This window comes from Salvelinus namaycush, chromosome 10, assembly GCF_016432855.1.
Source record: "Salvelinus namaycush isolate Seneca chromosome 10, SaNama_1.0, whole genome shotgun sequence".
NCBI classification, from domain to species: domain Eukaryota; kingdom Metazoa; phylum Chordata; class Actinopteri; order Salmoniformes; family Salmonidae; genus Salvelinus; species Salvelinus namaycush.
The window spans coordinates 33,052,520-33,173,028 of record NC_052316.1 but is presented as its reverse complement, the minus strand read 5'-3'; the positions used below and the strand labels follow the sequence as shown (position 1 = coordinate 33,173,028).

The 120,509-nt window shown below is 42.5% G+C and overlaps 4 protein-coding genes and 1 non-coding gene across 8 annotated transcripts; 3 read left to right on the top strand and 2 right to left on the bottom strand.

The window, feature by feature from the left end:
* Positions 1-25,506: 25,506 nt before the first annotated feature.
* LOC120054539 (divergent protein kinase domain 1A-like) lies at positions 25,507-27,721 on the top strand. Of its 2 annotated transcripts, XM_039001980.1 has the most exons (5): positions 25,507-25,641; positions 25,849-25,956; positions 26,234-26,410; positions 26,705-26,920; positions 27,125-27,721. In XM_039001980.1, exons 1-5 carry the CDS (start codon positions 25,528-25,530, stop codon positions 27,719-27,721), a joined length of 1,212 nt encoding a protein of 403 aa, XP_038857908.1. In that variant the 5' UTR covers positions 25,507-25,527. The 2 variants fall into 2 exon arrangements, with proteins under 2 accessions (XP_038857908.1, XP_038857909.1); XM_039001981.1 differs by lacking the exon at positions 26,234-26,410 and having other exon boundaries at positions 25,510-25,641.
* Positions 27,722-29,000: 1,279 nt separating this feature from the next.
* Positions 29,001-34,606, bottom strand: LOC120054313 (60S ribosomal protein L5-like). The gene is made up of 9 exons (XM_039001727.1): positions 34,600-34,606; positions 33,629-33,756; positions 32,913-32,982; positions 32,630-32,745; positions 32,126-32,260; positions 31,239-31,441; positions 30,505-30,682; positions 29,447-29,535; positions 29,001-29,162 (listed from the first exon to the last, which is right to left on the bottom strand). Exons 1-9 carry the CDS (start codon positions 34,604-34,606, stop codon positions 29,060-29,062), a joined length of 1,029 nt encoding a protein of 342 aa, XP_038857655.1. The 3' UTR covers positions 29,001-29,059.
* On the bottom strand, positions 29,778-29,875 carry LOC120055217. The gene has a single exon (XR_005477671.1). It is a non-coding gene; the product is annotated as a small nucleolar RNA SNORD21 (small nucleolar RNA).
* A 6,520-nt stretch (positions 34,607-41,126) lies between the features above and the next one.
* Positions 41,127-108,171, top strand: LOC120054962 (ecotropic viral integration site 5 protein homolog). Of its 3 annotated transcripts, XM_039002757.1 has the most exons (20): positions 41,127-41,311; positions 63,084-63,337; positions 71,067-71,256; positions 78,089-78,310; positions 82,654-82,728; positions 83,222-83,347; positions 83,606-83,749; positions 84,155-84,244; positions 84,530-84,627; positions 84,749-84,809; positions 85,019-85,072; positions 86,360-86,392; positions 86,827-86,973; positions 90,006-90,137; positions 90,457-90,597; positions 91,143-91,301; positions 92,553-92,699; positions 95,627-95,722; positions 100,036-100,131; positions 104,320-108,171. In XM_039002757.1, exons 2-20 carry the CDS (start codon positions 63,165-63,167, stop codon positions 104,611-104,613), a joined length of 2,478 nt encoding a protein of 825 aa, XP_038858685.1. In that variant the 5' UTR covers positions 41,127-41,311; positions 63,084-63,164; the 3' UTR covers positions 104,614-108,171. The 3 variants fall into 3 exon arrangements, with proteins under 3 accessions (XP_038858685.1, XP_038858687.1, XP_038858686.1); XM_039002758.1 differs by lacking the exons at positions 41,127-41,311; positions 63,084-63,337 and adding an exon at positions 66,040-66,136; XM_039002759.1 differs by lacking the exons at positions 86,360-86,392; positions 86,827-86,973.
* A 4,636-nt stretch (positions 108,172-112,807) lies between these two features.
* Positions 112,808-115,291, top strand: LOC120054312 (zinc finger protein Gfi-1-like). Its single transcript, XM_039001726.1, has 6 exons — positions 112,808-112,919; positions 113,469-113,663; positions 113,879-114,285; positions 114,440-114,577; positions 114,717-114,882; positions 115,104-115,291. The coding sequence occupies exons 1-6, from the start codon at positions 112,808-112,810 to the stop codon at positions 115,289-115,291; spliced, it is 1,206 nt and encodes a 401-aa protein (XP_038857654.1).
* The last annotated feature ends 5,218 nt before the right edge of the window (positions 115,292-120,509 follow it).

Below are 120,509 nucleotides of genomic sequence, written 5' to 3'. Positions count from 1 at the left end.
CTGTATACAACAAGTGTTATCTTTCGTTTCAGGCACTGGTTTAAGGCCTTATTGCTCTGATTCTGTGAGGGAGACCCTCACTTCTCCTGGTATGTGACATTATGTTCCTCAGATTCCTTTGAGATACAGCCTTCTTCCTTGATTTGAGACCACTCATAATAAAAATGGTGTTACAGTACACTATTCATGTGTCCATCCTTACCTCTCTCTCCAGCTGGTTAATTTGTACTGTCCTCTCCTGCAGCTCTGTATGTAGTTTCTGTAGCTGGAGGTCTCTCTGGTTCATGTTGTTCTGTAGGGCAGTCATCTCCTCCTGGGCCTGCCTTAGTCTCTCCTGCAGGTCCAGGGCTAGAGCTGCCTGCCTGACTCTCTCCTGCTCCACAGCACGCAACACAGGCAGCAGCTGCTGGTACTGCTCCCCTGACACACCGTAGACACAAAAAACAAACAGACCATTTTTTGGGAGGATACAAACATACTTTGCATTTTTCATGTGTATCCACAATGTTACAGCATGCACGGAAGAGAGATATTGTTAGAGTTTACCTACTCTACTGTATACATGGCCTAGAGATGGGAGATTAGATATGTGCTATACATTGAGTGTACAAAACATTAGGAAGACCTTCCTAATATTGAGTTGCACCCCCTTTTTCCCTCAGAACAGCCTCAATTCGTCAGGGCATGGACTCCACACAATGTCGAAAGCTGACCCATGTTGACTCCAATGCATCCCACAGTTGTGACAAGTTGGCTGGATGTCCTTTGGGTGGTGGACCATTCTTGATACACACAGGAAACTTGAGTATAAAAAACCCAGCAGCATTGCAGTTCTTGACACAAACCGGTGCGCCTGGCACCTACTACCATACCCTGTTCAAAAGGCACTTGCCCATTCACACTAAATGGAAAACATACGTAATTCATGTCTCAAGGCATAAAAATCCTTCTTTAACCTGTCTCCTCCCCTTCATCTACACTGATTGAAGTGGCTTTAACAAGTGACATCAATAAGGGATCATAGCTTTCACCTGGATTTACCCGTGTCATGGAAAGAGCATGATAGTGTTTTGTACACTCAGTGTATACAGACTACAATACGATGTATAGTATTGAAACGTGAGCTAAGGAAATCACCTGGCTTGAGTTTGGGGACATCACAGAATGGAGCTGGCAGACAAGGCTTAGCACAGAGTGATCCCCCTCCACTCTATAACAAATATTTAGGTGACTTTTACATAACAGTATAGTACATTTTGTCCACCATCATTGTCTGGAACAGAGTTGAGGGTATGCTGAGTTAGCAATAAGCAGGGTGCACTATGGTTTTATGGGGCACATACAGCATATAGCATGTATAGACAATACACAGAGGGTATAGTTTGAGAGTGTAGTAGGGAGTATGGCGCTAGGCTCACCTCTCTAAGATGCAGCAGGCTGAGGATGGCCTCTAGGCTGGCCTGTTCAGCCTGGCTCTGCTGTGCTTCTCTTTGACAGTGCTCCAGTCTCTGCTCCTGGCTGGTAGTGAGGTGGCGTAGGTCCCCACACTCCTTCCTCAACACCTCTATGTCCTTCTCAACTATCTCCCTGTCACTCAGTCTTCTCTTCAGCTCCACAGCCTGGACAGAGGCCTCTTCCAAACGAGAACGCAACGTGGCGCTCTCTACACTCACCGCCTTGGCTCTGACCGACTCTTCCTTCAACTGGCTGGTCAGAGAGATTCCCAACTACTATTACGATAGGTATGTCCATCACAGTGGTATTAGTATTTTACTCACTACAACCAATCTCAACCATATCCACATATCATGGTTTTAAGCAAAACTGTCCTTTTTACACTGTCCTCCTCATCACAGATGATTCAAGTGAAGTGTAACCACAGAGATGAATCCATTTGAGTTGAAAACACATTTTCAGAGGTTGATTCAGAAACTAATAAGTAAGATATGACGAGCAGACACTTGAGTACCAACCCGATCAGCTGGTTCATGTTGGTCTTGTCCTGCTCCAGCTGAAGACACCTCCTCTCCCACACCACTCTCTCTTTATCACACTGGATAAGAGCCTCCTTCAGTCTGGCCTCGTTGTCCAACACCTATGGACCACAACACAGCATCCCGTTGCTATACAATCAAAGACTTCAATGTCTAAACATAAGCAGCGCATTTCACCATGTCCTGACAAGCACTTATTCTGAACAAACAGGCTTAAAATACATTTACATAGCTTGACTCGTCATTCATCTTATTCCATACCTTCTTCAGTTTCTCAGACATATTTCCCTTGTAACTCCGGAGAGCCAATGTCTGCCTCTCTGCAGTTACAAGAGCTTCCTTTCTCTGTTGATCAACTCTTTGGGATGAATGGAAAATACAGTTGAAGTCGGAAGTTTACATAAACGTGTTTTAATGACTCCAATCTAAGTGTATCAACCACTCCACAAATGTATTGTTAACAAACTACAGTTTTGGCAAGTCAGTTAGGACATCTACTTTGTGCATGACAAGTAATTTTTCCAACAATTGTTTACAGACAGATTATTTCACTTAACTCACTGTATCACAATTCCAGTGGGTCAGAAGTTTACATACACTAAGTTGACTGTGCCTTTAAACAGCTTCGAAAAATCCAGAAAATGACATCATGGCTTTAGAAGTTTCTGATAGGCTAATTGACATAATTTGAGTCAATTGGAGGTGTACCTGTGGATGCATTTCAAGGCCTACCTTCAAACTCAGTGCCTTTTTGCTTGACATCATGAGAAAATCAAAAGAAATCAGCCAAGACCTCAGAAAAAGAATTGCAGACCACCAGAAGTCTGGTTCATCCTTAGGAGCAATTTCCAAACGCCTGAAGTTGCCACGTTCATCTGTACAAACAATAGTACGCAAGTATAAACACCATGGGACCACGCAGCCGTCATACCGCTCAGGAAGGAGACGCGTTCGGTCTGCTAGAGATGAACGTACTTTGGTGAGAAAAGTGCAAATCAATCCCAGAACAACAGCAAAGGACCCTGTGAAGATGCTGGAGGAAACGGGTACAAAAGTATCTATATCCACAGTAAAAACGAGTCCTACATCGACATAACCTTAAAGGCCGCTCAGCAAGGAAGAAGCCACTGCTCCAAAACCGCCATAAAAAAGCCAGACTACGGTTTGCAACTGCACATGGGGACAAAGATCGTACTTTTTGGAGAAATGTCCTCTGGTCTGATGAAACAAAAATAGAACTGTTTGGCCATAATGACCATTGTTATGTTTGGAGGAAAAAGGGGGAGGCTTGCAAGCCGAAGAACACCATCCCAACCGTGAAGCACGGGGGTGCCAGCATCATGTTGTGGGGGTGCTTTGCTGCAAGAGGGACTGGTGCACTTCACAAAATAGATGGCATCATGAGGGAGGAAAATGATGTGGATATATTGAAGCAACATCTCAAGACATCAGTCAGGAAGTTGAAGCTTGGTCCCAAATGGGTCTTCCAAATGGACAATGACCCCTAGCATACTTCCAAAGTTATAGCAAAAAGGCCTTAGGACAACAAAGTAAATGTATTGGAGTGGCCATTACAAAGCCATGACCTCAATCCTGTAGAAAATTTGTGGGCAGAACTGAAAAAGTGTGTGCGAGCAAGAAGGCCTACAAACCTGACTCAGTTACACCAGCTCTGTCAGAAGGAATGGGCCAAAATTCACCCAACTTCTTGTGGGAAGCTTGTGGAAGGTGAAACGTTTGACCAAAGTTAAACAATTTAAAGGCAATACTACCAAATACTAATTGAGTGTATGTAAACTTCTGACCCACTGGAAATGTGATGAAAGAAATCACTCTACTATTAGTCTGACATTTCACATTCTTAAAATAAAGTGATGATCCTAACTGACCTAAAACAGGGAATTTTTACTAGGATTAAATGTCAGGAATTGTGAAAAACTGACTTTAAATGTATTTGGCTAAGGTGCATGTAAACTTCCGACTTCAACTGTATATCTTAGTTAACAAACAAGCACTAGTACAAGGAGGTGACATCAGGTGATGTGTATTACATACAGTGTACAAAACATTAAGAACACCTGTCCTTTCCATGGCAGACTGGCCAGGTGAAAGCTATGATCGCTTACTTGTGTCACCTGTTAAATTCACTTCAATCAGTGTAGATGAAGGGGAGACAAGTTAAAGAAGGATTTTTAAGCCTTGAGACATGGATTGTGTATGTGTGCCATTTAGAGGGTGAATGGACAAGACATAAGATTTAAGTGCCTTTGAACTGGGTATGGTAGTAGGTGCCAGGCGCACCAGTGTGTGTCAAGAACTGCAACGCTGCTGGGTTTTTCACGCTCAACAGTTTCCTGTGTGTATCAAGAATGGTACACCACCCGAAGGACATCCAGCCAACTTGACAACTGTGGGAAGCATTGGAGTCAACATGGGCCAGCATCCCTGTGGAACGCTTTCGACACCTTGTAGAGTCCATGCCCTGACTAACTGAGGCTGTTCTGAAGGCAAAAGGGGGGGTGCAACTCAATATTAGGAAGGTGTTCTTAATGTTTTGAGAATTCCATGTTTATAGTAAGTGGGGATTGTTAAAGAAAATAGAATCACTGCTTACCTTATCCCCTGATTAGTCCTGTTTTCTAACTCAGCCCTAGCAGCTATCAGCTCCTCTTGTAGCTGGTCCACTAGTCTGCTCTTAATAACCAATGTCTCTTCAGTCTCCTCCAGCCTCTTTTCTGTATCTCTACAATGAACATGGCAACACATCTAGCACAACTGCATTCACAAAGGTGTATCTGTGTGTGTATGTGTATTCTCCTACCAACCTGAGTGCATTCCCTTGGGCCTCAACCTCAGCCTCCATACCCTCAATCTCCTCCTTCATATGACACACACTAGAAGTCTTAGACCCTACGGTGGAACCCAGAACCCGGACCTGTCAACATTGTAGGTGAACAAATTTGTCTTAGTTCAAGCTAAGCATCTGCAGAACCAAACTCAACATTAGTAACAATTATTTGGGCCCTCTGTAAAGGCCTGCATGAATAGCGTTATAATCATTAATAATGGCAGAGGTTGTACGAAATTGCATAAGCTGGAATACTTTGGTTTTGGAGCTGGCAAGTTCGAGATTCACTGCTTCCAATTCAATGATCAGTTGTCTGTTTTCTTGCATCACAGACGCACTTTCTTCCTCCACTGAGCTTAACTTCCTTCTGAGATGCAAGTTTTTAGATTCCAGTTCCCTCATTGAAGAGGATGAAGAGGGAGGCTGAAAATAAACATGACTTTTAATGCATTCCTCCATTGAATAGCAGTTTATTTGATAAATGAATCACATACATAAAAAAATATATAATCTCTTGTAAACCTCTATTTACGGTTAGCTTGTCTCACCTTTGACTCAACTTGTGGGGCACTGCTACAGACCCTGCGTTCTTCAGCCATCCTGGTGAGAGTGTGTACAGTGGCAATCTGGATGCAATAAAATCAATGGTGAAGTATGTGCACCAAACTTCAGAGGTAAGGCAACAATAACACCAAAGTCAGCGACATATTACAGTTGGTTAACATTTTAGCTAACGTTAGTTAGCAAGTTTGTTAGCTAGCTAGCTAATGTTAGTTAGCCACCAGTAAGTAGATGGCTTGTTCGGAGGCAGTTGCTCAGTTACTTCGTTATGTGCTGCTCTTACCCGTTTGGTCAATCAGTGGACATGGTGCGGTTCGAAATAAAGTCTGAATAACATCGGTGCGAAGAGTGAATACAATCAAGCTCGCCTGCCACTCACTCCACACTTCTCTCTACATGCTGGAGGAAGTGGTGTTGTTTTACAACATGATAGGAATCCTGCGCTCTGCTTCATGATTAACTGACGTAAAATCATAGAACGTGCGTTTTTCTTTGTAACCGTTTTAGTAAGACCAAAGACAGTATAGAAACTATTTGACAACTTTATCTGTGTGCTGTTTAGACAGATACAGTAGTACATAGTAGCAAGTCTACCGAACAGCTTTTCTTTAAAGGTACAAAGCAGACGTTTTTATCTCAATAGCAAATCATTTCTGGTTAACAATTAAGTACATTACTGTGATTGTTTTCAATTAAAATGGTCAAAAACAAACAACAATCGTTTCTTAGCAAAGAGCAATTTCTCAAGCAAGAATTTTGCAAGGAGGGGAAAACTGAAAAACAGTTGTTTTTGGCAGAGAGTTTTGGAACTCTCTTTCTTATTGGTCTATTAACTAATTTACCGCTTGTCTCCAGGCAGGCCAAAACTCCATCCCACCAAAGCAGGCTGAAATTTCATGCAGTTTTTTCAAACAGCTCTTACATTAAAGGGGCATTATCATCATTTTCAAAATTGTAAGTATTATTCCAACCTCATTATGTGGAAATATTATAAAACGCAAAAAAATCACGTTTTTGAATGCACTGGGCCTTTAACATTTGTGACAGTATTGTAATCTATACGCCTTTATCAAGGACCCCTTTTCCTATACAATCCCCTCCTACTCTGTCTAGTGGGCAGAGTACTGCAGCGTTCAAGTGGCTGCTATTTTGCAGCACCGAAAGCGCACTTCCAAGGAAGAGCTTATTTGACGGAGGATGAGAAAGGATTTGGTGAAATGGACTGTTATTATTTGTACACACTGTGGTTAATTATTGCTACACAAGAAGGCAGAATAATTGTGCAGAAGACGAGATTAGATTTCTATGTTTCGCTTCTTATTGTGATTTCTTCCTCTGGCAGGTTAGTGTTGTGAGATGTGCTCTATTTGCCATGGCAAGAGGTCTGTTTTCATGGGTCTGGCTGAGGAAGCCTATCTACATACAGGTAAACCCAGTGGGAAATCTTTCCTATACTTTCTCGTGATCGGACGATCACCTATTCACTATTGGACAGTTGGGATTATTCATGTTCCTGTATGGTAGGCTACTTTGAACATTATAAGGCTCTTTTGGACACGATTTCATATACATTCATTTGCACTATTTTAATCTTCGGTAAACTAATTTTGGCCTTTATATGGTTGTCATTGCCATTATTGAGGCTGTTGTTTCTGATACAACTGTTTATTTTTGAGTATTGGATTGATCCTATTTCATTTCCAATAGGGTACTTGCTCTGTCGATGCCCAAGAGCTGTAGTCATTGGCCCAATTCAGTAGGTACTCACCGTTTCTGTAGCAACAGGGATCATCCAGCATTCACACAAGACAGGAGGACACACAAGGTTTTTTTCCATGGATGAGAGCACTGCATTCAATCCCAAGGTCTGCTAGATAATGTTTTTCTTTGCATTCTTATGTTCTATTTAAATCAGCCATCTTATTTGCATTGTCTGTGTATGAGCTTCTTATGCTATCTATCCTATTGACTTCCCATTCAAAACCTTTTCATTAAATCATACTCTGTTTTACCATATGGGCTCTGGTCAAAAGTAGTGCACTATAGGGAATATGGTGCCATTTGAAACACACACAATGTAACCTGTTGTATAAAAGGCATATAATAACTGGTCATTAAGGTGGAAATGTTTACAATCCTGGAAAAAGGATTGTATACGGTTTTAAAACTGTACAAGCAAGTTAAGAATCATGAACAATTATTATGATATTTGGGATTTCTTCCCCCCCCCCCCTTTGCCCTCAGAATAGACTCAATTTGTTGGGGCATGGACTTCACAAGGTGTCGAAAGCGTTCCACAGGGATGCTGGCCCATGTTGTATCAAATGCTTGCCACACTTGTGTCAAGTTGGCTGAATGTCCTTTGGGTGGTGGACCATTCTTGATACACACGGGAAACAGTTGAACGTGAAAAACCCAGAAGCATTGCAGTTCTTGACATAAACCAGTTCGCCTGGCACCTACTACCATACCCCGTTTAAAGGCACTTAAATCTTTTGTCTTGCCCATTCACCCTCTGAATTTCATACACAATCCATGTTTCAATTGCATCAAGGCTTAAAAATCCTTCTTTAACCCATCTCCTCCCCTTCATTAAGTGACATCAGTAAGGGATCATAGCTTTCACCTGGTCAGTCAATGTCATGGAAAGAGCAGGTGTTCATAATGTTTTGTACACTTAGTATACAGTGTATTTGGAAAGTATCTAGACCCCTTCCCTTTTTCCACATTTTGTTACGTTACAGCCTTATTCTAAAATGGATAAAACATTTCAAAAATCCTCAATCTACACACAATACCCAATTATGCAAAGTGAAAACAGGTTTAGAATTTTAGCAAATTCAGAAAAAATTAAAAACAGAAATACCTTATTTGTATAAGCATTCAGACCCTTTGCTATGATACTTGAAATTGAGCTCGGGTGCATCCTGTTTCCATTGATCATCCTTGAGATGTTTCTACAACTTGATCAAATCAAATCAAACTTTGTCACATGCGCCAAATACAACAGGTGTAGGTAGACCTTACCATGAAATGCTTACTTAAAACCCCTTAACCAACAGTGCCATTCAAGAAAGTGTTAAGAAAATATTGACCAAATAAAATAAAGTAAAAAAGTAACACAGTACAATAACGAGGCTATATACAGGGGGTACCGGTACCGTGTCAATGTGGAGGCTATATACAGGGGGTACCGGTACCGTGTCAATGTGGAGGCTATATACAGGGGGTACCGTGTCAATGTGGAGGCTATATACAGGGGGTACCTGTACCATGTCAATGTGGAGGCTATATACAGGGGACACCGGTACCGTGTCAATGTGGAGGCTATATACAGGGGATACCGGTACCATGTCAATGTGGAGGCTATATACAGGGGGTACCGCTACCGTGTCAATGTGGAGACTATATACAGGGGGTACCGCTACCGTGTCAATGTGGAGACTATATACAGGGGGTACCGGTACCGTGTCAATGTGGAGGCTATATACAGGGGGTACCGGTACCGTGTCAATGTGGAGGCTATATACAGGGGGTACCGGTACCGTGTCAATGTGGAGGCTATATACAGGGGATACCGGTACCGTGTCAATGTGGAGGCTATATACAGGGGATACCGGTACCGTGTCAATGTGGAGGCTATATACAGGGGATACCGGTACCGTGTCAATGTGGAGGCTATATACAGGGGGTACCGTGTCAATGTGGAGGCTATATACAGGGGGTACCGGTACCGTGTCAATGTGGAGGCTATATACAGGGGGTACCGGTACCGTGTCAATGTGGAGGCTATATACAGGGGATACCGGTACCGTGTCAATGTGGAGGCTATGTACAGGGGGTACCGGTACCGTGTCAATGTGGAGGCTATGTACAGGGGGTACCGGTACCGTGTCAATGTGGAGGCTATATACAGGGGATACCGGTACCGTGTCAATGTGGAGGCTATATACAGGGGATACCGGTACAGTGTCAATGTGGAGGCTATATACAGGGGATACCGGTACCGTGTCAATGTGGAGGCTATATACAGGGGGTACCGGTACCGTGTCAATGTGGAGGCTATATACAGGGGGTACCGGTACCGTGTCAATGTGGAGGCTATAGACAGGGGATACCGGTACCGTGTCAATGTGGAGACTATATACAGGGGATACCGGTACCGTGTCAATTTGGAGGCTATAGACAGGGGATACAGGTACCGTGTCAATTTGGAGGCTATATACAGGGGATACCGGTACCGTGTCAATGTGGAGGCTATATACAGGGGATACCGGTACCGTGTCAATGTGGAGGCTATATACAGGGGATACCGGTACCGTGTCAATGTGGAGACTATATACAGGGGGTACCGGTACCGTGTCAATGTGGAGGCTATATACAGGGGATACCGGTACCGTGTCAATGTGGAGGCTATATACAGGGGATACCGGTACCGTGTCAATGGGAGGGGGGGACAATGGAAATAGTCTGTGTGGCCATTTGATTAATTGTTCAGCAATCTTATGGCTTGGGGTAGAAGCTGTTAAGGAGCCTTTTGGTCCTAGACTTGGTGCTCTGGTACCGCTTGCTGTGAGGTAGCAGAGAGAACGGTCTATGACTTGGGTGACTGGAGTCTTTGACAATTTTTGGGGCTTTCCTCTGACATCATCTAGTATATAGGTCCTGTATTTTTATTTTATTTAACCTTTATTTAACCAGGAAAAGCCCATTGAGACCCAGAGTCTCTTTTTCAAGGGATACCTGGCCAAGAAGGCAGCAACAATCAATACATTACATAAATAAAACATACAACAACATGATCCAGCCTAAAAAAAAGCATTTACACTCCTCTGTAACAGTCTCCCATCAATATTTTAAATTCATTCAGTGGCACTTACATATCTAGATGAAGCATGGATTGTAGATTATTCCATGCGTCTGGTGTACAAGAAGAGAAGGCAGTCTTGCCTCATACTGTGAATGTCCTGGGGACTTTAAGTAGCAACCACCTAGCAGACCGGGCATGTTAACTGCTGGTGGTGAAGGAGACCAGACTACAGAGGTAAAGAGGGAGTTTACCCAAAAGGGCTTTGTAGATGAATACATACATTTGTATCTTTCTACGCATATAAAGTGAGGTCCAACCTACCATTTGGTGCAATGGTGGGTGAGTGACTTGGCATTTGTAATAAAGCGCAAGGATGCATGATAAACAGAGTCAAATCTCTGTAAGACGGAGGAGGTTGCATGCATATACACAAGTCACCATAATCAATTACAGAGAGAAAAGTGGCATGAACAATCTTCTTTCTAGCCATAAGCGGGAAGCAAGCCTTATTACGAAAAAAAACAAAACAATATCAGTTTAAGCTTTGTCACAAGATTATCCACATGAACTTTAAAGGACAACTTGTCATCTTTTTTTTTTATTTTTATACATTAGCAAAAATGTCTAAACCTGTTTTTGCTTTGTCAGAATTATGTATTTTGTGTAGATTGAGGGGGGAAAAACTAAACGTAACAAAATGTGGAAAAAGTCAAGGGGTCTAAATACTTTCCGAATCAACTTGGAAAGCTGAGATATACAGTGTTCTCGAGACCATGTAGGAGATCCAACCTTTACAATGCGAGTGGTGTTTTACTGCAACTTATAGAGCCCAACCTTTTTTTAATTTAGTTAGGTATGGTTCATGTTTGTAGCTATGTTTTCCCCCAGTGATCAACATATCTGTTAAATATTTAATTTATTTTACAGCCTGAATCAAAAACCCTGGTCTCATCATCTCATCTGTCTGTTTTGTTCAGCCAAGAGACACACTCTGAGCTGCGTTTTGTTTTGCTCCCGTTTTCTTCACACCCCTATATGTGTGTGTGTGTTTTTCCTTCACACTGCTGTGTGAGTAGCCATGTAAGTGAAAAGTGACAGCAGTCACAAGGGGGAGTGTGTGTGTGTCTGCCATCTTAATCCCACGGAGGGTTTTCTAGGCCACTCTGCGTCTTCCTAATGAGGTCATAACATGATGGAACACTGTCACTCGCCGGTTGGTCGCTCCAATAAGACAAGCCGATTTCATACTAACATACAGTTGAAGTCGGAAGTTTACATACACTTAGGTTGGAGTCATTAAAACTCGTTTTTCAACCACTCCACAAATTTGTTGTTAACAAACTATAGTTTTGGCAAGGCGGTTAGGACATCTACTTTGTGCATGACACAAGTAATTTTTGCTTTGCTACAGGAGGGACTGGCGCACTTCACAAAATAGATGGCATCATGAGGGAGGAAAATTATGTGGATATATTGAAGCAACATCAAGACATCAGTCAGAAAGTTGAAACTTGGTCGCAAATGGGTCTTCCAAATGGACAATGACACCAAGCATACTTCCAAAGTTGTGGCAAAATGGCTTAAGGATAACAAAGTAAATCTATTGGAGTGGCCATCACAAAGCCTTGACTTCAATCCTATAGAAAATTTGTGGGCAGAAAAAGTGTGTGTGAGCAAGGAGGCCTACAAACATGACTCAGTTACACCAGCTCTGTCAGGAGGAATGGGCCAAAATTCACCCAACTTCTTGTGGGAAGCTTGTGGAAGGCTACCTGAAACGTTTGACCCAACCAATTTAAAGGCAATGCTACCAAATACTAATTGAGTGTACGTAAACTTCTGACCCACTGGGAATGTGATGAAATAAATAAAAGCTGAAATAAATAATTTTCTCCATTATTCTGACATTTCACATTCTTAAAATAAAGTGGTGATCCTAACTGACCTAATACAGGGAATTTTTACTAGGATTAAATGTCAGATGTTGTGAAACTGAGTTTAAATGTATTTGGCTAAGGTGTATGTAAACTTCCGACTTCAACTGTATATAAAACCCCACCATGTAGTGTTACTGTCGCAGTGTTGAGTCAGTGTGGGGATTGGGGTGTGGCCTCGACCAGGAGGGTGTGTCCGCAACCAGGAGGGAGGGGTGGTGTCGTTCTTATTGCCTGCTGTATGCTGTCCGACTTGGGACTGGGATGAGTCCGATCAACCAGGCAGTGCGTAGCTCCTGCACATAGCACAGACAGACAGAGACAGTGTTACATCTCCCAGAGCCTGCACCGTGCACACAAATAGAGAGTGTGTGATTCCCAAAAGGCACCATATTCCCTAGATAGTGTTTTTGTAGAGAATATGGTGCCATTTGGGATACACCGAGTGTGATATCTCTCTGAGCCTGCACAATGCACACAGCAAATAGTAATGACACCTCCTTCCTTTAGAGAGTTGGAGTCCTGGGAGTAAGAGAGATGGATGCTGGGACAGATGAGTTACTGGTGCGTAACTCCTATGAGAGAGAGGGAGATGCAAGCAGAAAGTTTACACAGGTGGTACAAAATTAGCTCTCACCAGGAAACATCTTCCACGCTTGACGATTCCCATGTGTGTGCACTGTGCATAAGCCTATTAGTGTTCCCCATCTAGAATATTAGGGAGGAAAATGGTTTGCTTTTGTCTGTGTGACACAATCTTTTAATTCTCCCTCTCCATCCATCCCTGCTTCATCTCCTCTCTCTCTCTCTCCTTCATCTCCTCTCTCATCTCTATCCCTCGCAAGGCAGTTATCCCACTGTTCCCCAGGCGCCGATACCGTGGATATCAATTAATGCAGCCCCCCGCACCTCTCTGATTCAGAGGGGTTGGCTTAAATGCGGAAGAAACATTTCAGTTGAATGCATTGTTGTACAAATGACTAGGTATCCCCCTTTCCTCTCCCTGTTCATGTCCCTCCCTCATCTCTCTATCCGTCTTTCTCTTTCTCGCTCCTCCATCTCTCCATATATCTCTCTTTCCATTTCTCTCTCTCTTCACAGCTGGAGAGAGTGCCCATTAGAGAGGACTAGCTTTATGATCATGAATAATGGATGAGTGGTGAGCAGGGCTGCAAAACAAGTGTCAGCATAGAAATGGATCAAGAGCAGAGAACATTTCTATCTTCTCTCCCTGCGTATTTGGATGCCAAAGAGCAGTTTCAGGTCACAAATAACAAGTGCTTTGTCCATGTATTTGTTGTGCATCCTTAAGTTGCATGGACTCAATATCTGGACCTCTGCTCAGTGTCAATTAAAAAGACTGGACTGTGGTTAGGGTTAGTTAGACTATAGTCCCAGCACACCAGTGGTCTCTGTGTGTTGATTGACCTGTTGTTATCTCCAGCATGTTTCAGACATATATAATATGTAGGATATAATCAATTACACTTTCTGCAGTTCTATCTAAGGAAATAAAACCCAAGGCCTGGTGGGATGCATGATTATTTAGTGGCTAAGCAATGGCTGAGGCTGTGTCCCTTTATAGTGCACCACTTTTGACCCGAGATCTTAGGGCAAAGGTAGTGCACTATAATGACTCTTGCCACCCTTCCCATCCACACACCCCATTACATCACCACAGCTCTGATTACAGCTGGTAAATAATAACAAGCAGTCACAACAGCCAGGATCAATGCTGCCTCATTAGCTGTGTTTTAGGGCTCCATCCCCTTTATAGTGCACTTCTTTCTACCAGGGCCCATAGGGCACTATTTGCATTATATAGGGAGCCATTTGGGACGTAGCCTTGCTCTTTCCCCACCAGTAGCCTATGGGATCCTGTATAGGAGTGAGAAATGCATAATCACAGAGTTCAAATGAAAGCCCTCAAAACATTGATTTTTAAAGAACAGCCACATATTTATTTTCCTTCAGAGTGTTATCTATAATGACTTTGCAGTTGGATGCAATTTACAGCACCTACCTACGCAAGAATCAATATGGAACACAGTGCATTGTTTGTGTGGTCATGCTGCTTTGTAGCAGTTCTTTTAGTCTCTCATGGACAGACTACGTAAACATAAATGTTACCTTAGATTTGTACAATGGCATGCGTGAGATAACGTGCAGCATTAGTTCCGGTGCTTTGGACAAATCTTGGTTTCACAGGTGTTAGCATCTTTTTCGAATTTCGAAAGTGGAGGGAACATTTGGCCATAGACTTGCCCGCAACTTGCAAAGAGAGAGGGTGGAGCTCTTTGTTCCAGTTCTTATACTCTTTCTGTCTTCCCACATATGGACCCTGAACTTAATCGAGCCTCTGACCAATTACGCAAGACTTTAGTTCTGGGTTAACCGAGATTAGTTCTTTCAGTTTAGGTTTGTAAAAAAACACTGGGAAAGTACTAGGACACACAGATTATGCTCACGCTAAACATACAGTATATACAGTACACTGAGTATACCAAACATTAAGAACACCTTCCTAATATTGAGTTGCACCCCCCCTTTTTGCCCTCGGAACATCCTCAATTCGTTGGGGCATGGATACTGGCCCATGTTGATTCCGATGATTCCCACAGTTGTGTCAAGTTGGCTGGATGTCCTTTGGATTGTAGACCATTCTTGATACACACAGGAAACTGTTGAGCGTGAAAAACCCAGCAGCGTTGGAGTTCTTGACTCAAACCAATGCGCTACCGTACCCCACTACCGTACCCCACTACCGTACCCTGTTCAAAGGCACTTACATTCTTTATCTTGCCCATTCACCCTCTGAATGGCACACATTCACAATCCATGTCTCAATTGTTTCAAGGCTTAAAAATCCTTATTTAACCTGTCTCCTCCCCTTCATCTACACTGATTGAAGTGGATTTAACAAGTTACATCAATAAGGGACCATAGCTTTCACCTGGTCAGTCTATGTCATGGAAAGAGCAGCTGTTCATAATGTTTTGTTCATTTGTTGTATGAGGTCGTCAGATTACTTGACCAGGGAATGCCACAGAGAAATTACAAGGAAAGCTACAGATGATATTATTAGCCTGGCACTAATCGTATTTTGTGGCACACCTCCCAAGTCAAGTGTATCTCGTTCTCTGAGAGACCCGAGGCAGAGATCAGCCTGCATGTAAAGAGGGACTACACTAGACACCATGCTGTTGTAAATGACATTCTGAGCAGTTGTCGGTCCTGTGGAATGCTGAATATTTTAGGTTTAATATCAAGGCACTACGGCTGGGAGAACACTTATCTGGAAAGCACCAACTCTTCCCACAAGTATGGAAAAATCTAAGCACAGAGGAAAAGGGTTAACCGAGATTACAGCTCTTTGACCTCTAGCTGCTCCAACCACCGTCCAGGTCTAGGACCACAGAATGAGGTTGGGCTGTGGGGAGAGAGGAAACTCAAGCCAGTATATGCTAAAAAGCAGTTGCTCTGGACCTGCAGTCACAATAGAGAAGTGGCTTGTGACTAGTCAGGAGCGGCAGCGTAGCCTAGTGGTTAGAGCGTTGGACTAGTAACCGAAAGGTTGCAAGATCGAATCCCCGAGCTGACAAGGAACAAATCTGTCGTTCTGCCCCTGAACAAGGCAGTTAACCCACTGTTCCTAGGCCGTCATTGAAAATAAGAATTTGTTCTTAACTGACTTGCCTAGTTAAATAAAGGTAAAATAAAAAATATAGATTCCACAGCTCTCAACACAGATGACAAATACAAAAGAGGAGAGTAATGGACTGACATTACAGTAAGAGGTCCATTGAATAGAGAGAGAGGAGGATTAGATTAGAGAGCGAGATGGATGCAGACTGAAGGGCTAACTTGATTTAAGAGTCATCTTTAGTGAAAGAGGGTGGGTGGAAGATGAAGGGAGAGTGAATGCACATCTGTCAAGTCCCAGTCATCACTAATAACAGAGTTCTTATAGAGAGAAACTCAAATCCAATTCAGAAAACAGGGACTCTCTTTTCCGCATAGTAAAGGGTTCAAAGTGGTATTGTCCAATGGACATCACATTATAAGTGCTGGGCAAAGACGATGCAAGAGTTCACCTTTACTCACAATCATTACTCACAATCACTCTGTCCATAGTCATTGGACGGTAATGAAATGTGGGAATTGAGTAAGAAGTGGTTACAGATCCACACACAGCATCACAACATGGAATAGAGGGAGAAATTGAGATTGGCACTCAAAATACTGTATTAAGTTAAGAATTGCACAGAAGAGATACAGAGAGAGACAGAGTCATGTCAATAAAGCAAATTGAAACTGAACGAGGGAGAGGGAGAGAGGCTGGGGGAGTCCATCACTGTCAAACATTGGACATATTCATTATTAATAGATGGAATAGAAAGGGTTTCTGAATGTCTGTTATTCCTCCACTCAGCCAGCTCTCTGTGTTGAAGTAATGCCAATATTGATCTACTGAGAAAATTAAGATAGTCCATTTAGAATTATGAATCAGGAAGAAAATGTTATCAAAAGGCAATAACAATTTGGAGTGTGTCAAAAAGGAAAAAGATTGTACAGTAGCTGTCTGCCTGTAACTAACCATGTGTTACCACAGAGAACCATTGGGTTGTTGATTACAGAGCTCATAATCAATAGTCATTGTAATGATGAAGTATTACTGTACTCCACAAGGCCCTCTATAGGCAACTACCCATGTATATCCCAATTTAAGGCCTGTTTCTTCATCAATTGCTCTCTAATTAGAATAAACTAGTTCATTACTAACAGTTTCATCTATAGTGTACATGTGCTGTTATAGCAGTGAGCAGAATTATGTTTTAATTAATGAAGGACTGTAATATGTTGTAGATATAGTTATGCAGGGTAGAACACACTGTGGATGCGCAAAAAATGTAGGTGATTGTTCCACTTAGATGAGATACAGTGCCTTGCAAAAGTATTCATCCCCCTTGGCGTTTTTCCTATTTTGTTGCATTACAACCTGTAATTTCAATTGATTTTTATTTGGATTTCATGTAATCGACATACACAAAATAGTCCAAATTGGTGAAAGTGGTGCGTGTATATACAGTTGAAGTCGGAAGTTTGCATACACCTTAGCCAAATACATTTAAACTCAGTTTTTCACAACATCTGACATTTAATCCTAGTAAAAATTCCCTGTATTAGGTCAGTTAGGATCACCACTTTATTTTAAGAATGTGAAATGTCAGAATAATAGTAGAGTTATTTATTTCAGCTTTTATTTCTTTCATCACATTCCCAGTGGGTCAGAAGTTTACGTACACTCAATTAGTATTTGGTAGCATTGCCTTTAAATTGTTTAACTTAGGTCAAACGTTTCGGGTAGTCTTCCACAAGCTTCCCACAATAAGTTGGGTGAATTTTGGCCCATTCCTCCTGACAGAGCTGGTGTAACTGTGTCAGGTTTGTAGGCCTCCTTGCCCGCACACACTTTTTCAGTTCTGCCCACAAATGTTCTATGGGATTGAGGTCAGGGCTTTGTGATGGCCACTCCAATACCTTGACTTTGCTGTCCTAAAGCCATTTTGCCACAACTTTGGAAGTATGCTTGTGGTCATTGTCCATTTGGAAGACCATTCGCGACCAAGCTTCAACTTCCTGACTGATGTCTTGAGATGTTGCTTCAATATATCCACATAATTTTGTGGATATACATCCCTCATGATGCCATCTATTTTGAAGTGCACCAGTCCCTCCTGCAGCAAAGCACCCGCACAACATGACGCTGCCACCCCCGTGCTTCACGGTTGGGATGGTGTTCTTCGGGCTTACAAACCTCCCCCTTTTTCCTCCAAACATAACAATGGTCATTATGGCCAAACAGTTATATTTTTGTTTCATCAGACCAGAGGACATTTCTCCAAAAAGTACGATCTTCGTCCCCATGTGCAGTTGCAAACTGTAGTCTGACTTTTTTTATGCCGGTTTTGGAGCAGTGGCTTCTTCCTCACTGAGAGGCCTTTCAGGTTATGTCGATATAGGACTCGTTTTACTGTGGATATCGATACTTTTGTACCTGTTTCCTCCAGCATCTTCACAAGGTCCTTTGCTGTTGTTCTGGGATTGATTTGCACTTTTCGCACCAAAGTACGTTCATCTCTAGGAGACAGAACGCGTCTCCTTCCTGAGTGGTATGACGGCTGCGTGGTCCCATGGTGTTTATACTTGTGTACTATTATTTGTACAGATGAACATGGTACCTTCAGGCGTTTGGAAATTGCTCCCAAGGATGAACCAGACTTGTGGAGGTCTACAATTCTTTTTCTGAGGTCTTGGCTGATGTCTTTAGATTTTCCCATGATGTCAAGCAAAGAGCCACTGAGTTTGAAGGAAGGCCTTGAAGTACACCTCCAATTGACTCAAATTATGTCAATTAGCCTATCAGAAGCCATGACATAATTTTCTGGAATTTTCCAAGCTGTTTAAAGGCACATTGAACTTAGTGTATGTAAACGTCTGACCCACTGGAATTGTGATAGTGAATTATAAGTGAAATAATCTGTCTGTGAAATAATCTGTCTGTAAACAATTGTTGGAAAAATTACTTGTCATCCACAAAGTAGATGTCCTAACCGATGTGCCAAAACTATAGTTTGTTAACAAGAAATTTGTGGAGTGATTTGAAAAATGAGTTTTAATGACTCCAACATAAGTGTATGTAAACTTTCGACTTCAACGGTATATGAAGCCCCTAAATAAGAACTAGTGCAACCAGTTACCTTCAGAAGTCACATTTATTAGTTAAATAAAGTCCACCTGTGTGCAATCTAAGATTCCCATGATCTCAGTATATATACACTTGTTCTGAAAGGCCCCAGAGTTTGCAACACCACCAAGCAAGTGGCACTATGAAGAGTTGTGGAGAAGTACAGATCAGGGTTGGGTTATAATAAAATCAGAAACTTTGAACATCCCACAGAGCACCATTAAGTCCATTATTAAAAAACTGAAAGAATATGGCACCACAACAAACCTACGGACCAGGCAAGAAGGGCATTAATCAGAGAGGCAACAAAGAGACCAAAGTTAACCCTGAAGGAGCTGCAAAGCTCCACAGTGGAGATTGGAGTATCTGTACATAGGACCACTTTAAACTGTACACTCCACAGAGCTGGGCTTTACAGAAGAGTGGCCAGAAAAAAAGCCATTGCTTAAAGAAAAAAATAAGCAAACACGTTTGGTGTTCGCCAAAAGGCATGTGGGAGACTCCCCAAACATATGGAAGAAGGTTCTCTGGTCAGATGAGACTGAAATTTATCTTTTTGGCCATCAAGGAAAACGCTATGTCTGGCTCAAACCCAACACCTCTCATCACCCCGAGAACATCATCCCCACAGTGAAGCATGGTGGTGGCAGCATCATGCTGTGGGGATGTTTTTCATCAGCAGGGACTGGGAAACTGGTCAGAATTTGAAGGAATGATGGATGGCACTGAATACAAGGAAGTTCTTGAGGGAAACCTGTTTCAGTCTTCCAGAGATTTGAGACTGGGACAGATGTTCACCTTCCAGCAGGACAATGACCCTAAGCATACTGCTAAAGCAACACTCGAATGGTTTAATGGGAAACATTTAAATGTCTTGGAATGGCCTAGTCAAAGCCCAGACCTCATTCCAATTGAGAATCTGTGGTATGACGTAAAGATTGCTGTACACCAGCGGAACCCATCCAACTTACATTTACATTTACATTTAAGTCATTTAGCAGACGCTCTTATCCAGAGCGACTTACAAATTGATGCATTCACCTTATGATATCCAGTGGAACAACCACTTTACAATAGTGCATCTAACTCTTTTAAGGGGGAGGGGGGGGTTAGAAGGATTACTTTATCCTATCCTAGGTATTCCTTAAAGAGGTGGGGTTTCAGGTGTCTCCGGAAGGTGGTGATTGACTCCGCTGACCTGGCGTCGTGAGGGAGTTTGTTCCACCATTGGGGTGCCAGAGCAGCGAACAGTTTTGACTGGGCTGAGCGGGAACTGTACTTCCTCAGAGGTAGGGAGGCGAGCAGGCCAGAGGTGGATGAACGCAGTGCCCTTGTTTGGGTGTAGGGCCTGATCAGAGCCTGAAGGTACGGAGGTGCCGTTCCCCTCACAGCTCCGTAGGCAAGCACCATGGTCTTGTAGCGGATGCGAGCTTCAACTGGAAGCCAGTGGAGAGAGCAGAGGAGCGGGGTGACGTGAGAGAACTTGGGAAGGTTGAACACCAGACGGGCTGCGGCGTTCTGGATGAGTTGTAGGGGTTTAATAGCACAGGCAGGGAGCCCAGCCAACAGCGAGTTGCAGTAATCCAGACGGGAGATGACAAGTGCCTGGATTAGGACCTGCGCCGCTTCCTGTGTGAGGCAGGGTCGTACTCTGCGAATGTTGTAGAGCATGAACCTACAGGAACGGGTCACCGCCTTGATGTGAGTTGAGAACGACAGGGTGTTGTCCAGGATCACGCCAAGGTTCTTAGCACTCTGGGAGGAGGACACAATGGAGTTGTCAACCGTGATGGCGAGATCATGGAACGGGCAGTCCTTCCCCGGGAGGAAGAGCAGCTCCGTCTTGCCGAGGTTCAGCTTGAGGTGGTGATCCGTCATCCACACTGATATGTCTGCCAGACATGCAGAGATGCGATTCGCCACCTGGTTATCAGAGGGGGGAAAGGAGAAGATTAATTGTGTGTCGTCTGCATAGCAATGATAGGAGAGACCATGTGAGGATATGACAGAGCCAAGTGACTTGGTGTATAGCGAGAATAGGAGAGGGCCTAGAACAGAGCCCTGGGGGACACCAGTGGTGAGAGCACGTGGTGCGGAGACAGATTCTCGCCACGCCACCTGGTAGGAGCGACCTGTCAGGTAGGACGCAATCCAAGCGTGGGCCGCGCCGGAGATGCCCAGCTCGGAGAGGGTGGAGAGGAGGATCTGATGGTTCACAGTATCAGAGGCAGCCGATAGGTCTAGAAGGATGAGAGCAGAGGAGAGAGAGTTAGCTTTAGCAGTGCGGAGCGCCTCCGTGACACAGAGAAGAGCAGTCTCAGTTGAATGACTAGTCTTGAAACCTGACTGATTTGGATCAAGAAGGTCATTCTGAGAGAGATAGCAGGAGAGCTGGCCAAGGACGGCACGTTCAAGAGTTTTGGAGAGAAAAGAAAGAAGGGATACTGGTCTGTAGTTGTTGACATCGGAGGGATCGAGTGTAGGTTTTTTCAGAAGGGGTGCAACTCTCGCTCTCTTGAAGACGGAAGGGACGTAGCCAGCGGTCAAGGATGAGTTGATGAGCGAGGTGAGGTAAGGGAGAAGGTCTCCGGAAATGGTCTGGAGAAGAGAGGAGGGGATAGGGTCAAGCGGGCAGGTTGTTGGGCGGCCGGCCGTCACAAGACGCGAGATTTCATCTGGAGAGAGAGGGGAGAAAGAGGTCAAAGCACAGGGTAGGGCAGTGTGAGCAGAACCAGCGGTGTCGTTTGACTTAGCAAACGAGGATCGGATGTCGTCGACCTTTTTTTCAAAATGGTTGACGAAGTCATCTGCAGAGAGGGAGGAGGGGGGAGGAGGGGGAGGAGGATTCAGGAGGGAGGAGAAGGTGGCAAAGAGCTTCCTAGGGTTAGAGGCAGATGCTTGGAATTTAGAGTGGTAGAAAGTGGCTTTAGCAGCAGAGACAGAAGAGGAGAATGTAGAGAGGAGGGAGTGAAAGGATGCCAGGTCCGCAGGGAGGCGAGTTTTCCTCCATTTCCGCTCGGCTGCCCGGAGCCCTGTTCTGTGAGCTCGCAGTGAGTCGTCGAGCCACGGAGCAGGAGGGGAGGACCGAGCCGGCCTGGAGGATAGGGGACATAGAGAGTCAAAGGATGCAGAAAGGGAGGAGAGGAGGGTTGAGGAGGCAGAATCAGGAGATAGGTTGGAGAAGGTTTGAGCAGAGGGAAGAGATGATAGGATGGAAGAGGAGAGAGTAGCGGGGGAGAGAGAGCGAAGGTTGGGACGGCGCGATACCATCCGAGTAGGGGCAGTGTGGGAAGTGTTGGATGAGAGCGAGAGGGAAAAGGATACAAGGTAGTGGTCGGAGACTTGGAGGGGAGTTGCAGTGAGATTAGTGGAAGAACAGCATCTAGTAAAGATGAGGTCAAGCGTATTGCCTGCCTTGTGAGTAGGGGGGGAAGGTGAGAGGGTGAGGTCAAAAGAGGAGAGGAAAGAAGGAGGCAGAGAGGAATGAGTCAAAGGTAGACGTGGGGAGGTTAAAGTCACCCAGAACTGTGAGAGGTGAGCCATCCTCAGGAAAGGAACTTATCAGGGCGTCAAGCTCATCGATGAACTCTCCAAGGGAACCTGGAGGGCGATAAATGATAAGGATGTTAAGCTTGAAAGGGCTGGTAACTGTGACAGCATGGAATTCAAAGGAGGCGATAGACAGATGGGTCAGGGGAGAAAGAGAGAATGTCCACTTGGGAGAGATGAGGATCCCAGTGCCACCACCCCGCTGACCAGAAGCTCTCGGGGTGTGCGAGAACACGTGGGCAGACGAGGAGAGAGCAGTAGGAGTAGCAGTGTTATCAGTGGTAATCCATGTTTCCGTCAGTGCCAAGAAGTCGAGGGACTGGAGGGACGCATAGGCTGAGATGAACTCTGCCTTGTTGGCCGCAGATCGGCAGTTCCAGAGGCTGCCGGAGACCTGGAACTCCACGTGGGTCGTGCGCGCTGGGACCACCAGGTTAGAGTAGCGGCGGCCACGCGGTGTGAAGCGTTTGTATGGTCTGTGCAGAGAGGAGAGAAGAGGGATAGACAGACACATAGTTGACAGGCTACAGAAGAGGCTACACTAATGCAAAGGAGATTAGAATGACAAGTGGACTACACGTCTCGAATGTTCAGAAAGTTAAGCTTACGTTGCAAAAAAAATAAAAAAAATAATAATAATCTTATTGACTAAAATGATATAGTACTGCTGGCTGGTGAAGTAGGCTGGCTAGCAGTGGCTGCGTTGTTGACTTTGTTTGAAAGTGTAGCTGGCTAGGTAACCTCTAACTGGCTAGGTAACCTCGACAACTTCTCTAAATTTCTCTAAACTACACAATTATCTTGGATACAAGGACAGCAAAGACAACTATGTAGCTAGCTAACACTACGCTAATCAAGTCGTTCCGTTGTAATGTAAGTTTCTACAGTGCTGCTATTCGGTAGAAGTTGGCTAGCTAGCAGTGTTAGCTAGCAGTGTTGACTAGGTAGGAGAACGGCAGCGCGGCGGACGAAAATAGCTGGCTAGCTAACCGATAATTACTCAAAACTACACAATTATCTTAGATACAAAGATAGCAAAGACAACTATGTAGCTAGCTAACACTACACTAATCAAGTCGTTCCGTTGTAATGCAATCGTTTCTACAGTGCTGCTATTCGGTGGCTAGCTGGCTAGCTAGCAGTGTTGACTACGTTACGTTACGTTAGGACGAAAATAGCTGGCTAGCGAACCTCAATAACTACACAATTATCTTTGATACAAAGACGGCTATGTAGCTAGCTAAGATCAAACAAATCAAACCGTTGTACTGTAATGAAAATGAAATGGTAATACTACCTGTGGAGCGAAGCGGAATGCGACTACTCGCTCCAACCCGGAAGTGCTGGGAGAGCATGAGAGGAGCTGGAGGAGCTGGAGCAGTTTTGCCTTTAAGAATGGGCAAAATCCTAGTGGCTAGATGAGTCAAGCTTATAGAGACATACCCCAAGAGACTTGCAGCTGAAATTGCTGAAAAATGTGGCTCTACAAAGTATTGACTTTGGGAGGTGAATAGTTATGCACGCTCAAGTTTTCAGTTTTTTTCAAAGTGGTCTTCAAAGTGGTAGGCATGTTGTGTAAATCAAATGATACACACCCCACCAAAATCTATTTTAATTCCAGGTTTTAAGGCAACAAAATAGGAAAAATGCCAAGGGGGGTGAATACTTTCGCAAGCCACTATATGGGATCACATGAAATGACATGATTGACTCAATGCTGGCTCGTACAGAATATATAGATGATATGTCTCTTGCTCTCCCCCCTCATTATATGACCCTCCTCACCTCAGTTCAGTGATTTATTGTTCTCTGTTGCAGTGGCCAAGTCAGTCTAGGAAGAACGAGTCACATGGTCTGTTCTCACAGATGGTTGCTAGACTACAACAAGCATAGATGCAGGCGCAACAGACACTGGGAACAAGACAGAAGGCCTCACCCCTCCTCCCTCCTTGGTCTGTCACTGGCTATGTCCCAAATGACACTCTATTCCTTATATAGTGCACTTCATTTTACCAGAGCCCTATGGCTGTATCGACTCCCTGTCCCCAAGCACACTCTGTTTCTCTCTCTCATCTCTCTCTCTCATGCTCTCCCTCTCAATAACAATAGTTATTACTCCTTTCACATGTTATACATTTTACAAGATCACCCAGCCCTTCTGGAGAAGATTAACACAGTAAGCAGGTTTAAGATGTCTGATTAGATAATGTCAAGCCATGAGGGGTCTGGGATTTACGGCAATCCGGCCAAATTTCATTGAGTGGCATTTAGATTTAAAATGGCTCTGTTTGCTGTTAGTTCCTGAGGAACATGGAGAAAGGTAGGATTTTCTGGCACAGCAAAATGCAATATTTTTTCCCCCAAATGCATTCTGTTGAAACTCACTCAAATCTAAATTGACATTAGTTTTTGAGGAAATGTCGTTTTGAATCTTGTTCTTTCTTTGAATCTTCACATCTCACAACCTGACCCTGTTTTAGAGCAAATTATGTCAGTGTGTTATCTGTTCATCTCTCACCTCATCTATTCTGCATGATTGTTATAATACTGAATCTCAGTTAAACTTTCATATTTCATTATGCACCCCAGTGAGGGAGCTATTCATTCATCCATTCATTCATTGGATAACTACACTACTGGTACTAGACCAGCCTGCTTATGGAAATGACTGGAAATCCCTGTAGTGCTCAGTGCGTCTCAACTTCACATTCGTGCTTCCTTGGTAATATGATTTATCATTATTGCAACATAAATGTGGGGCTATATTTAGCATACCTATCATACATTTTCTACATTCCATGATATTTACTCCTGTGGATAATCAAACTCACATTTAACTAAATGCTGTTTACACATCTTCAGTCTCACTATATCTGGGTCAAGTTCTGTTCAAGTATCATAAAGGAGGCTGTTCCACCTGAACTCTTCAAATAGGAATGCCCATTTATGTATTCTGATCATGATCATATTATTATGTAATGAAAGTCATCACAGCTCTCTCTCCCCCTCTATCTCATTATCTACGCTCTCTCTCCCTCACTCCCTTGCTCTCTCTATTTCAGGCCCGATTCTCCTACCTGCACATGAAGTATCTGTTCTTCTCGTGGCTGGCAGTATTTGTGGGTAGCTGGGTGGTGTATGTGGAGTACTCATCCTACTCAGAGCTGTGTCGTGGACATGAGTGCAAGAATTCCATAGTGAGTTCTCTATTTCCTTATATGAAATTAGTAAATTGATGGAGCCTCCTACTGGTTAAAAAAATACTATTCCTTCAAATACAGCATTCCAGTGTCAGCTTCCATATTGTATTGAAACCATCCTGTGAGTTACTATACAAACCAACACCATGTCTGTCTATTAGTTAGTTACAGTATACAAACCAACACCATGTCTATTTATCCAAGTGTGACAAGTACAGGAAAGGAGTGATCGACGGCTCGGCATGCAGAAGCCTGTGTGAAAAAGACACGCTGTACCTGGGGAAGTGTCTCTCTGCCAAGCCGAACAACCAGGTCAGAGCTGACTCTGATCCTAGTTCTACGGTAAATCTCAAAAGTCTTTCCTTTCCAAAATGTAAGAGGGAAGGAGAGCATTGGAGGAGAAGATCAAAGGATCTTCTCCTCCAATCCACCTGCATCTCACTTCCTTCTGACATTGGGCAGGTGGTGTGGAGAGAGGACATGAGGAATCAAGGAAGGACTTTTGAGATTCACCCATAGTGTTTAGAGCTACAGTGTTTCTGTGTCTGAGAATTAACACGAGCATGTTGTGGGTCTATGTGTGTCTCAGGTGTACTCAGGTGGCTGGGGGGACCTAGAGGGGGTGATTAAGTGCCAAATGGAAGAAATTCCTCATTATAACCTGGGAGCAGAGATGGAGCACAGGAAGGAGGCATCTCCCTTCAACAAGCCCACCAAGGGAACTTCCGTGGAGAAGTTCAAAGAGATGGTCCTCAGCCACCTCAAGGTCAGAATACTGTCATCTCATCCCAGTGTGATTCATTAGACTACCAGCTTTTATTAATAGGTTCATGTCTGCAACACTTATTTGAAGGTCTTCATAACACATTCATAATCCATACATTATGCATTTATAATCAGTGCACCAATATTTCATAAATGCTAATTGATATTTTGTCACAGTATTCACATTCACGTAACTTATTGCCATCTTTATTAGTGTGTTATGACTTTAGTGGCTAGCGTGTTCATTAATGCAGTTCTGTTACGAAGGTATCTCTTACCCCTTATTTCTCTTCAGACCAAGGTGGGTGAACAGGCCAACCTTCCAGACCTGGTGAGCCTGGTTTTCTCCGTGGCCGACTACAACAAAGATGGCCTCATCTCCTTGCCGGAGGCCCGCTCCACGTGGGCTCTTCTCCAGCTCAATGAGTTTCTGCTAGCAATAGTCCTGCAGGACAGAGAGCACACCCCTAGGCTCCTGGGCTTCTGTGGGGACCTGTATGTGATGGAGAAGGTAAACTAATAGGAATGCTCATTTATGAAGAAAAAAACCAGGGATTATTTTCTTCAGACAACACAAATTATCCAGTAATCATGATACATTGATTCAAATCATGAGTGTGATGAAAGTCATCACAGCTCTCTCTCCTCTGCCTCTTTCAATACCCCCCCATCTCTCTTATTCCCTTTTTCTCTGAACTTGTACATGATGGAGAAGGTGCCCTATGCTCCCCTGTACGGCATCAGCCTGCCCTGGGTGGTGGAGCTGTGGATCCCCGCGGGGGTACGACGCAGCATGGACCAGTGGTTCACGCCCTCCTGGCCCCGCAAGGCCAAGATCTCCATCGGCCTCCTGGAGCTCGTTGAGGATGTCTTCCACGGGACCTTCGGCTCCTTCCTCATGTGTGACATGAGCGCGGACGGCTTCGGTTACAACGACCGCCACGACCTGAAGGTGATGGACACTCACCACATTGTCCCTGAGGCCACCTTCCAGAAAGCCATGAGGGAGCGGCGGTGCGACACGGAAGAGGACTGTCTGTACGGTGCTGACTGTCGCACTTCCTGTGACCTCACCAAGCACCGGTGTACGCCAGAGGTGACACAGCCCAACCTGGCCAAGGCGTGCGGCGCACTGAAGGATTACCTCCTGAACGGGGCGCCGTCTGACATTCAGGAGGAGCTGGAGAAACAACTGTATGCATGTATCGCATTGAAGGGCTCGGCAGAACAGATGGAGATGGAACACTCGCTTATACTGAACAACCTGAAGAGTTTGTTGTGGAAAAAGATATCGCACACCAAGGACTCCTAATGAGGTGGAAACATGGGTACATCCAGACCCTGGATTTTAAAGTATTGATTGGAACTGCATTTCTTCCATTGTAAATCCACACTTTGGGAAAGGGTGGAGAATCAGGACACAGATGAACACTACTGCTGCCCCCTAACACCCTCTCCTCTAAGCTTTTTAGGGAACTATAATGAACAAAAATATAAAGTGTTAGTTCCGTTTTTCATGAGCTGAAATAAAAGATCCCAGAAATGTTCCATACTCAAATCTTCTCAAATTTTGTGTACAAATGTTTACATCCGTTTGAGCGTTAATCCAGCCACCTGACAAAACAGCATGATCATTACACAGGTGCACCTTGTGCTGGGAACAAAAGGCCACTGATCACACAACGCCACAGATGTCTCAAGTTGAGGAAGCGTGCAATTGGCATGCTGACTGCAGGAATGTTCAACAGAGCTGTTGCCAGAGGATTGACTGTTAATCTCTACCATAAACTGCCTCGGTCTTAGAGAATTTGGTAGTACATGCCTCAGGACCTCCACATCCGGCTTATTCACCTGTGGGATCATCGGAGACCAGCCACCCAGATAGAATTGCTGTCTGTAATAAAGCCCTTTTGTGGGGAAAAACTGATTGGCTGGGCCTGGCTCCCTAGTCGGTGGACCTTTTGTTTTTAACCTATGACTGCACCCCTGCGCAGTCATGTGAAAGCCAAATTAGTGACTAATGAATTCATTTCAATTGACAGATTATGTATAATTCAGTGAAATTGTTGAACGTCGTGTTTATATTTTTCAGTATATAGAGGGACAATCAAACCGTCAGGTAAAAATGCTCTACAAATTGAGGGGAAGGGGTAATTTCCCCCTTCATTTGTGTAATGTTTAGACTCATTGTACATTTCTAGCAAACAAAGCCAATTTTATTCCATTGTCAACATTTAAAATCGGCATTGAACACTTTGTCTATAGCGGGTGTATTCAAATCGAGCTAGGTCGGCATACTGCTGTTTTTTGTTCTACCAGATTAAATTGCCCCCACCTGGTGTCCCAGGTCTAAATAAATTCCCGATTAGAGAGAATGAATGAAAATCAGCAGTGGAACTGGATTGGAGGTCCATATTTGAATATCCCTGGTGGATGGTTTGAATCAAGAGACTAGCTAACACTTCAGAGGATAGTAAGTAAATCAGTTCCATGTCCAACTCTACACAATCTCAACCACTTACACAGTATGGGTAACACTTCAAACAGTAGCTTCTATAAGAGGGGTAAACCAATAACAGACAGAGGCTATATTCTTTTTCTGTAGATTTATTAGAACAAAGAATTGTCCCTACATCATTAGGACCAGAGTTTAGCTGTCGGCAGCCTCCTGTTCCTGAGCCCTGAGGAAGCTGGCCTTCTTCTGAGCAACGCGGTCTTTCCTCTGGGCCAGAGAGAGCTTGGCACGGTTCCACCTGGGAGAGACAAGCATGTCAGAATTATTACATTACGATGAATTTTAACAATGTCAGGGAACATGACTACAATGCCAAGGGCAGGGTTGGGAACAATTCATTAAGTAAACTGAAATGTGTTAAAATACAAAGAGGTAGACGGAAATGGAATTGACCCCAACTCGGACCATGATAATCTAGTCAAGTTTACCATCAGGTTTTAGTCATAACAGCATGAAAACCAACAATGCAGTAGTAAGTACTGCATTCCAATAGAAAATAGCCAAAATTGCTCATCAACTTGCCTCTTCTTCTTGACTTCTTTCTTGGGCTTCTTTTCGTGGACTGGGTTGTTACGAATGCCAGCATGGGCCTTTTTGTACATCTCCTCAACCTGCGAGTCAAGTGTGGCAAACATTAGTACCATGTAGTGGGTAAATAAAAGTCAATTCCACAGACCAAATGCATGTTAACACAACGGTACAGAGGCTCCTGCTGGATGCAGACTTGATTCAGTACGTATATAGTTTATACTCTACACACTTTTTACACATCCAGTTGATAGGAATGAGTTGGATGTCACATTTGTCAGTTGTATTTTAAGACTAGTACATATGACACAAATGTATTAACTGTGCTGCTCTCAGCCCCGTCTTGAAACGTTGATTACATCAATTTAGGAAAATGAAGGACCAACTACAATTTGCTCAGCCTCATGTCTATCATCATCAAGCAGCAGTTACTACATAGACTTATCGGAAAATTCCAAATCAACCCCTATCCCCTCCTGTAGATCAGAGCGCATTGAATAGATTGAAGCAATGGACAGTAAGTTAAAGCAGAATCCCAAACCAGGCCCTCACCCCTACCAAAACGTTTTGAGGACACTCTGGTGTCACGTGTTGCTGACACCTCCAAGGGCGACTTCCTAAGTGACGAGGGAATTAAATGAAACCATTAACTTCAGGACACACGGGTGACTTGAATTACGCAATTCATGTTCCACATTTAAATAGGGCTCCGTGAACACAAATGCAGGGCCAAGGGGAAGGGACTGGTTTGGGATTCAACACAACTTTCCCTTCAGAATTTATTTGCATCATAAGCTGATATGATCCCCAGTATGCTTACAGGCATAAGGCCTAAGAATTTAACAGAGAAGTAGTAGCTACCCATGCTAGCTCAGGTTTAGTTTGGTTCAGTGAAAACTGGGTAGAACTGGGTGTGTGATACAATCCCAAGTGGCTAATAGTGCAGATAAACAGGTAACCATCCAGCTGTGGTCTAATTTAACTAATAAGACATGTATTGGCAGGCACCTCCCGATACATCACAATGGGTTCAGGGTGAACTTTGAACTTTCCGTGTCAGGGGCAACGCCATTCTTGATGAAGCGAGAGAACTGCTTCTTGTATGCGTCCTCATCCTCCTCCATCAGATAGCTCATGTACTCGGACACATTGAGGCCCATGATGTGCTTGCGGTGGACCTCTGCATTGAACTCTTTGCTCTCCGCATCATATCCAGGGAAGCGCTTAGTGCTGGGGGGGAAAGGAAGGGGAAGAGGGGACAAGACAATGTCAACCCGAAAGGCACTACTGACCCAGTCATATTGACTTAGGATTATAGGCAGTGCACTAAGACCAATAATTTCACTAAGGCCATTTGAAATGATTGATTGCAGAACACCAAGAACAGAACATTTGGCTGCTTAACTACTGATTCACATTGCTCTCAGCCCCGTCTTGAAACAGGACATGTTACATCAACCTGGGCAAATGAAGGACCAACTACAATTTGCTCAGCCTCAAGTGTATCATCATCAAGCAACACATAGATCCTGGCAACATCAGAAGTACTAGCTTAGTCCCAGATCTGTGGGACATATACAAACAAATCTTGACCTGGGGATGTATGCATCATGTGCCTCAAGAGTAGGAATGCTGATCTAGGATTAGTTTTTCCTTTTCGATGACAATGAATCAGATTGTGGACAGGGGGAGCTGATCCTAAATCAGCACTATTACGCCAAGACACTTGATACATACAGCCCCTGGCTACAAAAACTTGTTCTTAAGCCATGGAAAGTGTAATTACCTGTGGGGGATGGACAGGCCTCCATCCACAGCCCCCTTCAGAGCTCCGAAAACCTTGTTGCCAGTGCTGGTCCTGGCGAGCCCTGCATCCAGGTAGCAGGTGAACGCACCTGGCTGACTGTCGATGCTCTCCACGTTGAACTCATCTCCAGTGACCTCCACCTGTCCCTCGTACACCTTGTCCAGGCCGAACTTGTTCAGCAGCTGCAGGGGAAGACAAAAACAGGATTAGAGAAATCTGTTGTAGTATTAAGCAAAGCTGACAACATTGGTAGGGTGTTCTCGCTCAGCAAGAAAGAAACACCATAGGTGGCTAAAGCAGAGGTCCTGTATGACTCAGTTGGTAGAGCATCGTGCTTGCAATGCCAAGATTGTGGGTTCCATTCCCAGGGTCACCCAAATGTAGAAAATGTATGCACGCATGACTAAGTTGCTTTGGATAAAAGTGTCTGCTAAATGGCATATTATATTACAGTCAGTTGCTAAACAAGTGGATCAAGTCAAACTGACAGGTTGGTAGAGCCTTTTGCATGTAACTGCCAATTCCTCACAATGAGCAAAAAGAAAAGCATGGTTCAATAGGATTGTTTGGCCATTCAGATACAGAACAGACATACTTCTCATGTATTACAGGGAATCATGGCATCTCTATAACAAACAATCCAGAACGCGATCCAGAGTTGTCAATATCTTAGAAATTAGTTCAAGGTGTAAAAGATTAAACAAGGTTTGAGGAAAGGAAATGGCACGAGCAATGTTGATAAAAGACAGCTTTCATTAACAGGGTAGAAACATAGAATACGCATTAACTAATAGTGCTGCAAACTGAACAAAACTATGGAGGGAGCCATCAGGTCAGAGCAGGTTGTGTATGAGAGCTGATCTTACCCTGCGGGCCAGCAGCAGACCAGTGCAGTAGGCTGCTGCGTAGTTAGTCAGACCCACGGCGATCCCGTACTTGGGCAGCTCGTGGGAGTAGGCAGCGCACACGATCATGTCCCCCTCTATCTTGGCATAGGCAATCTGGTGCAAATCACATAACACAAGAAATAATAACAATATAGTCTACAACATTTAAAGCATAAGCGCGAGTGTCGTGGGACATCTCAGATTATCTCAAAGCGTCATGTGACATGTGAGAATGATGGGGTCAATCTAGTTGAATTGAGCTGAGAATGCAGTTCCACATTTCTCTCAGTAGATTAAACTGGACTAGACCATGGTGCTCAGGTGGCAACAGAGTTGTGGGTTTGACTATAACATGGGCCACATGTGTAACTGTCAATTGTGTGTTACTGATGAATGTGTTACTGTCAACCGTAAGCTGCTTTAGATAAGTTTCTGCTAAATAAATGGTCCATTCTGGTAATTCCAGCATTTTCCCCATCTTACCTGGCAGACAATATCCCGGTTGGAGAAGCGGACAATCATCCTGTATTTGGGTGTGTTGTACTTGTTCTTATCTTGGATGACTAGGCGCTTACGGGCAAAGTAGTCAGTCTTTCCCTCTATGCAGAACAAGGATACCAAAGTCAGTGAGATGGAGGTTGATCAATGGAATGAATAGGGTCTTTAGTGTGAAAGGAAATATCAGGACAGTCATGTCATTTGCATACTTGCAACTCCAATCACATGTGCTAAAACAAATAATTTTGACAATTTAGAAATCCCTTACCTCGCCTCCTCCTGAATTTGACCTGGTACCTCTTGAAGTAGGACTTATTTTTCACCACTTTCACAAAACCCTATAAGACAGTAACGTAATTAGCATGTCGGTAAACCTACCTAGCTAATTGTCAACACACAAAGTAGACCTAACGTTACACATGCTGCACTGAAAGTGCATTTTATGTGGCCAAACTGTCAGACATTGTTTCACCAAGTCCTGTGCCCATCTTCGCTGATGGGCTAGCTAGCAGTTAGTTAGCACTACTTTGCGGTGTACAGCACAGGGATGGATTTTGGGCACTGACCACATTTTCCTATCCCGGTCCAAAATCTGTGCCATGCGATATGTGAAAAGACAATTTCGAACTAGTTGACCACATTTTCTACTAGCCAGCCGGTGTGAAAAGTACTAGCCTCGGGCTAGTTTTAATTTCGATCCTACTGACTTTGGCAACACTATAAACATGTTTATTAGCGATTCACATCACCGGACTTGATTACAGACAAAGTAACAAATCGCTAGGAAGATCCCTAGAGCTACAGGAAGCATGAATTGATTCAGGCGGCCATTAGGCCACGTTTGATAGACCCCCGTGAGAGGTAGCTGGACGGAATCCATCTTCATCTTTGGCTTTTAAAAACATCTAAAACATGTGATTGCACACAACACATATCTGATGTCTTATATATGTATGTATGAACATATTTTGGCGTTTTACTAACCATTTTCAGTCTTTTCTGTCTCCTTAACCAGGAGCCTGGAGTCAAAGACAGGGGATTTGACTCCGCTGCATTAGAAAAAGGAAGTTTGCATTGCGCATGTTGCGTAAATAGCGTGTAGCAGGATGTAGCTTTAGAGTAAGACAAATGCTACACTGCCCTCTACTGTATAGGGTGGACAATGACAATACCGGGTGATAAGATGTCTCCAACAACAGTACATGATAAAAAATGTGCATCACTGAGGGATTTTCCTTTGTGGGTTTGTAATAAACCCTCAAAGTACTTTTATTGAAGGCATTTGCAAAGTGTCCTACAACACAAATTACATCACACTGTGACTGTGGCATGCTGAACATCTACTGAATAAAAATAAACATTGCTATAGGAACATGTTAATAATTAAAACAACAGACCCAAATGATGTTGTACAGAAGACACATGGGACATCAAAGGGAGGGTTTCTCTGTAATTATGTCTGATTTTCATTCCATAGTAGACAGTATGGTGTAAGCAAGAGTCTTACTGATATGATAGAAATTCATATGATTTATATGTTTAAGGTAATGTTAAGATAATTTACATTTACATTTAAGTCATTTAGCAGACGCACTTATCCAGAGCGACTTACAAATTGGAAAGTTCATACATATTCATCCTGGTCCCCCCGTGGGAATTGAACCCTGGTCCCCCCGTGGGAATTGAACCCACAACCCTGGCGTTGCAAGCGCCATGCTCTACCAACTGAGCCACACGGGACCACGTGTGGCCGTTATAATGACTATAAATATTCCACCCTGAGACCATATGAAATTTATTAGAATCATAAAACTCTTATCTGATGATGTGTGTAGTTTTAGTCCGAATTAGAACAAGGACCTTTTGTTCCTTTTTAGTATGTAAGCAGGGTGCAAGTGGGAAACAAATGATCAGAGGATCTATCAACAGACGAGTTGTACTACTGTGTTCCCTACAGGACATTCTGTTTCCACCCATGGAGGGGAGAAACTGTTAGGCTTGCAGAAAATTATGAAACATGTTGCAGATTAAACAATGTATCTGTGTAGTGGAAAAACACAGACTGTCTGAGCAAGGCGTAGCTTAAGATTTGAACTTGTATGTGTGTGCCTAAGAAAATACCGAAAAACAATTAAACTGTGTTTGACTCGACCTGGCTAGAACTCTGAGAAACTTATGATAGGACAGGGAGTACTTCTCAAGGTTTCTCTATACTCGGGGGAATGGAACTGTCGGCTGGGTAGTGATACACAGGGGTGAGAACTCTGGAGAAGGATACAACTCACCTACTGTTCGTGTGTATGTATGTGCGTAGGATATCTACTGTTTGTGTGAAAGTATGTGCGTAAGTAAGGAGCAAGGTATAAAAGGGATGTTTTTGTATAATGGACTTCGGAGTGCTCTCGTGAATAAACGTTTTGACTATTGTAAGCTGGGAAATCTGTCTGTTTCATTTAAACCAGAACCTTACAAACTTTGGGTTACGGACTGAGTAGATTAATTGAAGTTTATGAACATTGATAACGAAATTCTCATAACACTTACGTCAGTGTTTTTTTTAGGACAGACGAGGGTGTGGCTGATATAAGAAATATGATATGTTTGTAAGCACTGGAATTTCCATGTTAAACCAGAAAAGTTTGTTTGATGACCTTTTGTTCTTATGTGGATCACGATAGTCGGCTCTGCCTTTAACCTCATTCTCACCTGTTTAAAAAAAGGCAAAAGTGCTTATTTTAGTCTGAGCTGGACAGCTGATAGTGAACCTTTATTTCAACATCTTCTGTCTGACATTGAATAGTCTCCCTGTCACTAATCTCCCGTGGGCAGATTCTGCATCGATTTTACTTCTGGGTTAACCGAGATTACTCTTTCACCCCCTCTGAGTGTGGCATGTTTGCTGTAATCCACTCTAGACAGCAACATTCCAGAACTTCCTGTGGAATTGATACTACTGTCAAAGGCAACAATGAGCCACAGGTGAGTTTGTGCTGTAGTGATTGGCTTCCAGTTCTTTGCAGTTACTCTTGACTTTAGTAGACTACAGCTAATAGGAACATATTCTTTTACAGAGCAAAAATAAACATCACAAGGTGTTATTATATTAACGCTGGTTTATATGTTGGATGAACAACGACATTTAAGAACATACAGCTGGCGGGTTATACATTCCATCGGCAGGATAGAACAGCAACCTCTGGTAAGACACGGGGCTGGGGCCTATGCATATATGTGAACAACAGCTGGTGCACGATATCTAAGGAAGTCTCAAGGTTTTGCTCGCCTGAGGTAGAGTATCTCATGATTAGCTGTAGACCACACTATCTACCTAGAGAGTTTTCATCTGTATTTTTCATAGCTGTCTACATACCACCACAGACTGATGCTGGCACTAAAACCTCGCTCAATGAGCTGTATACCAGCATAAGCAAACAGGAAAACGCTCATCCAGAGGCGGTGCTCCTAGTGGCCGGGGACTTTAATGCAGGGAAACTTAAATCAGTTTTACCTCATTTCTGTCAGCATGTTAAATGTGCAACCAGAGGGAAAAAAATTATAGACCACCTTTACTCCACACACAGAGATACAAAGCGTACAAAGCTCTCCCTCGCCCTCCATTTGGCAAATCTGACCATAATTCTATCCTCCTGATTCCTGCTTACAAGCAAAAATTAAAGCAGCAAGCACCAGTGACTCGGTCTATAAAAAAGTTGTCAGATGAAGCAGATGCTAAACTACAGGACTACTTTGCTAGCACAGACTGGAATATGTTTGGGGTTCTTCCGATGGCATTGCGGAGTACACCACATCAGTCACTGGCTTTATTAATAAGTGCATCAAGGAAGTCGTCCCCACAGTGATTGTACGTACATACCCCAACCAGAAGCCATGGATTACAGGCAACATTCGCACTGAGCTAAAGGGTAGAGCTGCCGCTTTCAAGGAGCGGGACTCTAACCCGGAAGTTTATAAGAAATCACACTATGCCCTCCGACGAACCATCAAACAGGCAAAGTGTCAATACAGGACTAAGATCGAATCATACTACACTGGCTCCGATGATCGTTGGATGTGGCAGGGCTTGCAAACTATTACAGACTACAAAGGGAAGCACAGCCAAGAGCTGCCCAGTGACACGAGCCTACCAGATGAGCTAAATAACTTCTATGCTCGCTTTGAGGCAAGTAACACCGAAACATGCATGAGAGCACCAGCTGTTCCCGGACGACTGTGTGATCACGCTCTCCGCAGCCGATGTGAGTAAGACCTTCAAACAGGTCAACATTCACAAGGCCGCAGGGCCAGACGGATTACCAGGACATGTACTCTGAGCATGCGCTGACCAACTGGCAGGTGTCTTCACTGACATTTTATTTATTATTTTATTATTTTTTATTATTTAATTTTTTTGCCCTTTTTCTCCTCAATTTTGTGGTATCCAATTGGTAGTTACAGTCTTGTCTCATCGCTGCAACTCCCATATGGACTCGGGAGAGGCGAAGGTTGAGAGCTGTGCGTCCTCTGAAACCGAACCAAGCCGCACTGCTTCATGACACAATGCACACTTAACCCAGAAGCCAGCTGCACCAATGTGTCAGAGGAAACACTGTACACCTGGCGATCGTATCAGTGTGCACCTAGCCCGGGCCCGCCACAGGATTCGCTAGTGCGCCACGGGACAAGGACATCCATGGGGGCGGCGCCAATTGTGCGCCGCCCCATGGGTCTCCCGGTCACAGCCGGCTGTGACAGAGCCTGGACTCGAACCCAGAATCTCTAGTGGCACAGCTAGCTCTGCGATGCTGTGCCTTAGACCACTGCAGCACTCGGGAGGCCCTTTCACTGACATTTTCATCCTCTCCCTGTCTGAGTCTGAAATACTACCAACATGCTTCAAGCAGACCACCATAGTCCCCCCTGTGCCCAAGAACACTAATGTAACCTGCCTAAATGATTACCGACCCGTAGCACTCATGTCTGTAGCCATGACATGCTTTGAAAGGCTGGTCATGGCTCACATTAACACCATTACGCCAGAAAGCCTAGACCCACTCCAATTTGCATACCGAACCAACAGACCCATAGATGATGCGATCTCTATCGCACTCCACACTGCCCTTTCTCACCTCGACAAAGGGAACACCTATGTGAGAATGCTATTCATTGACTACAGCTCAGCGTTCAACACCATAGTGCCCTCAAAGCTCATCACTAAACTAAGGACCATGGGACTAAACACCTCCCTCTGCAACTTGTTCCTGGACTTCATGACGGGCCGCCCCCCAGGTGGTAAGGGTAGGTAACAACACTTCCGCCACGCTGATCCTCAACACAGAGGCACCTCAGGAGTGCGTGCTCAGCCCCCTCCTGTACTCCCTGTTCACTCATGACTGCACGGCCAGGCACGACTCCAACACCATCATTAAATTTGCTGATGACACAACAGTGGTAGGCCTGATCACCGACAACGATGAGACAGCCTATAGGGAGGAGGTCAGAGACCTGACCGTGTGGTGCATGGACAACAACCTCTCCCTCAATGTGATCAAGACAAAGGAGATGAATGTGGACTACAGGAAAAGGAGGACCGAGCACGCCCCCATTCTCATCGACGGGGCTGTAGTGGAGCAGGTTGAGAGTTTCAAGTTCCTTGGTGTCCACATCACCAACAAACTAACATCACCAACCACACCAACACAGTCGTGAAGAGGGCACGACAAAACCTATTCCCCCTCAGGAGACTGAAAAGATTTGGCATGGGTCTTCAGATCCTCAAAAGGTTTTACAGCTGCACCATCGAGAGCATCCTGACTGGTTGCATCACTGCCTGGTATGGCAACTGCTCGGTGTCCGACCGCAAGGCACTACAGAGGGTAGTGCGTACGGCCCAGTACATCACCGGGGCCAAGCTTCCTGCCATCCAGGACCTGTATCTATGCATAGTCACTTTAATAACTCTACCACCATGTACATATTACCTCAATTACCTAGACACCGGTGCCCCAGCACATGACTCTGTACCGGTACCCCCTGTATATTGCCCCGATATTGTTATTTACTGCTGCTCTTGAACTATTTGTTATTCTTATCTCTTACTTTTGAAATATATTTTTTAGGTATTTTCTTAAAACTGCATTGTTGGTTAAGGGCTTGTAAGTAAGCATTTTACTTTAAGGTCTACACCTGTTGTATTCGGCGCATGTGACAAATACAATTTGATTTGATTTATATTGTATATATGATATTGTTTAGATTCTTTTTAATGATATGAAAAGTATCAAACAGAATTATCAAATGGGTCTATATTTAAGCAATCAGGCACAAGGAGGTGTAGTACAGTGGGGCAAAAAAGTATTTAGTCAGCCACCAATTGTGCAGGTTCTCCCACTTAAAAATAGAGGCCTGTAATTTTCATCATAGGTACACTTCAACTATGACAGACAAAATGAGGGGGAAAAAAACAGAAAATCACATTGTAGGATTTTTTATGAATTCATTTGCAAATTATGGTGGAAAATAGTATTTGGTCAATAACAAAAGTTTATCTCAATACTTTGTTATATACCCTTTGTTGGCAATGACAGAGGTCAAACGTTTTCTGTAAGTCTTCACAAGGTTTTCACACACTGTTGCTGGTATTTTGGCCCATTCCTTCATGCAGATCTCCTCTAGGGCAGTGATGTTTTGGGGCTGTTGCTGGGCAACACAGACTTTCAACTCCCTCCAAATATTTTCTATGGGGTTGAGATCTGGAGACTGGCTAGGCCACTCCAGGACCTTGAAATGCTTCTTACGAAGCCACTCCTTCGTTGCCCGGGCAGTGTGTTTGGGATCATTGTCATGCTGAAAGACCCAGCCACGTTTCATCTTCAATGCCCTTGCTGATGGAAGGAGGTTTTCACTCAAAATCTCACGATACATGGCCCCATTCATTCTTTCCTTTACACGGATCAGTCGTCCTGGTCCCTTTGCAGAAAAACAGCCCCAAAGCATGATGTTTCCACCCCCATGCTTCACAGTAGGTATGGTGTTCTTTGGATGCAACTCAGCATTCTTTGTTCTCAAAACATGACGAGTTGAGTTTTTACCAAAAAGTTCTATTTTGGTTTCATCTGACCATATGACATTCTCCCAATCTTCTTCTGGATCATCCAAATGCTCTCTAGCAAACTTCAGACGGGCCTGGACATGTACTGGCTTAAGCAGGGGGACACGTCTGGCACTGCAGGATTTGAGTCCCTGGCGACGTAGTGTGTTACTGATGGTAGGCTTTGTTACTTTGGTCCCAGCTCTCTGCAGGTCATTCACTAGGTCCCCCCGTGTGGTTCTGGGATTTTTGCTCACCGTTCTTGTGATCATTTTGACCCCACGGGGTGAGATCTTGCGTGGGGCCCCAGATCGAGGGAGATTATCAGTGGTCTTGTATGTCTTCCATTTCCTAATAATTGCTCCCACAGTTGATTTCCTCAAACCAAGCTGCTTACCTATTGCAGATTCAGTCTTCCCAGCCTGGTGCAGGTCTACAATTTTGTTTCTGGTGTCCTTTGACAGCTCTTTGGTCTTGGCCATAGTGGAGTTTGGAGTGTGACTGTTTGAGGTTGTGGACAGGGGTGTCTTTTATACTGATAACACGTTCAAACAGGTGCCATTAATACAGGTAACGAGTGGAGGAAAGAGGAGCCTCTTAAAGAAGGAGTTACAGGTCTGTGAGAGCCAGAAATCTTGCTTGTTTGTAGGTGACCAAATACTTATTTTCCACCATAATTTGCAAATAAATTCATTAAAAATCCTACAATGTGATTTTCTGGATTTTTTTCCCTCATTCTGTCTGTCATAGTTGAAGTGTACCTATGATGAAAATTACAGGCCTCTCTCATCTTTTTAAGTGGGAGAACTTGCACAATTGGTGGCTGACTAAATACTTTTTTGCCCCACTGTATGTGGCCAATACAGCCCTTAGCCCTTATATTGGCCATATATCACAAACCCCCGAGGTGCCTTATTGCTATTATAAACTGGTTACCAACGTAATTAGAGCAGAAAAAATAAATGTTTTGTCATACCCGTGGTATATGGTCTCATATACCACAGCTGTCAGCCAATCAGCATTCAGGGCTCGAACCACCCAGTTTATGATCTCTGATAGTGTATTTTGTTGTGTGCTGACAAGAAATAATAGACATGAACTTGATACATTTTTCAAAAGTCTGTTGACAAAAACCTAGCTATAGCTGATGGAGTTTATAAAGAGGTCAGAGTTGATCAAGGAACTTGAAGGTTTGTTATTTAAACTACTATAGCTAAGTGTATGGTAATAAAATAAACAGTAGATGGCAGTAGTAGTGTACTATTTTTCGGTAGTTGGGTTTTTGAGGTCGACTGACGTGACGCATGCTCTGTACCGTGGATGTAAACATTGGAGCTGCCCTTTTGTTGGCACGAGCTGGCTGTCGATTTGTGTACACGTAGTCTGCTCGATGGGTTGGTTGGACGTGGAGCTGTTGCCTGGTGGAATCAGCTAGCTAACTAGCAGACTCGGCCTAAAAATAAATCCGAAACTAGGCTATTGAACTTGTTTAAATTCAATTGCGCAAGTCTGTGCAGTTGTACTTTGGTCAATGGACAGTTAATGTTTATCTCTCAGGATTGAAAACGCGACTAGGCACGGTAAGCGCGGTTCAGACTTTTTTTATGAGCAAGGAGCTGTTGCTTTGGCTAACTAGCTAGCTAGCTAACGTTAAAGTGTTTGGAAATAGCCTGGAGCTAATCATGTGTTTGGTATGTTGATATATAGGGCACTGTATTTCAGTTAGGCTTTTTATGTCGCTAAATAGGTAGTTGTTTGGGTATTACAACAAGCTAAGCTAGCAATCTAACTAACGTTAGCAACTTTCATAAGCTGTTTGTTCATCGAATATATGCACAACGTTTAGCTATGAATTCATAAATCATTGCTAGTTGAACTTCATGCAAAATGTTTACTGAATCCTGTAGCCATCCAATGAACTTTAACAGAAAGTTAGTTATAATGTGGACAGCTAACAAACTCACGCCTCATTTATAATGACTAGAAACAACCCCCGTTAAACACATTTCAGTTGCTGTACGTTAGTTACGTTTTACTGTCATAGTAACGTTAACGTTAGTCACACAATGGTGGAACTGAAATGTTTTATTTGCTAATCGTTTTACACTTTCGAGACAGCATATCTAGTTGAAGATAATGTTTCTAGTCCACCACAGTCAATTTCCATGTGAGGTCTTTTAAATTATTCAAATGAGGGTTTCCTGGATGACAAACTCCTGTAATTTAAGTAATTGGCTGAGAGATAGAACTGCAACTGTTACCTCTACTGTACAGCCATCCAATTATTTGTGTACAGTGATAAATAAGTCAGTGTCAGTTGGGCCAGCCAAGGACATTGATTTTCCATTCGCCTTTTCTTAGCTTGTTTACTTTTCATGGAATGTAAGCACACCAAGGAATTTTCATCATAGGTGCTAGATGAAATCCTTGCTGAAATGTTTCTATAACCCCCACTGTTTCCATCTGAGCCTTGGAAGTAAACATAGCTGCACTCTCACTATGCAGGAACCCTCCTCAACCCTAGCTCTCTGGTATGTCCCATATTTGCTAAATGTTGCATATTTCTCGAAAAAATTAAATGACAAGACACAGGAAATTAGTTTACATTTTCCACCAATGTAGCACTAATGTAATTCCACAAAATACACAACATGCTCAGCAGCAGATTGGCAAAAAAGAAAACTGCACATCTAAACAGGTTGTTACATGGACGCCTTTAGACTAGAGTATTTGCTTCACACAATGCACACGCATAATTGACAATGCCGGACTGCACACAAGACCCGAATGCAGTTTAGCGTTCTAATCAGAACTGAAAATTCAATCCCAGTTCAACCCAAGCCCGGTGACCTGAAGCCTGAGCCCAGGCCTGGCCTGGCCTGAGATCACAGAAATTAAATGAGCCTGAACCTGGAAAAAAAGAAGAAAATAAAGATTTCTACATAACAGTAGGCTATATTTATTTAAACTGGTATTGAGAACAGCGCTGCGGAGTGAGGCAACAGTCATTGGGCCTAGAAAAAGTGGAAAACTCACCTTAGTTATAGTTAACTGAAGGATGAAAATATTGGAATAAAGTAGGCTAATGCAATTGAAGGCGTGTCAAATTCTTGTTTGTACTGAAACTCCCAAAGTCATATCCAACCGTTATACTCATTTTAAAGCAATAGTCGTATGTGGTCACCTAGATGATCATTTCAGCACCGTTTTGATTGGGACTGCGCCATTACACTGCTTTGAGACAAGAGTGGGGGACTTGTCTAGATCAATCAATGTCAGATTTTTGTTTTCACTGAATCTCCGTTTGGATATTTTGTAACAATTAGGCTGGGGATATCAAATCAAACTTTTTGTCACGTATGCAGATTTTTTAAATTTCACCTTTATTTAACCAGGTAGGCCAGTTGAGAACAAGTTCTCATTTACAACTGCGACCTGGCCAAGATAAAGCAAAGCAGTGCGACCAAAAACAACAACACAGAGTTACACATGGGATAAACAAACGTACAGTCAATAACACAATAGAAAGATCGGTATACAGTGTGTGCAAATGAAGTAAGGAGGTAAGGCAATAAATAGGCAAATAGTGGCAAAGTAATTACAATTTAGCAATTCACACTGGAGTGATTTATATGTACAGGTAGAAATACTGGTGTGCAAAAGAGCAGAAAAACAAATATGGGGATGAGGTAGGCAGTTGGTTGGATGGGCTATTTACAGATGGGCTGTGTACAGCTGCAGCGATCGGTAAGCTGCTCTGACAGCTGACGCTTAAAGTTAGTGAGGAAGATATGAGTCTCCAGCTTCAGTGATTTTGCAATTCGTTCCAGTCATTGGCAGCAGAGAACTGGAAGGAAAGGGGGCCAAAGGAAGTGTTGGCTTTGGGGATGATCAGTGAAATATACCTGCTGGAGCATGTGCTACTGTTGGGTGTTGCTGTGGTGAGCTGAGATAAGGCGGAGCTTCACCTACCAAGGACTTAGATGACCTGGAGCCAGTGAATTTGGTGACAAATGTAGCGAGGACCAGCCAGCGAGAGCATAAAGGTCGCAGTGTTGGGTAGTATATGGGGCTTTGGTGACAAAACGGATGGCACTGTAATAGACTGCATCCAATTTGTTGAGTAGAGTGTTGGAGGCTATTTTGTAAATGACATCGTCGAGGATCGGTAGGATGGTCAGTTTTACGAGGGTATGTTTGGCAGCATGACTGAAGGAGGCTTTGTTGCGAAATAGGAAGCTGATTCTAGATTTAACTTTGGATTGGAGATGCTTAATGTGAGTCTGGAAGGAGAGTTTACAGTCTAGCCAGACACCTAGGTATTTATAGTTGTCCACATATTCTAATTCAGAACCTTCCAGAGTAGTGATGCTGGTCGGACGGGTGGGTGCGGGCAGCAATTGGTTGAAGAGCATGCATTTCTGTTTACTAGCGTTTAAGAGCAGTTGGATGCCACGTATGGAGTGTTGTATGGCATTGAAGCTCATTTGGAGGTGTCCAAAGAAGGGCCAGATGTATACAGAATGGTGTCGTCTGTGTAGAGGTGGATCAAAGAATCACCCCCAGCAAGAGCGACATCATTGATATATACAGAGAAATGAGTCGGCCCGAGAATTGAACCCTGTGGCATCCACATAGAGACTGCAGAGGTCCGGACAACAGGCCCACCGATTTTACACATTGAACTCTATCTGAGAAGTAGTTAGTGAACCAGGCGAGGCAGTCATTTGAGAAACCAAGGCTGTTGAGTCTGCCGATAAGAATACGGTGACTGACAGAGTCGAAAGCCTTGGGCAGGTCAATGAAGACGGCTGCACAGTACTGTCTTTTATCGATGGCGGTTATGATATCGTTTAGGACCTTGAGCGTGCCGAGGTGCACCCGTGACCAGCTCAGAAACCAGATTGCATAGTGGAGAAGGTACGGTGGGATTTGAAATGGTCGGTGATCTGTTTGTTCACTTGGCTTTCGAAGACTTTAGAAAGGCAGGGCAGGATTTATATAGGTCTGTAACAGTTTGGGTCTAGAGTGTCTCCCCCTTTGAGGAGGATGATGACTGCGGCAGCTTTCCAATCTTTAGGACTCTGAGGATATGAAAGGTTGAACGGACTAGTAATAGGGGTTGCAACAATAGTGGCAGATACTTTTAGGAAGGGAGGGTCCAGACTGTACCCCAGCTGATTTGTCGGGATCCAAATTTTGCAGCTCTTTCAGAACGTCAGCTGTCTGTATTTGGGTGAAGGAGAAGCAGGGGGGGGGGGCTTGGGCCAGTTGCTACGGGGGTGCAGAGCTGTTGGCCGGGGTTAGGGTAGCCAGGTGGAAAGCATGGCCAGCCGTAGAGAAATGCTTATTGAAATTCTCAATTATCGTGGATTTATCAGTGGTGACAGTGTTTCATAGTCTCAGTGCAGTGGGCAGCTGGGAGGAGGTACTCATTCTCCGTGGATACAAAAAATGTAAACCTTACCGTGAAATGCTTACTTACAAGCCATTAACCAACAGTGCAGTTCAAGAAGAGTTAAGAAAATATTTACCAAATAAACTACAGTACTTAAAAAAAGAAAAAGAAAAAGAAGTAAGTAACACAATAATATAACAATAATGAGGCTATATACAGGGGGTACCAGTACCGAGTCAGTGTGTGGGGGTACAGGTTAGTTGAGGGAATTTATACATGTAGGTAGGGGTGAAGTGACGGCATAGATAATAAACAGCGAGCAGTGTACAAAACAAATGGAGTGGTGGGGTCAATGTAATAGTCCGGTGGCCCTTTCATTAATTGTTCAGCAGTCTTATGGCTTGGGGTTAGAAGCTGTTAAGGAGCCTTTTGGTCCTAGTCTTGGCTCTCCGGTTAGCTAAATTGAGGTGAGTGCTAATGATCGTCTTTATTCTAGTTTGCTCATAAATGAGCTGATCAGAACATTTAGCATGCAATAATGTAGCCCAAATCATGTGCATTATGCGTCTATTGACTCCTGTACTAGCCTTTATATAGAGCCTTGGCTATTTTCCTATCGTCTCAATCTTTTTTGAAACCCAAAATCCTGACTCATGTCTCACATGAAAATTCCTTACTTTATTCTGTAATCCATAGGTTGCATTATCAACGCACGTCTCGCCTTAAGCATGTCAAAATATGGCTAAAACATTTCCTTCCGCTTCTCTGTCTGTCCTGTATTGCTGCCGGTATGAGAGCTTCAGTAGAGAATGTGTGATCAACAAACAGGATGATATTAAAACAATTTCCTCTCTCCATGTCTCTGTTATTCATGGGCTGATCTGTTATCTGGTTTATCATCAGCTCCATTTGGCCAAATAGGAGAGATTCTGTCATTCATTGGAGGTTATCTAGCAAGCTTTGCATGATTTCGACAACGCTATAGCCTTCTCGGGTGCATCCTGAGCGCACTCTGTGTCGAGATGCTGAGTTAATTGAGGAACATAACGCTCTGAATTTATGAACTGCCTGTTTCGCAATTCACAATGTCATTGGTTGATCAAAGTTACTCTCATTACTAAATATCAGTTTCACTTGCTGTGAAATCTTTACATAGATGCCAAGCCGAAGGTGGCGCAGCACCCCTCTTAAGAAAACCCTGGCATAGTGACCATATCTTGCTTTTAAATGCTTAAAATGGGCACTTTGATTTTTGCGGTATTTCATGAGACTCTCGGGAGAAATATGAATTATTCCCTGTATTGAAACTTGTTAGATTTTATGGAAAATATTTATCCCTAGTGGGGAGTGTGACTTGAGATTTGAATCACACCACTGAGACTGAGCTTGTGGACGACTGGCTTGTCTGTACTCACCACCATGACACTTTGTTCTTTGTTCTATGACAGAGAGCTCCCCTCTTCATTCTTGTCTAACCGTAAACCATATAGAGTAAACTACAGGGATGGCACAATCCACATGAGTCAAAGGTGTGATTTAGCAGAACTGAAAAAATAAGAGGCTTCACAAATCACATTTACAGCTAATTCAATTCCTTTGTAGTGTTAATTTTCTCAACATCATAGTGTGTGGATGTGTTGTCATAAAATCAGTTGTCAGCCTTTAGACATCAACATGGGAATACTGTTGTAGGCCACGTGTAAATTGTCTAGCCTAGGCTTTTCAATTGAATACCAGCTTACCGTGTAACGGTTATTGCATTGTACATTGAGAAAAGAACCTCAGAGGCCAACCTCAGAGGCCATCTGAAAATGCTGAATGTACACTGCACCAATCTGAGATGCCCTCTGTTTGAACTGAAAGGCCTTTATTCTCACACATGGGAGAGAGTGTGCTTTTTCTGGAAGCACCCCCTTTCCCATAGAACCCTCTCAGACAACAGCAAATGGAATGTACAGGAGCAAGAAAAAGTATGTGAACCCTTTGGAATTAACTGGATTTCTGCATAAATTGGTCATCAAATTTGATCTGATCTTCGTCTAAGTCACAACCATTGAAAAACACAGTGTACTTAAACTAATAACACACAAATTATTGTATTTTTCTTGTCTATATTGAATACATCATTTAAACTTTCACAGTATACGTTGGAAAAAGTATGTGAACCCCTAGGCTAATGACTTCTCCAAAAGCTAATTGGAGTCAGGAGTCAGCTAACCTGGAGTCCAATCAATGAGACGAGATTGGAGATGTTGGTTAGAGCTGCCCTGCCCTATAAAAACAAAATGTGAGTTTGCTATTCACAAGAAGCATTGCCTGATGTGAACCATGCCTTGAACAAAAGAGATCTCAAAAGACCTAAGATTAAGAATTGTTGACTTTCATAAAGCTTGGAAAGGGTTACAGAAGTATCTGTAAAAGCCTTGATGTTCATTAGTCCACGGTAAGACAAATTGTCTATAAATGGAGAAAGTTCAGCGCTGTTGCTACTCTCTCTTGGAGTGGTGGTCCTGTAAAGATGACTGCAAGAGCACAGCGCAGAATGGTCACTGAGGTTAAGAAGAATCCTAGAGTGTCAGCTAAAGACTTACAGAAGTCTCTGGACCATGCTAACATTTCTGTTGATGAGTTTACAATACGTAAAAAACTAAACAAGAAGGGTGTTCATGGGAGGACACCACGGAAGAAGCCACTGCTGTCCAAAGAATAATTACTGCACATCTGAGGTTCGCAAAAGAGCACCTGGATGTTCCACAGCGCTACTGGCAAAATATTCTGTGGACAGATTAAACTGAAGTTGAGTTGTTTGGAAGGAACACACAACACTGTGTGGAGATAAAAGGCACAGGACACCAACATCAAAACCTCATCCCCACTGTAAATTACAGTGGCGGGAGCATCATGGTTTAGGGCCTGGACAGTTTGCTATCATCGACAGAAAAGTTTATCAAGACATTTTGCAGGAGAATGTAGGGCTATCTGTCCGCCAATTGAAGCTTAACTGAAGTTAGGTGACAACGACAAACACAGAAATAAATCAACAACAGAATGGCTTCAACAGAAGAAAATACGTATTTATGAGTGGCCCCCGTCAGAGTCCTGACCTCAACCCAATTGAGATGCGGTGGCATGACCTCGAGCGGTTCATACCGTACATCCCAATAATATTGCCGAACTGATATAGAATGGTCAAAAATTCCTCCTGACTTGTGCAGGTCTGATCCTCAACTACAGAAAATGTTTGAGGTTATTGCTGCAAAAAGGAGGGTCAACCAGTTATTAAATCCAAGGGTTCACATACTTTTCCCACCCTCTGTGAATGTTTACACGGTGGTCAGTAAAGACATGAAAACGTATGATTGTTTGTGTTATTAGTTTAAGCAGACTGTTTGTTTGTCTTGTGGCTTAGATGAAGATCAGATCAAATTGTATGACAAATTTATGCAGAAATGGAGGTAAATCCAAAGGGTTTCTTGCCACTGTAGTACGTTCTCTGAAGGTGGCCCACATTTTAAAATTGTTTTCTAATCTCCCTACTGTGCCACACTGCGATTAGAGTTCTTATCGTGTGGAGTAGAGCAAGTATGTTTGTGTGCAGGTGCAATACAAATAATATTCTGTTCTCTTTTCTTTTCTCATCCAGAAGTGACAGCAATGGATTAAAGTAAAACGTTGATTTTCCTCATGCTTATTTACCTAAAAAAGTTATGATAATTCACAGCGTCAGGGCTCTACATTGACTTTTTTTTATTTTTAAGGATCACGTGTGCGCCTAAGTAGGAGCACAGAAAGAAATTGAGGAGCACAATGAAAAATATTTGTGGTAACAAGCCGTTTTCTTTGTCGTAATGGTGCAAGCGTGACGGTCACGAATCTGCACTCTGTGTATTCTCCATGGCACTCAGGGGCTGCAGTACAGTGAAGTTATCATTGCCACAATTATCATCTGGGTGATTTTTTGTTTTCTAGGTGAACTGGTGCTCCTAAATAAAAATTCTAGGTCGCACAGCAGAATATTTAGGAGCATATGGGAGTAAAATGGTCGCGCGGTAGAGCCCTGCATTTAATTAGTTAGGAAAATAGGCTTAATTGATAGCTGGATTTGTTTTACGTTGTAGAAAACATAAGGGAAATACTGCTTTTCAAGGCTTATCCCTATATAGTGCACTGTATAGGGAATAGGGTGCCATTCGGGATGCAGGGGGGTGGTATAGTAGAGCCTGGCTTTTTACTGAGACACCAATAGATGCCTGGGTAACACCTGCCTGGGTAACATGAAAGGAAACAAACTAAAACAGACGCCACAAATGTTCTATCTAAATTCAGATAGATAGATAGATATATTGATAGAGATATCTATCTCTGCAAAAAAAGAAACGTCCTCTCACTGTCAACTGCGTTTATTTTCAGCAAACTTAGTGTAAATATTTGTGTGAACATGACAAGATTCAACAACTGAGACATAAACTGAACAAGTTCCACAGACATGTGACTAACAGAAATTGAATAATGTGTACCTGAACAAAGTAACAGTATCAGGTCAACAGGTCAAAATCAAAAGTAACAGTATCTGGTGTGGCCACCAGCTGCATTAAGTACTGCAGTGCATCTCCTCCTCATGGACTGCACCAGATTTGCCAGTTCTTGCTGTGAGATGTTACCCCACTCTTCCACCAAGGCACCTGCAAGTTCCCGGATATTTCTTGGGAGAATGGCCCTAGCCCTCACCCTCCTATCCAACAGGTCCCAGACGTGCTCAATGGGATTGAGATCCGCGCTCTTCGCTGGCCATGGCAGAACACTGACATTCCTGTCTTGCAGGAAATCACGCACAGAATGAGCAGTATGGCTGGTGCCATTGTCATGCTTGAGGGTCATGTCAGGATGAGCCTGCAGAAAGGGTACCACATGAGGGAGGAGGATGTCTTCCCTGTAACGCACAACATTTAGATTGCCTGCAATGACAACAAGCTCAGTCCGATGATGCTGTGACACACCGCCCCAGACCATGACGGACCCTCCACCTCCAAATTGATCCCGCTCCAGAGTACAGGCCTCGGTGTAATGCTCATTCATTCGATGCTAAACGCGAATCCGACCCTCACCCCTGGTGAGACAAAACCGTGACTCGTCAGTGAAGAGCACTTTTTGCCAGTCGTGGCTGGTCCAGCGGTTTGTGCCCATAGACGACGTTGTTGCCGGTGATGTCTGGTGAGGACCTGCCTTACAACAGGCCTACAAGTCCTCAGTCCAGTCTCTCTCAGCCTATTGCGGACGGTCTGAGCACTGATGGAGGAATTGTGCGTTCCTGGTGTAACTCGGACAGTTGTTGTTGCAATTCTGTACCTGTCCCGCAGGTGTGGTGTTCGGATGTACCGATCCTGTGCAAGTGTTACACGTGGTCTGCCACTGCAAGGACGATTAACTGTCCGTCCTGTCTCCCTGTAGCGCTGTCTTAGGCGTCTCACGGTACGGACATTGCAATTTTTTTGCCCTGGCCACATCTACAGTCCTCATGCCTCCTTGCAGCATGCCTAAGGCACGTTCGCGCAGATGAGCAAGGACCCTGGGCATCTTTCTTTTGGTGTTTTTCAGTCAGTAGAAAGGCCTCTTTAGTGTCCTAAGTTTTCATAACTGTGACCTTAATTGCCTACCGTCTGTAAGCTGTTAGTGTCTTAATGACCGTTCCACAGGTGCATGTTCATTAATTGTTTATGGTTCATTGAACAAGCATGGGGAACAGTGTTTAAACCCTTTACAATGAAGATCTGTGAAGATATTTGGATTTTTACAAATTATCTTTGAATGACAGGATCCTGAAAAAGGGACATTTCTTTTTTCTTTGTTGCTGAGTTAAACGTGGTGTGTGTGTGTGTACAGTTGAAGTCGGAAGTTTACATACACTAAGGTTGGAGTCATTAAAACTCGTTTTTCAACCACTCCACAAATTTCTTGTTAACAAACTATACTTTTGGCAAGTCAGTTTGGACATCTACTATGTGCATGACACAAGTCATTTTTCCAACAATTGTTTACAGACAGATTATTTCACTTATAATTCACTATCTCAATTCCAGTGGGTCAGAAGTTTACATACATAAAGTTGACTGTGCCTTTAAACAGCTTGGAAAATTCCAGAAAATGATGTCATGGCTTTAGAAGCTTCTGATAGGCTAATTGATATATTTTGAGTCAATTGGAGGTGTACCTGTGGATGTATTTCAAGGCCGACCTTCAAACTCAGTGCCTCTTTGCTTGACATAATGAGAAAATCAAAAGAAATCAGTAAAGACCTCAGTTTTTTTTTTTGGCAGACCTCCAAGTCTGGTTCATCCTTGGGAGCAATTTCCAACCGCCTGAAGGTACCACGTTCATCTGTACAAACAATAGTACGCAAGTATAAACCCCATGGGACAACGCGTTCTGTCTACAAGAGATGAACGTACTTTGGTGCAAGATGTGCATATCAATCCCAGAATAAGGACCTTGTGAAGATGCTGGAGGGAACCGGTACAAAAGTATCTATATCCACAGTAAAACGAGTCCTATATCGACATAACCTGAAAGGCCGCTCAGCAAGGAAGAAGCCACTGCTCCAAAACCGGCATAAAAAAGCCAGACTACGGTTTGCAACTGCACATGGGGACAAAGATTGTACTTTTTGGAGAAATGTCCTCTGGTCTGATGAAACAAAACTGAAACTGTTTGGCCATAATGACCATCGTTATGTTTGGAGGAAAAAGGGGGAGGCTTGCAATCCGAAGAACACCATCCCTACCGTGATGCACGGGGGTGGCAGCATCATGTTGTGGGGGTGCTTTGCTGCAGGAGGGACTGGTGCACTTCACAAAATAAATGGCATCATGAGGTAGGAAAATGATGTGGATGTATTGAAGCAACATCTCTAGACATCAGTCAGGTAGTTAAAGCTTGGTCGCAAATGGGTCTTCCAAATGGACAATGACCCCAAGCATACTTCCAAAGTTGTGGCAAAATGGCTTAAGGACAACAAAGTCAAGATATTGGAGTGGCCATCACAAAGCCCTGACCTCAATCCTATAGTACATTTGTGGGCAGAACTGAAAAAGTGTGTGTGAGCAAGGAGGCCTACAAACCTGACTCAGTTACACCAGCTCTGTCAGGAGGAATGGGCCAAAATTCACCCAACTTATATGTGTGTGTTTAACATCTGCAGGCTATAAATAGTTCATTATTAGGGTTCTTAACATAGCTTAGATTAAAGGTCGACCGATTAATCGGAATGGGCGATTTAATTAGTCCCGATTTTCAAGTTTTCAAACAATCGGAAATCGGTATTTTTGGACACCGATTTGGACGATTTTTATTTAAAAACATTTTTTTTACACCTTTATCTAACTAGGCAAGTCAGTTAAGAACACATTCTTATTTTCAATGACGGCCTAGGAACGGTGGGTTAACTTCTTGCCGCACGGATCCTTTTACAGGGATCATTTTCCTAAACAACCGCTGAATTGCAGAGCGCCAAATTAAAAAAATATATACTAAAAATATTTTTAATCATGAAATCAAAAGTGAAATATACCAAAACACAGCTTAGCTTGTTGTTAATCCACCTATCGTGTCAGATTTTGAAAATATGCTTTACAGCGAAAGCAATCCAAGCGTTTGTGAGTTTATCAATCTCTAGACAAAACAGTAAGAACAGCTAGCTGCAAATTTAGCTTGGTCACGAAAGTCAGAAAAGCAATAAAGTTAATCGCTTACCTTTGCTAATCTTCGGATGTTTGCACTCACGAGACTCCCAGTTACACAATAAATGTTATTTTTGTTCGATAAAGATGAGTTTTATAACCAAAAACCGCCATTTGGTTTGCGCGTTATGTTCAGAAAACCACAGGCTCGTTCTGGTCCTGAAAGGCAGACGAAAATTCCAAAAAGTATCCGTAATGTTTGTAGAAACATGTCAAACGTTTTTTATAATCAATCCTCAGGTTGTTTTTAGCATACATAATCGATAATATTTCAACCGGACGGTAACCTATTCAATACTACAGAGAAAGAAAATGTTGAGCTACATCTCTCGCGCGCAGGAACTAATCAAAGGACACCTGACGCGTTTTGAAAAATCTCGCTCATTTTTTCAAAATAAAAGCCTGAAACTATGTCTAAAGCCTGGTCACAGCCTGAGGAAGCCATTGGAAAAGGAATCTGGTTGATACCCCTTTAAATGGAGGGGCAGGCAACGGAACAGGGATTTTTCCAAATAAAAGGCACTTCCGGGTTGGATTTCCTCATGTTTTCGCCTGCAAAATCAGTTCTGTTATACTCACAGACAATATTTTAACAGTTTTGGAAACTTTAGAGTGTTTTCTATCCTAATCTGTCAGTTATATCCATATTCTAGCATCTGGACCTGAGAAATAGTCCGTTTACCTTGGGAACGTTATTTTTCCAAACATAAAAATTCTGCCCCCTAGCTGAAAGAGGTTAACCTGTTTGGGCTGCAAGGGGCAGTATTGAGTAGCCAGATAAAAGGTGTCCATTTCAAACGGCCTCGTACTCAATTCTTGCTCGTACAATATGCATATTATTATTACTATTGGATAGAAAACACTATCTAAACCGTTTCTAAAACCGTTTGAATTATTTCTCTGAGTGAAACAGAACTCATTCTGCAGCACATTTCCTGACCAGGAAGTGGAAAGTCTGAAATCGATGCTCTGTTCTTCTTCCTGCCTATAAATGGGCACAAGACCTATTAGTATACATGCACGTCATACACCTTCCTCTGGGTGTCAAGAGGCTGTGAGAGAAGAAATGAGGTGATTATCTTGGTCTGAGATGGAACACATCATCTTGGAATGACGTGTCCCCCATTTTCGGTACTCTGAAGAGCGCGAGCTGGACAGTGGGATTGCCTTTTGTTTAGCTGCCGTTGTAGGCGACTACAATCTCCGGCTTTGATTTTATTTGATACATGTCACCATATCATCGTAAAGTATGTTTTTTCAATATAGTTTCATCAGATTATTGAAATTTTTTCGGGAGTTTTGCCGTGTTCCGTTCTCTTCCGTTTGTTGACATGGAGAGTGTCGTGCCACCCGGCTAGCGCGCTTGCTAAATGAAGAGGGAAAGTTGCCGTTCTGAATCCAAACAACGACTGTTCTGGACAAAGGACACCTTGTCCAACATTCTGATGAAAGATCAGCAAAAGTAAGACCCATTTTATGATGTTATTTCATATATCTGTCGTAGTCGCCGGCGCCCAAGTGTTTCTGGCTATTGTGCTAAGCTAATATAACGCTACATTTTTTTTTTGCTGTAAAACACTTAATAAATCGGAAATATTGGCTGGAATCACAAGATGCCTGTCTTTCATTTGCTGTACACTATGTATTTTTCAGAAATGTTTTATGATGAGTAATTAGGTATTTGACGTTGGTGCCTGTAATTATTATGGCTGCTTTCGGTGCAATTTCTGACTGTAGCTGCAATGTAAACTATGATTTATACCTGAAATATGCACATTTTTCTAACAAAACATATGCTATACAATAAATATGTTATCAGACTGTCATCTGATGAAGTTGTTTCTTGGTTAGTGGCTATTTATATCTTTATTTGGTCGAATTTGTGATAGCTACTGATGGAGTAAAAAAAGTGGTGTCTTTTGCTAACGTGGTTAGCTAATAGATTTACATATTGTGTCTTCCCTGTAAAACATTTTAAAAATCGGACATGTTGGCTGGATTCACAAGATGTGTACCTTTCATATGCTGTATTGGACTTGTTAATGTGTGAAAGTTAAATATTTTAAGAAAATATATATTTTGAATTTCGCGCCCTGCACTTGAGCTGGCTGTTGTCATAAGTGTACCGACGTCGGGCTTGCAGCCAGAAGAAGTTAACTGCCTCGTTCAGGGGCAGAACGACAGATTTTTACCTTGTCAGCTCGGGTGATTCAATCTTGCAACCTTACAGTTAACTAGTCCAATGCTCTAACCACCTGATTACATTGCATTCCACGAGGAGCCTGCCTGTTACGCAAATGCAGTAGAAGCCAAGGTAAGTTGCTAGCTAGCATTAAATGTATCTTATAAAAAACAATCAATCTTAACATAATCACTAGTTAACTACACATGGTTGATGATATTACTAGTTTATCTAGCGTGTCCTGCGTTGCATATAATCGATGCGGTGCGTATCGTTGCTCCAATGTGTAGCTAACCATAAACATCAATGCCTTTTCTTAAAATCAATACACAGAATATATATTTTTAAACCTGCATATTTAGCTAAAAGAAATCCAGGTTAGCAGGCAATATTAACCAGGTGAAATTGTGTCACTTCTCTTGCGTTCATTGCACGCAGAGTCAGGGTATATGCAACAGTTTGGGCCGCCTGGCTCGTTGCGAACTAATTTGCCAGAATTTTCCATAATTATGACATAACATTGAAGGTTGTGCAATGTAACAGGAATATTTAGACTGATGGATGCCACCCGTTAGATAAAATACAGAACGGTTCCGTATTTCACTGAAAGAATAAATGTTTTGTTTTCGAGATAATAGTTTCCAGATTCGACCATATTAATGACCTAAGGCTCGTATTTCTGTGTGTTATTATGTTATAATTAAGTCTATGATTTGATAGAGCAGTCTGACTGAGCGATGGTGGGCACCAGCAGGCTCGTAAGCATTCATTCAAACAGCACTTCCGTGTGTTTTGCCAGCAGCTTTGCTGTTTATGAATTCAAGCCTATCAACTCCCGAGAGTAGGCTGGTGTAACCGATGTGAAATGGCTAGCTAGTTAGCAGGTTGCGCGCTAATAGCGTTTCAAACGTCACTCGCTCTGAGACTTGGAGTAGTTGTTCCCCTTGCTCTGCATGGGTAACGCTGCTTCGAGGGTGGCCGTTGTCGATGTGTTCCTGGTTTGAGCCCAGGTAGCGGCGAGGAGAGGGATGGAAGCTATACTGTTACACTGGCAATACTAAAGTGCCTATAAGAACATCCAATAGTCAAAGGTATATGAAATACAAATCGTATAGAGAGAAATAGTCCTATAATAACTACAACCTAAAACTTCTTACCTGGGAATATTGAAGACTCATGTTAAAAGGAACCACCAGCTTTCATATGTTCTCATGTTCTGAGCAAGGAACTTGAACGTTAGCTTTCTTACATGGCACATATTGCACTTTTATTTTCTTCTCCAACACTTTGTTTTTGCAATATTTAAACCAAATTGAACATGTTTCATTATTTATTTGAGGCTAAATTGATTTTATTGATGTATTATATTAAGTTAAAATAAGTGTTCATTCAGTATTGTTGTAATTGTCTTGTGTATGACGCTACAAGCTTGGCACACCTGTATTTGGGGAGTTTATCCCATTCTCTGCAGTTCCTCTCAAGCTCTGCCAGGTTGGTTGGGGAACGTCGCTACAAAGCTATTTTTAGGTCTCTCCAGAGATGTTTGGGCTCTGGCTGGGCCACTCAAGGACATTCTGAGACTTGTCCCGAAGCCAGTCCTGCGTTGTCTTAGCTGTGTGCTTAGGGTGAGTGTCTTGTTGGAAGGGGAACCTTCGCCCCCAGTCTGAGGTACTGAGTACTTTGGAGCAGGTTTTCATCAAGGATCTCGCTGTACTTTGCTCCGTTCGTCTTTCCCTTTTGATCCTGACTAGTCTCCCAGTCTCTGCCACCGAAAAACATCCCCCAATGCCGCAGAATTTTTTTGGTACTCTTCCACAGATATGTGCCTCGACACACTCCTGTCTCGGAGCTCTACGGACAATTCCTTCGACCTTATGGCTTGGTTTTTGCTCTGACATGCACTGTCAACTGTGGGACCTTTATATAGACAGGTGTGTGTGCCTTTCCAAATCATGTCCAATCAAGTGGACTCCAATCAAGTTGTAGAAAGTCTCATAGCAAAGGGTCTAAGTACTTATGTAATTTAAGTATTTCTGTTTTTACTTTTTATAAATTTGCCAACATTTCTAAACCTGTTTTCGCTTTGTCATTATGGGGTGTGGTGTGTAAATTGCTGAGGATTTGTTTTTATTTAATCCATTTTAGAATAAGGCTATAACATAACAAAATGTTTAAAAAGGGATGGGTCTGAATACTTTCCGAATGCACTGTATCTGTGGGTAATATGGAAATGATATACTGTACATGTTCCGGGATTCATCCGATAGCATGTCAGTCACCGGCTTCATTAATGCATCTGCGACGTTGTTCCCACAGTGACCGTGCATACATATCACAACCAGAAGCCAGGTAGACAGGCAACATCCGCACTGAGCTATAGGCTAGAGCTGCTGCTTTCAAGGAGCGGGACACTAATCCGGACACTGATAAGAAATCCCGCTATGCCCTCCGATGAACTATCAAACAGGCAAAGCGTCAATACAGGGCCAAGATCAAATCCTACTACACCTGCTCGGGCGCTTATCGGGATGTGGCAGGGCTCGCAAACTATCACGGGTTATAAAGGGAAACCCAGCTGCAAGCTGCCCAGTAACACAAGCCTACCAGATGAGCTAAATGCCTTCTATGCTTGCTTCGAGGCAAGCAACATTGAACCATGCATGAGACCACCAGCTGTTCCGGACAACTGTGTGATCACGTTCTCTGTAGCCGATGTGAATAAGACCTTTAAACGGGTTAACGTTAGGACTCTGGAGCACTTAAAGACCATGCTGTTGTTTTAATTAATGAACTGGCCCAGCAGATGAGAAGGAAAGAAATCAAACACTCTCTGAGACTCACTATGGGACGGCGCTCCAGCTCTATATTCTTCCTCATTAAGCTACAGTAACTCAAAATGCATGAGGTTTTGGTGGATGTCGACTCGGATTCAGCTCTGCTCTGGCATTCTCACAACGCAGCAAATTGCCTCTATGTATAAATGATGTAGACGGTCCAGGAAGAAGAGCTGAGGAGTTGTTACTTTTCAGAACACGCCTCTGAGACTCTCTGGTAGCAATATCATCTGCTCCCGTGGGCTTGTGTGTAAATTGAATAAGCCTTTCAAGAAGGGGTTTCCTTTTGAGGATTTATCTCTAAAGATGTCAGTCAGGCCTCATTAGTACTGCAGATCTAAATGACAGGATATGGTTAGTGTGAAGTCGTGACTCGTTTCCCAGAGATGAAATAGCATTATGTCAATCAGTGTTGCTCTCCAAGACTGAATATATACGCCACCTAGGTCTAATACAATGATCCTCTATTTCAGTCACTCAACAGTCAAATTTGCGTCACTCTAACATTTGTATCACCACAGCACTAGATAGAAATATGTAGCAGGTGGGGACGTAGGCGTCTTCTCTCCAGAGAAACAGCTGTCTGTATTTTCATTCCAGCAGAATGGTAACAGCTGCTGCTTTTGAAACGTTTTGCGTCAAGGGACTGGGTAGAGCCATGGGCTTAAGTTTGTCAGCCAAAACAACATGCAGACTAGTTAGTTGTTCTCAACACTAAATGTATTTTTTTTTTGCAACAGACATTATGATTAGGCCTATAGCTTGTGGAAACTGTACTGTGTAAATGTCATTCTGAGAGGGTGATAAGATTGTATTTTTCCTCAGCACTGATACAGTATTTCCCGCTCACTTGGACATGGATTATTATTATGCTGATTTATAAGGAAATTGACGATCAGGGAATATTTGCAATGATCTAGAAATCAAGTGACTCACCATTTTTGACAGAACAACAAAAACCTGCTTGATGACTGAGGTTCCTCAGACTTCCTCTTGAGGTCAAACTTACGTCTCTAGTAGTGCACTCTAAGTTTGATGTGACATGAGTTGGTGACTGACGTTGTTCTGAGCCACCCGCTGTCAGGTGAATTCCAGAGGCTCTTATCTTGCGGACTACAGTTGAAAGGAAAGATTTAACCAACTCCTGTTGGTGCCAGGCAGCACTGTGCTGTGTTGAATATCTCAGGAGGAGAAACAGAACTTTGACCCTGTCTGCCCTGACACTGTGATCAGCATATGACCCTGCAAAGTAACGGAAGACACACCGCAAACTTCTTTTGAGACTATTGTTCAAAAGACGGAGTTGAGGCTTGGTGTCATTCTGTTAGGTGAGGAGAAGAACTGGAGTGTTGCTTTTTTACAAGGAACTCTTGGTTTAGTGTAGCATGTATTCATCCATTTTAGAGGTGCGTTTGTCACCTTTTAATTCAGCTGGACATTGCTACTTAAAGCATATTGCACATTGTCTGCTTAACCAATGTTCCTGTAGGCCTATTCCTCAGATGGAAAGACATAGCCTACTGTATCATGATGGTAGACTATAGTATAGACCATTGGATCTCACAACATTCTCACTAGTGGTGTCAGTTTCATTGGAGTGAGTGGTGTGATGTAAATGAATACATTCAATATGTACAGTGTCTTAAGACTGTATTCACACCCCTTGACTTTTTCCACAGTTTGTTGTGTTACAGCCTGGCCTACACACAATACCCCATAATGTCAGTGGATTTATGTTTATAGACATTTTACAAATGTACAAAAAAAATTGCGTTAACCTTTAACGAGTCACCAACCCGGATCCGGGATCACCCCCCACTCCCCCCCCCACTGAGTAGCATAGCTAGCATAGCGTCACAAGTAAATTGTAGCATCTAAATATCATTAAATCACAAGTCCAAGACACCAGATGAAAGATACAGATCTTGTGAATAAAGCCACCATTTCAGATTTTTAAAATGTTTTACAGGGAAGACACAATATGTAAATCTATTAGCTAACCACGTTAGCATAAGACACAATTTTTTTACTCCAACAGTTTTTTCCTGCGTCAGTAGCTATCACTAATTCGACTAAATAAAAATATATATAGCCACTAACCAAGAAACAACTTCATAAGATGACAGTCTGATAACATATTTATGGTATAGCATAGTTTTTTTTTGAAAAATGTGCATTTTTCAGGTATAAATCACAGTTCTACATTGCAGCTGCAATCTGAAATAGTGCTGACGCAGCCAGAACAATTACAGAGACCAACGTCATATAACTAATTACTTATCTTAAAACATTTCAGAAAAATACACAGCGTACAGATATTGAAAGCCCAACATCTGGTGAATCCAAACAATATTTCAGATTTATTAAATGTTTTATAGCGAAAACAAAATGTAGCGCTAAATTAGCATAGCCACGCCAGCCAGAACCAGCTGGGCGCCCGCGACCAGTTCACATGCACGACAGATATATGAAATAACATCGTAAATTGGGTCTTACTATTGCTGATCTTTCATCAGAATGTTGATCAATGTGTCCTTAGTCCTGATGAGTCGTTCAATCCATTCATAATGGCAACTTTCCCTCTTCATTTAGCATATGTACTGGTCGACTGGCCAAAGTAAAAAAAAGTCACAGAACGGAACACGGCAAAACTCCCGAAAAAATTCAAATAATCTGATTAAACTATATTGAAAAAACATACATTAAGATGATATGGTCACATGTATCAAACAAACTTCGAGACGGAGATAGTTTTCATCCGTAACGGCAGCAAAACAGTAGACAATCGCACCTCCAAATAGCGCGAGTCAGAGAACCGGAAGTTGTCGGTCACGCCAAAGAAATAGGTCTTATTTCACGTCAGTACAAGGTAAACAAAAAATTTCTCCTCTGACGTCCTCTTGACACCCAGAGGAAGACGAATGAAGTGTGTTTCGGGTCATAGGTGGCGTGACCATATATAGGCAGAGCGTTGAAGCGAGCATACACATCTTGCATTCTTCTTCTTGGTCAGGGAAAGTGCTGTCAAATGACTTCTGTTTAACTCAGAGACAAAATTGAAACGGTTTTAGAAACTATAGATTGTTTTCTATCCAATGGTATTAATTATATGCATATGTAAGAGCAATAATTGAATAAGAGGCAGTTTAATCTGTAGAGGAAATTATGCTAATGCGAAAACAGCACCCCCTATAGTGGCAAGAAGTCAATAAGTATTCAACCCCTTTGTTATGGCAAGCCTAAATAAGTTCAGGTGTAAAAATGTGCTTAACATGTCACATAATAAGTGGCATGGATTTTTGTTTAACATAATTTTTTATGACTGCCTCATCTCTGTACCCCACACATACAATTATCTATAAGGCCCCTAAGTCGAGCAGTGAATTTCAAACACAGATTCAACCACAAAGGCCAGGGAGGTTTTTCAATACATTGCAACGAAGGGCACCTATTGGTAGATGGGTGTAAAAATGGTAACTTTAAAACAGTTACAGAGTCTTATAGCTGTGATAGGAGAAAACAGCATGGATCAACATTGTAGTTAATCCACAATACTAACCTAAATGACAGAGTGAGAAGGAAGCCTGTACAGAATAGAAAATATTCCCAAACATGCATCCTGTTTGCAATAAGGCACTAAAGTAAAACTGCCAAAAATGTGGCAAAGAAATTAACCTTATGTCCTGAATACAAAGTGTTATGTTTTGGGCAAATCCAACACATCACTGAGTATCACTCTTCATTTTTTCCCAAGCATGGTTGTGGCTGCATCATGTTATGGGTATGCTTATCATTGGCAAGGACTGGGGAGTTCTTTTTTTAATAAAAAGAAATGGAATAGAGTTAAGCACAGGCAAAGTCCTAGAGGAAAACCTGGTTGTCTGCTTTCCAACACACTGGGAGGCAAATTCACCTTTTCATTAGGACAATAACTTAAAACACAAGGCCAAATATACACTGGAATAGCTTACCAAGGCGACTTCCTGAGTGGCTTAGTTGCAGTTTTTACTTACATCGTCTTGAAAATCTATGGCAAGACTTGAAAATGGCTGTCTAGCAATGATCAACAAACAACTTGGCAGAGCTTGAAGAATTTAAAAAATAATAATGTGCAAATATTCTACAATCCAGGTCTGCAAAGCTCTTCCAGACTTAACCAGAAAGACTCATAGCTTAATTGCTGTCACGTTCCTGACCTGTTTTCCATTGTTTTTGTATGTGTTTAGTTGGTCAGGGCGTGAGTTGGGGTGGGCATTCTATGTTATGTGTTTCTATGTTGGGTTAAATGTGTTGCCTGATATGGTTCTCAATTAGAGGCAGGTGTTTGACGTTTCCTCTGATTGAGAACCATATTAAGGTAGGCTGTTCTCACTGTTTGTTTGTGGGTGATTGTCGCTGTGTCTGTGTTTTGTTGCACCACACGGTACTGTCTCGTTCGTGCATTCGTTTTTCCTGTTCGTGCATTCTTCGTTTCATGTAGTTCTCATGTTCAGGTCTGTTTAGTTCGTTTTGTTATTTTGTAATTTCTAAAGTGTGCTTCGTCATCGTTATTCTTTTCTTTATTAAATTCATTATGTATTCATCACCCGCTGCGCCTTGGTCCGCTCATTCACCACAAGACGATTGCTGCCAAAGGTGTTTCTAATATGTATTAACTCAGGGGTCTGAATTCTTATGTAAATTCGATATGTGTTTCATTTTCAATAAAATAAACATGTTTTCACTTTGTCATTATTTAGTATTGTGCGTAGATGGTTGGAAAAATCTATTTAATCAATTTTGAATTCAGGCTGCAACACAACACAATGTGAAATAAGTCCAGGGGTATTAATACTTTCTAAATGCACTGTATCAATGACCTACTGAGACCAGTTTGTCTTTCTTCCTTCAAGCTGCGGCTTTTGCATTTAATAGTCTGTGTATTGTAAATTCTTGATGCATCAGTGTGACGAAGAAAGAAAACGAGACAGTCGTTAGATGAAGCATGGATCCACACCAAGAAAAGCCTTACTACACAGTAACAGTCACAAATCAGTGTTCTAATATGTCTAGAGATGGTTGGACAGCCAGAGAACAAAAAGGACTATTGACAGTGTTCATAAACTTAAACATTGCAGGAAAGAGAGCCCAAAATACATAAAACAGACAGAAGGAAGGAAGTGTACTTGTAAATCCCTCCTACAGCTCACATGCTTCTCTCCACAGGTGGCGACTGACAAGGTTGCAGGCAAGCTGAGTTCTACTCTCTCATGGGTGAAGAACTCTGTGTCACACACGGTTAGTCAGATGGCTAGCCAGGTTGCCACCTCGTCTAGCCAGATGGCAACGGTGCCCTCGTCCCTGCAGACCACCACAGCCGCCTCCTCAACATCCCTCTCCCCGTCTCCCACGTCGGCATCGCCCGCTAAACTCAGCCCAGATGAACTGGAGCTGCTCGCCAAGCTGGAGGAGCAGAACAGGTGAGTGCCAACTATGAATTAATAAATCAATTAAATCAAGTTCTGTCAACATATGAATTTTTGTTCCCTTTCCTCTTTTCATGTACAACATTTGCATTGATTAGACCAGTGACAAAGGCAGTGGTTATATCAATCTTAATTGTCTAACAATAACAGTGACTGACAGTGGCTACAAAGACATTTTCACAATGATCTAAGTAAAAGTAGGCCTACAGCCACATTGTCTGTCCCTGAAGTGTTCATTAGCTGAAACAAGATAAGTGCATTAGGACTCAACACACAGCCACTGCTGTCCCCTCCACTCTACCCTTTTCTCTCCATCCTGTGGCTCTCACCCTGCTTTTATGAGCAGTCTGAGTGTTGACATGGAAAGAACAAGGCCTGAGAAGTGCAGCAGGTGACTCGCTGAGATGGGCCCTGATCAAAAGTAGTGCACTATAAAGGGAATAGGTTGCCATTTGGGACGACGACTCAGTATGGCAATCGCAAATGAAGAAGACTGCAGTCAGAGCCCTGTGAGATGTGGCTGTACTGATCTGTCTGAAGTGTGAGAGCGATGCTCATGGGGCTGAGATGATGAGTTGTAGTAGTAGGACACAGTTAATGAAAGCTAATACTGGCTGAATCTTCTGAACAGTCTGCCGTGTGAGAGAAGGAGAAGTGAGAATGATATTTGAATAGGTCTGTTTTCCTTATGCTTTATAAAGCTTGGCTAACATCCGTTAAGACATCAACTGAGTAGAGGAGCAGTCAGAAGTAGTGATTCTTAACCTCTTAGTTCGCTGATTTTATTATTCAGAAGTCACTACAACATGATTGAAGACAACAGCGTGGCGATGTCTCCTCCTGTTCAAAGTAATTATAGGGGGGAAAGGTCAACTTTTCATTGTCCTGGACAGACCTCTAAGCACCTTCCTCAACAGAGGGTGGACAGCAGGTGTGGTGTTTAGTTCAAGCAGGGCTACAGCTGGCCTCTTTCATTTGGCACATGTCCCTGCTGCCCCTCCCTCCTGCATCAGTCTCCCTCCAGGGGGTCAATTTAGGTGTTGGCGGTTAAGAATGTCTATTTCACCAGCCACGTTGGCGGGTGGTCAATTTGCAAGGCTCTACAGTGCAAGCATAGAGTACCACCTTATGAGTCATAACAGGTGTCATAATACCCATAAAACATAGCAGTCAAACAAGGAAATGGTTCCAATCGTTTTTCCACTATTTATTTTTCCCTATGCAAGAGAGATATACATGGTTTTCAAAATGTCACGCCAGGGTAAGCCTACACAAAACACAGCCCTTATTTTAAGTGTTTTTAAAATTCCCTATGGGAAAAATCAATGGTGGAAAAACGAATGGAACCATTTCCCTGTTTGACCGCAAGGTTTTATGGGTATTATGACACCTCCACTGTGGGGCTCTATTACATTTGCAAATAAAAATAGTCAAAAGTCAATTTTGAGTACATGTTGGGGTTAGAAAAAGGCTGTAGTAGCTGTTTTCAAAGTATTTCTGCTGTTTTGTTTCATAGCTGCTAATTGCACAAAGATATACTAATCCTACTGTATATCCCACCTCGTGCAGCAATACTGCCTGGCAGGGGAGCTGTGTGCAATGAATTAAGTGCTGATAGATACATTTTTGGAGGTGCTGCGTACAGGCATAAAAGTCGGTCTAATTTACTCAAGTCTGCAGAGTGAGACTTTGTCCTCGTGTTTCTTGGCTATTTACATTTGTTTTGTTCACAAGCTCGGGTTGCTTTTCAACGTTTGTTTGTCTGCTGCTTCAACTGATAGTGAAGACTCCCTAATCAGATCCCAAATCTCACACATGCACACAGACACACGTGACAGGACTCGAGTGGCCCTGTTACCATGGTAACCTCCCGCTTTAAAGGGGCAGCTGAATATTTTGTCCCTTATATTTTGATTAAAACACTCGGGTCACACTTTTTGTAATTGAGCAATATACCACATTACCTGTTACTAATACATTTGTTTTAGAAATATTACAAAGCATGGCCATCTGCTTTTTTGTGTTATGTAATTATGGCAAATTACTGGTAAAAAATATGAGTGGCTGGTGGACCAAAAAGCACGACATTTAGAGCTATTGTTGCAGTGTCAAGGGTAGGAGGTACAGTCTTGAGGATCATCGTGACTGGGGTTTGAAAATGACTCGTCTACAGAAATGTTACATTTTTATCGGAGATTACAAAGTTTTTCCAATCTGATAAATTTAATTGACTCCCATAGAAAATAAGTTGTATCTTCCGAACCAGCACTGTGTCTTTGAAGAAGTACACATTCATTGCAGGAATAATCTTTCAACAAAAGAAATAATAAAAAAAAGTTGTATGATGTCACACTGATGTTGAAATTCCTTGTTTCTCCCCTTTTTAAATACCAAAATGGATGAGAACAAGATATATAAAATAATGGACTGGCAGTTTTTCTATCTTAGTTTTATGTAAAGGCCTAGTTACCGTCACTTTCTGACTGAGCAGGAAGACACTGATCTGCAGGTGCATCAAAAGTAGGTTTTTATACATCTTTGAGCACCGAGGGAAGACTTGTGTACTTTGAGATCAATGCAGTATCACAGATACTAATGTAATGCAACACACACACACACACACACTGAGAAGGGGAAGGCCTTTGTACTGTGCAAAGTAGATAAGAGGTTTGCGTTTGAGAGAGACTAGTGCCAGACTCAGTTCAGCCAGTTCACTAGGCAAAGGCTGGTAGCTTCTCTGGATCTTCTAACTACACATCAAAGACATGAAGACAGCACCATGAGTTTATCCTGGTAAGCAGCACGAGGATCCTAACTTCTCTTTCTAGATGCCATGGCTCTCTTCTCGTTACCGAGAGGCCATAACTGAGGACAAAGTCTAACTGACATGGATTATTTTGGCGACAGAGCAACTTGTTTAAATAGTTCCTTTGTATCCTCTGTTGTTCCTCCTACGAATCTCTGTGCTGTACTGGATCTTTTCAGTAAATTACAATGGTTTGATGTATTTGTTTTGAGCCATTTGAGCCATCTGTGAGAACCCAACATGGAATGTTTTGTCGACTGGTGAATTATTAGCGGAGGAGCAGTGACTAGGCTACATGGGAAATTCAGGTTTTCTGACTGTCAGTGTGTGCCTAGAATAAACAGTGTATCAACATTTGGAAATTTTCTGAAAATGACAGTGTGATAATCTACCAAGGAGAGAGGGAGAGGAGAATATGTGGACGGTTCTTCATCCATGGTTGAAATGGATTGTTTGTTCCATGTTCTAGGCTACATTTGTTGCTTTAGGCCTACAACTCATAGACTTTTTAGGTTAGCGGAAAGTGAATCGTTACAGGCCACTGAGGCCAGTGACTAACCTTATCAATGACCTCAACATTCCCTACCCTTCCTACTTCCACACGGCCTCTTAAGAACACACTCAGTGTTATCTTGCATGTTTGCTAGAAGCCATGGGCTGCTACTGCAACATTGCGTCCTGTTAGGATGGCTTAAACCTTTAGCCTATATCTTAGTAGTGTATTCCCTCACATCCCATTATAGTTGTGATGACATTGGGCTCTACATTTAGCAACAGCATTTTAGGCCTCTCATGATACATAGTCTGGTATCTAGCCTACTGCTTTCTAGATCTGTTGCCTTTGAAAGCAAAGCTATGTTTTAATTAAGCAAGCAGCTATCACTGTTTTTAAATTATTCTCACGACACAGTATTATTCATCTGCAATATTTACTACCTTTCCCAACATGTTGAATGTATGTCCTAAATGTAAAACCCTTGCTGGGGATCTCCTAGCTGTCCCTGTAACACAGTCCCTGTAACACAGGCCTACCCTGGCCCCCTTCCTCCTGACCCAAATATGGCTTTAACCCTACCCAGTCTGGGAGCACTCCCAGTAACGTCACCCTGGAGCCGAGAGGCCCAGGCCCTTTTTCTGAGTTCAGGTTTCTGAGCCTCTGTGTCCCAGCATAGGCCATAGCCTCTTCCCAAATGGCACCCTATTCCCTATGAAGTGCACTACTTTTGACCAGAACTACATAGGGAATAGGTTGCCATTTGGGACACACATGGGCTCGTCAGCACTGCATAGGTTAGGAGGCATGGTTCCCTCTCACAGCCCTGGGTCCTGTTCAGTTGGCACTAAACGGAAAGACAACTGACTGAAACAGGGATGGACTGCCTGGACTTGTCTGATGAGAAATGCTAATTTGCGTTTTCTGTTACAATTTGTTTTAAAATGTGTTCTGTTCCGTTCCCTAATGAACATGATCCAGTGTCTGTTAACTTCAGTCTTACAGCTCCAGTGACAAACAAATTGGCACATTAATTGATACAGTGATACAAGGTCAGTCTGCTGTGAACTTAAACATACTCCTGCAGCTTTTTCTCACCAGCCCACTTTCAGGAATGTTTTCAATCAAATAGATGAGACCAGATGCCAGGTAGTTATTTAGGCTACTTTGTATTGACCCACTTTACTGTTGACGTGTCATAGCTTTTTTTTTTTATGGTCATGTTTTGGGTTAAGGTCAAATGTAGGATCTCATTGAAGTAATAGTTAACCTTTCACGAGTATCAACCCCGTATCCGGGATCACCCCCCACCCCCCCCACACTGATTAGCATCGCTAGCATAGCTTCACAAGTAAATAGTAGCATCTAAATATCATTAAATCACAAGTCCAAGACACCAGATGAAAGATACAGATCTTGTGAATAAAGCCACCATTTCAGATTTTTAAAATGTTTTACAGGGAAGACAAAATATGTAAATCTATTAGCTAAACACGTTAGCAAAATACACCACTATTCTAACTCCATCAGTTTCTTACTCCTTCAGGTGCTATCACCAATTCGGCTCAACTAAGATATTGATAGCCAATAACCTATAAAAAAACCCATCAGATGACAGTCTGATAACATATTCATGGTATAGGATAGTTTTTGTTAGAAAAAAGTGCATATTTCAGGTAGAAATCACAGTTTACAATTGCACCGACCATCACAAATCGACTAGAATTACTAGATAGAGCAACGTGTATGACCAATTTACTCATCATAAAACATTTCATAAAAATAGACAAAGCATAGCAATGGAAAGACCCAGTTCTTGTGATTTCAGACCATATTTCAGATTTTCTAAGCGTTTTTCAGCGAAAACACAATAAATCGATAAGTTAGCATACTACATGTGCAAACGTTACCAGAGCATCGATTCCAGCCAAAGAGCGCTATAACGTAACCACCGCCAAAAGATATTAATTTTTTCACTAACCTTCTCAGAATTCTTCCGATGACACTCCTGTAACATCATTTTACAACATACATATACAGTTTGTTCGAAAAGGTGCATATTTAGCCATACAAAACCGTGGTTACACAATAAAAATACTAGGAAATCAAGCCTCAATATGTCTGACGTCATCTATCAGAGTGATCTAGTTTAATTAAAAGCTAATCATATACTTGACTAAAAAATACAGGGTTGACAGGAATCGAAAGACAAATTAGTTCTTAATGCAACCGCTGATTTACATTTTTAAAATTATCCTTACTTTTCAATACAGGGTTCGCCAAGTGAAGCTATACCAAAGCTATACCAAACAAAATGGCGAAATATGCGTTTAAAATATTTCGACAGAACAACAATTTATCATATTAAATATTGCTTACTTTGAGCTGTTCTTCCATCATATTCTTGGGCAATGTATCCTTTCTATGTTATAAACGTCTTTTGGTCGATAGATGTCCTCTGTCCTTCGAAATATCCACTAACGATCGAACGGGACACCAAAACGTGTCCAAAGTTTCAGAGTGCACAACAAAGAAATTCCTCAAAATCGCACTAAACGGATATAAATTGCTATAAAACGGTTTAAATTAACTACCTTATGATGTTTCTAAGTCCTATATCGAATTAAATTACAGACGGATACATTTCAAGTTGATAACCGAGCCTGTGAAAATGGCGTCCGGAGGTCCCATCCTGCGTAAGGGCGAGCGTCGAAAGGGGGGCTACTCTCACTCCTTGGTGTTTTATAACCTCTGAGAGCTACCTAGAAGGCCCATTCCACTTCTCATTGGTTACTGACATCCAGGGGAAGGCGGGTGCAGTTCGTGTCGTTCCATAGGATAGACAGAGACCTTAAAAACTGATCTGAAACCAGAGCTTCGCTCTCAGACCTTTCACTGTCTGTCATGGATTTCGCTGTAGAAAGTGTTCTGGGTCACCCACAGACATAATTTCAACGTTGTATGAAACTAGAAGGTGTTTTCTATCCAATATAATTAATAATATGCATATTGTACGAGCAAGAATTGAGTACTAGGCAGTTTAATTTGGAGACGACAAAATGCTAATTCGGAACAGCACCCCCTGTAGTCGCAAGAAGTTAATCAACTGTCTAAGTCCACTTTGCTTTCTGACACTTGGGACATTAATGCAAGTTAAATGTTCCATGAAATATCAGTCTGACTGATATAGTAGTGACCCTGATATAGTGATCATGATGGTTGTTCAAGGCTTTACTATCCACCATGTTCATTGCATTTCTTTTAGGAAACAAACAGAAGTGCTGTGAAAGGATGTGTTGTCCTGCCAACCTTTTTTAAGAGATGCACTTTGTCCCTAGTACTGTCTGTAACCCCTACATCTGTAACCCCCTTGACCCTACATCCAGGGCTCAGAGCTGGCAGCTGGCTATTCTCCCATCATCACTGGGGATGCTGTTGCAGTGGGCTCTCCTTGGCTATGGCTCTGTCATAAAGCTGTACTATATCTCACTGCAAATTCTTCCGCATTGAATGAGCGTTTCCATTTTTAGCACTGCGCTAGAATTTAGTGGCTTCACCGTCTACCAGTGCCAGCACGATTTGGATAAATGTTCAGCATCAGTTATTGGGCTACTTGCCTCAAGCATTTACCCAGTGTAAAGTAAACCCACACTGCCCATATCAATGCATGTCTGATCCTTTCTACTGTAACAGTGACTATCTATTTATTAAATTATTTTTATTTATACCCTTTTTCTCCCCAATTTCGTGGTATCCAATTGGTAGTTAGTCTCGTCTCATCGCTGCAACTCCCGTACGGACTCGGGAGAGGCGAAGGTCGAGAGCCGTCCATTCTCCGAAACCCAACCAAGCCGCACTGCTTCTTGACACTGCCCACTTAACCCGGAAGCCAGCTGCACCAATGTGTCGGAGGAAACACTGTACACATGGCGACGTGTCGGCGTGCACTGCTTCCGGCCCGCCACAGGAGTCGCTAGTGCGTGATGGGACAAGGACATCCCTGCCGGCCAAACCCTCCCCTAACCCGGACGACGCTGGGTCAATTGTGCGTCACCCCATGGGTCTCCCGGTCGCGGCCGGCTGCGACAGAGCCTGGACTTGAACCCAAAATCTCTAGTGGCACAGCTAACCATTACAGTGACTATCTATCTATTGACACTAATGAAACGTTTCAGATTGACCAGTTACGTGTGTTTATTCTTGATTTGGTACATTAGCAGTTAAAGCTACATTAAATAATCTATATCTGTCGTCCGTAATTTGAGCTGCCTTCACCTCCGAACATAGAATGAAATGCTCTCTCATTCAGTCCGAACTCCCATCGTAATGTCTCTCATTGGAGATCATGTATGCCTGAGTATAATGGTTATATGCTGGTCATATGTGGCAAGAGAAGCTCATGCATGTTGTGTTTGTGTCTCTAGGTTGCTGGAGACGGACAGTAAATCCCTCCGCTCTGTGAACGGCTCCAGGAGGAACAGCGTCTCCAGCCTGGTGTCCAGCTCCTCGGCCTCCTCTAATCTGTCTCACCTGGAGGAGGACTCCTGGATCCTCTGGGGACGCATAGTTAATGAGTGGGAGGACTTCCGCAAGAAGAACGAGAAGCAGCTCAAGGTGAGTACTCTCGTGCACTGGACACTTCCTGTACACAATAGCCTGGGGACAAGCTTAAAAAGGGAGAGACTATTATTGGCCTTTTGTAAGAGTCAACTCTCTGGAATAGCCCGTCTCAATTCACTCCCTACCCCTTGGACCTAACCCCTTCCCCTATGCCCTAAACTCCTTCCCCTTCCCCCTAACCATAACCCCTTCCCCTTGGCCCTAACCATAACCCCTTCCCCTTGGCCCTAACCATTACCCCTTCCCCTTGGCCCTAACCATTACCCCTTCCCCTTAGCCCTAACCATTACCCCTTCCCCTTGGCCCTAATCCCTTGACCCTAAACCTAACCCCTTCCCCTAGGCCCTAAACCTATAGGTGAGAGACTATTGGTGAGTCTCAATCTGTGCTCGATTCCTCTCATCCTCGCCTGAATATTTCAGAGAATAGTGAATAATACAAGGTTCCTATCTTCGCTTACTAGCTAGCTATAAGTTGCACAAATATTTGTAATCAATGAAGGTAGTGAATACATTTTGTACAGTACAGCGGTCTCTTTGTTTCCTGGTATTGATACTATACAGGCGCAGTTCAGGGGTATTTCCCCAAGGCCAGCTACGTCTCTCACTGACCCTTACTACTGTTGTCTTGATTTTACCGTGTGAACCCTGTTCTAAATGTAGCCTTCTTAGTGCTCACTGCCAACTGATGGTGTCTCTCTAGTCGCTCAGGGGGAAGTCTGATTACCCATGTCAATGACATCTGAATCAGCCAATCGGGGCGTGTTTCCAGTGTTAACTGGAAATGACACAACGACAAGGTTCCAGTTTAACAAAGTTTACTATATGAACACACTACAAGGTAGCCATTTCACTCAAGGCTAGGTCCATCAACGACTAGACTTCCTGCGCATGCGCACTCTTGACTGAGTGATAGCCCCGTAATAACAGAAATATAGGGATACTTAAAACATGAACTTAACATCCAGGACCAAGAGTATCGCTTCCAACACACCGACAGCATCAATGCATTTTGGTACACCAGAATTTCAATTCATTTCCAATGAAACGCGGCGTTTGCCTTGCAGCATTGCGTTGCAGAGGCAGTTGCAGTGCATTCGGTGTGATGTATACGCTGGATTTATCGAATGAATGCGTCAAACTGTATGCGTAGACGGCTTAACAGAAATGGTAGCAGAAGTTGAATGTTTAACTTTTATTGCATACATATCCAGATGAGGCTGCGTACTATTTTGTGCAATGACGCTGTCGGTGTGTTCGAATCGTAAGCCTGGTCACAGACAAAAAAGCTAATGGTAAATCTGAGTTGCTGTTATGCATTAGTTTTGCATTGTATGTTAAAGTGGTGGAGAACCTTCCACTGGACCTCGGCTGCGTGACTAGGGCTGTTACGGTGACCGAATTACCACCACAACGGCGGTCACGAGTCATGAAGACGGTCAATTCCAAATGACCGTTTTGTCACAGTAATTAGGCTTCTCCAAGCTCTGATGTTGCTGATGGTCATTAGTAGCCTACCAAACTTGCTAAAACTGCCTGGTACCCAGCAATATATTGTCCCTCTAATCACTCTGACATCAATGCAAATGTAATAAAAAATCTAATCAAACACTTCATGAGAGATCATGAGCTTATGTTGCACAACATTTCTAAAGGCTTTGCAATTGCGTGAGAAAACAGAGTGATGGCCTCTACTAAATAGAGGAGCATCCCATCAGCTTTTAATAGGCTAGGCCTACTAAACTCAGCAAAAAAAGAAACGTCCTCTCACTGTCGACTGCGTTTATTTTCAGCAAACCTAACGTGTAAATATTTGTATGAACATAATATTCAACAACTGAGACAAACTGAACAAGTTCCACAGACATGTGACTAACAAATGGAATAATGTGTCTCTGAACAAAGGCGAGGTCAAAATCAAAAGTAACAGTATCTGGTGTGGCCACCAGCTGCATTAAGTACTGCAGTGCATCTCCTCCTCATGGACTGCACCAGATTTGCCAGTTCTTGCTGTGAGATGTTAACCCACTCTTCCAACAAGGCACAAGCAGGTTCCCAGACATTTCTGGGTGGAATGGCCCTAGCCCTCACCCTACGATTCAACAGGTCCCAGACGTGCTCAATGGGATTGAGATCCGGGCTCTTCGCTGGCCATGGCAGAACACTGACATTCCTGTCTTGCAGGAAATCACGCACAGAACGAGCAGTATGGCTGGTGGCATTGTCATTCTGGAGGGTCATGTCAGGATGAGCCTGCAGGAAGGGTACCACATGAGGGAGGAGGATGTCTTCCCTGTAACGCACAGCGTTGAGATTGCCTGCAATGACAACAAGCTCAGTCCGATGATGCTGGGACACACCGCCCCAGACCATGACGGACCCTCCCCCTCCAAATCGATCCTGCTCCAGAGTACAGGCCTCAGTGTACCGCTCATTCCTTCGACGATAAACACGAATCTGACCATCACCCCTGGTGAGACACAACCGTGACTCGTCAGTGAAGAGCACTTTTTGCCAGTGCTGTCTGGTCCAGTGACGGTGGGTTTGTGCCCATAGGCGACGTTGTTGCCGGTGATGTCTGGTGAGGACCTGCCTTACAACAGGGCTACATGCCCTCAGTCCAGCCTCTCTCAGCCTTATTGCAGACAGTCTGAGCACTGATGGAGGAATTGTGCGTTCCTGGTGTAACTCGGGCAGTTGTTGTTGCCATTCTGTACCTGTCCCGCAGGTGTGATGTTCGGATGTACTGATCCTGCGCAAGTGTTATACGTGGTCTGCCACTGCGAGGACGATTAACTGTCCGCCTTGTCTCCCTGTAGTGCTGTCTTAGGCGTCTCACAGTACGGACATTGCAATTTCTTACCCTGGCCACATCTGCAGTCCTCATGCCTCCTTGCAGCATGCCTAAGGCACGTTCACGCAGATGAGCAAGGACCCTGGGCGTCTTTCTTTTGGTGTTTTTCAGTCAGTAGAAAGGCCTCTTTAGTGTCCTAAGTTTTCATAACTGTGACCTTAATTGCCTACCATGTGTAAGCTGTTAGTGTCTTAGCGACCGTTCCACAGGTGCATGTTCATTAATTGTGTATGGTTCATTGAACAAGCATGGGAAACAGTGTTTAAACCCTTTACAATGAAGATCTGTGAAGTTATTTGGATTTTTACAAATTATCTTTGAAAGACAGGGTCCTGAAAAAGGGACGTTTCTTTTTTTTGCTGAGTTCATATTTACTTCTCAACTTTCCTAATATTAAGCACATCGTTTATCTTTACAGCAGGAATATAGCCTACCTGGCTGGCATGAAAATGAACCACGGGAAAAACGTCCTCCATTCGCTATTTAAGTGCGTAGATGACATGTAATTTTCACCTGCCCCTGTTTCAAGATACATGGATAATGGTCCATTCAACAACAAAAAAATTCACACATATATTATTTAGTATATGTAAAGACAAGATTAAATCAAGAATAGTCTGATGGTGACAATATTAGCCTATTACTTGTAAATTATATATTATCACTTGTGAATGATGCCAGTGTAAGGCAAGAAACGATGACTTTTTTGTGTGCAACTTTTTCTAATTATAGTCGCACACCTCATGTAGCCTAGCGCATTACGCCTATATGTTTTGATACGGTTTGTATCACAACTAAAGTTGCCAAATAACTTCTTAAAATGAAGCTCATTAATCTGCTTTACAAGGGGTGTAGAGCCTAACTGGCATACATAAGCAGCGTGTGAGTTTCAAGTTTGGGGAAGATCATTTTCACCATAAAAATTCACCTTTATAATAAAAGCATTACATGCATAATCGCATTTGTGGTCACTTTTGATCAGGCTGTTTTCCCGCTAATGGAACATTTGCGCTTATAGCCTACTGCCGTGTGCACATTGCTGCGCTTATAATGTGAAAAAATAGCCTATTAGTTTATCAACATTTTTAAGCTAAATGTTCTGATCTGTTCCGTCAGCCTCATTGCATAAAAAGTGTTTTTTGATGCTAGTGGTTATATTAATTTGAGATCTATCGCATCCCACAACTGTTCCATACTATGTTTGGAATATTTCTTTCTCGCACAGAAGGACAAGTTGACCAATAGAATAGATCAACTTTTGTACTAAGGGGGATAGTAGATTGACATTTAAAACATATTTTTTATTTAACCTTTATTTAACTTAGCAAGTCAGTTAAGAACACATTTTTATTTACAATGACATACAAATCCGGACAACACTGGGCCAATTGTGCGCTGCCCTATGGGACTCCCAATCTCGGCTGGATGTGATACAACCTGGATTCGAACCAGGTACTACATCTTGGGCTGAGATGCAGTGCCTTAGACCGCTGCGCCACCTGGGAGCCCAACATAGGCTAATGCTTTTGCTGTTCGTTAGGCCCACTCATCTTGTTGGCTGATGAAAAGTAAATGTGGACAGTTCTCCCAATACCTTCAATATGCACCTCGGAATTGGATAAGAACGTGCGCAGTTGCGCCCCCGATGTCTGTCTACACTTGTAGCCTGTGAGAAAGACCCGATCAGGTGATGGAGAGCCATTTGAGTGAGAGGAGCTGCAGCGTACTGAGCACTCAGGGAGAAGGTCATTATAATTATTATATTTAGCCCAAGGGCGCAATGGCCACTGGCTGCAAAAGGCATGGATTGTTTTAGGGGGCATTACGGCCACACAAAGAGGATGCCGGCGTGAAATTTTAGGCATTATCAAGTGCTTGTCAAATTGTGAATAGGAGATTGAAGTGTGTACAGCCTGCGCAAAAAAACTAAGCAGAGCTCATGCCTTTTCATGTGACTTTTTTCAAATAATCATTAGTCACAGCATGCAAAACATATAGCCCAACGTTTGTAGAGCAACTAAAGTTACATTAATAACTCTAAATTAAGCATATAGGAGTACCTATTTCTTAGTTAGCCGCTCAACACAGAAAAGCCGCGTGTGCACACTCCCTCAATAGTTGGAGAAAAATATTCAGCTTTGTTCAATTGAATTCTTCAGACTATAAAAATAATGCCACGGAATTCTAAGCAAATCTTGTCTGCTAAATGCACTAGTGTAGCCACAGCCATATGGCATAGTTAGATCAGGACCTGACTTAAGAACAAGTCTTCTGAAATAGACTACATTTTCTTCACATCATGTTTCTTTAGACCTGTCTAAAATAAGTGCATCAGTGGATTGAAGGCTATGTGTGGAAGCCAGGAGATTATAAATGTGTTTGTTAATTAACGGTCAATTACCGTGAGACCAGCAGTTATTTGCTTGACAATCACCGGCTGACGAAATTTTGTGACCGCCACAGCCCTATAAATGACAATAGTATTTCACAATTTTTCCAGAGAAGAGGCCTTAGCTACATCACCTCCATGTAACCTGACTGTTGCAAGACTGCATCCTAGTCATGTTATTAATCATCATGTTGAGCTCCTCAACAAATAGATTGCTCAGTTGACATTGCTCTCTCCTGTTGACCTAGTCTAGTGTGTTTCAACTTGCAAGGCAGGATGATACTACTACGTGGACTACTTTTATGTTGTATCAGAAAAATTGACATTCTCAATTTAACGTACTAGCGACGAATTCAATGCATCATATTCCCCCTTTTCCACTAGGGTGCTCCAGAAAAAAAGATAAGCCTCTTAACAATGAGCCTGTCCTTGGATGCGTTCCAACTGGTACCCTATGCCCTACATACTGCATTACTTTTGACCAGAGCCCTAGATGGGGAATAGGGTGCCATTTGGGACTTAACACTGAGTGAACACCAACCATAGACTGAGTAATGTAGTGACAGACAGAGTAATGGGAGCAGGTCATTTTACAGGCGTAATTGCAGCTGTATGCGTTATTCATGTGTTTCCTCTTGCATGTGTGTGAGTATTATCCAGTGGAGGGATTGTGTGTGTGTGTGTGTGTGTGTGTGTGTGTGTGTGTGTGTGTGTGTGTGTGTGTGTGTGTGTGTGTGTGTGTGTGTGTGTGTGTGTGTGTGTGTGTGTGTGTGTGTGTGTGTGTGTTTTTCCATTACAAGGCTGGGACTGTCAAGACTGACCTCAGAGAGAGAGAGAGAGAGAAAGATCCCCTGACCCCACACTCTCGAAAGCTTGCACGCACACATACTCGCACACAAAAACAACACATAGCCTACACTAACACACACTCCATCCAGCATCACTGGTCAGTGTTCCCTCTCTGCAGAGGAAATGTCTTAATCAAGTCACATCGGCAGTAATTTACAAGAACATTTCACTCTGCACAATGCCTCGCTGACTAGATTATATTTAGTGGTGGAAAATGTTATTAGAATGACTGACTGGGGTACATGCTGTGCTGTGGAGAAAACACACTGGAGCATAGCAGCACACAGACACATGATTGTGTTTGCTCTGAACACCACATAGAATAAAACATTTTATGTGGATACCAGTATGTTCCTTGATATATAAACACACTCAGAAAACAAGGACTACATATTTTCCATCAGAGGCTGTTGTTACGTTAATGATTAGAAATAGACCAGTTCAGCGAAACTATTTATATACCTTGAAAGCGATCTATAGACAAGGTTGGGTAAACTGCAAACCACACTTCGGTTTGTCCACTGACACCAATTGGTAATATTAGCATTTTCAAAACAAAGTAAATGCTGATTATATGTTTTGTCCGTGCTATCCGGGTACCTTGATGTCCCTACCCCATTGAAGTTGAAATGTAAAATGGTTAAGGCTAAGGTTAGGTAAGGGTTATGGTTTAGGGTAGGAAGGTCCCAAGCATTCGGGATGGTATTGACCAATATTTTTCTTCTCTCCAAACAGGATCTGGTCAGAAAAGGGATCCCCCATCACTTCCGAGCAATAGTGTGGCAGTTGCTATGCAACGCCCAGAACATGCCTATCAAAGACCAGTACTCTGAGCTGCTGAAGATGACATCACCATGTGAGAAGCTGATTCGCCGGGACATCGCCCGGACGTATCCTGAGCATGACTTCTTTAAGGAGGACAGCTTGGGACAGGAAGTACTCTTCAATGTTATGAAGGTGAATGCTTCATAGGTTTGCAGAATTCCCGAAAAAGTTCCCACTAGAGAATCTTCAAGTCTGGAACTCTTCAACCGGTATTTTTGAAAAGCCAAATAATTTTGGGAAAGTAACTGGAATTTTGCAACCCTGGTGCTTTGTCTGAAACCTTTACCCGCAACAGATTGCTTTACAGTGTGCTCTGGAGTTGGTTTAGCTCTTTAGCGCTGGCGCTTTCAGCACATACAGGTAACTGTCAAAATAATAATGAGTAGTCAATGAGGGATACAAAGTATATTGAAAGCAGGTGCTTCCACACAGGTGTGATTCTTGAGTTAATTAAGCAATTAACATCACATGCTCAGGGTCATATATAAAAATGCTGGGCACGCCATTATTTTGGTTACCGTGGCTGTGTCCCTATAGGATGACAATGCCCCCATCCACAGGGCACAAGTAATCACTGAATGGTTTGATGTGCATGAAAACGATGTAAACCATATGCCTTGGCGATCTGTCACCAGATCTCAACCCAGTTGAACACTTATGGGAAATTCTGGTGTGGCGTTTGAGACAGTGTTTTCCACAACCATCATCAGCACACAAAATTATAGAATTTCTTGTGGAAGAGTGCTGTCGCATCCCTCCAATAGAGTTCCAGACACTTGTAGAATCTTGAAGCTGTTCTGGCTCATGGGAAAGGTGGGATACATTCAGTTGCACAACTGAATGCATTCAACTGAAATGTGTCCTTCGCATTTAACCCAACCCCTCTGAATCAGAGAGGTGCAGGGGGCTGCCTTAATCGACATCCACATCATCGGTGCCCAGGGGATCAGTTGTTGTGGGGGTTAACTGCCTTGCTCAAGGGCAGAACAGCAGATACTGGCCCAACGCCCTATTAAGACACTTTATGATGTTTCCTTTATTTGGGCAGTTACCGGTGGGTGGGTGGGTGGATATACACTTAACTGGAATGAATCCTGGTCCCATCTTTCGACGCATCTTTCCTGTCTGTCTTCTACTATCTGTCCTATTAGCCTGGTCACAGATCTGTTTGTGCTCTTGGCGGGATAGCACAAACAGACTAGCACTCAGTTTACTGTCCTGTCAATAGAAGATGAAGAACAATATTGCGTTAGAGCTGCTAATTTTATTTTTCTCATTAGCCAGAGGCAGAATTGTTCAAGAAAAGCTGTTTCAGCCTCCCGTGTGGCGCAGCGGTCTAAGGCACTGCATCGCAGTGCTAGAGTCGTCACTACAGTCCCGGGTTCGTTCCCAGGCAGTGTCACAACCGGCCGTGACCTGGAGTCCCATATGGCGGTGCACAATTGGCCCAGCGTCGTCCGGGTTAGGGGAGGGTTTGGCCGGGGGGCTTTACTTCGCTCATCGTGGTCTAGCGACTCCTTGTGGTGGGCCGGGTATCTGCAGGCTGACTTTGGTTGTCAGTTGAACTGTGTTACCTCCGACACATTGGTGCGGCTGGCTTCCGGGTTAAGTTGGCAGGTGTTAAGAAGTGTGGTTGGGCGGGTCATGTTTTGGAGGATGCATGACTCGACCTTCTCCCGAAACCGTTGGGAAGTTGCAGCGATGAGACAAGATCGTAATTGAATATCACAAAATTGGGGGGAGAACCTTGTTATTTTTCACACGCGCTGAATACAACAGGTGTAGAACAACAGGTGTAGACAGTAAAATGCTTACATACAAGCACTTTCCCAATGATGCAGTTAAATAAGAAAGAAAATACGCTGTATATACATATGTGGACTCCCCTTCAAATTAGTGGATTCGGCTATTTCAGCCACACCCGTTGCATAAAATCGAGCACACATCCATCTCCATAGACAAACATTGGCAGTAGAATGGCCTTACTGAGTGACTTTCAGTGACTTTCAAAGTTGCACCGGCGTAGGATTCCACGTTTCCAACAAGTCAGTTCGTTAAATGTGTGCCCCACTAGAGCTTCCACAGTCAACTGTAAGTGCTGCTATTGTGAAGTGGAAGCGTCTAGGAGCAACAACGGCTCAGCCGTGAAGTGGTGGGCTACACAAGCTTACAGAACAATCGTCTGGTCTCGGTTGCAGCACTCACAAGTGTTAACTGTTCGTCGGGAGCTTCATGAAATGGTTTTCCATGGCTGAGCAGTCGCACACAAGCCTAAGATCACCATACGCAATGCCAAGCGCCGGCTGGAGTGGTGTAAAGTGCACTGCCATTGGACTCTGGAGCAGTGAGAACATATTCTCTGGAGTGATGAATCACGCTTTACCATCTGGCAGTCCGACGGACAAATTTGGGTTTGGTGGATGCCAGGAGAACGCTACCTGCCCCAATGCATAGTGCTTTAAACTTTTATTTTTTATTTCACCTTTATTTAACAAGGTAGGCTAGTTGAGAACGAGTTCCCATTTGCAACTGCAACCTGGCCAAGATAAAGCAAAGCAGTTTGACACCTACAACAACACAGCAACAAACAAAGTTACACATGGAATAAACAAACGTACAATCAATAATACAGTAGAAAAAGTCTATACAGCATGTGCAAATGAGGTAGGATAAGGGAGGTAAGGCAATAAATAGGCCATGGTGGCGAAGTAATTACAATATAGCAATTAAACACTGGAATGGTAAAATGTGCAAAAGATGAATGTGCAAGTAGAGATACTGGGGTGCAAAGGAGCAAGATAAATAAATAAAAACAGTATGGGGATGAGGTAGTTTGATGGGCTATTTACAGATGGGCTATGTACAGGTGCAGTGATCTGTGAGCTGCTCTGACAGCTGGTGCTTAAAGCTAGTGAGGGAGATAGGAGTCTCCAGCTTTAGTGATTTTTGCAGTTCGTTCCAGTCATTGGCAGCAGAGAACTGGAAGGACAGGCGGCCAAAGGAAGAATTGGCTTTGGGGGTGACCAGTGAGATATACCTGCTGGACTGCGTGCTACGGGTGGGTGCTGCTATGGTGACCAGTGAGCTGAGATAAGGTGGGGCTTTACCTAGCAGAGACTTGTTGATGACCTGGAGACAGTGGGTTTGGAGACAAGTATGAAGCGAGGGCCAGCCAACGAGAGCGTACAGGTCGCAGTGGTGTGTAGTATATGGGGCTTTGGTGACAAAACGGATGGCACTGTGATAGACTGCATCCAATTTTTTTGAGTAGAGTGTTGGAGGCTATTTTGTAAATGACATCGCCGAAGTCGAGGATCGGTAGGATGGTCAGTTTTACGAGGGAATGTTTGGCAGCATGAGTGAAGGATGCGTTGTTGTGAAATAGGAAGCCGATTCTAGATTTAATTTTGGTTTGGAGATGTTTTAATGTGAGTCTGGAAGGAGAGTTTACAGTCTAACCAGACACCTAGGTATTTGTAGTTGTCCACATATTCTAAGTCAGAACCGTCCAGAGTAGTGATGCTGGACTGGCGGGCAGATGCGGGCAGCGATCGGTTGAAGAGTATGCATTTAGTTTTACTTGCATTTAAGAGCAGTTGGAGGCCACGGAAGGAGAGTTGTATGGCATTGAAGCTCGTCTGGAGGTTTGTTAACACAGTGTCCAAAGAAGGGCCAGAGATCTTAAAATCTTAACGCTACAGCATACAATGACATTCTAGACGATTCTGTGCTTCCAAGTTTGTGGCAATAGTTTGGGGAAGGCCCTTTCCTGTTTCAGCATGGCAATGCCCCCATTCACAAAGCGAGGTCCATACAGAAATAGTTTATCAAGATCGTTGTGAAAGAACTTGACTGGCCTGCACAGAGCCTTGACCTCAACCCCATCGACACCTTTGGGATGAATTGGAAGCCAGGCCTAATCACCGAACATCAGTGCCTGACCTCACTAATGCTCTTGTGGCTGAATGAAAGCAAGTCCACGCACCAATGTTCCAACATCTAGTGGAAAGCCTTCCCAGAAGAGTGGAGGCTGTCGTAGCAGCAAAGCGGGGACCAACTCCATATTAATGCCCATGATTTTGGAATGAGATGTTCTACGAGCTTGTGTCCACATACTTTTGGTCATGTAGTGTATATACAAAATAGTTCTCAATACAATGGGAGTTGTTCAGGGTGCAGATTTAAAATGGAGTCAGTAGCCCTGCTTGGTGCTGAATACAGGGCATGAATACAGCGCAGAAAGTGTTGAGTCCACAGTTACACCTTGACCCTGGAAACCCTTAGCTGGACAGTTTGTCATGTAGACCCAGGCTGAGTCCCAAATGGCACTCTATTCCCTATATATTGCATAGCCTTTGGTCAAAAGTAGTGCACTATGTAGGGAATCGGGTGCTATTTGGGAGTTGAGTTGCAGCCCCAAAGTTCTTGGCGCTCCTCTCTTGACCATGATCCGAGATCACTTCCTGTTGTTGCAGGCCTACTCTCTGGTGGACCGGGAGGTCGGCTACTGTCAGGGAAGTGCTTTCATCGTCGGACTGCTTCTCATGCAGGTAATGTCACCGTCTACCACACGCATACACACGCTGTCTACCCGATAGCCTCACTCACATAGAAAAACATGCTGTGTCATTGGTCACATGAAACTTGCCACTACACACATTGACAGACTCCTTATATAGATCAGAGAACATTTTCTGAGAGAACTGTGTACTGAGAGTTGTTTTTCATGTAATTATCTTGTACTATGGTAGATATTTTGTATTGTGATGTGTGAAATGTGTATTTTATGTATATGAGGAAGACATGTTTTGTTGATGGTTTCATAAAATTGTTAAGTCTCTAAGGGCTGGTTTCCCCAGATACAGATTAAGCCTAGGCATGGACAAAAAAACTCCATTGAAGGTAAATTTTAGTCCAGGACTGGGCTTAAAATGTGTCTGTCCTCTAGCCTAGATGGTGTGAGGAAGTATTTTGTTGAAGGTTAAATGAATCTGCTTGATGATCTCTAAGGGTTGTTTGGTGTGTGCGTGTCCCTGTCACTAGATGCCAGAAGAGGAGGCGTTCTGTGTGTTTGTGAAGCTGATGCAAGACTACAGACTGAGAGAACTGTTCAAGCCCAGTATGGCTGAGCTGGGTCTCTGCATGTATCAGTTTGAGTATATGATCCAGGTAAGACCTGGCATGGGTTTGGAACAAGATTGAATGACAAACCTTTACAGAGCATTATTGATGCACTGTTAGACTATCCTTATAACTCTGATTCACTGAGACAATATCATGAATAACAACTTTATATTTAATAATTTAGCAGGCACTCTTATCATAAATCAGTCAGTGTCATGATGGGTCATATCTATTTATGATTATATATTTTAATCTATTATCTATCTCTGTCTCTCTCTCCCAACGTCCCCCCCTCTCCTTCAGGAACTTCTCCCAGACCTCCATATCCACTTCCAGGCCCAGAGTTTCCACACCTCTATGTATGCCTCTTCCTGGTTCCTCACCATTTTCCTCACCTCATTCCCTCTCCCCGTTGCCACCAGGATCTTTGATATCTTCATGTTAGAGGTGAGTCCAGTTAAAGGTGCATCCCAATCCCTCAACTGTATACCAAAACAAGTGGCAGGGCTGCCATTTTGCTGATAAACAAATCCCAGATTGTAGCTTTAAAGAATTATTTCTGATTTACTCATGTTTGACAATCTACTTCTAGTCTACCGAATGAGTCCAGAATATAGTTTGTATTACAGCAAACACAATGGGCTGTGAGTAAATGCAAGCATTTGGCACCCTCTGGTGGCCTTGGCCAAAAGCACATAACTTAAAATCTTCTGGACTAAAATTCGATTTCACCTCAGTAACGTAGTGCTTTTTTTGTCGTAGGGTCTGAAAATAGTGTTCCGTGTAGTACTAGGTAACGTAATGCTATGATAATGCAACGATAATGCTTTGATAATGTAATGTTTGTCTCAGGGTCTGGAGATAGTGTTCCGCGTGGGGCTGGCCATCCTACAGATGAATCAGGCAGAACTCATACAGCTTGATATGGAGGGAATGTTACAGGTAAGACTGAGCAGCCATAAACATTGGGAAAACAACCCTGTCTGAGTTAATGCACACAATTATCAATTCAATACACTTTTTTCATCCCTAGCAGGCATAAGATACATAATCTGGTCCCAGATCTGTTTGTTCTGTTGTGTCAATGACCGTAAGAGTTGGCTAGACCGCATAAACTGATCTGGGACCAGGCTATGGCATACAGATTGAAAGACAAACACACTCAAGTTGCTTTATGTGAGCATGTATGTCTGGTCCTCACCCATTGTCTTCCCTGCAATGCTGTAGTACTTTCAGAGGATCATTCCCCACCAGCTGGAAAGTGGACCAGACAAGGTCATCCTGGCTGCTTATAATGTCAAGTACAACGCCAAGAAGATGAAGAAGTGAGTAGTACATTTCTGCTTGCTCTCTGGGGTCTAGGCTGGGTTACTGGAGATGGATGCTTGAAGCAAGTACAGGTGTTGTCGGTGCTCTGTATTGATGCTGTATGACTCCTGTTTTCAGGTTGGAAAAGGAATACACTACAATCAAAACTAAGGAGATGGAGGAGCAGGTGGAGATTAAGGTGAGTGGTGGCGCAGTAGGCTACGTTTTTAGTTTTGCGGTAGTACAGTGCGCTCTTATAGTCATCACATTAGTACAGCTCCATTTGATCACTATAAGCAGTTGATCACTATAACCGCACTCTCCCTAAGCCGAGTGCACTGTACTTAAAAACCCAGTTGTGTGGAATAATTATTGTGTGTGTGTGTGTTGCGTGTCTTTGTTTTGCAGAGGTTGCGCACAGAGAACCGACTGCTGAAACAGAGGATAGACACACTGGAGAAAGTGAGTGAAAAGGAGGAGTAGAAGTTGAACCGTGGCTCTCCTTGCCATCCTATGTCATGACACCAGTCATAATAAGAAGCCATATTATACCAGTGAACGCTTGTCGTGGCTATTCACACAACAAATCCATAACCCCCTACATTAAACCATCAAGCGCTTGTTCATGCGTCTCTTGTTGGTCACTAAAGACACATGGCGGAGTCTTGTTGTTACTAACTGGGCTGTGAGTGTTGTCGGTGTGTATCTTATTGGATAAATGGATCCTAGTTGGCTTTGGAATGGAAGTCTTCCATTGATATGCATGTCTCAGTCTTGAGATCCACACTCAGGACCAGTTAAGCCAGACTCTAAAACTGTAGCTGGCTGTGGAGCTCCACAAGGCTACATTCTGGGGCTCTATGTAATTCCACCGGACACTAACTAACTAAAGCTGTAAAACGCTTGACTTACTCACTGTGAGAGTGATGGCTGTACACTCTAAGATGATGCAGAGGAGCACTGCATGCCAGAGTACACGGCTGCCTTTGTTGTGCATGTTGTTGGGATCCTCCTCTGTGTTTGTCAGAGCACAAAGATACAGGTATTGCCAGGCCTGGTCAGAGTACCAGGGCACCATGCAGAGGCCTAAGTAGCTGTCCCAAATGACCAGGCTCTGTCTGAGACATAACCACTCACTCATATCACAGTATCGCTTTAAACAACAGTCGGCGGCTGCAACGTCATACCCAAAATATTAACTGGAATGACACAGCAGCTTCTAAAACTTAACCGTGTGGCACAAACCTAAAAAGCATGGCTTCATCTAAACAACTGTTATTTAGCTGTTTTATAGCTAACTTCTAATGATGCTTTTCCTCTTAGCCCCATTCAGCCTTAGTCTTCTGCTTTGCCTCTCTCACCACCACCACCTAATTCTCACTTTGTCACCACTTTATCCCCCACAACCTTATCACGACGACTTATCACCACCACACCTGAAGACCATGTTCCTTGTCTACCTCAAACTGGCTAAATTACTAAGACACTATGGGACGTATATCTTAACCTCTCTCATGGACATCAATGCATGGCTAACTGAAAATTCAACTGAGGTGGAATTCAAGATTTCTCGAATTGTTCATAAATAACGTATAGACTTAATTGGTTGCCAAAATGACGGAGGAAGGACAATGAACATTGAATTTCCCTTTTCAAAAACAAAATCAAGTGTTTTGTTTATTTAGGTTATAACTGTGTTATTTGGTCTCTCTCTGCTTTATCTCTCTTGTGGATATTTCTGTTTTGTAGGAAAGTGCTTCATTGGCAGATAGATTGATCCAGGTATAAACTTTATTTTCTCCTCCTTTACCCCCCCCCCATCTCACATTGCAATTTTCACCACTTAGATTTCTCTGTATCTCAATGTAGCTTTGCATGCTCATAATGTTACCTTTAAATGATGGCACAATAAATGTCTTTGCGATTACAGTATTTTTTTTTATCAATTAATATAAAATGAGGACATTGAAATCAGAAAAATAACTAATCACCCAGCATGCGCATGTATCTCGAACCATGCCAAAACAAAATGCTTAGAGCTATCAATCAGTCAACCAATAAGACTGTCAAAACATTTGCAGAGAAAAAAAACAGCATGAGTTTCTAAACTCCAAATCCCACTTTTATATAATCTTTGATTTGCCCACCCCTTCTGTCCATCCCACCCCCGTGGTGCACCCTGCTCATCCTACCCCTCGGTTGGTTATGTCCTAAAGGGACAAGTGACGCGTGCCCAGGAGGCAGAGGAGACCTACCTGGTCATGCGGGAGCTGGCCACGGTCCGGCAGCAGAGCGAAGAGGCCACAGCTCAGCTGGAGCTAGCACAGAGCACCATCAGGGTTCTCCAGCAGAGACCCCTATTGGTAAGGAGAAGCACAGTGCTCAAGTTGAAGGTCCTGTATGGCTCAGTTGGTACAGTGGTGATCAGGGGTGTCGTGCACCCCCAGAATCTGAGGATAAGCTTAATTCTATGTAAAAAAAAATATATATATAACTGCATATTTAAACATGCCTCTTGAGCTGTCTGTATCCTCCAAACTGGTGTGTGTTTTTTTATTAAGAAAACAAACAATTTTGACAAAAAATTATTCTCTGCCTTAATCTGGGCAAAAGAATGTGAGTCTTATTCAGTACATTTACTAATTGCTTGCTTTTCTAAAGTCTAGCAACCTTGCCATCAGGCATGCCATCTAAGTTAGACAAGCTAGCTAATATAACTTGATTGATGGTCTGAAATGTCTTCTTGGTAGCTACTTATGAGGTTGGGAGATTGGGAACCTATCTGGGCTAGCTAAAGAGTCAACTTCATACAGTTGATAGGTGGCTAGTAGTATTACAGAGAAACAACAAAAATATATATTTGTATTTAATTGTAAACAGGGCAGATCTGATGGGGCACGTGCACCTGTGCCGCCTCTGGTGATGGAATGCTGGAGACACGTTCACATACAAAAAATGTATGTACTCACTGTACTGTAAACTGCTTTGGATTAAAGTGCCTTCGTAAATGGCAGTTATTACAGTGCCCTCAATGGGAGGGGTGATCACCAGGTCTGGCCAATTGAAATGTGTACATTGCTTAGCACTAAATCTGCAGTGAGTGATGGTAACAGTGGATATGGATTCTCCCTACCTCTCCACTGCAGAACGCACTCGCTCTCTCTCCCTCTCTCGCTATACATAATGATCCTGTTTTCATGCATGATTTGAAATCGGGACATGCTGTTTGACACAGTTCAGCAACCTTTTTCATCCATTAACATACTCCCAGGAAAGGTTTCATGAATTTATAAGCATCTGATGTATGGGTGTGGAATGGATGGTACCCCGGCCAGCAGGACCCTCTCTTGGTGCTGTATATCCATTGGCCAAACAGACCCCTTTAATATTGATGAGGTGAAACATGTTGAGATGATAATGTCTGCACTGCAGTGAATGAAGCAGTGTTTTACATAATGTGCTGCTATATCCATTAACCATTTATAATGACTTGGAAGAGGGAGGCTCATTTGTTGTCCTAGAGAGGAAATCAATGGTGCAATTGAGAATATGTTTTTGAAAGTGAAGTGCCATACTTCTTGGTTTATTTTAGAGGAGTTGTTAGCGGTGAGCAGTTGAACTAGGTAGCTAGCAAATCGTTTTTTTGTTTTACAATACTACAGTGTATTTGAGATATATATATATATATATATATACACACACACATACAGTTGAAGTTGTAAGTTTACATACACAGCCAAATAGATTTAAACTCCGTTTTTTCACAATTCCTGACATTTAATCCTAGTAAAAATTCCCTGTCTTAGGTCAGTTAGGATCACCACTTTATTATAAGACTGTGAAATGTCAGAATAATAGTGGAGAGAAAGATTTATTTCAGCTTTAATTTCTTTCATCACATTCCCATTGGGTCAGCAGTTTACATACACTCAATTAGTATTTGGTAGCATTGCCTTTAAATTGTTTAATTGGGTCAAATGTTTCGGGTAGCCTTCCACAAGCTTCCCACAGTAAGTTGGGTGAATTTTGGCCCATTCCTCCTGACAGAGCTGGTGTAACTGAGTCAGGTTTGTAGGCCTCCTTGCTCGCACACGTTTTTTCAGTTCTGCCCACAAATGTTATACAGGCTTGAGGTCAGGGCTTTGTAATGGCCACTGCCAATACCTTGACTTTGTTGTCCTTAAGCCATTTTGCCACAACTGTGGAAGTATGCTTGGGGTCATTGTCCATTTGGAACACCCATTTGCGACCAAGCTTTAACTTACTGACTGAAGAGATGTTGCTTCAATATATCCTCATAATTTCCCTTCGACATCTTGAGATGTTGCTTCAATATATCCTCATAATTTCCCTTCCTCATGATACCATCTATTTTGTGAAGTGCACCAGTCCCTCCTGCAGCAAAGCACCCCCACAACATGATGATGCCACCCCCATCCTTCACGGTTGGGATGGTGTTCTTCGGCTTGCAAGCTTCCCCCTTTTTTCTCCAAACATAATGATGGTCATTATGGCCAAGCAGTGAGCGGCCTTTCAGGTTATTTCGATATAGGACTCGTTTTACTGTGGATATAGATACTTTTGTACCTGTTTCCTCCAGCGTCTTCACAAGGTCCTTTGCCGTTGTTCTGGGATTGATTTGCACTTTTCCCACAAGTACGTTCATCTCTAGGAGACAGAATGCGTCTCCTTCCTGAGTGGTATGACGGCTGTGTGGTCCCATGGTGTTTATACTTGCATACTATTGTTTGTACAGATGAATGTCGCACCTTCAGGCGTTTGGAAATTGCTCCCAAGGATGAACCGGACTTGTGGAGGTCTACACCTCCAATTGACTCAAATGATGTCAATTAGCCTATCAGAGGCTTCTAAAGCCATGACACTATTTTCTGGAATTTTCCAAGCTGTTTAAAGGCACAGTGAACTTAGTGTATATAAACTTCTGACCCACTGGAATTGTGATACAGTGAATTGTAAGTGAAATAATCTGTCTGTAAACAATTGTTGGAAAAATTACTTGTCATGCACAAAGTAGATGTCCTTGACTTGCCAAAACTATAGTTTATTAACAAGAAATTTGTGGAGTGGTTGAAAAACAAGTTTTAATAACTCCAACCTAAGTGTATGTAAACTTCCGACTTCAACTGTATATACCTGAGTGAAAATGTATAACATGTATATTGTTATACATTTGTATTGTTTCGAGACAGTGTGATTTGAAGTAGGTCATTTGAATTAGCAGTTATTTCAAGATTCAACATAATATTCCTACTCAGAGACCAACCTTAAGGACACTGGGCTGGTTTCCCGGAGTCATATAAAGCTCTGACTATAGTTCTCTTCCTTACTCTCTCCTCTTCCTCTCTCTCCTTCCTCCTGCTTCCTCCCTATGTAGAAGAGCATCTCGTGCTTCACAGAGGAGTCCATCCTGCAGTTGGAGAGAGAGCTGGTTCAGGCCAGGCTAAAGGAGGCAGAGTCCCAGTGTGCCCTCAAGGAGATGCAAGACAAGATTCTGGACATAGAGAAGGTGTGTTACCTGGCTCAAACTGTCTATCATCAATTCACACACTGTCACGGTGCCTCCTAGTCCCACACCTCTGTCAGGCATTCCGCCTGGAATAGGCAAACGTGGGATATTGCAGATATAAATGTCATGACTAGAGTGGACGTGATTCCTTTTCTACATGTAGAGACTATTTTTTTTATTTTTTTATGTAAACATTTATATCTGAAAATTCCACAATGTTGTGCCCTGCTGAACGCATCCATGGTATTTTACTGTCCCGTGACATAAGCATCCTGAAGTTGAGTCTTTTCAGTCATTGTTTTGGTTGCCTGTCCCCCAGAGGAACACATCTCTGCCAGATGACACCAACGTGGTGCGGTTGCAGGAGGAGCGGATAGCAGTGAAGCTGAGAGAGGCTGAGGCTGTGATGGGGCTGAAGGAGCTCAGACAACAGGTCAGAGACCTAGAGGAGCACTGGCAGGTGAGGATGAACATCTATTCTCCATACCATACACACGCATGGAAGAATCAAACACATTAACAAATAACATTTTATTGGTCACATACACGTGTGTAGCAGATGTTACTGCGAGTGTAGCGAAATGCTTGTTCTTCTAGTTCCGAGTGCAGCAATATCTAACAAGTAATATCTAACAACTTCACAACATATACCAAATACACACACATCTAAGTAAAGGAATGGAATTAAGAATATATAAATATATGAATGAGCAATAAAACTTTCCTTCTGTAGGTCTATAGTGTATTGAAACTGATGAACTTCAAATAAAAATTGATATGTGTTTTGACTTGACTAGCTCAGCTGTACCATGAGTACTCCTGCCCAAGACACAGCACTAAGAGACCCAGAGAGGATTAACATGAATATACCCGATGTTAAATGTATTTTTGTCATCTTGCTCAATCTCCATGTGTGTATGAGTTGAGGACTACTATTTTAGGTGTGTCGAGTCCAAACATCTTTGGTTGACTGTGTGCTTCCCCCCTCTCCCCCTGCTCCTACAGCGTCACCTGGCGCGTACGGCGGGCCGCTGGAAGGACAACCCTAGGAAGAATGCTGTGTCTGAGCTGCAGGATGAGCTGATGAGTGTCAGGCTACGGGAGGCTGAGGCCCAGGCAGAGCTCAGAGAGACACGTCAGAGGATGATGGAGCTGGAGACACAGGTCAGTCAGAGAGACACACACAGCTCAGCCTTTGGAGAAATGTTAGTAGTGTACCAATTATGGCTGTCAAATGATTAAAATAATTGAGTACATTATTGAATTTGCTCAAGTACTAATTAATCTTCAGGCATTCTAAATGAGTGTGACTATAGTAAAAAAAGAACTGGCTTTATGGGTACAAAGAACAAAGACCTTTTTAAACATGTCCAACAATGTTATGAAAACACTGTAACCATCTGTCCTGTTCAGATAACCTTACACACGTAGGCCTCCATTCTCGCCCTCTCGCTGGGCGAGTTAGTTTTGTATGGCCTGGTGCTCCGGGTGGGCAGAGTTTGCACATTTTAGGCCATTCCATTGGTCCTTAAGTGAAATCTCCACCCACCCGGGGCACCAGGCAATACAAAACGAACTCGCCCACTTACTCCCGCTCTCACACACATCCTCTGTCACACACACACACACAATCATACACACCCCACCTTTAGAAATATCTCTGAGAAGCCTATTCCTTTTCAGTTCTTCCTGTATCATCCAAATTTGTGCATAGCCTAGTCAGTGGTCAAGTTATCAGGTTGATAGCAAGCTAGTTAGGTAACATGACTAGCTAGCTAAACAATGTTTGTTATCAAAGTAGTTTGAAATGGCCCGCGACATGCTCATGAATCCGCGGCAGAAAGAAAAAACATAGCTCTGGTAATATTGGGCATAACTTAGACAAGATTTTGGCAAGAGGCACAAGGTCTTCAGCAATGTAAAGGCACTAGCATTGACCGTAACTGTGTTGGTGTTGTGTTCTGCGCTTGAAATGGTCTGTATGGCAATATATGCGCTTAAAAGGTTCTGTTCTGTCAAATGGAGATGCGATTAACAGCATCAAACATTTTTGCGGTGTTTAACATGTCATGCAGCCCGAGTACCAATGTATCTTCACATGCATGTGTGAGAGTAAACATATGGCCTTTTCTATTGCATTGTCCAACCACTAGGGGGCAGCAGAGGTACATATTCTTAACTGTCAGTAGCTCCCATAAGGATGTGTTGTATTCAGAGTTCAGTTACTACTTTCTAATGTAGTAGGTGAACAATGCCATTTAGCAGATTCAAGCTATAGTGCTTGCTTTACATGGGTTGCCTCTTGTGATATTACAGTGGGGTTGTGAATAGAGACTATTCTAGAATAACAGAAATGTGTGATGAGTAAACTTCCCCCTCCCAATATTTACCTACCATATCCTTCCCCTCCGACAGAACCAGATCCATAGCAACCAACTGCGTCGGGCGGAGCAGGAGGGGCGGGGCTTTCAGGAGCGTGTGACTGTGCTGACGGCCCAGAATAAGGGCCTACACGTTCAGCTGCAGGAGATCAAACGCAAACAGGCAGAGATTGAGTGCAAGGTAAGAAAAAGTATGTGCTGTTGAGATGACTAGAGCCAAGAAAATATCTGAGCCGGCACAGTTTGGTTTGGGTCGGCATGATAGTGTGAAATGGGTATGAGTGTATCGGCCCCACAATCAGTCAAACTGGAAATATTTCTCAATCACTGATTTGATGAGTTGTCAAAAATCATCCTTAATCTTATCTGTCGCTTCTTGTTAAAATCAGATCTTCAGAGTCCAGGTTCTGAAGAGGGAAGCAGTTTTGCTTGACATCTTCAGATAACATCTCTGTGCTGCTGATGTTAAACGTGTGTGTGTGTGTGTGTGTGTGTGTGTGAAACCTCTGTGCAGCTCAGCAACACCCCTTGTCTCTCTGGGATTACTGCAGGAATCATACTAAACAACTGTTTCAGAAGGTTCAAAGTTTGTGTTAAGAGTAACACTCAGATGCACGTTGTTGTGACCCTGGGGCTTACAGTGTGTAATAGAGGTCGACCGATTAATCGGAATGGCCGATTAATTAGGGCCGATTTCAAGTTTTCATAACAATCGGTAATCGGCATTTTTGGACACCGATCATGGCCGATTACATTGCACTCCACGAGGAAACTGCGTGGCAGGCTGACTACCTGTTATGCGAGTGCAGCAAGGAGTGCAGCACCCGCGAGTGCAGCACCTTTGCCAAGCGGGTGATTTAACAAGCGCATTCGCGAAAAAAGCCCTGTCGTTGCACCAATGTGTACCTAACCATAAACATCAACGCCTTTCTTAAAATCAATACACAGGTATATATTTTTAAACCTGCATATTTAGTTAATATTGCCTGCTAAAGGGCCTCCCGGGTGGCGCAGTGGTCTAGGGCACTGCATCGCAGTGCTAACTGCGCCACCAGAGTCTCTGGGTTCGCGCCCAGGCTCTGTCGCAGCCGGCCGCGACCGGGAGGTCCGTGGGGCGACGCACAATTGGGCTAGCGTCGTCCGGGTTAGGGAGGGTTTGGCCGGTAGGGATAAACTTGTCTCATCGCGCTCCAGCGACTCCTGTGGCGGGCCGGGCGCAGTGCGCGCTAACCAAGGGGGCCAGGTGCACGGTGTTTCCTCCGACACATTGGTGCGGCTGACTTCCGGGTTGGAGGCGCGCTGTGTTAAAGAAGCAGTGCGGCTTGGTTGGGTTGTGCTTCGGAGGACGCATGGCTTTCGACCTTCGTCTCTCCCGAGCCCGTACGGGAGTTGTAGCGATGAGACAAGATAGTAATTACTAGCGATTGGATACCACGAAAATTGGGGAGAAAAGGGGATAAAATTTATTTAAAAAAAATTATATATATATATATATATTGCCTGCTAATATGAATTTCTTTTAATTAGGGAAATTGTGTCACTTCTCTTGTGTTCTGTGCAACAGTCAGGGTACATGCAGCAGTTTGGGCCACCTGGCTCGTTGCGAACTGTGAAGACTATTTCTTCCTAACAAAGACAGCCAACTTCGCCAAACGGAGGATGATTTAACAAAAGCGCATTTGCGAAAAAAGCATAATCGTTGCACGAATGTACCTAACCATAAACATCAATGCCTTTCTTAAAATCAATACACAGAAGTATGTATTTTTAAACCTGCATATTTAGTTAAAAGAAATTCATGTTAGAAGGCAATAGTAAACTAGGGAAATTGTGTCACTTCTCTTGCGTTCATTGCACGCAGAGTCAGGGTATATGCAACAGTTTGGGCCGCCTGGCTCGTTGCGAACTAATTTGCCAGAATTTTACGTAATTATGACATAACATTGAAGGTTGTGCAATGTAACAGGAATACTTAGACTTATGGATGCCACCCGTTAGATAAAATACGGAACGGTTCCGTATTTCACTGAAAGAATAAATGTTTTATTTTCTAAATTATAGTTTCCTGATTTGACCATATTAATGACCTAAGGCTCGTATTTCTGTGTGTTATTATGTTATAATTAAGTCTATGATTTGATATTTGATAGAGCAGTCTGACTGAGCGGTGGTAGGCAGCAGCAGGCTCGTAAGCATTCATTCAAACAGCACTTTTGTGCGTTTGCCAGCAGCTCTTCGCAATGCTTCAAGCATTGAGCTGTTTATGACTTCAAGCCTATCAACTCCCGAGATTAGGCTGGTGTAACCGATGTGAAATTGCTAGCTAGTTAGCGGGGTGCGCGCTAATAGCGTTTCAAACATCACTCGCTCTGAGACTTGGAGTAGTTGTTCCCCTTGCTCTGCAAGGGCCGCGGATTTTGTGGCGCGATGGGTAACGATGCTTCGAGGGTGGCTGTTGTCGATGTGTTCCTGGTTCGAGCCCAGGTAGGGGCGAGGAGAGGGGCGGAAGCTATACTGTTACACTGGCAATACTAAAGTGCCTATAAGAAAATCCAATAGTTAAAGGTATATGAAATACAAATGGTATAGAGAGAGAGAGAGTCCTATAATTCCTATAATAACCTCAACCTAAAACTTCTTACCTGGGAATATTGAAAACTCATGTTAAAAGGAACCACCAGCTTTCATATGTTCTCATGTTCTGAGCAAGGAACTTAAACGTTAGCTTTTTTACATGGCACATATTGCACTTTTACTTTCTTCTCCAACACTTTGTTTTTGCATTATTTAAACCAAATTGAACATGTTTCATTATTTATTTGAGGCTAAATTTATGTTATTGATGTATTATATTAAGTTAAAATAAGTGTTCATTCAGTATTGTTGTAATTGTCATTATTACAAATAAATAAAACAATTAAAAAATTGGCTTATTAATTGGTATCGGCTTTTTTTGGTCCTCCAATAATCGGTATCGGCGTTGAAAAATCATAATCAGTCGACCTCTAGTGTGTAATGGCTGTCAACATGTCTTTGGTAACACTCTAGAAACATTACTTCAGTTGAGTGACACTGGCCTGACAGTGTTTGTTCATTTGTTTGTTTCAGAACAAGGAGGAGGTGATGGCGGTGAGGCTGAGAGAGGCTGACAACATCGCTGCCATGGCCGAGCTGCAGCAACAGATCTCTGAACTGGAGATACAGGTGCAGTACTTAATCCCGGCCTCCCTCACTCACTGTCACACTAGCTTGGTGCAGAACATTTAGCCTAGTCATGGATTAAAAAGTACTTTTAATCTATATTGACTGTACTTCATAGTCCATGACTCGGCTTAATTTGTGTCCAGCCCATAGACTTCTCTTCACCATAACCCACAGTTCAACACTCCATACCCACTCCAACATATGAGCACACAGGCTAACTCTGAGTGCATCAACTCTTGACAGACACGCCAAGAAGGTTTTACAGTTTAGAGCCTGTATCTATTTGTGTTCTTTGTTGATGTGAGGAAGAAGGTGGGGTATTTTTAAAGTGACAGTTTGCTGCAGAGGTGAAAGGTGAACCAAGAAACCATGATCATCTCCCGGAAGGACAGTGTGACATCTTATAGTCTAGCATATCATACCAACCATGCTCATGCTTGATTTTGTACTCTCAGTTAAACCAGAACTAAAAGCTTGTGTTATTTGGTTAGATATTTTCAACTGTGTTTATCATCCGTCGAAGCCAAGCAGTTTAAGCACCGCCTTCGCCCAATGCTGATAGGTCCAAATAACCTGTGACGAAAACCTGAGACCCAGAACTATGTATTTGGAGATTGAGATCAACCTTTCTCTGAAATAACTGAACATCATGGAAAGGTAGTGTTTTGTACCGTCAGAAGAAAAGATAGGTTAGTGTTTAATGTATTAGCAGCAGCTAAACAGATTGTCTGCCAGTAGAAAATAACCTATGCACTTCCTGTGCTAGTGATTTGTCAGATTATTGAAACCTCTGTGTGCGTCTCTGCATATCATGCTTGCGGTTCCTTATCTAGTGTGGTGTTGGGGTTGTATGTGTGTGAAACTATACATGATACAACACTCTAACTCATTTTCTGTCATGAGAATAATCAGGGGACACTGACAGATTGCTTCAGTTCTTTCCATCAGCTCTGAATCTGAAGAAATGTTAATGCAGAAGCTTTGATGTCTCAACCCGTCGAGTCAACGTGTTGGTGTTTCAGAAACATTCCCATCATGAGTTAGCAGACAGTCTGACACTTAGTTTTCTTCACACCATTGGCCCACACACATACACCCTCTAATATACCCTTTATACCCATTTTAATAAGTGTCAATAGACTTTCAAACCAACATCCCTTCCATGCACACACACAGGAGTAGTCAGGTTTTGTTACTAGGCGCTTCAACAACAACAACAGTGCATCAACACCAGCGTTCACCACTACCGAGTACCGCCCTCCTCACACTCTCACGTCATCCTATGAAACCATTATTTGCCTCCGATGATAATCTCAATCTTCACTAAACTGAGTTACTTTTTAATCTAGCCTTCTCTGAATATGCTGTGCATAGGATGCTAATAGTCTCTGCCAGACAGACAAAACAGGTATTTTCCCTATGTAAAACCACTTTGTGTGGTGCCAGTGGCAAACTCTTGGTCTGTGGTTTGGGTACCTGGTTGCAGCTCTTAAGGTTGTGGGTAGATGACCTGTGTTACCTTAGCTCTCAGTCGCTCTGGTTGTAGAACCAGGGGTAAGAGTACAAGAAAGCAATGACTGATAAATTGCTGTCTACTGCATTTAACACCTCGAATAAAGACTCATAAAAGGTGTCTGAAGGCATGCTATAACATGACAGAAGTTTGTTCTTTGTGAGCCGCGCCACAGTACAAGTTACTTTTTCCCAAATAGTGAAGAAAGTGGGTACTGTCTCGCTCAACCTTAAACTTAGTAATTTGTTGGAGGATGGTTCACACACAAATAGACAAAAATTGACAACTTTTTTCTTCTCCAAATAGGAATGTATTGTGTAGTTTTAGTTAACTCATCCAATGAGTGTCGCCCACTTCTGCCCACTGTACCTTGCAGTGTTTCCCTTACCATTGTAGTTCTCTTAGCTTGAAAAAGCCCCTGTGACGGCCTGCCTACCTGATCTTCCTCTAACTAAAACATCAGTATGGCCCACCTGCACTACCGCCCGCTATTGGAAAGTATTCACAACACGCCAGTGATGTCTATATTTATATCTTGAGTTAAAGAATTTCACAAATTATAGGGTCGCAAAGAACCTCCAGTACTAAACTACCGAAAATATATCTGTATATAGAGCTCAGTTGATAAAACTGAACATATAGTCAAATGGACATCAGGGTTTTTACATCCAACGTTTTTGCAGTATGAAAGTAGCTGAATGTATGTGTGACCCATGATAATACCACAGCTCGGCTATCTTCTTGTCAAGACAAGACAAGAAACCACTTCCTACTGTGAGGCGAAGACAAACTGACAACTGTTGGAGGCCTATCTATGATTTTGTCCTTCTGCATGCATGATATGCTCCCCAGATTTAGATGTATATTTAGCAGGGGGCTTTAGAATGTGCTGTTGCAAATTCAGTGGTTATTAGAGGTTCCTCAGTGTTTTTGTACTCCTCTCTTGAGAATTGTGTCTGCAGTTTTACATGGTGGTTTGCTTTTACAAAGAAATGAAGTGTCTCCTTTGTCAAAAAGTAATGTTTCCTGTCTTGTGGTTTCTATAGGTGTTTGTTTTTAACACTAATTATATTAGTGTAACTATTGTTATTGGGGTAACTATTGTTTTTTTGTGTTGGACATATGTCGCGAGATTGCACAGAATCAATCTAACTCTACTCTGCCATAGCCATATAAACCAAGATTGATTGTAGAGAGAGAACAAGCATGAAACTGAACACGAGATCTGGCCATCTAAACCATGCTGAAATGCCCATCTGTCAGAGGGAAACAAGCCACCATGTCACTAGCCAAAAGCTGTACAACAATAACCTCTGGGAGGTCTGGAAAGGCAGGTTGGCGTTTTTTGAGATGAGTCTTGTCCTGGAGGAAGAACTGAACGGTTTCCTCTAAATTGGCCAGCTGCAAAGTCGAAGTTGGCTATATTGTAAAAATTCATGAAAACAAAAATTGGCTTTTTGGTCTTCATTTAAGGCTATGATTAGGCATTAGGGTTAGCAGTGTGGTTAGGTTTAAAATCTGATTTTATGGCTTTGTGACACTGCCAGCTAGTGACCACTCGGCAGAGCTGCCTTCAGAACAACATTCATTATGAAAAACACTAACCTGCTGTGGGTGTAGCGTAGAACTAGAGGGGCGCAGGCAGGCGAAGGAAGCCATGTCTGCATCCCAAATGGCACCCTATTCCCTATATAGAGCACTACTTTTGACCAGAGCCCAATGGGTGCCCAAAGGCTCTAATCAGTAGTACAGTATATAGGGAATAGGGTGCCATTTGGGATGCACAACATGACTTAAAGACGTTTGACGTGTCTGGCCACAGCCCCTAACCCCCTGGCACCTGGGGATCCACACAACTGAGTACGAGGAAGTCTTGCTAACTGCCTCTCCCTTATCACTAGCTCTGTCAGGAGGGAGGGAGGGAGGGAACCTCGAGAAAAACACAGATTCCAGGAAGAATAGCTGTTTTGTAGATCTCACATTGTCAGCTTGTCAGCAGCTTCTCAGGGGCCTAAGCCTACATCCTCAACCTATCAACCCTTACCTGACCACAGGAACTGAGAGCGTTGTATATATTCTGAGGTGTTGGGTCAGACCGAGATGGTTAACTCACCTCACTACCTCACCTACCCCACCCCTGCTTTTAACTTCTTCCACTTTTTACCCTCTCCTGTTCCTGCGTTGCTGGTTGTGGTTAGCCTGAACCCTTCAGCCTGTGCCGGTGCCCCTTACTCTCTCTCTGCTTGTATATTCTCCCAGGCTTTAGACAGGATTGATTTGAGGTGTGTATGGGTTATGTGTGTTTGTCTCCTGTGGCTGCAGCTGTCTGCACTGAGGAAGGTAAACAGCACACGTGTCATGTTTGACAGTTAAACATACAGTAGCTACTAGCCTCATCCCCAGGGCCCAGAGAGGATAACAACACAAACGACTATAGCTACCTTGTGTTAGCTTAGCTAGGTTCCCCACTTCATCTATGGCTTAGTCAACAGCCACTCTCTACATACTGTATATTTTATGATGCTTCTGTGATGCAAGTTTTCCAGTGATGTGTAGCTATAGTGTCTCTTGTCTGGTGGTAGTAGTTATCTCCCTCATTCCCTCCTACATTTTTCTACTGAATGTTACAACAGTGTAACCCAACCTGGTCTTGTCAAGTTGCCCTTATAGCAATTCAAGGTTTCCAACTTTTAAAACATCTGCAGTGACACAAACTTCTTATCTCCTCTCCAGTGTTATGAGTAGCTGAACAATGAAAAGTTATGTTTTAAGACGTGTGATTTTCTGTTTGTTTCTACAGAAAGAAGAAGGGAAGGTCCAGGGCCAGCTGAACAACACAGACTCCAGTCAGTACATCAGAGACCTGAAGGACCAGATAGCTGAACTCAAACACGAGGTGAGTAGTTACAACAGGGGAATACTGAACCGGGAGAATAACAAACACGCTTGTATCTGTTGTTTTCAGAGATGATTTTGTTAATTGTATTTTTCATCTGTTTTGCTCAGATTTGTCTATTTTGAAGCCAACTGTAGGTTAGAAGTGTAAACTACGCCCAAAAGCTTCCTGCGCTGAGGGTGTTGATTTACTAGCACACACCCCTCTCCTCACACACTCATCTTCTAAAAGAAAACCCTAAAACCAACTACTCAACATACTGAGAGAGGGCCCAGATTGAATAGAAGAGTCTCATAATCTGCTTTTGCTCCTCTGTGTACACCACAGCTAGCTATTATTATCTGAATTGCTAGATCAAGGATTTAAAGGTTATGAATTTCATCACAGAAATCTACAGGATCAGCAACAGATCGTACAGATTTGACGGTTTGACTTTGACACTATCACTTCAGCAGAGTGGGCCATCTTTGATCAGATTAGTGTCCTTCAAATAATACAAAGACCTGATCAGACCTGAATGAAGGGATCCCTGTAGGATTATATTGGCAGGCCCTGATGCACTCTTTTATTCTGTGTGTGGTGCATGTGCGTGCAATGTATTGTAATATGACATATGGCACTTGACTCCAAGAGGCAAAAGAGGAGAGAGAAGCAAATATTTAATAAGGCCTGATGGGGTGTGGTGTATGGCCAATATACCACGGCTAAGGACTGTTCTTACGTATGCTGCAATACCACAAACCCCAGAGGTGTCTTATTGCTATTATAGACTGGTTACCAACATAATTGGAGCAGTAAAAATATATGTTTTGTCATACCCATGGTATACGATCTGATATACCACAGCTGTCAGCCAATCAGCATTGAGGTCTCGAACCACCCAGTTGATATATATTTATAAACCACTCTTGTTGTGAGAAGTGGTAGAAAACCCCCAGAAGAAAAAGTAGAAGAAAAAAGCCATTTGTTTTCTTCCAGCAAATCAATCCTTTATAAGGGAGGATGTAGTCAGATTTGTACCCCCTCCTAAAAAAAGACAACAAAAGGCTGGTGTCTTGTGTTTAAACTGAGCTGAGCATTAAATCATGCAGCGTGCCGCTCTGGATCTCCTATCCAGACAGTGCAGGCGGTCAGGCAGGCCGGCAAACAGTCAAGGCAATTAGTCAGGCAGGCAGAGCCAGTCGGTCAGAACAGAACCACTCCGCCTCCTCTCTTCTTGGCTGGACTCAGATATGCATCCCAAATTGCACCCTATTCCCTTAACCCTTTGACGCGTACGATCACATATTTGTGATCATTGTTGAGTGATCCCTGCAGCATACGATCTCAAATATGTGATTGGAACAGTAGAAACAGAACGTATGACGCAACAAACGCGTCTAAACAGCATCTAAATATTTTTTTGTGCTGATGGAAATTAAAGCTATTAAACTTTATTCCTCAATTTAACCTTTTATTGTAAAAGATACATGCGAACTTCATCATCCAAGCATCACACGGAACACTCATTCCGTAAACCAGTCTAAATAACAGGTTGCGCTGTCAAAAAACTAAACGGAAGTTAGTGACCAAACAGCTAGACTAGTTAACAATGTACCACGTCTCTGGTGAGCACAAGAGAATAATGTAATGTTGTTTAGAAAAGAAATGTGTGTCAGCTAAGCTAACAGCAGCTAAATTCTTTGATGGCAGCCATGTTTGTTTGTTTGACTTGGCGAAAATTCCCTAATCCCAGAATGCCATTCACTACAAGACACAAATAAACAAAGTCAAAGATGGCTGCGCTCATTGCCTGAAAAATATTAACTTAGTTTAGCCACTTTTCAGCATATTACAAATCGTCGATGTACTTGTTAGTGTATACAAGAACCGGAGCATATGACTTGACAAGTCATTTACTGTTTTTGACAAAGAAAATAAAATGGGACAAGCTCCGACTGGGAAAAATCGTTTTGAATGGTCATCCAACTCTGGAACTTTCTAGAGCTCCGACCTGAAGATAATTTTCCGTCATGATTTTATCTACTATTTTTCCCAAGTTCACAGTTGTCTTAAATTACAGAAGTCAGTCGAGTGAACTATCCTTTGTTTTAACATCTTTGGTCTGACAGACACTTACGTGACAACCAGAAGGCATGGTATGTTGTCAACAAACTTGGCGCCACACATAGCCGGTAAATATCTTAGCATTAGCTCATCATAATCAGTACAACATTCAAAAAAGTATTTTACACACATATGTGTCCATTACAATCTATGCAAGAATTGCGATGCATGATTTGTCAGCAGTACTTGAAAACGTGAATAAAACAGCAAATACATTGATCCGTACATACATATGGTGTGCTACATCATAAACGACAACACGATATACAGAAAATAAGCCACTTACTTTGATAGGAACACACACATGTCTAATGTGTAAGGAAAACAACCATGAAGGCAATGCGGGTGCCAGCCAGAAAATGTGCTGGGGGAAAATGTTTGTGCAAGGCCTGTTCTGAGTAGAGATGCGCAATGCCTTCATACTTGATCTGGGGAAACACTAGGGAAGTGCTTGGGCTCTCGTTTAATAAGGAGGCGGAACACACCTCAATTCAAACTGTTAGAAAATAAAACTTGTTAGAAAATATTTTGAAATTGACAAGTTGAAACAGCCTATAGATAATTAGCAGTCAGCGTGCCTTGGTTTGAGGGCGGGGCGGGTAACTGTCCTGTTGCGTAACAATCACAATTTGGAACTGTGAGAGCATTCTGACATCACGTGTATGAAAAAACTCACACAGGGGCGACAGTTAGAGATATTTGGAACTCACACGTGAAAAGGTTAATAGTGCACTAAATTTGACCAGGGTCTGGTCAAACATAGTGCACAATTAAGGGAATAGGGTGCCATTTGGTCAGAGGTGTTGGAAACGAATGGGTGGCAGTGAAACTATGAAACATGCTGATTGAAGCGTTGGTGGTGTAAGGTTCTAAATGGCCTCATTGCCAGGATCTGGGTGTACAAACTCCCCTGCCTGACCCTCATGACCTGAGAGATCTAATCCTGGAGATACTGCAGTTAGCTGGAAATACTGACTAGACTACTGACTTTTAGAGGTGAATATGCTAGTTGATTCCATTTCTGTCAATGCATAATTATTAGGCCTAATTTATGCATTTCTTGGGGATGGTAGAAGAGCAGTAGTGAGACCAATAGATCAGAGTAGATGGACTTGGACCAAGAAGAAAAAGTGACGCCTCAGTTCTTTTTAATCACACATTCTCATAAGAGAGTAAGGTTTCCAGTCGGCCACAGAGAGTTGAGCTAAACCAAAGTTGACTAATCTCTCTCAGGATCAAAAATAAGTCATGAACGGCTCTTGGTTTTTAGCCCGGAAGTGTCTTTGCACACTTGCATCAGTCAAGTTAACATGGTAGTTTCAAATCACTGATCTCTGTTGTACATTTGTCCTTTTTTACATTTAACAGATAAAGCACTGGTATTTGAGATAAGTGACAAGTACCGGTACAATAACTAGATTTAGCAATTTCTCTAAGTGTGTGTCTCTCTCTCTACATGTCTGTCTTTGCGAGGCAGGCTGACCCAGGTGAGTTCTAGGCAGGGCAGGTGTGGTCCAGACCAAGCTTTTGACCTGACCTCTACCCATCTTCCACTGGTTTTGCAGCCTATACCTAATATCTGATGTGTTGTGGGGAAGGGGGAGCGTGGTGGGAGGAGCTATAGGAGGACAGGCTCATTGTAATGGCTGGAATGGAATAAATGAAAGGGTACCAAACATATGGAAACAACATGTTTGACTCAGTTCCATTTATTCAATTCCAACCATTACAATGAGCCCGTCCTCCTATATTTCCTCCCAACAGCCGCTTCTGGAACATGTCTACCCAAATGAGTGTGAACGTGCCCGCTGCATGTGTTTAGAAATTCATCTCCAAGTGTCAAAATTTCAGAACTGATGTTTTCATTGGTGTTGACTTCATTGGTGTTGACGTCATTGTCTTTGTTGTAGTTTGTGCATGTGATTTCTAGAAAGATGAACAACCCTGATGTTCTCATGTGCCTTGGCAATGTATGGATCTTTGATTTTACAATTCCCACTCACCAGTGTGTTTATTTACACGTCCCCATTATACATTACTCTACATGCTCCTCCATTAAACGCTTCTCGTCTTTTTCCACAGATCCGCTGCCTAAAAGGCCAGAGGGGGAGCAGCATGTCCAATCAGCCCGCTTTTGATGGGATCCACATTGTCAATCACTACATACCAGATGACGAGTCGTACCACTCCTCGGACGAAGACACAGGTGTAGGCAAGACCCCCTCCCACCTGGACCATCAGCACAGCAGCATCAGCCGCATCAGGCTGCACCCCTCCCTGGGTCTTAGGGACACTGACAGTGAGGGGGATGATGATGGGGAGGGTCTGGTTCTCTCTGTGCCTCCCATTGGTACCCACAAACACACCACCGTGTGACTGGGTGATGGGCACCATCGCTAGACGCCTGGAGGCTGATCAGGGCAGTTCTGATCTGGTACAGTGGGACAGAGGGGTTGTCCATGGTAGCAAGCCACTCTTCAGGAGAATCGCGTTTGACTGTCTGTGGGACTCCAATGTAGGGAGCTCCTTTCAATGGAATCTTTGGAAGCTTGGAATGGAATGTGTGGGCTTTGTCAACAAGTGAAGTCGTAGCAGAATCACACCTGTGGTGGAGTTGGTTGTTTTCTTTGTCTGTTGCGTCAGTCTGCTTTACTCTTGTTTTGCCAAACCCCACCTGAAGAGGATCATATCAGTGTGTTGCTCTGGTCTGGACCCCAGGCAAGCAGATCAGAGAAGGACAACATGGAGGTTCAAGTAGCCCCCTGAGCTCCACGGAGCTAGGCTGACCACCAGGGAAGTGGACTGGGGTTACCCCGTCCAGGGTGACCCCACCCAGACAACCAAACTACAGGCACTCCCTCAGCCCCACAACCAACCATGGTACAACAGACACAACACACAGAGACTGTGCAATAAAATGTTTTATGCTTTATGATGACTATGACACTTCTTTCAATCAGTTTTTATTTTTTTTATCGCTTTTAGAAGTGAACAATCAAAAATGTATAGAGCCCTTTTGTGTGGGTGTCTGTATTATATCAGGAGAGAATAATGTACTGAAGAGTGATGAATGTTTCTATTGAACATGGTTAATGAGCCCCAGTATCAAACAAAGTGTCAACAAGCATTAGGGTCGTATTCACTAGACACCAAACAAAGAAAAGAAAAAAAGGACCAAAACAGGGAGGGACTAGTGTAGTACCTGTTAACAGTTTAACAGCTGATATGTCCCCCATCAGGGGACTACATACTAAATAGGTTTTTAGACCAAGGAGTTGGAAATGGAGCTTGCAGTTCCTCCAGGAACGGTGTACCACTTCTCTAAAAAAAAAAAAAAAAAGAACCATGTTTTTGTTTCAAAACTTGCCGTTTGCAACAATGTGCACTAATGAATACGACCTAGGTTGATATAATGTTGGCTTTTTGGCCTTGAGACATACAACCTGTCTATCATCAGGCCTGGTATAGGCCTATCCAAAGGTCAATTTGAGTCCTGTATACTCCGTATATATGTAATTGTTTGGTTTTTCATGTCCATTTTGACTTGAAAATATGTATCTAATGAATTATTGCATATCTGTTTAATGTAGGATGCGGCTGAAAGGGACATATCACTCTAGTTTTGTCAAGATGCACAGATAACTGATTAGCAGACATTTCTTTCAGATGTGGGCTGCGTTCCAATTCTCCACCCTTCTCCAGAAGTGAGCACTTGTTCACTTCCCCTCATGCATTTAAAAGCATTGGATTGGTGCAAGCATGGCTGAAGGGAGTTTCCACCATATTCCCTACACCAGTGCATTTCTTTTATATCTATGAGGGGGAGTGTACAAGTGCACTCTTCGGGAAAGGGTTAGAGTATGGGAACGTAGCCACAGTCTCAATGTACTGTAGATGTTTTCATATATCCTACTTTTCTCTGTTGGGACGATCTTACTTTTGGAGGAAGGACTGATTTAGGATCACTTCATAATTTCATAGATTAGAATACGTTTCAGCATGTTGGTTAATGGAAGCATGTAACTAGTTTATTAAGTAAACCAGCCCAGATTTAGAAGTACTGCTATTTCTAAAGTGGGCATATTGATCTTTAAATAAATAATCATTAAGGGACATAATGAGAAGTATGAGAACTGTAATCTGAATCTTGTATGAACATAAATAATGTTAAACAGAAGTATTGCTATGTTGTACTTTTGCACGAAATGAATGACGGTTCAAGCCAATGAAACAATCTACTGCATTTGGGAAACAACACTTTTATCTGAAAATACTAAGAAGATAATTCTAAATGTTTGTCAAATGGCAAACTATTCCCTATGTGTAGTGCACTGCTTTTGGTCAAAAGTAATGCACTATGTAGGGAATAGCTTGCCATTTGGGATGCATAATAAGAAATGGGCTGTTTGTTTCCTCTGTGAATGAAGCAAAGTGTATTGTCAAGTGTTACCAAACTGTAGGAGGGGTTGTATAAGCCTGGTCTCAGATCAGTTTGTGCTGTATAGCCTATAACTCGTATGGTCATTGTGATGCCTTGGCATGACAGATCTGGGACAATGATGGCATTTTAAACAGTAGGCTCTGCCAGCCAGAGAAATACGCACCACTCGGTTTCATAAAGGTTGATGTTGATCCATTATCAGGATTAGCAGAACACTAAAATAGACAACTTCTCTAGGTTGACATGACCTGCGCCTTGTTTCCCAGAGCCTTCGTAGCATTAAGATAATCCTTACAACCTTCTTACTATGTATATTTAGTAGCCAAGGTGTTTCCCTGAGCCTTCGTTAGTAACGTGGCTCATAAAAACCTTTGCACATCTACGAGTGATCCAGACTACTCGTAGAGCAGTCAAAGTGCGTCGTTAGATGCATTTTTGCCCTTCCGCGTCACTTTATTCACAGATCTCCGCTAAAAATATCCTAAACATCATGGTTCTATTGGTCTGACTAACTGCCGATAACTTCAGAAGGACGTTAGTTGACTACAAATACAAAGTTGCCAAAGTATTTCTAATTGTTGGAAACAAATGAAAACCGAGATTATTACAGAGATTATTACATGGACTACACAGCCTAATTAGGCTATTTTAATCTTATTGAAATAAATTTCATGTTCAATCAATTGAGTTCTAGTTTGCGACTAGGCTACAGTTTGTAATGTTTGCCTCTGTGTGACAACGTGTGTAATGATAAACCCAATCTGTGATTTCGTGCATTATTATAAGATTTCGTGCATTATTATAAGCATAATAAACCGTGTCGCCTTCAATAGCCATAGGAGGTGATCTCTCTCTATGAGCTGATCTGTCATCAGTATTGTGGGATAATTATGTTTAAATAAGATTTGAATGGAGAAAGCTGATCCGAGCGCTGTTTTTCTTTCTATCCTATCAGTATCGACACATGGTCTTAAGACGCATTTAGCACACGTTCTCTTTACGTGCTTGTTTGGGAAACACTTAAAGTTGGCTCGTAAACAACGATGCATTCGGTACGGTCATCGTAATGCTTAAATTACATCGCAACTTGGAAATGAGGCACACAACAATGGACATCTTATATTTGCTAGATTTTTAAACGTTTTTACCGCAGTGGCCCTTTTAAGACATTAGAACCAAAACCTATCAGCCAAGTCTCTTACTCAGGCTCGGTAACATATTTATATCCAGAACGCACGGACTCATTGTTCAGAAGAGGTTTTGTGATACTGATGTGATATTCCTTGGTTGGTTGAGGACAACGAAAGATGGAATTTTTGGAAAGGCATCATTACGCAGTTTTGGCACTTTCAGAGAAAGACAATATAATGCAGTAAAGAGAGAAGTCTACATGGAATAATAACGCTATGGAATAATCATTACCACACTCTGAAAACATGTATGTGAAATGAATGTGTTTGAGTTCACAAATAAACTTCACTATTTGATAAACATTTTCAGTGTTTTCAGTTCTGTTGATGTTATATATAGTGTTTACTGATGTGCTGTAATAGTAACCATGGTGGAGCAAATACAATTCCATTCTCACATCTTTTACTGCAGTATCATGTCATTGGTGTCCGATTTTTTAAAAATAAGATTAAAATAGTTTTGGGTTGCATGAATTGATGGGCTATTACCCTCCCTATATATAATTGTTATTGTTATTCTTAGATCATTTCTTTTCCTCGACATGGTTAAATAACTCAAGCATAGATCAAAAAAAAAAATCTTCAAATTTGGCACAAACTAGAACCCGTGCGTAATTTGGTCACAAACCAATTGGCCTATAGGTGGCGCTATTATAAATAGCCTCACTTAATCCCTCATATGTGCGGCCTCTTTAACATAGAAACTTTATGTATGTGGTTTTCCTTATGCTGAACAAATTTCCCTCAATCTTGGACATTTTGGAAAACCTTTTGAAAAACATATTCTCATTAACCATAAGTCCAAATAACACCATGCAGGCCTATGGTACATTGCTTAACTTAGTTTGAGAAAAGCTAAGGGATTGGTTAAGAGATGGCTGAGTTGTTGATAAATCAGGAAATACGATTTTACGTGTCCATTGAAATAAAAAACAATATCCACTTCACAATGGCCTATCAACTTGAAACTTTTTAGGATCATCAATGACATTACCATGATGAACCATATTACGTTTGGCATTAATATCTTAAATAAGGAACCTATTAACAATTCACTTTTTTGACTAGGTTAAGCTAACGCTTAAAATGATAATCTTCTCATGGACTAAAAGTCAGATTCATTGCAAATTTGATCATTGGACATTATCGCTGGGATGTGAGGTAACAACAGGGCCTGGCCTACGTTAAGTATTTAAAAAGTACAGTGTTTGTTAGGTGTTAAGTCTGTGTTAAAAGATGCTTAAAATTCTTAGAAGACAAAGTGATTGTGATCGTGTTGAATTGTCTTTGGGAAATAAAGATAGATATGGTTTTAGAAAGGTTGTGGTAATATTTCATTCAACACAGAAATGTGTATGCAGCTAAACTTAACCTGTCCCGCAGCTCAATTTACCTCATACCCGGGGTAAGTTGTGCCAGGAGACCACTTTCTTTGGACAAGCTATGTTTTCAAACCTGTAATATTTGCATGACTTCTGATGATTTCTAGGGATATACAAAATCCTGAAATATATGTAGATATCTTTGTTAGGAAGAATACTATGTTTGCTTTGATGGAGTGATGCTGAATCTAGAAAATGGCTCAATTTACCCCACTCTCCCCTACTTGATTTGATTTGGGTGGGTAAAAATGTTTTGCTGTTCAAATGTACAACGCCCATTGGATAACAGATTAAATAATTATACGACACTTTGGTCCTTATTACACTATTTCATTGGTAGCCTATGCCAATTTGACAAGGTTCAATGTTGAGCTTAGTTTGAATTAGCGCTCAGTCAGTGATGCTCTAACACCCCCCCCCTTTCTTCTTTCTTCCTCCACATCTGCATGAATCAAATGTCTGAAATAACGTTCAGGAAGTCAATCATTCTGCTGCTTTAAAGAGGCCAACTTTCAGAGCTGCATGTCTTGCAATGCGCCTTTCAATGGGACAACAACGCATAAGATCCTTCAGCGGCACTGGACCCGGGTTGTTGTGACAAGTCTGAGGAGCTTTCATTACGCTTGAACTCCGGTAGGCTATGTCTTGAACCTGCTCCACGACTGTCAACCTCTTAATTTTTCTAAGTAAATTGCATGGCTATAGTACACCGCGTTAAGAGGACGCACACGGGCATAATATTAAATTGATAGGCTACAACATAAAACATGTACAGCTCTTTATTGATAAGAACATGTGTGAGACTTTTTATCTAAACACGTGGATGAATTGCGCAATGCAGCATAGATGCTCAACATTTTTCATTTTCGTGGACAAAAAAGTGGTTTAATTTAATTTAATAGAATACCTTAAACATAGCTGTACATTTCTGACTCAGTGGAGAGGCGACCTTTAGAATTATGTTGTGTGTCAGAAACCTTTATGAGCTAAAAGGCTGTAGGTTTATATAAAGGCATATACAACCACGAGTTATATGCGTAGGCTCAGGCTGCTTTTTCATATTTGTTGAACTGTGCGTTGGGATCCAGCGCGCATTTTCAAATGAGAGGAGAGGATAACGAAGTTTGACACAGGCTTTCAACAGAGGCTGAGGCTATTATGTTCATTACATGCAGCCAATGCAATTGATTCAATCCTTCAAAACCGTGATACATTTCAATAAGCAAAAACTTGTTTGGAAAACCATTCTTATTTTTTTTAAACAAAGTTAGTCTATAAATTATAAATATTTCAGCAATGGTTGTTGATTGTACTTTTAAAAAATGTATATACCTAATGCACATAAAACAGCTAATAGCCATCTGGAAAAAGACACGAAGGACCTGTTGTTTAATAAGCTATGCATAAAGGGAGAACAAATCAATCAGATGACTAGTTATTTAGTTGGAATCTGTAGGCCTGCTGAATTTTGATAAACGACCTCATAATGTATGATTATTATTATGAGATAGGCTAATTTATAGGCTATGCATTGATGGTGCCAAAGGCATTCTTATCAGATTTATTGTATAGCCTATCAAATTTAATAACCTAAATTATTTGATTCTTTGAGTGCTATTTTGTTAAATGATAGTCCTATAATTAATTGCATTAAAAGTGTTTCCATTCAAATAGGCTAGAAATGAACTTCTACCTAAATGATTTGCTTGGATTATGCTATTAAAGCATTTCAAATTACGATCCAGTGGTTTGATTAGTTGAATATATTTTCTAGGCTTCTATATGAAATAAAGTCACATCAGTCATATCATTGCACCAGAAATTGGGCAATGGTTAGGACTACCTCGCGTCAGTGTGTCTTGTATCGGTAGCCATGGTAGCCATGGCGTTTTCTTTGGAGATTGTGTTGCGGTAGCGTGTCATATCTCCTCCAACCCAATGCGAGTTCCGGATGCAGCGGCGATGTTTCTAATCGATAGAGGGCATATGGCGCTTTGATTTCCTGCAAGTCACTTGTGGTTTTTGGCCTGCCAGAATACTTCTGCGTTTAAAAAATAATAGAAATAAGATGACAGAAAATAACTAAAAAAGAATGCTACGTCATGAGTCTAAAACAAAATGATTTATTATAAAATGTTTTAAATCTCTTCCTGTCACCAACGTATTGTCTCCGCAAATGTCATAAACGAATAGGCCTACATTTATATTTAAATATGAATTCGTACCAACATTGCTATTATTTAGTTTGATTGGCCAAGTTTGAACTTCCATAACTAACTCATTTAGTTACATTGTGGTATACTCCAAATAATTTCAAAGAATAGGCTTATAGGTGTTTTGAGTTAATCATTTCACCTGTCGAATATGAATATTGTAGCAAGATAATGCAGTAGACCTATAATGTAAGGACATAGAACTTATGTCTATCACAGATTCTGAATGTCTGGCACGCGCCATCAGCTGGTTGAAACGTTCTAAATGTGACTGATACTGATATTCTCCGCCCCACTGGCAGTCTGGAGTGCTAGGCGAGCTGAATGCGCTCGTTGCATGGCCTGTTGTTCTGTGCGTAATTGGTCCAGAACAGGTAATCAGCGGCCTTACTATGCGCACAGGGAACAGAGGTAGCACTGTTTACTCACTGAGCATATTATAGTACTGCAGGAAATACGAAACTCCCGTGGCCCCTCAGGGCCGTTATCAAATATAGCCTTATGTATATATGAAGAGACACCGACCAAATTGATGGATAAAAATACATTTGTGAAGGACGCAAGACAATTCCAGACTGATGCAGTATTATCATGCATTAGTCTTTTTACAACATTTGTTCATTTTGAGAAATGCTATGTAAGCCAGCGAGGGGCTATTCAACGTGTGACTATTTGGGCACAACCACGTCCATACTTCGCCTACTATTCTCTAATTCGCATTTTCATTCGTGCTCAATCGATGACGGAAATATGTGGATACTGTACCATTATCAAGCATGTAGATAACACGTCTCATGAGTCATGTTGATTAGAGACACACGTAGCACACTCCGGCCCACAGCAACCCTGACTGACTGGCACCCAGGTGCTGTTGGTCTCCGTGTTTCCTCTCTCCTCTGTCTGTCCTGTCCTGCAGCTAGGTATAGGGAGGGATTAAGTAACACATAAAGCAGTGTATCACTTATCCTGATTGCCATGGGTTTTAATTCCCCGTGGAGATATACAGGCTGATCCGTGAGAGGGAGCTGTCTGGAGAGCTGTTTGTTCTGGAGACGGACCAATCATAGGCTCCAGGGGCGGCAATGAACTGGGGAGGAGTTTCCTCTAGCCTAGGCACCTGTCCCCGCCCACAACACCTGGCAGACGTGAGAGGGCGTGTGCGCGTGCTCCATCCTCAGCCAGAAATCTCTTATAGTTGACCACACATTGTCAACCAATAGTCTTCAAATCTTTTCAGGGATAAGACAGCAACACCGCATCCCAGGAACAGAGGTGCAGATTGCTATTGGATCTGGATGGCCAGTGATTTTGGATATTAGCAAAGACCGAACAAGGAGAGTGAAAATGCCTCGGTCCTTCTTGGTGAAGAGTAAGAAGGCGCACAGCTACCACAAACCTCGCTCCTTAGAAGATGACTACAGTAGACTGGATACTGTCTTAGCTCATATATGTGCAGGTATGTGGATGTTATTTCCATATTAATGTCTGGATGTTGTGTGAGGTGCACCATTTATACATGCAAATTATTTCAATCGAAATGGAACAAACTCATTTGTTTTTCTGTAGCCTAATTATATTGTTATAAATATCCACTTTTATTTGTCTAGTTTTACAGATTGCTATATTGTGAGGCACGGCTTTATTCAAAAGAAGCAGTAATATATTAGAAATACAAGCCTATGATTTATAATGAAAACCTAGCTGTTAATTCAAAGGAATATATAGCCCATAAGGGCTTATCCTGTATCCAAATCTTACATGTTTACATTATTTCGATAGCTACACTGACCTCAGTGGAATGATTTTGCTCGTATAGTTATTATTCATAACGTTTAATTGTACTGACACATATAGGCTATTACTAAAGTTATTTATATTGTTTCTTCTTCTTACAATAATTATTACATTATTAGGATATCATTAGCAAAGTTGTATTTTTGTCGTTGTTATAGGCTAAGGCTATTGTAATAGGCTACTCACGTTGTCCTCGTTGGAATTAAAACAGAGAATAGTAAGATTCTAGAGGACTCGGATGCGTTGACAGGAGGCGATGCCATCCGCGGGTTCTCCCCAGACTCTCACCTAGTGGACACGGCTGACTTCTCCTCCAAGTCCACACTCAGCTGTGGGGACAGTGTGTGCAGTCCAGCTTCAGTTTATGAAGACTTCTGGCGGCCTCCATCGCCTTCAGCATCACCAGGTAGAGATCTAGTCTGTGGTGCATTAAAATGTAGCTATCCCAAAGTGGGAGATTGTAGCAGAGGCAATGATAAATTATGCACTGCGATTACAATTTCACAATTTGATGATGGGACATCCTGATTGCTTGTAGGCCTATATCCATCTTAAGCTATTAATTAAATCACAATAGGCCTACACTAATGAATTATATTTATTTTTGCAACTCAATAGTAGATTCAGAGAAATCCCTGTCCCCGGTGGACGAGACACAACCCTTCCCCGTTGTTCCCTTCCGGCCCTATGCGTGGAAAAGTTACTCTGGTTCGGACATCCGTCACCTGGTCCAGCAGAGTCTCCATCACCAGCACCACCACCCCATGGACTTGAATAGAAGCCCGGCGATAGGGTACTACAGCGACCGGGCCATCGAACCAACCCTCTTTAACAGAAGTCCGGTAGCAGAAAAGGACAGTGATTACCGGTCCGCTGCCGGTCTGTTCGAGAGAGCCGTCGCCCCCGGGGTTGGGTTGTACTCTGAAGGGAACCTGCACGGGAAAAGACCAGAAATCAAGGCTGAGTCTGACTTACCCTGCTCACGGTTCATTCTGAATGGTACCTACAAGTGCATCAAATGCAGTAAGGTAAGATAATGTATGCAAATGTAAATATTTAAGCATTTTATGTTAGCAATGATTTGCTTGAAGATGTATGGTTATGGACACAATTGTCCCTCCCTTTATTGACCTTGTACCACCATCATTCCCCTCACGAATTTCAAACAACTTCCCTCTGCAGGCGTTTTCGACTCCCCATGGGTTGGAGGTTCACGTTCGCAGATCACACAGTGGCACGAGGCCCTACGCTTGTGATATCTGTGGCAAAACCTTCGGACATGCTGTCAGCCTCGAGCAACATAAAGCTGTGCACTCTCAGGTGACTATTCTAGAATCTAGACCATTCTAGTTTTTGACATTGATTATTCAAAGGCAACAAGCAAAATAGGCTACTTTACTGTTTTGACGAGCTAATCAATATCATATTTAGACTTATATTTGCCTGTATACTTCCACAGGAAAGAAGCTTTGATTGCAAAATATGCGGTAAAAGCTTCAAAAGGTCGTCGACTCTCTCCACGCATCTCCTCATCCACTCTGATACACGGCCTTACCCATGCCAGCATTGCGGGAAGAGGTTCCACCAGAAATCAGACATGAAGAAACATACATTCATCCACACAGGCAAGTAGGCGTCAGAAATGGTAGTGTATTAGTAGACCTCGCTACAACACTAAATATGTTAATTGCATACACGGCCACCCAATGCATAATGGTGAGGTCATGCGTAATTGACATGCATTTTTCTGAAGACCTGATACAATAAAATAAAACAGCATGCTTGCTTATATGGTTTGGCTACTGAAGGTAACACGATGGTTAATGTATACATGTTTGTTCTGCAGGTGAGAAGCCGCACAAATGCCAAGTGTGTGGGAAAGCGTTCAGCCAGAGCTCCAACCTCATAACGCACAGCCGGAAACACACGGGCTTCAAACCATTCGGATGCGACCTCTGCAGCAAGGGATTCCAGAGAAAAGTCGACTTAAGAAGACACAAAGAGTCACAACATGGACTAAAACCCTCAAACTAAAATAAAATAAAAGAATGGACACCAAACACTATAAAACAAAACACTTGTTTTTGGAAACCAGACATAAGCTACTGTAGCTATCCATTCCTCAAACATTTCAGACTGTGATTTACTGGTGGAGAGTTATAGAGGCTTTTGTGCAGTGTAGGTTAAGACAAAACCGGGTTGAACTAGGGAGGGACACTATCTGAACACAAAATATTTCTACAAAATAACCAGATAGGTAATAACCCCAAAGAAAGCGCGTTAACAAAAACAACAGACGACCAATTTCCAACGGACAATTGGGAAAATAGACCTTGTCTAAAGAATGACAGACACTTTGTTTTTAGTTGGACGCCATGGATGCTGGCACAACAGTCACTACAATAAGGCTATGTGATTTAATAAACAATGGTTGTGTATTTATTTTAAAAAACAATGTTATTTTCATTTTTTTCTTCTTAGAATTCAAATAGCACATTTGTATTTTATATTAAGAATATCAACTCTACGGTATATCCAGGTGTCATTTACTATAATGTCAAACCTTATTTATTAATCAGATTATCGTTTAAATAAAATATGAAAACTGTAATACAACAGATTTCGAGAGGTTTTTGTTCATTTTTCTTTCGTTTCTATGTAGCCTACTGCATTATGTTTCAAGCTGCAAAATCCTGCATAGGCCTATCTGAATTCTTTGAAGGACTACCAACGCAAATATTCAGAATTGATTTTTTATTCTAACTCAGATTATCTGGATTCGTTGTAGTAGGCTAGTCTAGACTATTGGTCCAACTAACATTGTTAAATTTTATAGACAGAATTATCCCCCTTGAAATGCGTCTTGGAGGGGGACCTGTGATAATGTTAATTTGAGGCAATTCATTTTCGTTTAATTTAATAGTTTACATTTATTGAAATTAACTTTACATTTCTATCGCTGAATCTGTAACTCTTCGGCGTTACAAATTGAATATATCCCTAATAATAATAATAGTAATAAAGGATTATAGTTCATTTAAATCATGCTGTAAAGATGATCCTCCGCGATGCGGATGGAATAGAGCCCTTATACTATATTTTCACTGTGTGGATAGTGATTGTCCTCGTGGTTAACCTTCAGTGATTTTCCATAGAAAACATGTCTCTCCTGTATTCATTGAGGGGTATAATATTAACCGAAAAACTTGGCTGAGCACAAATTGATATGAAGTCTCTTAAAACATACAGGAAAAAGCCCCTACAGCGGCTTGGTGTATTCTCCACTCCATGTAATAGGTCTGTCTATAAAGTGCTTTCTTGCCGTTGGCTATTTTACTGGAAATCTGAGAGGTGACCACAAATTAAGTCGAGTATCACAAGGAAGGTCTTCAAGTGCCTTCCAACTGGTAGGTTTATGTTCCCCCATTATTCATTAATCAAACCAGGTTGTGTTTTCTTCTCGTTTTTATCTGAACCACCCAGAAGGGCAGTTTTCTAAAGCCATAGAGTTGATTTCTTAATCATCTATCTATCAAATAATTTCGCTTAGAATGAAGAATTAGATGCTTAAAATATTCGGCTAACTTATATCGAATTTTAAAATGACATCCACGAGTAAATTTAGCTTTTTGTCATGGTGAAATAAATAAAATATAATTTTATGTGGAAAAATACATAGGGAATAGAAACTCAATTCCACCAAGACTACAGGATGCTGCTGCGTTTCATCAGACTAAAGCTCCTATAAACATTTGGTTTGTTTTTACCAAGGCAGTAAGGAGTTATTTGTTTAGACCTCAAACGTTGCCTGAGCATATTACACGTTAACCAAATGGTATGTAACTTTGGCCACTCTGTATAAAGCTCAAGTTGGAAACAGGACCGGACAGGATTGATTTACGCAGGTGGAACTAAAGACCCATCAAAAAGCGTCACATAGCATGGCTGGAGGGCATCTACTGTACACCACCTCTGCCCGAAACACAGCTTGTAAGCGCAAGAGCAGGAAGGGGGAACACAGGTGTATGTGTGGGCTACTGTTATCCCTTCCATTGAGAACAATACTCATTAATTTATTCAACATTTGTAATTAGCAATTTGCTAACATAGAAATAGGCCAGCTATAAAATGAGAGAATGAACAGCAACAAGAAACTAGACAACTATACAAGTTACCCAGTTATATAAAATAGAAAGTTAATCATAATCATGAACTTTATAAAGAAACCGTCAATGCATATTTACATTCCTTTATAGCTAATATTCCTATAGGCCTGACATACTGTATATATACTCTACATTTCAAAAGTTTGGGGGCACTTGGAAATGTCCTTGTTTTTTTTTAAATTACATTTTTTGACCATTAAAATAACATAAAATTGATCAGAAATACAGTGTAGACATTGTTAATGCTGTAAATGACTATTGTAGCTGGAAACTGCAGATCTTTAATGGAATATGTACATAGGCGTACAATAGCCCATTATCAGCAACCATCACTCCTGTTTTCCAATGGCACGTTGTGTTAGCTAATCCAAGTCTATCCCGGAGTCGACTCTTCACTGTTGACGTTGAGACTGGTGTTTAATGAAGCTGCCAGTTGAGGACTTGTGAGGTGTCTGTTTCTCAAACTAGACAGTCTAATGTACTTGTCCTCTTGCTCAGTTGCCCACCTGGGCCTTCCACTCCTCTTTCTATTCTGGTTAGGGCCAGTTTGTGCTGTTCTGTGAATGGAGTAGTACACAGCGTTGTACGAGATCTTCAGTTTCTTGGCAATTTCCTGCATGGAATAGCCTTCATTTTTCAGAACAAGAATAGATTGACGAGTTTCAAAAGAAAGTTCTTTGTTTCTGGCCATTTTAAGCCTGTAAACGAACCCACAAATGCTGATGCTCCAGATACTCAACTAGTCTAAAGAAGGACAGTTTTATTGCTTCTTTAATCAGGATGACAGTTTTCAGCTGTGTTAACATAATTGCAAGGGTTTTCTAATGATCAATCAGCCTTTTAAAATGATAAACTTGGATTAGCTAACACAACGTGCCATTGGAAAACAGGAGTGATGGTTGCTGAAAATCTTCCATTTCCAGCTACAATAGTCATTTACAACATTAGCAATGTCTACACTGTATTTCCGATCAATTTGATGTTATTTTAATGGACAAAAAACGTGCTTATCTTTCAAAAACAAGGACATTTCTAAGTGACCCCAAACTTTTGAACAGTAGTGTATATTAGTCAATTAGACAAAATGCCATATATTGGGAAGGCCTATAGCCTACATCAACGTCATCATTTCATCTCGATACAGAACTTAATCAGGAAGTGCTTATTCCTTTACATTGATTGAAATCACTGACTCACAAGGATTTTACACGCCTCACTTCACTCAAGTCTTACGACGTTCAGGCCTGCAAAAATACTGAATATTTTAAACCCCCTGAAGAACAGACTGAGGAGTACAGGAAAATGTCTGCTTATTTAACAAACGAGGGAGAAAGCCAAAGGGAAGCAGTGGCGACCTGTCATTCAGGGCAGAGCCCCACCTGTTTTGAGCCCTACATTTTTAGCAAAATGAATAAATAAAAAATAATAATGCATATTTTTTGGGGGGGGGGGGGTGGTGGGCTTGCCTGTTTTGCATGTTATTTTGGCATTAATACGTGTCACATATCAGTTTGCAAACAATGTAAAAAATAATCTATATCATTGAGTTAATAAAGCCGCATACAAACAGGATCTCTTTTTTTGAGTAAGGCAACTCCAAAATGCAGGTGTTTCAGCCTAGCTCAATGCTTTCTGTGGTGGTGGGGCAAGCCAGCAGAAATTACGGAGCGTTGCGACGTGATTGGCTCAGTGTTCTGTCACCCATGGGGACTTTGAAAATTGTCACTTAAGAGGAGACCTTGAATTTTTTTGCCCTTCGGCTGCTGCCATAGAAGTGCCCATCCAAGAAGGCTCAAGGTCATTGGCCAGAGATAAAATGAAGTCAAATCACGGTAGTTTTGATTGGACTGATGTCAATATCATACTTTCACAATTTTAGCTAGCAGTTATCATCATGAATCAAGTCAACAATCTACTGGCAAATCCTTTTTAATCCTTGTCATATGAAGAGAAATTATAGATAAAACGTATCGGTGCTCATCGGCCATTAGACATAAACATTACACAACAAGTAGGAAATCGCAAATTCAACGAGTGGTTTGGAAGGAATCAGTGACTGTGGCTGTGTGGTCCCAAATCTGGGATTAAAAGGCTATTTTCCAAGTTTAAAATTCTAAACATTCAACATTGGCCATTCTGTCAATGAAGCATGATTTGTGCCGTGCTCAAAACAACTGTTAACTCGGAGGACCGCCGCCCCACCTTCCTGTTCAAGTGAGCACAGCATGAACAATGTGAGTCCAAAAATCTATTGTACGCTGCTTCATAAATGATGTAATATGCCAGGGAGATATGTATACTGTAGCTAAGAAGGTAATACTAAGTGTATGTTGTGTAGTAAGATGTTAGTAGCCCATGTGCCTCACCCTAATAATTTGGTCTATTTACCCCTCTTAATTTTGTCTACTGTTTTGACTGTTCTACTGTAGCCTATAACCCATTTTAGAGAAATGTAATCATCAAATATGGTAAGATCTTTCATTGTCTACTTATATGCCCCCTTTATTTATCCTACGGTTCTGATTTGGTGTACACTGTAAGACCGGCCAATGTTCTGAATTATGTCGCTGTACATTTCAAAAGTGCTAAACAAATAGTTATATTGTCTAACGTTACGCCTATCCTAGCTCGCTCATTAATGTCTTAATTGAAATTATGGATTGCCTCTTATCCGCTTGTCGTCCCCTTATGCCATAGTTTGTACATCTCAATTGTCATTAGACAATTTGTTTAAGCAAGTCAGCCATATCAGCTCAGTTTTTTTAAAAGGCAGTAAATGAGGCTGAATTAACTGTTTTGCTGCCAAACAAGGCTCAGCTGATAGCCAGGTGTAGCAGTGATAAGATGTTGGGACTGCTGTTGGGACAGCTTTATGTAGGCCCTAACAGTTTGTGGGCACCGTTTGTCACCGTTATAGTACAATGAATGTATTGTTTAGTGTTGTGTTGTGTAGTGGCTTTGCTGGCATGCATTTCACTTGTATTTTTTTGCCCCACCAAGATTTCCATGCTAAAATTGCCACTGAAGGGAAGCATAACCATTGCTTTTGGCCAGCCGTTCTTCCAGGTAGAGTTTACTTGTGAAAG

What these genes read in the sequence shown, in the direction of transcription:
- LOC120054539 (XM_039001980.1), top strand. Translation starts at nt 25,528, where the DNA reads ATGAAGTATCTGTTCTTCTCGTGGCTGGCAGTATTTGTGGGTAGCTGG. An exon ending in CTGCCAAGCCGAACAACCAG is followed by an intron (nt 25,957 to 26,233) that starts GTCAGAGCTGAC and finishes TGTGTGTCTCAG; the next exon opens with GTGTACTCAGGTGGCTGGGG. An exon ending in ACCTGTATGTGATGGAGAAG is followed by an intron (nt 26,921 to 27,124) that starts GTAAACTAATAG and finishes ATGATGGAGAAG; the next exon opens with GTGCCCTATGCTCCCCTGTA.
- LOC120054313 (XM_039001727.1), bottom strand. An exon ending in CAAATTCAGGAGGAGGCGAG is followed by an intron (nt 32,746 to 32,912) that starts GTAAGGGATTTC and finishes TGTTCTGCATAG; the next exon opens with AGGGAAAGACTGACTACTTT. An exon ending in ATGGCGTTGCCCCTGACACG is followed by an intron (nt 29,536 to 30,504) that starts GAAAGTTCAAAG and finishes CTTGACTCGCAG; the next exon opens with GTTGAGGAGATGTACAAAAA.
- LOC120054962 (XM_039002757.1), top strand. Translation starts at nt 63,165, where the DNA reads ATGGCTAGCCAGGTTGCCACCTCGTCTAGCCAGATGGCAACGGTGCCC. An exon ending in ATATGGAGGGAATGTTACAG is followed by an intron (nt 84,245 to 84,529) that starts GTAAGACTGAGC and finishes GCAATGCTGTAG; the next exon opens with TACTTTCAGAGGATCATTCC. An exon ending in TCTCTGAACTGGAGATACAG is followed by an intron (nt 95,723 to 100,035) that starts GTGCAGTACTTA and finishes TTGTTTCTACAG; the next exon opens with AAAGAAGAAGGGAAGGTCCA.
- LOC120054312 (XM_039001726.1), top strand. Translation starts at nt 112,808, where the DNA reads ATGCCTCGGTCCTTCTTGGTGAAGAGTAAGAAGGCGCACAGCTACCAC. An exon ending in CTTAGCTCATATATGTGCAG is followed by an intron (nt 112,920 to 113,468) that starts GTATGTGGATGT and finishes GAATTAAAACAG; the next exon opens with AGAATAGTAAGATTCTAGAG. An exon ending in AGTGCATCAAATGCAGTAAG is followed by an intron (nt 114,286 to 114,439) that starts GTAAGATAATGT and finishes TTCCCTCTGCAG; the next exon opens with GCGTTTTCGACTCCCCATGG.